General features: G+C 40.3%; 4 protein-coding genes across 13 annotated transcripts in view; 3 read left to right on the top strand and 1 right to left on the bottom strand.

Annotated features, from left to right (window-relative positions):
• NUBP1 (NUBP iron-sulfur cluster assembly factor 1, cytosolic) overlaps positions 1 to 280 on the top strand; it is a 5,985-nt gene extending 5,705 nt beyond the window's left edge. The window contains exon 11 of the mRNA XM_054643483.2: positions 113 to 280. Coding sequence (XP_054499458.2) covers positions 113 to 165 — 53 coding nt within the window. The 3' untranslated portion in view covers positions 166 to 280. The remainder of the gene's footprint in view (positions 1 to 112) is intronic.
• Positions 281 to 896: 616 nt separating this feature from the next.
• Positions 897 to 11,046, bottom strand: TVP23A (trans-golgi network vesicle protein 23 homolog A). Of its 2 annotated transcripts, none has more exons than XM_054643484.2 (7): positions 10,676 to 11,046; positions 10,515 to 10,594; positions 6,506 to 6,650; positions 5,462 to 5,551; positions 3,465 to 3,590; positions 1,718 to 1,847; positions 897 to 1,317 (listed from the first exon to the last, which is right to left on the bottom strand). In XM_054643484.2, the coding sequence occupies exons 1-7, from the start codon at positions 10,682 to 10,684 to the stop codon at positions 1,256 to 1,258; spliced, it is 642 nt and encodes a 213-aa protein (XP_054499459.1). In that variant the 5' UTR covers positions 10,685 to 11,046; the 3' UTR covers positions 897 to 1,255. The 2 variants fall into 2 exon arrangements, with proteins under 2 accessions (XP_054499459.1, XP_077042824.1); XM_077186709.1 differs by having other exon boundaries at positions 6,614 to 6,650; positions 10,676 to 11,037.
• A 10,521-nt stretch (positions 11,047 to 21,567) lies between these two features.
• Positions 21,568 to 49,055, top strand: CIITA (class II major histocompatibility complex transactivator). The gene is made up of 21 exons (XM_054643519.2): positions 21,568 to 21,725; positions 26,847 to 26,988; positions 28,631 to 28,744; positions 29,175 to 29,234; positions 30,545 to 30,628; positions 31,196 to 31,258; positions 33,921 to 34,070; positions 35,285 to 35,425; positions 35,560 to 35,616; positions 36,396 to 36,455; positions 37,614 to 37,679; positions 38,126 to 39,833; positions 39,936 to 40,109; positions 40,977 to 41,048; positions 42,360 to 42,440; positions 43,463 to 43,555; positions 43,901 to 43,984; positions 44,718 to 44,801; positions 45,283 to 45,366; positions 46,037 to 46,129; positions 46,998 to 49,055. The coding sequence occupies exons 2-20, from the start codon at positions 26,862 to 26,864 to the stop codon at positions 46,107 to 46,109; spliced, it is 3,375 nt and encodes a 1,124-aa protein (XP_054499494.2). The 5' UTR covers positions 21,568 to 21,725; positions 26,847 to 26,861; the 3' UTR covers positions 46,110 to 46,129; positions 46,998 to 49,055.
• Positions 49,056 to 60,297: 11,242 nt separating this feature from the next.
• On the top strand, positions 60,298 to 120,007 carry CLEC16A (C-type lectin domain containing 16A). 9 transcript variants are annotated; one of them, XR_013184520.1, is made up of 24 exons: positions 60,299 to 60,518; positions 66,630 to 66,758; positions 67,384 to 67,517; positions 68,256 to 68,404; positions 69,043 to 69,148; positions 70,997 to 71,120; positions 71,980 to 72,154; positions 73,079 to 73,132; positions 75,530 to 75,643; positions 80,366 to 80,594; positions 81,985 to 82,114; positions 85,464 to 85,564; positions 86,301 to 86,423; positions 87,762 to 87,871; positions 88,333 to 88,377; positions 89,513 to 89,566; positions 90,283 to 90,411; positions 93,927 to 94,047; positions 98,304 to 98,455; positions 99,157 to 99,361; positions 100,067 to 100,234; positions 105,549 to 105,695; positions 111,313 to 111,519; positions 115,006 to 115,142. XR_013184520.1 is itself a non-coding variant. In XM_054644040.2 (24 exons), the coding sequence occupies exons 1-24, from the start codon at positions 60,439 to 60,441 to the stop codon at positions 115,537 to 115,539; spliced, it is 3,198 nt and encodes a 1,065-aa protein (XP_054500015.1). In that variant the 5' UTR covers positions 60,299 to 60,438; the 3' UTR covers positions 115,540 to 120,007. The 9 variants fall into 9 exon arrangements, 8 of the variants coding, with proteins under 8 accessions (XP_077043297.1, XP_054500015.1, XP_054500016.1 ...); XM_054644040.2 differs by lacking the exon at positions 111,313 to 111,519 and adding an exon at positions 115,445 to 120,007 and having other exon boundaries at positions 89,516 to 89,566; positions 115,006 to 115,332; XM_054644041.2 differs by having other exon boundaries at positions 89,516 to 89,566; positions 111,317 to 111,436; positions 115,006 to 120,007.
• The last annotated feature ends 23,133 nt before the right edge of the window (positions 120,008 to 143,140 follow it).

Genomic DNA, 143,140 nt, shown 5'->3' with positions numbered 1-143,140 from the left:
TAAGGAAGGCCCAACTTCAGATACTTGTAACCACAGGGGAGAGATGCAGCAACAACACACTCCTGATATACAACTGAAATAGTCTTAAATTACTTTTTCTTCATCTTTGCAGGAATTCAGGAATATTGTGAACAACACCATTTGCAAGAAGAAAAGATAATGTAACCTGTAAGTGGAACAAAAATGTAGCTCATGTCTAATTATAGAAAAGTAACTTATGCCTTGATTTATTAAAGGAATGTATTCTTTTTGTATATTGCAAATAAATTCTTAATATAAAGGCTCTTGCCTATGTTTTTTCCAAAAGTTGAAGATTCTTGTAGTTCTTCCCTCACTAGAAAGCTGTGAAAATGAGTCTGCATCTGGATTATCAAGTGCATTCTGCCTCCAGTGTCATGGTACCAATAACCTGACTGTGAAGGTAGCAGTTGAAGAGGTGAGAATACAACCCACATTTTACTTAGCAGGTTGAATTTAAAATATGCTGAGTTGACAGCGGGGCATGTGCAGCAGCCTTAGTTCTGCCTGCTGCACAAGGGTGAGCTGTAATGCCCCTTCCCTTTCCAGAATAACATCATTTAAATGTCTCCTTTCATTGGAAAAGATCTGTGTCCAGAGTGAAAGCCAGGGTAGTATTACAGTGCGTGTGCACTGCTTTATTTATTTTTTTACAGGTATCAAAACAAGATTAATTTTTTAGCTATACATAACTGTGTAGTTACACATATCTTCACCAAAGCAGTGGGTGAACATGGTTCATGACTTCTGTTTTATTCTATTTGGCCCTAAGCCTGAACATTAAAAGACAAGCATTCAGTATTTTTAATAACGAGGAGGTCCTTTGTGTTTGTAGTTTGAAAGCTCTGAAAAGTCAGTATTGTGTACAAGAGGGAAAGGCAGTTTGGATTTGTTTATTGCAGTTCCATAGTTAAACAAATCAGCATTGTATTTTCATTACATGTACTTTCTGGTTAAGATAATCCAACAGTTTGAGGTTAGTTGACAGCTTTTCTGAAAGCAGCGTGCTCCTTGTAAACCATGAGCACTGTCTGTGCTCACACAAACAACTTTTTGGTGAAGCTTTTAAGTAACAAAGGTGTTAAACCTTCCAGGATCTAAAGACTCAAACACAAATGACTTTATTTCATGCAGGCATAATTCTAGAAGAGCTTTATGTAAATATCTTCCCCTGAAGAACAACAACTTTCATTAATTACTTTTTTTACTGCTCATCCTTTAGCTCTTCCTTATTTGGTTACCTAGTGCCTGTCTTCCCATGATCTTCAGTGCCATCTTCTGCAATTCTCCTGCTCTGTCCTGTTGAGGGAACAGAGCACACATGGCTATAAGCATAACCTGGGCCACAGGGATCTCTTATAAAAGCAGGGAGCTGCCAGCTGGAAGCCTGAAGGTTGAAGATGGCTCTTCCAGCTCTGCTTAAACTGAGGAATTCGAATTATAGCAACTCCACAGATTTAACTTAAGAACATTCTTTTGGAGCTTGGAAGCAGCTCAGTTGTGGAGCTCAGCAAGCTTCCAAACATGGAGCAAAGTGACCTGGGGTTATGGCTCTTCCATGTGACACTGCCAGAGAGGCTTGGTGGAGAATCAGGATTATCCTGGGCTCACTGCAGGAACTGGGACCCAGGAAAAGCCAGCCCTAGCCCTGAGAGGCAGGTTGGCTGTTCTATCCCATGGGCTGAAGCTCAGTACTCACTCTTGGGAACATCTGTGGTGCCAAACAACCTTGAAGTTACTCTGCTGATGGTTTTTGGTCCTCCTAACTTGCAGTGGATGTAGCCATATAAATTAGCAGTCTGGAGGGAGATCCCAGCAATCACGAGAGCCTGTGGACAAACAAGAGTTCAGCAGGAACAAAGCCATGGCTGTGCACTGACTGTGTAGGATATACACGTGTGTGTGTGTGTGTGTGTGTGTGTGTGTGTGTGTGTGTGTACACACTGTCCAGATTCATGTGCTGTAACAGGGGGACATTACTCCCAATCATAAATGGCCTTCAAAGACATCTAATCATGTCAAACACAATAATTCCTTTCTACAAATATTTATATCAAAACACCAATACCAGTTGTGTCATTCTGTATCTTGAAAGACTTCATTACTTTCCTAAAAGCACTTACTCAAAAAAGGACTACTCAACAGATTCCAGAAACATTTCACTTTTTTTAAGCCCCATTCAGATCTAAAAGTTTTACATCCAGATACATGGCACACCTGCAGGCCTGTTCAGCTGACAAACAACTTACTACAAACAAATAAGATCTGTAATTTATGGCTTTACAAAGAGCATCCATAGATAGATTCCCTACCTAGCATTGACAGGCAGTGAAAATAATCAGTTCCTTTTGTGGTACTTTAGGTTTAGCAGCAGGTGGAACCAATCTGACTAATGCAGTAATTTATAAAAATGTTTCTCTTAGCCTTCAGAGCCAGTTTCCCAGAAGTGATTTTATTTTTGTTTGAGTAATTTGCCTTTTACAAGCACCTGGGCAACCTGCCTCCTGTGCCAGTTAGAGTTGTCTCCAAGCAGCCCTTGGCTTAGCAAACAATCTCTGCTTTTCAAAAATAAAGGTGGAGCCATGAACAAAGAGTGCTGGTTTAACTATTGCTTGTTTAGGGGCAGCAGAAAGCAGTTAATGATTTGCAATTGATTCATGCCCATAGCTGAATTTCTTGTTTAGTTGAATAATGAATATGCAATTTTGACTGTTACTGGTTATGTAGCTGCACATGTCAGAGGCGCTTTTTATCTTTTCAAACTGAGTTAGGAATTGGTACTGAGCATGGCTGGGAACTTGACAGAATGAATAACGTGACAATTAGCCAAGCATTTAATGTTTACAGGGGAAAATGTGAAGATTTCATAGACAAAAATATCTTAATATAATGGAATATATGAGGTACATTTCCTCTCGTATTTAGAAAAAAAGTGTTGGGGTTTTTTTAAGTAGATGACTTATAAGTAGAGCAATTATAAAATACTTACTTATAGCTCAGTTTATCAAGGTTTTATGAGCTAATGAGGCTGGTTCTTTCAAAAGGAAATGGTACCAGAGATCTAAATTCCTTACTTTTAAAAGTACATTTAAGTTCCCAGGAGACCTAAAAACCTGAAAACCAAGATCACTGGTTCATTTTTTATCCTCTCCTGTTTTATTTGACTGAAATAAGTTGGGGCAGAGTAAGTTGCTACAGTTAAACAGCTCATAATTTTGCCCACCACTTGAGGTTCTCTAAAGGAAGGAGTTGACATCTGATAACCCAGTGGAAGTACAGCTAAAAATTCCCAATCCATTTCAGAGTGCAAGCCTTGACTGCAGAAAACTCCTCGGGATTCTTTGAAGCTGCTGGTGACATTTTTCTACTGCTGAAAGATTTGGTTCAAAACTAACAGATCTGGGTTTTCCCTCTACCAAGATTGTTTTCAGTACCCCCTGACTCACCAGCCATTTCAGCTTCAAGGAGAACAAGGTGCTAAAGAAAAACATTGTCCAAATCACTGGGCAGATGATGAGACCAAGCCAGAAGATTCGGGCTTCAGCTTCAGTTGAGGCAGCTATTGTAGGCACCTGGAAGAAAAAATTGAAACTATTAGTCACAAAGTCAAAACCCACAATAAATGACAAATTACCAGAGGAGGAAGATTTCACTTATCATATGCACAGAAGATTAACTAAGAAGAGCAGTAGCTCATGCCCAGTTCCTTCCTGATGCCCTACTGTACACAGCATTTTCATCCACAGGGATTTATCAGTTGGTTCTAGTTCAGACAAGAATTCTTATAAAAGTGCACATTTCTATACATTTTCATAAAAAGATGCTGTATCTTAGCTTAATTTATATCTTGCATGAAGCTTATTTTCCTATTATATAAATATTTGGTTTTGCTTCTGAACTCTGCTGCCATTCCATGAATGAAGAACCACAGCTTTGAAAATGCCTCTTGTGTCATGCTGGAGTTGAGCACACTGTAAGTGCAAGGGGCAGCCTTATGGCCTGTGCTCTGTCTGTTCTGCAGGGAGAGCAGAAACTTCAGAGCAGGCTGCAAAGCCCTGCTTACAGATTTCTACAGGTCAGCACAAGTCACATATCTCTATCTACACTGAAGGGCTCATCACACTTAAGAAAAAACAAAAAAAACCCTTAAAGTAAGAGAATTGTTCAGAAGGCTCTGATCTTTCCAAAATTCAAAATCTCACTCCAACCCTCAGACCAATTGATGACCACTAGTGCCAGCTTCTGAAACAGAAGCATCACAATTGGAAAAGAAAACCCTCTGGACTCTTCCACTCTGAAAAGAAAAGCTTTTTAGTTAATTTTCAGTATATTGAATTTTCCATGTATTCTGTCCTGCAGGGTTTCCTCTATTCTGTCTTCAGGCCTCCCTCAGTCTCACAGTTAATTTGTCTTCCATGCTTGGGGCACCCCAGAGCCACAGCTGAGGCTGCAGGGGGCACTGCAGGGGGCACTGCAGGGTGCAGAGGGCACTGCAAAAGATGCAGGGGGCACTACAGAGGGTGCACAGGGCACTGCACAGGGCACTGCAGAGGGTGCAGGGGGCACTGCACAGGGCATTGCAGGGGGCACTGCAGGGTGCAGGGGGCACTGCAGAAGGTGCAGAGGGCACTGCAGGGTGCAGGGGGCACTGCAGGGTGCAGGGGGCACTGCAGAGGGCACTGCAGAGGGTGCAGGGGGCACTGCACAGGGCACTGCAGGGTGCAGGGGGCACTGCAGAGGGCACTGCAGGGGACAGCAGCAGCACAGCCAGCTGGGCTGGGGACACTGCTGGAGGGCTGCAGAGAATGTCCCTGTGAGCAGCCCCGGGGTGCTGCTCTGCCAGGCTCAGTGGGGCTGCAGGGACAATGTCAGCAAGTGAAAGCAAACCCCTGAGTCGTGACTCTGGCAGTGATGCCAAATGCCATCCTATTGTGCTTCTTTCCCCATAACTCATTGTGTTTGGGGGGCATTGGCAGTATCAGAATGCTCTGTGATCCAGGTTCTCTTTCCCACCATATTCCATATTGAAGGTGGATAAAATATTAACTTCAAAATACTAAATCTGAACTATTCAGCATTGCTTTCCTCAAGAGGATTCTGTGTTGGGATTATCTATGGAAAGATGTGTTTATTACAAGATATTCTCACTAGAAAATAAAATAGAACTACCAGAAACATTTCATACCTATAGCACCATGCTATGAATATTTATTCTGCTGATCCATATGCTGACAATGTTGTGAGACCTGTTTTGTCCTGAATGCTTCCAGGATGTGACAAACAGTGCTCACACCTGAATACTGACATTGTTTTCTATGGAAGCTGGATAAAAAGTAACTGTTACAAAGGTACTCTATTTGTTACTTTGTTTGACTTGGTATCAGCTTTACAAATTTCCTATGGATTCTGTTTGCCTTGTGCCTGCTTCTATTAATATATTTACCCTTTTTGCTTCAAACACCCAGTGACTTTTTCCATCTTCATCAATCTGGTTCCACCAACGCAAACCAACCAAGAGTCTTCCTGTCACATTCTAGTGATGAAACCATTATTTGCATTAATCAGTAGCACAAGTCTCTTGTCAGTATAACAGTTAAAATAGAAAAAAATTAAAAAGACAAGTATGTTCAAAAATCATCTTTTATCTAATACAAAAATTACTTCTAAAAGCTGTTCCAGCTGGAGTACAACAGCCATTAATGATGGGTGAAGTTACAAATTTATAGGCCTCTTCTCTTTCAATATGATAATAAGCACAATAGCACTTACTTAGACAAGAAATTATAGATTGTATCTTTTTCAAGTCAATTATTGGGTGCTTGTTGGACAAGCACCCAATAAACAAATTTATTCAGCAAAAGAGGAATACTAGTAACAGAAACACACTGGAAAATGGGAGATTAATGACAAGCAAATAAGCTGTGTAGGATCAGGGAAACAAACCAAGAAAATATTTCAGCACCTGGATGAACCAGAAGCTTTCAGAATACTGGAAGTGCATCAATGTTCACTTCTACAAAACAAAAGCCTTGCTGAACATGGAACCCCTGGATCCTGGGTTGGCCTGACCCACCTGCCTGCATGGGATTAGGGCACCAGAGCTACAGCTGGCATTCAGGAGTCTACTGCAGCCCCTGCTGTGGGGTGTGGGCACAAGGCTGCAGATGCTGACATTCTTCAGCATCCATTGCTGAAAGCCAGTATTACTTTAATTTTTTAATTTATTTTTTATGGGGGGAAGCATACAAACAAGTTACCTATGGCAAAGCAATTTTCTCACCATATTAGTAGACCTTAGTAGTCAGCCATAGAAAACATGGTGCTAAATAACTAACATATGTGAACATCTTCATTAAAATGGGCCAGACACTGAATAAATCAACAGATTACAATATTTTTGTCACTTCTGTCATTATACATATTTCAATTTTGTTTTAATTAATGACAAAATACTTCCCAAGGTAATTACTATTCAGGGTCATCTTACCTTGACAGACCAAAAGTCAAAGGATAGAAGGAGGAGAATAGTGACAAAACAGGCAACAAAGCTGTTGCTGAACCAGTCACAGAACAAGTAGGTAACAATAGCACTCACTCGGAAAAACAGGTGGAAAAAGGTGGCCAGTGGGTGCCTAGAAGAAAGCCAGAGCATAAATGAGGTTATGGGACAGAGGGAATGTCACAGTGCTGGCTGACAATGTAGCACAGCACAGGTATTTCAGGTTTATAATGGTATTTTGGTTTGTAGCTGCTATTATTTCAGTGTTGGTGTATATCTTCATTATCAAACAATGGTATTTCCAATAGCCAAGCTTCAGCCTAAATCTAAAATACAAATGTGGTGTTCCTGTCAAAACTTTCTCAAAGACAGAACAAAATATGGAGCCCCTCACCAGATCCTTTGATCCTGTGTGAAGGAATTTAGTGGCTGTGTGCAACACAGTACCATAAAATCCTTGTTGTTTCATTAAATGAATCAACATTGCAAAACACGAAGAATTGAGAGAGCTCTTACGCCTTTCAGAACAGCTTTGAAAACAAAACATTAACTCTAAAAAAATTGTAGCTGTTTGCTATAAGACAAAATGAACTTTCATATTTAATGTCTAAACCCAACACTTCCTTTTAGACAGGCAGAATGATTTGGGAACCTAACGGTTCTTCTGAATTACTGCTTATTAATTTCACTAGTATTTACACTTTGCTCATTGAACAAATCTTTGTCTGTAACAAAATAAAGAGAAATTTCAGTGAAAGAAGTATGTGACATGGAATACTGGCCTGCACAGTAGGGTGGGGGGCTGGAGAAAGCTGTAATGAGCACAGCACAATTTTCAGGGTAATATGCCAAGTAAAAATTTTACTCTGTGCAATTGTTTGTGTTAATTAGTTGAAAGTGAGAATTAACTACAGGCTCTTGCAGTTAACTAACTTCTTCCTTGAAACTTAGAGAATAAAATATCTGAACGAGATATTTAAGTCAACAATTGTCTCCTTAAGCTCCTATGCCTCTGTGACCAATTAACAGTAGAATAGCCAATTAACAAAAGTATGGCCTAGGGTGTAATCAACTATTTAACTATTAAATGTTATTCTGTTATTGTGTTTAATAAAATGAGATACGTAATATATACACAATTGCTTACTATAAACTTACATTATAGCTATATAAGAATAATAACTTTTATAACTTTAATATCCTTGTTGTTATATTATTTCTCTATAGCTGTTTAACTGTTCTGGTGTTTATCTTTCTCCAGTGGTAATACTGTGTTTGTAGTACTACACATATGACTGGGGAGGGAAGGATGATGCACAGGTGAAGTTTATATTTACTCCTGGTCATGCCCATGTGAACTTCAAACTTTCCAAAAACTTCTTCTGACTTAGAACTGAACATGTGACATTTTAAGCAAAGAGGCTTTTTCTGCCATAAGCAGCCAGGGGGGTGGAGTGGGTGTTGTGAACTGGCTAAAACAGACAGGGCCTTGCTGCTTCCAGCCTTGATCTTGGTCAGGAAGATGCAAGAGTCAATGATGGAATGTGCCCTTGTGCCCAGAGCAGCTTTCATAGATCACAACCCCAAAGCACACCAGGGTTGCCTGAGCTTTTCTCATGGATCACTGCTTCAAATATGGCAGTAACTTTGGGGAATTCATGTTTCACTTTGGAAGGCAGATTCAGCAGTATGACTGGATTACAACAGGATTACTGTTTGGATGCTGAATTTGTTCCAATGTCAAACATTGAAGGGTATTTACTAAAAAACAAAACAAAACCTATGAGCAAGAAGCTGTCATTTATTACAGTGCTGAGCACTTACTGAGACTCTGGAAAGGATAAAGGAAATGGCAACTCTACAATGGCTCAACTTGGCATAAATTTGCTCCTGAAAGGACAGGAACCCACTTGCTTGGCCTTCTTGTTTTCCTGCTGCATCTGAACATCCATGTGATGCACAACTGGAGCCTCCAGGCTCAGTGATTGCCATTTACCTTGTTCTAAGAACCTCTGTTCAGTTTGGGAGCATGATGCCTGTTAGGACAGGAAGGAGCTGTAATCAATTTAGTTGCATCCCATGTTAAAGAATCAAATTTGGGTCAGACCTAAGCTGTGCCAGTGAACTACAGGAAAATCATTCCAGGTGCCTGCTCAGAAGCACCACAGCAGAACTCTACATTCTGGCATTTTTTTTTTTTTCCTCCTGTCTGATACTTCAAAATGTATTGAGGCAAATTTTGAATAAATGAGCTCTCTTTTCTCCTTGATCACTGTGTTTCCTGACTGATTTGTAAAAGAAGCAATCATATGCTCCCTACTTCCAGATCTAAAGTCCTAGTACTGCAATCTTTATCCAATTTCTTAGGAAAGAGGAAGAATTTCCCAATTTCCAGAACTTATCTTTTCCCAATTTCTTAGGAAAGTAGCCACTAACCTTTTGCTTTTAAGGAGCCCTTTTGCACATAGCCTATGCTAATTTTAACCAAGTTCAAGATATATGAAATTGGAATAAAGACAAATGACTGGAACACCTTGTTATGCCCTCTAATATGATAACAAAATTTTGCAGCACCTAGGTGACTTCCAGGCTCATTTGCACAAGATTCTCCAGAAATATAAAAACAAACACATGTGAGCAGTGTAAGCAGTTTCAATTCTGCATTCTATAGCAGATGAATTTTCAGTACTACATCATCTTTCAATATTGTCTTGAGGGCCAGAAAGAAGAGCTGTCTCTAATGAAGCCACTGTCTGCACAAAGTGGATCACAGAATAGTACAGTTTGCTGATACTTTACCTGTGCTGTACTACTGATAGCATGAATCAGGAGAAATCTCTAAGATCTCTAGAGTAAAGTGCTGTGTGCTGTGACATCCTACAAACATTCCAGGGTGGTTTCACTTCATGCTAAATGTGGTCTGGTCCTTCAGAACCTGTGGCTCATGTGATCAAGGTACTTCTAAGCTGTACTTTCCAGCTTAGTTGAATCCTTGAAGCTATGTTCTCCAAGACTGCGCCAAAATATAAACCTTCATTTAAAATGTGTGCTGTTGCTAAGGTGTAAAACCAAGGCAATTCTGGGAAGGTTAATCTTATGTCAGGGCTGACTCAAGTAGTGACAAAGTGCAAAGCACTGCTTCACCAGACACTTGTAAAAGTAATTATATTGTAAAGCTACATGATTGCTTTTTATCTCAGATAATGTTGTGTCAGGTTTAACATCTATTATATTTCTTTGCTTACACCTACAGGAAATATTATCATTGGAATGGACCAAACGAAACTGGGGCAAGGCAGAGAAAGCAATCTAAATCAAAGCTGATTATATACATTATTGATCAGTGCATGCCTAATTCCTTTTGACATAAAACTTCCTTTCACAGTCTTTGATTGGAGATTCTTCAAACGCCACTGATTGAACAGCTCTGTCACCTGGGACCTCCGTGTGGCCAGAGCTGCAGGGTGACACCTCTGGTGAGGAACCCAAGCTTAGCCTGACACATGAGATGGGTTAAGGGGTTGGGTTTCTCAGGTAATGTCTACAAGCATAAGACATTTCATATTCCACACAGCATCACATCCCGTGGTAGGAAATCATGACAGTTTTATTGCAGCTATCTGGCTGTTCAGCCAGGTGCCCACTGCAGTGCCTGAGCACTGCTGCACAGCAGGCTTTGCTGGAGCTGAGCAAAGCTGAGCACTGCTCCAGCTCTAACTAAAGCACTGTTTGCTTGTTGTTTGGGATGTTGGGTGTGTCTGCTTTTCATTTCCAGTGACCGGGTGATGCCGGGCAGGAGGGCCCGGCCTCGCCTGCTCCAGCCCGAGCATCTCCCGGACAGAGGCCCCCCAGCCTCCCCGGGCAGCCTATTCCAGCGCTTGACCACCCTCCCTGTAAAAAATGGGAATGAAGTGTTTAAATGGAGTTCTCTGTACACCGGAACAGCCAGGGCCGCCCGGGCCCGGGCGCCGTGATGCTGCGGCCTCCGCGCCGTTACCTGATCCGCGCTTTCCGCAGCGCCAGCTCCTCCTCGCTCCCGAAATCCAGGGACACATCCTCGGTGTCGTCCACCAGCGCCTGCGGCGGGAGCCCGTCAGCGTGCAGGGCCCGGGGGAGCCGCGCCCCGCCCGCAGCGCCCGCCGCCCCTACCGCCCTTACCTGCTTCATCCCGGCCCGCGGCTCCAGGCCCGCAGCTGCCCCCGGGAAAAGGGGCCGGGCTCCGGCAGCCCTGCGCGCCTGGAGCGGGGCTGCCCCTCGGCACAGCCCGCGGCGGCTGCGCCTCACCGGGCACCGCCCGGGAGACCCCCGGGACAGCCGCTCCTCCCTGCGGCCCTGCCTCGAGGGGCCTGTGGCCGGGGCCACAGCGGCTGGGCGGGCTTTAGCAGCGTGAGGGGCTATAGCAGCGTGAGGGGCCCCGGGAGCCCCGGCCGGCCCCCCCGGCCCTCAGCGCGGTCAGCTGTCTGCCCCGCGGGTTCGCCACACGCACCGGCCGGGTCAGGGCCGCTGGGATCTCGTGCTGAATACAAGCCCTGAAAGGAAGAAGGAGTGGAGGGAAGGGTGAACGAAGGTGTATAAACATGAGAGCACAGCTGCATGTCACGTTTGGCGCACACCCCCAGCCGGCCGGTGCTGTCCCCGCGGCCCGCGGCCCTGTGCCCCCTGTGTGGGGGCCAGCTTTGAGGGCAGGGGTGGCTCCACAGCACCGTGCGTGTGCCTTAGGGTGGCTGAGGTCACTCGGCTCGTTCAGCCTGGAGGAGGCTGAGGGAACACCGCAGTGTGGTCTTCAGCATCCTCACAAGAGGAAGGAGACGGGCAGACACTGACCCCTTCTCTGTGGTGATCAGTGACAGGACCCGAGCGAATGGCCTGGACTTGTGTCAGGGGAGATTTAGTTTGGATATTAGGAAAAGGTTCTTCCTGCATAGGGTGGTTGGGCACTGAAGAGGCTTCCCAGGGCAGTGGTCACAGCACCAAGCCTGACAGAGCTCAAGAAGTGTTTGGACAAAGCTCTCAGGGTGTGACCTTGGGCTGTCCTACGGAGGGCCAAGAGTTGGACTCAATGATCCTTGTAGATCCCTTCTAACTCAGGAAGGAATCAGTGGTAAATATTTTTTTACGGTTCCGTGATAAATATTTTTTTCATGCCTTAATTTAAAATGCACGTGGATTATGCAGCAGACATAAAAGAAGTGAAACAAGACAACCAAACTTCAGGATAGGGGTAAGGGTTTCACAGTAATGGGGGGAAATAAACTGGACAGCTTAGTATGAAGTGGAGGGTCAAGGAAGATCTGATTAACCACAGCCACGTGTAGATCTGACTAGCTACTAGCATTAAATAAATCTGCAAAATGATATAACTTCCTAGTCTTTTCTAAAACATCTAACTAAACCAGGTTGTTGAGTAAGTACAGAAGTACTTACTACTGAGGTGAACTTTTCAAAAATATGAACTGGAAAGCAGCTTTGCACGAGACTTACTGGAAAAAAGCAATACCTAATAGGTAAGAAAAACTGATACACTGTTCTTAGTAGATTATAATTGCAAAGCAGGAAAGGTATACTGACTAATGATGTTAATATTTTGATTGTCATATTTTGACCTTGGTAGTGTTAAAACCACTTGTACAGTGTGCTAGTAAGTACTGTAGACTGCCACTAAAAAACTGAAAAGGCACCTGCAGTTTGAGGGGATGGCTCACAATAGCCTACAGTATTAAAATACTGAAGTGGGCTTTCACTCTGCAAGGAGATATAAAGAGAGAACTCTCTTTGAGAGCTCTCATGAGATACAGTTATTAAATCCGTGCATACCTGAAGCTGACCCTGACTTCATTTCCTGTATCAGTGTGCACTTCTGCTTCCAAGCCATGAATTAACAGTAATTCAAACAGAGCTGGCTTCTGACTCAGAAGCAGCTCCCAGAAGTCACTGACAGAAGCCTCAGCAGTGCTGGGAGGTCTTGCATCCTCCTGCCTGCCAGATCATTGACCTCAGCTCCTGCAGCAGCTCCTCTTGCACCTCTCAGGGCAGTTCTGCCAGCAAATCTGATCCTTTGCATTTAGTAATTCTGTGATGTTGCTGTATTGTCCAAGCCATTTCATTTTCATTCTAAGGCACCAGAAAATAACTGTGTCCTGTGTCCCTTTATCATGTAAAACAGCATCTCTATGGGAGAGAGGACAATTAGCCTGTCACAGCACTCAGTGTCTGATTTACTACACTGAATTCATGAGTGATGAAATAACTGAAAAAGAAGAAAAACCTGTGTTTTGTGTTTTGATTTTAAAACAGATAAATGATTCCTCAGTTTTCCTTCCTTCCAGTGCCTATCTCCCCTGGCTCACTGTAGGGGTTATCTGTTCTCCTAACAAACTCTATTAGATAATCCCACAGGAGACTGTTGCTGTACCATGCAAATAGTTTTGGTAAATTCTCTAAGAATCTATATGAAATTGTGCTGTGTGATTATTCAAGGTATTGTATGGCTTATCATTTTCTTTTAGAACAAATTGAGAGCTAGAAAGAATTCTTGGTCTCTAGAGGAATCATTGGTCAAATGAATTTCTTTCTTTGGGGTTTGCTAGAAAAGAATTCTTCCTTGTTTTAAAATTAATGCATCCAAGTGAAAACTCATTAAAAGCTTCTGGTGTTTTTTAGGATTTTACAGAACAAACTGTCCTATTTTCAACACTTCTTCTGATTGTAGCTTAACTACAAATTGTTTGAACATTGGAAAGATTAGCAACACCCTAAAGATGATGTAAGTCCTCAAATACTGCTTCAGCAGCCCCAGATGAAGAGATCATTACACTGAATTTATGAATTGTAGTTTGGTTTTCAGGTTTTTGCACAGGAAAACCTAGACTATTTATGAAATATATTAAGATTTCATTTAATTGCTGACTGAAGTATATAGCATAAAATAGTTCAAAAATACATCACATGCTGCTGTGTCCTTGCCATTACCTTACAGGGAATTCCCTCCCCACAATAAATAGTGACATTTCTATTTTAGAACACTATCAGAGTCTTGATATGAATATCTGAAAAATCTCTCCCATTCTCTGGTTCAACAATAACAAGAGCTTCTTCCAAGATGAATATGGTGCTTTATTCACCCGCTTACCGGGAAGTCAGCTGATTGCTCTTTCTTCTTGGAGCACTCCCTAGAATCTTGCAGAGACTTATCCAGGACTTCCCCTGTAAACTGCCTAAGGATATTGTGAATAACTTGACTGCTTTTGCTCTGGTTTAGGCCTTTCAATGGAGTTTGTAGTTTAGTATTCTGTTCCTCTGAATGTTGGAAAATGTTGTTCATCCAGTAATAACTCTTGCCTCACTTGCATTCATCAGAGAGACACTTAAAAGGTCTGTTGGTGCTTCAATAAAATGTTTCTATTAGGGTGTGATAGGGCAAATCAGAGAAGGTACTAAATAGATAAATTTCTAAAAGCATCACTTTCTAATTCATTTGTCAAAGATAATTTCCTGCTTTGGCCCAGAACCAATTTCTATAGATTTTTTTGGCTGTACATACATGAATTGTTGAAACTGGCAGCTCAGTATTAACAGGGGAGAAGCCACAAGATTTACTTGAGGGATCAGGACAATTTCTTTTATATATAACAATACACTCTCAGTAGAGATCAAGTTCTGCCATCAGTAAGAAATGGGTAACAGAAAAATATGTCAAAGCTGAGGAAGTTTAGGCCCTAAATATAAATGGGGATTAAAAAAATTATTGATCCCTCATTTAGTTATGCCAAAAAAGGTGAAAAATAATTTTTGAGTATGTGAAGAAAGGAGTATAAATTCCCATTATTGCACAGTAACTGGTTTTGATTCTAAGAAGTGCAGTAGCAGTTGTATTCCTTCCAGTTAGGGAAAAACCAGGGAAACATTACATATTCTATTAAATACCTTATTTTATTAAGCCTGTGTGGCTTTAAGGCCTTATTTAACTCATGCTGTAGAAATCTCTAGTGCAGTCACCCAGGAAACGAAAGGCTTTGAAATTATTAATGAGTTTACTTCAGTGTCATTTTCCTGCTTAGACTGTGAAACATCCAAACCAAGGGCACACCAAGGCAAAGTCACCAGCTCTCTTCCAGCCTGGGGGGCATTCCCAGCATTTGGATGCAGATTTTTCAATGTGTTCAGCTTTCTATATCTCCTGGTGTGTTCAAAGCTTCAGTCACTCTCAGCTGCACTTCTTGATATTTGTTCATTTTGCAAGTCATCGTTCATGTCTCATATTGGGAACTCCAAAAATAAGGAACTTGGGCTGTCCAAAGTTTGGTTTAAACAACTTCATAGATCTGCTGCAGTAAGCAGAGCTTATCCCCTTCCATTTCCCAGGTCCATTTCCCAGAGTGGAAGTGGTTTCATCAGAAAAGGTGCTTAGAGTCCCTTCCCTCCTTTGCCACATGAACTTAAAATACCTGTACACTCTCACACAAGTATCCAATAGCTCTCCTGCCTTAAGCCTCTATAGTCTTACTGAGAAAAAATAATAACAATATCTTAATCTATTAAATAAAAGACCCTAATGGCTATCAAAAAATTGAGAAGCTTAGTACAATAGGAGGTTGATAAGAAATTGAGCACTGTTTCTTCTACTGGTTTATCTGCAGAAAGAAAACTTAAGTTTGCTTATGAAAGCTCTATGTTGCTTATTCATTAGATTTTTTACATGTTTCCTTTTTCTTTTTTCCCTGTGGCTGCTACTAGCACCTACACAGCCTTACTCAGCTCCCTGAGGATCTTGCTGGACAGTTTACAACCACTTTGACTGGCAATTTCCACTCCATCCTTTGTTGTGGAGCCTGTGACTAAGCAGCTCTTGCCATACTTGCTTGCACTTGTTTTTCTTGTTTGTTCTAAACTGACAAAAATAAAGGGAATTATTTATCAGAAAAAATTCAAAGAGGATATAGACAAAACACAAAGAAAGGGTTTCTAATCTGGTGATGCAATGAAATGAAAAACCTGTACCTACCATTGTTAATTCTGTGAATTTTTCTGTGAGCATGTGAATTTTTCTGAAGCAGCCTGTGATGCCTACTTCTATAGCATTATTGTTTAATAGTATATTTCCTAATTTATTAATACTTCTTTTTCTAGTTCACCAAATAGCTTCAGCTTCCTGGTATTCCTTGTACTCCTCAGTACATGGAGAACTTGAGGGGTTATCTGAGGTATTAAAATTCACAAAATCCATACTATTTCTGTAGGTTTGAATGGTGCAAAGAGGAGGAGGTGCTCTGGATTGGTCTGTAGGTCCCTAGATCCCCCAGATAAGCTGTAGGGACATTAAATGCTTTGGATGGGATCTGCCACACTGACTGGTTGTTCTTTACAAGATGCACCAGGTGCTCCTGGACGTAACTCTGAACCTCTCCTAGAGGCAGGGACCTGATCTTTTGGCAAAACTGAAAGCAAAGTTCATGTCTGTGGCCTATGACCCCCTTTTACACCCAAGGCCATGATTTAAGAGACCATAATTTCCTCTATGGCCTGAAAGGTGACAAGCCTCAACCTCGCAGCCTCGAAGAGGAGGAAGTTCCAGGCTGTGCTGGACATCTCCACTGCTGTTCCCATGAAAACTGTTCTGCCTGACTTCCCTACTGGAGGGTGTTTCCCTGTGACTGGGACTGAATTCATGAGGCACACACCTTTAAAATCTATAAATAATCACCAATTAAAAATACTGAAATAAAGCTTGGATGAAGGGCAAGAACCCAAACCTGCTGATTTCTCAGAGAATGCACTGTCTGATTTTCACCCTTCAAGTAGGGCAGAGCAGCTTCAGCAGAAGGGTGGGAGAGCTCTCCTTCTCCATGTCAGAGTAGCCCAGAGACCACACTGCAGAACTGTGGCAAGATGGACCTGAAGCTCCTGAAAAAGAAGATGGTGTGACCTTTCTGTGATACCACCATCACTGTGTGAGTTACAGTAAAGCACAACCACCGGAATGGGGGTCATGGTAAGTGCTCCTTCATTCAACTGACTGATGGCAGAGCTGCTGTGTCTGATGTGGATTCTGAAAACTTTTGTGTCTGGTGTGTGTTTTAGTTGACAAAGATCAGAAATGATCTAGGGAAGCCCCTAAAATATGTGGCTTCTTCAACTGTCATTTTATTATTTTTGCCCAGTTTTTTTGCTTCAATCTGAAACTTGAAACAAGCTGTGGTTTTTTGCAAGCATCCTTTTCCTTGTTGGCTGGAGCTTGCTGTATGCTGTTTCCCATTCTTGCTCTATTTTATTTCAGTGAGGGAAATTACATTTCTTGCTCTATTTTATTTCAGTGAGGGGGTTTATGTCACATGTTCCAGTGTACCAGTGTACTGGACTACTTATATGAATTCCAGTGGTGGTGAAAGGAAATACAAATTTCTTTTTTTTTTTCTTTTTTTTTAATTGCTCTTAGCTACAGATAAATGAGAAGTTCTTCTGTCAAAAAGATGAATACTGTTGTGCACTGCCTGTTCCAATACTAATGCTAAGGGATCTGTGCATTTGTGATGTTCACAGACTCCTTGAAAACCAAGGGAAGGCATAAGAGGTTTTCTCAATGTCTTCTCCTCCATCTACAGGCCAGGCAGCTGCCAGCTGCTGGTGGAAATGCTTGCTCAGAGCTCCAGGACATGTGACTGGCTGTGAGGGGATACACTAATGGGAGAATGGCAGGCTGCTTGTGGAGAAAGAGCTCCTCTCCATAGGATAGTTCCCTCCAGAAGCAGACAAGCAAATGAGCAAACAGCTTGTGGTACATCATTGCCACTTAAACATGAGAAAAGCAGATTTTCTGCAGGTTTCACCCCGTAAGCAATTTCCACCTTCAAATATTCCCAGGCAGTGTTCATCATGACCAGGAGATGATATGCTTTTCAACTGAAACAATGGATTGTTTTCTCTGTTATATCTAGATTGGAGACAGATCAAAAGCAAGATGGACTTTGAATGGCTGTTAAGATATAAAGATTTCAAGTTTGCTCCTGTTTTACTCTTCCCATGTGTTCTAAGTATTCCTGAAGAGTTTTCCAACAAGAGCTGCAAGATCATAACAAGGAGGTAGCCTTGTTTCTATAGAGCTGTCCCTGGCTTTTGCTGGGCTTTAGACAAACCAAGCAATAACGTGCCAAAACTACTCTGCCTTTGAACCCAAAGCTGATTATCTTGTAACAGGCTAAAATAAGGGAAAGGGGACTAGAGAGGCTCAAACTTTGGTTCAAGTTCTGCTGCTACAGTCCTAATTTGCAATAATTAAATGTGATTTCTATTTCTGGTTTTGTTTTTGCATTTGTAGAAACAAAAAAATTTTATTACCACCTTGACACCAAAATCCACTGTGGTTTATGACATACCCAAATGCCATGTGCTGAAGGACATAATGTGGCCTACATTGGTACACTTTCATCTACCTCACTGCCCCTGGGAAAAATAGTGACATTAATTACTGACATTTACTAATATAATCTGGGTTCCAGAATTAGCTGTAGACTTTGCGCAGCACCGTATTTACTTAGAAGTGATACTTCCCTTCTATGCAGAGAAATCAAAAGCACAAGTTCTCCTTTTCAACTCACTTTCCTCTTTATAATGTGTCACAGCACAAACAATGTGTGTGAAAAAGAGAACTAAGTCGGGCCATACATTTTTACTGTTTGGTGTTTCTTATGTAGCTATTGCTTAGCAATAGCTAAGATATTTCCATAGCTAAGACATGTATTTTCTTTTGGATTTTGAGAACACTACCATGACAATCCCTAAGAGAGATGCAGTTGCTGTGAAATATCTGTCTTATCTTTAAAAGCTGCATGTGAGTTAAAGAGAATCCACAGAACAGGAAGGGAAGTCACATGGAAAAGCAAAGTAGTGAACTGCTGATGTCTATGTATTGTGCAGCTTGAATCATTATAATCAGAAAATAGGGAAATTTGTTAAATAGACTTTTCAGTCTATGAGAAATTGTTCAACCAGCAGTACCTCAAAACTATTCACCCTGGACCGAAGGAATCCTGAACAAAAATTCTGCTGTGGAAACCAACTTTTGGCCAGAGAGGCCAAAGGCGGTAGCTGACTGAAAAACCAGAGCTCAGATACAGAGCAACATGAAAGGAATTTTCAAGGAAGCACAATTCCCTGTTCCTAATGCAGTATTGAAATCCATAGGGACTTTGCAGCAATGTCCATGAGCTTTAGAGAACGTGGCCCTCAGTGAATAAGCACCAGCCCTGCACTGTGCAAAGCAGAACTGCAGGAACATCCTTTGGGTGAGTCTCAGGAGCCTTTGGTTATCAATGTTGTGCCTTCCATCACACACTCACACGGGATTACCTCAGCAACTCCACCAAGGCTTGCAGCTCTTAATGCAAACCTTTCTATGTCTATTATGAAACTGACTTCCTGTAGGTAAGTAAAGCTGGGATATTTTGGAAGTTGTTTTGAACATAAAGGCTCAGTCTTTTAGATTGCAAGGGTGGGTTTTTTTCTCTAAAGCATTTTTTAAAGCCATCTGATCAAGCCTTTTCCTTGCTTGCTCACCTCAGAAACTAGCTTTGCTTCAAAGTCCTCCACCATCCATCCACACCTACATTTCTAGTATCACCCACCATATTTCTTCCCAAATGCTATGAGGAGCCTCAGTAATGCAGCATGTACACTGCAGGTGAGACACACCAAGATAACACTCTGCAATGCTGCTGGTCACACCTGCAGCTTCCTCAGAAGGTAATTTTTGTAGGTGAAGTTAGGCATTCAAAAGGTTCAGAATTTCCAGTCTAGTAGATGCAAAGACAGATTATGGCTTCAAATATTTGCGGTCATTCAGAATTTCACTGGACTTTGGACAAACATTCTCAGAGAGCTGAGGGAGCAAGACTCAAAAGAACAGAAAGACTGAGCATACAGAATAATTAGTATGAGAAGTGAGGGAAACTTTAAATAATAGAAGATGGAATACAAATTAATAAGAAACCTATGTAACTTGTAGCCAATGAACATTCCCGCCTTTGTTTGCTAAAACAAATTAATAATGAAAAGTTCTAATAGCTGTGGTGCTGGTTTTGTGAATTTGCCACCCAGCCTCCCTTTCTGTGCAGAACCCTAAATAAACCAAATACCTTGACTCTGTATGGGGATTGGCAACACCAGATGAAAAGAACATTTTGGGGCAACAAAGGCATGGATGAAAATACAGAAGGAAATCCTCAGGATACAAATTAAGATGATTCATGTGAGGGCAAAATACTGACCTCTATCATTACATACATTCAAATTCATATTTTAAATGTAGAAAACCATAGAATGTGGCCTGGTATCACTTATGCTGATGCTTCCAATACTACTGAGCATGTTCTGTCTTCTCCTTTGGCAGTAGGTAGTGTCCCAGTCAGCATCAAAGCAGAAGCTGGTGGTCACCTGTAAAGCTTAGGCAGTTCTCAGCTGTCTCACAGCCTCTTCTTTTACAGTCTGCTTTTCTCTCAAAGACCACCTTTATAGACTACTCCACTAGATGAGCTATGATTTGCTCCAGCAATTCCTTTCTTTCCAAGCACCCATGGGTGTTGTACAAAAAGTGGACAACCAGTCTTTGCTGCAGTCATAAACTGGAATCACAGTAATAAACTGAACTTTTGTTCCCCAAACTTTTGTTCTTGATGTGTATAGGGATAGCCTCATGGATTCCAGCCTCAGAAGCTGCTAGAGATCTCCCTGCAGGGCTGCTGAAGGAGTTTATCACCTGAGGGGTTGTGCTGCACATTGGAATAGAGCTAACAAATAGCCATGTGAAATTTTGTACAGATTTCTTATGCAGTGATTATTTTATTGTCTACTGCCAAAACAGACCACTAAAATACAGAATCTGTATTTGTGCAGCCTTTCATTATTTTCTGTGCTGTAAGTAACATAGTGCTGTTATTCTGAGATGTTGCTGTTCTTCAAAAGTGCAGAGTTCCAATACAGCCTGGGTGTGGGAGAGCCTGAAGAGGCTGATGTCCTGCAGCACAGATCAGGCTCCATGTCTGTAAGTGCTGCAGAGATCAGCTGCTCCCAGGGAGGAAACAGCTTTCTCTCTTCTCAGTGAGCATATTCCCATGGAACCTGGTAGAAATGGATCTCCTCTGCAAAGAGAAAATTCTTATACAGGTCAGCAGCTGCTTTGCTTATAGGTGCTGCTGTCTTGTGCAGGAACCATTTCTTACTGGCAGCTGATAAAAACCTTGCAGTCTGAAGCAGGGAGTCTGGATGTCATTGTGTTTATCAAATCCTATTGCCTTTCCCCTTCAGACTCTGGTGGAACTTTTCTTAAAAGCTATAGCCAGTGGAATAATAGTACAAAAAGTATCTGTTCACTCTGGAGTACAGTCCCCTTTAAAATTAATTTCTAATTTGTGTAGGTCTATGCATGATTAAAAGTAGAAAACTAAGCAAATAAGCTTGCAGATCACCACAAAAGCAGCTATAGGCATCATGAGAGGAAGCTCATGAATGAACTTGGTTTTCAAAAGGTTGTTTGTCTTAACACCAGGTAGGCATGGCAAGGTAAGTGATGATTAGATGAACAAACATTCTGTCAGATGCTGCTACAAGCAAACTGTGAACACCATGTGCAAGCCAAGCAATCTCCTGTTTTGTAGAACGTCCTACTTGTTATTTTGGGCCAATAGCAAGAGACCTTGTATGAGATGCAAAACTTACTTTGTGTAGACAGTCTGTAAACATGTGAGAGAAATACTTTCACTTCTGATGCACCAAGTGGAGCTGCAAGGTAAGTGCCCTCATGCTGCTGCCTTTACTCTTACTGATGGACTGTTAAATAGCATGGCTTTGGGACAGATTTGAACTGGAATGGAAAAGGAGAGGAAGAATTTGGGGAGCAATGAAAATTGTTACTGCCAGCTCTCATCCAGTTCTGGTTTCCAACGAAATAAATTTATCTTTTCCTAATTAGTGACAAGATCAAGCTCTTCTTATCAGCAACAAATGACCAGTGAAGGTATCATTGCTTGTTATACTGGGGCTGCTAGAAGGGAGGTTCCTCTTAGTTTTCCTCTTTGGAATTCCCCGTCTGAGTGTTCTGGTCTTTCTTATTTCCTCCTTTCTGCTGTCACTTTCTTTTAGCCCTGGAAAGGGCTGGCAGTTCATCATTTTTTGGTACTGAATCCAGAGTGAAAGAGCAGGAGCTGTCCAGTTCCTTAAGGTCAGTTTTTCTTCAACCCTTGAATGCATGCTTTTTTTCATGATAAATTCAACTTATCTTGCTTTTTGTATATATTTGTAATTGCAGTGTGTCAGTATCTGGACTTGTGTTGCTTCAAACATTAGTGGAACGATGTCTAAATGTGGGTGAAATTTTAGAGAATTTTTTGTGATTTTGTTTTGTGGCTGGCCCTGCTACTTGCTCAAAGGGTTGCTCTAGTTTGTTTCAGACTTTGTTAAGAATATTCTTTTTTTGTATAAACGTTGTGCCTATGGAAAGTGAAACTGAGAATCATGAAAAAAAACTGGCTTATTTCCATTTTTTCACAACTCTGGCAAAACAGCCTAGTGCTTTACTTTCCCATTGAGGAGGGCTGAAGTTCTGTCCTGAAGAAAGCCATTGAGTTAAAATGTAGACAAGTGTCTGCTGTGATCTTTACTTTGTCTCATAGCTGGGATGAGAGAGCTGGGCACAGCTGTGACATAGGAGGTGATACTGGACATGAAAGTAAAGTTCTGCTCTAAATCACAACTCTGACACCTGCAGGGCACTTGTTACAGCTCTGCCTGAACTTGTCCATCTCCTGCACCAGACAAGTAATATTGTTGGTTCTAAGCTAAGCTCATTGAAAGGCAAAAGCTTCTTTTACCTGATATTTATGCTTTATTAAACTCTTTTAAACTCATCTCTAACAGAGACAAAGGATAACAGGCAGGATACAGATGAAGTTCTTTTTCAGCTGCATCTCTGTTTTTCCTTCATTTTAGAGTATAAATTCTGTGGAAAGTAACACCGTTCCATCAGAAAGATAAAGACTCTCAGGAAAAGTAGTATCTCCTCTTGAGCTGGGTAATACAATGGAAAAAGTTAAACTGGCTTTTAAACAGTTAGTTAAACTGTAAGTTTTTCACAGATCTGAAATAGAAACTAAAACTTCAAAGCTAAATATAAATTGAGCTCCATTACTTGCATTTTACAAATAATCCGGGCATTTCTGAAAGGAAAAGTCTGTGTGGTAGCTGTGAAGCAGAGGAATTGTTACTCATTTATTTGGGAAGAGGAAAAGGATAGAAGTGATTGGAACATGGAGAGAATTTCATCCTTCCCCACTGCTGCCTTGCCCACCTCCCAGATCAGCTGGTCCCAAAACACTGTCTGCAGCAAAAGCCAGGAAACAGCTCTGCCTTTGGGGGAGTGCCTTGTGCACCTTGACATAACCTTTGGGGTGGCACAGAAGATGAGAGAAAACTTTCTAAAGTTGGTGTAAGAAAACAAGGCTATAAAATCGTGGCCAGCAATATTGAGCTTTTCAATCAAAGTGCTTTTAAATCAAAGTACTGGTGTTCACAGGACTCCATTTTTACAGCTTGATATAACCTGCTCTTTGTCAGCTTGTTTCACTCAGACTCGTGTGTAGCACTTAATGGGTCTGGGGGTTGCAGGAAAATCACATTTGTTCAGCAATCTTTGTATTTCAGTTTTCAACTTCCTGTCTTCACAGAAGTCCCACTGTTCCATTTTTCTGAATTCTAGGTGTTGGAATGTTATGCAAGACTTGGATGTTATGTCATCCTCTGGTTAACAAGTGTGTGATTTGCATGGCACTACTACTCTTTTCTATGAATTATCCTCAGCTTCCTAAACTGGTCCAAAAGTTAAATTAGAGGGGGATTTCCTCTGTTCCTAAAATGACTTTACAAATTTTCATTTTCTTAACCTCTGTACACATGTGGGAGATTTATTGCCTGTTAGTTCATATGTCAACAGAGGTTTGGGAAGGAAAGCCCCTAACAGCTCTCCTCAAATCTTCTCTCCTTTACATTATTATTGGAGTAAATGTCACACTTTGGCCTTTATAATCCTTTGTTCTCTAAGATAACATTTGATCTAAATTAGTAGCAGACCCCATTGCCTGGAATTTTTAACATATTGACCCTTTAAAATATAAGGCACAATGAAATCAGATTATTTGGGAAAAATGATGAATCAAAATGACCTCCATTGCCTTTAGAAATCTAAAATGCCCCATCTAACTCTTATGATTAATATGTGATTTAAGTGAACACCTACTCCTTCTTTGTCCTTTTACAGTGATGGTCACTGTTTCTTTCACTGCTTTTCCAGCATTTTTAATTCATACATCACTTGAACTCTAAAAGGGCACTGAAAAAAAGCATTGTGAGTCTTGGAAGTGAACCATATTGTCATGCCATGTATGCAGGATGCAGAGCTGAACCAAATGCATCCTGAGCAGAGAGCTGGGAGTGTCATGTGTGCCCAGTGTCACTGCAGAGGTGTCACAAAGGGCACACAGGGTGCCAAGTGTGGCTGTGCAGCTGGACCATATCAGCTGCTGGGGAAAGGAGGTGTTATTTAAGGATTTAAAGAACAATATTTGTCTTAACCAGTGTCCAAACCACAAAGGATTGAGCTCTCTGAATGGCATGGAAATACATTTGAAATCTGTCCTGCCTCACCCCCGCCCAGCACATGCCCTTTGTGCGTGGCAGCCTCACCGGTGGCCCTGGGGACTCCTGTCCTGCAGGCCCCTGCAAGCTCTGCCTTGCTCCTGCTGAGAGCTGCCACTGGCCTTCACAGCCCTAACACAGAAATCGTCACAAAAGTTGTTATTCCTCTGGCATGATACTGCAAATACCTGTTTTGGCAGCATTGGGTCTCATGAGATCCCAAAGGGAATGTAATATCAGTAAATGAGGTTAAAATATTGTATGAAACAACAGAGGAAGTGCTGAGCAGTACAGAGCTTATTCACCCTTCACTTCAGACAGGACTGCTGGGATGCTGTGACAAAAAAAGGGGAAGCTCTGGGAAAGGAGTTACTGCTGTAAACAAGCTTGGTAAAGGTCTGGTTTCATTTTGTGTCCTTCAGTTGCAACATGCAGCAAAACACTTGCTGTCCCTGATGTGTAGTTTTCCTTGCCTCTGCCTCCTCCATGTAGAAATTTCCATCTTTCAAAAACTTGCTTCTTTATTCACAGTATATTTTCCATGGTGGGACCATGTTTTTAATGCAGCAGAATACAGCTGTTATTAAAAATGTTTTGGTTCAGGTTAGAAAGAAATCCCAGGATCCTAAATCTAGTGTAGTCAATAGAGAGACATTGATACAAGGATTTGTGTCAAAACTAAAACAATGAAGAAAACATACCAGAGTAAGGTGAGGGCCTTTCAGACTGGTGTAGCAAACAAAGGCAAGCAATCGAGTTTTTCATTTTTGAAAGAGTGACAAACTTCATCTTGTTAAGGTAGAAAAGTATGTTTCTCTCACTCTGGGCACCTGAGATGTACCATCTTTTACATTCTAGTTTTAAGCTCTGCAGCCAGACTTGGCACTGTCAAGACTTTCCCTTGGTTGCTTCCTGACTTCTTGACCATTGTAACATAAAACATTTTTGCATTTCTTATGTGTTTATACACAGAGAAATGCTATTGAAAGAAAAGTTTAAAGATGGAAAAGTTCTTATGACTATAAAATAATTAAAGCTTGGTATTTCCATGAAGATTAAGTAGGCCTACTCAGTCTCCTCCCCTAGGACATGCCTTTCTCTTTGTGCTGTAATCGAGCAGTTTGCCAATCACTGAACTCGGAGTGATAGATTTGTCTGTTTTGCATTCCCCTTAAGCCTTCTGCCCAATTTCTTCTCTGACTCTAACCCCAAAATTATATTGACTCAGGGGTAGTTTTTCAACAGCTTTATTCACAAAATCTGGCAGCCTGGCCTTCTGAAAGGCCCCATTTAGATCTTCAGTTAATTTAACAAATGGAAGGGGCAAAACAAAGTGTTGCAACAAACTGAAAATTTAATCTGGTGTGTTTATAACCTCATTCTTGGTTCTCAGGCAGGTTTCTCAACTTCTGCTTTCCATTTATAGCTGCCAGGCAATAATATAAAATTTTTGTAATCTTAGTAGTGTAGTGAGGCCATAAAACATGAAAAAGGAGAACTATCTTAGTGCAGGCTATTCCTACTCGTGGATCCACACCATGTTCACCTACTTTTCCAAGTCCTGGCTCTAGATTTTGGCATTTTCTGCAGCAAATGCAGAAATACCCATTTCCAAGCTGTTCAGAGGGACAACCCCATGGAGGGGTAAGAGGAATGAAGATGAGTTTATAACAAACAGCACACGGTATTGTGTGATGAGGTCTGCTCTGCCTTCTTTCATCACAGCTGCAGTGTTAGCTGTTGTTGGGTTTTCCACGTTGCAGGCAGGTTTCATGGTACAGCAGTTGCTCCCCATTTGCACTCCTCAGGAACAGAGATGGATGCAAACAGGGACATCAGTGGTCTTTGCTAAGGGCAGAGTATTTGAGAGCCATTTATTAGATATTCTTCATTGAAAAATATGCTGTTTGATGCCAAGCTGAAGCTTTCCATGGTTGTGGAGTGTGGACACTTATTTTAACAGGATAGAGTCTGAAAATTTTTCTGGTTGTTCTTTTCATTCTGGTATCTCAATATTATGCTGGAGTAAATAATTTGGATCACCAACTCAGGTGGCATTTACACCAGTGATCTATAAACACTGAAGAGGCAATATTTGGGTTTGAAATAATTTGATAGAGATGATGAATAAGTAACACATAGTGTTATTCTATACTTGTGGAATATCCAGGAGGAATGTTTGAACTGATTCTAGTGTCTGCTGCAGTAACTGGACAGAAATAGAAGGGAATTTACAATGATGTGGAGGAAGAGATAAACTTTATGAACAAATGTGGCTTCTGGATTCTCCCATCATATTCACTGCAGTCTTCTAATTTCCCTGATACCTGCTGGACTTGTGCATCATTTATATCCTGAAAAGATACCAGGGTTGCCACTTATTCAATGTTTGGCACTTTTGGTCCAGGTGGTCAGACTGCAGTATCCCACTCCTCTCCCTGGAGTAACAGATAGGTGAGTCTCACTGCAAGCTGTCTCGGGATCTCTAAGTAACTCAGAGTTATAACTCAATGCAGGTCTTGGTAAGAAATGCCAGCTCTCCAGCCTCAAGATCTGTGTCTTGTCAACAGAAAGCCACAGTGCAGGATTTGTGCATTTGACTGACAAAAGCTGTGGCTGTGTCATAGCTAACTGCTGTGCAATTTGATTTCAGACAAGGAGACAAACCATGGATTCAGTATTTGTGCCTGAAAATGGCTACCTTGATTTACTGCACAGTGATATTGACCCATTGCATCTGTGTACTTTCTTTGATCCTAAGTCATCTGGAGATGAAGAAGGTGACTTCTCTACAGGTTAGTAAAACACTAAAAAAATACTTGACTGGTTTATTCCTCACACTGTAAGTAACTGCCATCTCCTCTTAGCTCCAAAGCCACCTCATGGCAGTTTATCATGGGGACTAATAAAGTCTACAAGCGCTTTGGTGGTAGGATGTGGTTAAGTTTGTCTGTATCTGTACACACAGTGACTTCTTCCAAAACAGCCATGTTTTTAAATTGTACGTATTTATAGCATCCTGCTCAGTCAGTCTAACAAAACACACTGTACTGTCCCTCATCAGGGCATGACAGTGGCTTTCATTTGGATATCATTCCTGGAAGTAGTTTATTTGCAAATGTTCCTGTCATAAGCTGGCCAAGTGTAATTGTCAACACCTCTGTGGCTTGAAGCCAAAAGTTTTGCTAAACAGAGACTTTTAGATGAGTTTGCTATGAACACAGTCCATGAGCAAACAGCTTTACATTCTGAGATCCTAAGGCACCAAAACAATGGAGTTTCATTACCAGGTGCCATTTTCCAGCTTTTTGGGACACAGTGATTTTATAATTCCATTACAAATGAGAAAGCAGAAGGGCAAGAGTATAAAGCTGATAATTTCTTGCAATTCAGTTCCTACAAGTAATCAGATCAGGAGGTTGCCCTGGATCTCAAACTTTGTGCTCCTGACTTTGTGTGGAAATTGTGGACTGATCTGCTCCTCCTTCTCTGAGTGTTCTGTTATAAAAGTATGAAAGTCTGTCTGTGGTATGGAGCATTAGCTGAGCTTATGTTAAACAAATTAGCTGGACCATGGATTGAGAATGGCAATGAGAGGGGAAGAGATGGTGTATGCCAGGCATGAAGTCTCACAGCTCTGTGCCAAACAGGTGGAAAATATTACAATTTGGAGCATTTTGGCTTTCATGAGTGACCAGTGCCAGTAGGCACATGGGCAAATCAGTGGAGAACTGAGCACCAGAATTATCTTTATGATTGATCATTTCCCAGGCTGGGATTTTCCCTCTCAGTTTCTGACTGTTAAAAACAGCTGCAGGAGTGTTCCATACCCCATGGCCTCACATGCTCTGTCTGAAAGTAGGATGAATTAGGGGTCAAGCACTGACTCATGCTATCACATATTTCACTGATTGGAATACTTTTGAGCCTTAGCAATGTCTGAGATGATGCAGGTAAATCAAACATCCTCAGGACATGGCACCAGTCACTGGAAGCTGGGCATCTCTGCTGTGAAGGTGTTAGCATGGTCCCTGGCTAACACCCTGGCAGCTTCACAGGCAATTTGCAGTGCAATTCAGGGATTAGCATGGACACAGCAGCGTTCTGAACAGGGCATCTGGGTGATACCACCATAGCCTGAAGGATAAGAAGGTTTAATAAGCTGTATGAGTCTGGGCTCGATCATCATAGAATGCACTCAGGAAGTATTTTATTTACTAAGAGAGATGAGGTCTCAGAGTTTAGCAAAAGTGCTGATTTCCAGGTGACTGTGAATTACTGAGAGTTCAGTTCTGTTCCTTCTTAGCCAACACACAGTGAAAAGCCAAAGCCTTCTGCTGAAGTAACAAATCTGCCTGTTCTGCATGTCCAGCTATCTGCTTTTTATGCTTGGTTATGGCATTCATTGAGCCAATGCATGTTCCTTATTAAATCTAGATCTTGAAGTTGATGCCAGCAACTATGAGCAGTTAAATAATATGGATTTTTCATATGAAAATGGAGATGGGTTCTACCCCTGTTGCAACACCACGGATGCTTATGCTAAAATAGGTACGAAAGCATTTTTCATTTTTTAAATCATTATTTTACAATCATTTGCTATAGCTATTTCTTATAAACTGTATTCTCAATCTGAAGCCATGGTATTTACTCAAGTAGCCTTTCCCTCATGTGTGATAGATCTGATTTAGGGTATCTGAACCTGTGCATTGTGGGGAAACTGATTAACAGTGGCTTGTGGTTGTTGGGGGAAAAACTCTCTATTAATGTCTCCTTCTGCTTAACACTTCCTTTCTCTACTTCTCTTTTCTTGTGATCTTTATTTCCTGAACAACAAGTTACAAGAAAAACTTAATTTAACTCCTCCATTTTACTTACACTGCAGAGTTCTGTTAATGAGGATAAGCTTACTAGAGTTTCACTGTGACAATTACTGTGTCATTACTGTGTTCCTCTTTTGTTTTTTTTCTTTTGTTGCTAGCTGAATTAGTAGACTATGTGCTCAAGGATCAGCAGGAGAAGCAGGTTGAAGACATTTTTGGTAAGATTGATATGGCAAAGACTAACTTTCTCCATGACAGTGTTCTGTCTAACATGTGCTTCATCCCCCCAGTCTGAACACTAGTAAAGTTTCTCTACCGCTGGTATCTTCTTCTTTCCTGTGGGTACAGTGTCCCAGGATTTTCTTGGAAAACTTGAGGATTTTATGCCTTTTTACAGGCCTTTCTCAAAGATGGCAGTTTTGTCTCTGACCAAGCTGCTGATCATGTCACCATGCCCATAGAAAATGCACAGCTTCACTGTCAAGTGCATTAATAGCTTCAATAGCATCACACTTACCCTGAGCATGGCAGGGATGATAGACATAAGTCCCCAGAGCACTTTGCATGTATATAAATACAGTTTACACACACTGATTTCTGTCCAGGATGCACAGAGCTGCCTGAGGAAGCATGTCAAGTTTTACTTCTCACTCTGAGTAATGCAGCAATGCTATTACATATACAGTGAATCATTCCTTCATCCATTCTTGACTGGACACATTGCTTGGCTTGTGGTACCAAATCATTGTTTTGGTAGCAGCACAAATGCAGCTATTTACTATTCCAGAACAGATATGTCAATAGGTGGCTGTTGAGAAATCCATAGAACCAGGAGGTTCACAGAATATCTGTATATCCTATTTTATGTTTGAGCAAAATAATTTGGACTAATTTTCCAAAGGTCAGTATTTCCCTAGAATAATCCTGGCTGCAGGAAGCTCATATGGATTTTCAAATGATATATACTGCTTCCTCATGTGTTTAGAATTTGGGGGGCTCTGCATCCAACGGTGCAATATTTTTATTGGTTTTAGAAAAAAACAGAATGCAATATTAATTTTTAAGTATTTTCCAGTAAAAGTATGGTGTGGATGACGTCACAGTTCTTGCAACACAGAATATAAAATCTTTTTAGAACCCTTTATTCTGTCTCTTAAAGGATCTAATCCCTTTAGTACATAAATTGAGTAGTACTGAGATCACACTGTGACACAGCTGCAATGTTTGATCCTTTGCTCATCATTAGAGCATTGAGAAGTACTTATGGTTTATTAGCCACTGCCAGTAGATTAATAGTTTGCAGTTCAGAAATTAACACAGGGTGACAAAGTCTGTACTCAGAGCTCTGTGGGCTTTCTAAGTCATGTGGATCTGGGTACATCTTTTATCACATTATTTGGTTTTTATCTTTTATTTAGAGCATATTTCATCTTTGCTCTCTGTTGGTGTGTTTCTCTTGCTTTTACTCCTGTCTGCAATTTTTTTAGGAGAACAAAGTTTGACATTGGACCATATTTCATGTTTTTAGCAGGGAACCTTATTTTGGATGACATTGCTGCTGAAAACACTGAGAAATTTCCTGACATAAAGATGCAGTCATGCCTTAAACGAAGTAAGTGTAACCAGTGAGAATATGAAAGGCTTTGTGCCTGAGTTCTAAACTTGCATTCCAGCCCCTTGGCTTTAGCACAGCCCCAGTGCATTTGTCATGCAGCTCTCCAGTGACACCAGACGTGCTTCCTCTGCCTTGGTTCAGTTTTGTGGGCAGGAACTGAAAGCAGCTCTTCCAAGCGTAGAATTTACAGTTCGCAGAATTTGTTTTCCTGTAACACAACATTAAATTAATGTTATATTTCTTTGCATTTCTGTCATCCTCATGGCAGTGTTGACTTTGTTTTCAGTGTATCTATAGCTCAGTAAGCATTGGCTGAACAATTGCCTTTTTAATAGCAAGAACAGCAGCAAACATCTGTGGCACAAAAATCTGCAGCCTAATTAAAACATCACAGAGCAAAATAACATGAGGCTTTTCACCTTCATTTTTATACATTGGGCCTGTACAGTTCTGAAATAGCTGAATTGAAACTAGCAACACCCCCTTCTATTTAAAATTAGTTTCATGGGGTAAATTTGAAATTACCAAAGTTTTGCCACTTACTCTGACATTGCTTTCTTTCAGCTTTCTTAAGCTCTGCCTCAGAGAGTTACTGTGATGCTTCAGAACCCAAATATAAGAAAATTGGTAAGTCATTGGCTGAATAAGAAAAGGTTATTGAACATATATTGTCTCATGTTCCAAAATCTCATCTTCTGTTAGGTACTGTAACTCTACCTTCCAGAAAGTTTGCTCTCATAGATTTGGTGATTTTGATCATCATGTATTTTCATGTTTCTGCAAAAATCACACTTTTAGATTCCTCTGACTAATTTATGATATAAAAAAATCCATGTCCTCTTATCTGCAGCTATTAAATTGTGCAACTTAGGATCAGCTACGTGGTAGCCTAAGAACACTTGGATCCTTAGGCTTCAAAAGTACATCTTCCTACCAGGTGATAGGAAAATTACTTGCTTAACATCAGCAGAGGCACAGTTGACCTTTCCTAAATCCACATGAGAGAAGAAAGAAAAATAATGGAGACCTGGGTCAGTGCCAAATTCTGTAAATTTTATCATGTACACCTTTTTTTTTCACTGGATTTTTGGAAGATGTCTCACTTGGAACAAGAAGGATCAAACCCAGGAAATGCAGAACCTATGACCTGAGCCGTATTACCCATCAGGTCATAGCTCCACATGCCCTGGGTTTGATCCTCTTTCTTCCAAGTGTGACATCTTCCAAAAGTCCAGCGAAACATCCTAGTGAAAATAATAACTGTGAAGAGATGATTTCTTGGCCCAGTCCATGCTATAAAGTCTTTTAAACCAAAGAAAGAAAGGGAGAAAAGGAAATTTCTAGATTTTGCACATTGTTAGACCGTCTACAAGACAACACCTGGGGCCAGCAGGCAGGCTGGAACTTGTCCCCCTGGTGTAAACTGGTGCTAATGTTCTCACCCAACTGTAGCCTAAAGGGGTATCTCAGGCAGAGCTAAACCAGCAAAATACTCTTCCAAAATCCAGGTGAGAACAACCTGTTTTAGCAGCAATAAGTTTTAACTATTTTATATTGTGTTTTGAATGGACATCTGGCTCGTTTTATATCAGCACACCTCCCAGGCCTCCTAAGGGGACTCTGGCTGTACCAGACCCCAGGGGCCATGTACATACTGGGGGGGTAGCCAATGTGTAACCCAGAGTTCCATCCAGAGTTCTGGCATCTGGGACTGCACCTCAGCACAGTGCAGATAAGGAGCTGGCACGGACTGTGTGAAAGTCTGAGAGAATAAACATGTGCACCATGACTGCCATCCAAGCTGGTTTTCCAGTGTTCTTGTGGAGTTCTGAGGGAGAACTGAGCAGAAAAAACATGTTTGCTAGCTCTGGGAGTGATATCAGAGTTTCTACTGAAGTGGTACCTGCTGCCTGGAGTTGTTTGGACACAGGTGAAGTTCCTGGCAGTTAGTAGCCGTTAAAGGTGGATTACTTTCTATTTGCTTAAGTTCCTTAACAGATTCGGCACTTTTAGAAGCCTATATTTATGTCATTCTAATAATAACAGTTTCCCATAAGGAAATGGCATGTCAGTTCCAAATGCCTCACCCTATAGAATCTGCATTCCAGATGAAAGGAGCATCACAGAGCTAATAGGTGCTTTGTGAAGCTGCACCCATCCTTTTTCTGGAAGTCCTCAGAATATTATCAGTTTTTCTACTGTCCTTGACCCAGTGAAGGTGCTGAGACATATACATAAGACATTAAAAGTACTGTGTAGAAAAATCTAATTGACAAAAATATGGGCTACTTGACAAAATCAGGAGTTTCTTTAACCTGTCACGGGTGTCACAGTATGATCCTGCAAAGGCAAATGCATCAGCTCATCAGAAGTGCAAGACTACCTACAGCAAAGAGAATAATGTGTACTAAAGTTCAAAGTAAGCCAAGGATGAGATTCTCTCAAAGGAATTAAATGAGATAGTGGCACAAACCCCAGACAAGTTTGTAGCTCCTAATAAAAACCTCAGACCACAGAAAGTGATGAAGTACAGACTTACTTGTTGCAGCTAGACAGGAGAGGGAAGGAAAAAGCAAAACCAACCCTTAGAATAGGGGTGTTGTAAAACCAATGAAATGAACAGCCTAATTCAAATAAGCAGGTGTGTCTTACTTCATCTGTAGGAGTCTTTTGATAAGCAGAGGAAATTGTAAAATGCACAAGCATCTCACTCCATTTGTTCTATTCTTGGAGGGAAAAAATATGCTGCAGAGGAGATGCATCTTTAAAAGCTCTGGTGTTTGTGACTGTTCTTTGGAGAACTTAACACACACTCTTTGTCCTTACAAGCACTGTAGTGTCTAAGTAGGGAGTCAAGGTCCCCAGTTTATTGCTTGTGGGCCTCTCTGCTTTTGTCCAATATTGAGACAGCAAACTGTGCTTGGAAAATCAGTACAGCCAATGTAAGGCATTGTTATGTCTTATCCATCAGTCATCCATGTAGGGTCATGTACATCTACATACATCTGAAAATAAGTGAGGCCAGGAAAGATGAAGAAAAAGAAAATTTAAAGAGAAACTACTGAGAAGAAAAAGTAATTCACTACAGAATTTAATAAATACATTTTAGATTTTGAGAGCTAAATTGTTTTCAGAAAGCTATTGTGAATTGTTCTTCCTTTTGGAAAATCAAAACACAGCTGATCAGAATCAAGTGGTTTATCTTATGTACTGAGACGTCTTCTTTGGTTCCTTTAAATTCTATCAATGAGATAACTTTCTCCTTCTGTTTTGCTATTTTTTTTTAAAGTGGAGGTCCCTGCAGCTTCTGCAGGGAGTGGCAGTTTCTTTGCTATGCCTCTCAACAGCCACCCAGTGAGCTGCACCTCCCTAACTAACCAGCACATGTCCTGTTCTGTTCCTGCTGCCCACGGGCTGGAAAGAAGCCTCATCATTCCTGGTAGGTAGAGCACAGCTGTAGGTGTGCAGCTGTACACACGCTGATTTACACATGGGGAAAACTCTCTTGTAAATCTTGTCTTTGACTATGAGCAATGGCAGGAAAATGGCAGCTCCTAAAGGTGTGGCACTCACTAAAAGAATGAAAAATATTCAAGGGAAATTAAAAGGGCAATGCTCCTAATTGAGTAGAATGAATCTTTTATTTAATTGGTGCAGGTTATAACAGAACAGTTATTTACTACATGCTAATCTAAGTAATTACTTACTTGTCTTAAGAATAGGAAGTCACAAAATTTTTTCATTATTAAACTTTAATTTAGTTCCAATTTCTTTTTCATCCAGAGATTTGTAAAGGACTGAGGGATAATTACATTTGCAGCAGTAGAGCAAAATCTAGGCTATGATGTAGCTCATGAAAAGTGAGCAGTGATCCCACTGATGGGCTGTGTAGGCACCTGGCCTGGGCCATGCTGGGTAGCAGAAGGTGCTCATGGTACATTGAGAAGTGCAAGTGACAAAGGCCCAGTTCCACACCTTTCACTGTTAAGTCTGTGCTGGAAAGGAACCAAAACCAGTGTGTAAGTCTGGAGTCTTGAAGTACCTCATGTGAGCTGAAGCAGCATAAAGTAGCAGAAGAAATTCTGACCCACCTACAGAAACTCAGAGCTATGGCTGATTAAATTGCAAGCACTGAATCATCAAAAAACTTTCCCAGTGTGGGTTGAGAGGGAGGGTGCTTGTACAACCTGAATGATGTGCAGTTATTTGGGAAGGATGTAATGCAAGGAAGGTAAATTTAATGCAGATACATACTATTTACACATTTTCTCTTCTCTGGATCTTTGACTACACGTTTACAGACTTTGCCTAAAGCACTTTTCCTTATGATAATAGAATTTCTCTTTAGACTATTGAAAACAGTGGCTGCTAAAAGCTGGGTAATCCCTTGTATTTCAAGCTCATCATACCTTGTAAGAGTTCTTTTTTTAATGGCTTCCATGGGATCTGGCAGCTTCTAGGCAAATCTTCCCAGTGGAGAATTCACAGGATCACATGGGACCTCATGTGATCCTGTGAATTCTCCACTGGGAAGATTTGCCTAGAAGCTGCCAGAAAGGATAAGTACTGTTAGAAAACTTTCTCTCTCTCATAAAGCTTTAGAAAACAGAACCCATTAAAAACAGAAGAGTAATTATCCTGCACTCATTTCAGGATTGTCAGAACCTTTGACCTCAGAGTTCCTACCAGTCAGTGTAAAAGGGTACCAAGAGAATCCAGGCTTGGCAGGTTCTCCTCAGCAGATATTTAACTTTGTTCTTGAAAATGGCACATCTGATGTTATAATATATCCAGGTAAGAGCAATAGTCTTTTATCCCCATAAAGAGACATAAAGTGCTAAAAAAATCGATGCTGCCAACAGGAGCATTGATTAAATTCAGTTACTGATAGCTATGATATGCTGAAACTATGCTTTGTTTCTTGGCAGCACTGACATCTTCCATGGAAACATTCATGTCTCCAGTTTTTCCAGTTAATTTATGTGGTAAATAGAAAATTGGGGGTTATTGGGGTAGTAGTAGAAAATTGGGGTACAGCACTTTGAACTGGGAGAGAAACCATATTGCTCCTACACAAAGCCAGTTTTCCCCTCCAGGCTTTACCCATATTGACCTTTAGAAACCAAAAATGGATGGTATTTCCTTCTTTGTATTGATCACTGGCTGCTTAGTCTGATCCAAAATGTACAGATAGGAGTTGTAGAGCTTCAGGTTCAGCACAGCCAATCCGCTGTGTTTGCTATGACATCCAGTTTCAGGAAGAAGTCAGCTTTAGTTAAAACAATGCAAAGCCCAGGGTGCAGGAGCACTCTCAGAAAGTGGGAGATGATCTGATGCTGGCATGGCCTGAGTATCTGAAATGCTCAGTGCTGGCAGCCAGCCTGCAGCCAGCTCCCATGCAAGCCCCAAAACCAACTTATTTAACTAAGCAATACTGAAAGCTAATGCACAGAAAGGCTTATAATGAAATCAGAGCCTTGCTCAGGATTTAACAGTCCCACTTCAGGTAACAAACTTTCTTGAGACACTTTCCTTCCAGCCCTCAGAGGGCTGTTGGAACCCTAAGTTTGATATCAGTGTTGTTTCTGGTCCCTGTGCCCAGTGCAGGAGTTTGTTGCCCTCTGGTGGCTTCCACTGCCCCAAAAGCAAAAGTAGAAAATGGACATTAAGAGGCAAATACCCCTAGGTGTGGGGGAGTCTTTGTAAATTGTGTTTACTTTTATGTAAATAAACAATGCCAGTAATTCCAACTGATTTACTGCAGCACAACCTTCGTATGCCACAGCCCCTGGAATTCCAGATGCAGCGGCAGATAAATTAGCATGTAAGATGCCAAACCAGTTTCTTTTTCTTTTTAAAAAGTTCTGCACTCCTACCTGCTTTGAACAGTTTCCCATCTAAATGTCTCATTACAGCTTTTTTTCCTGTTCTTGCATTCTGTTTTCTTAGTTTATAAAATAAACAGTAAATCACAACCAGACACTTTCTTGCCCAACCCTTTTTTATTTAATATCTTTCTTACTGGAGGCCTGTGGTGCTTCCCTTTAGAAGCAATTCTGAGCTCAAACCATTCTGAAAGTTGCTGGCATGCAGGGTAGGAATTAATTTCCAGATCTCTGAAATGGTAAGATTTGTATTTCTTTTAGATCATATTCTATATGAAGATGATCAAGATTATATTCTGGTATGAAACATATTTGTGCATATTTAGAGAGATTAATCTGTTTTGGTTTAGGTAATTTTTTGCACATCTCATCTGTGTGTGGTTACAAGGTTCTGAGGTTGAGTTTGTTACAGCCTCTGACAATTTAAATTCTGTCTAGCATCTGCAAAGTTTTTCCTACCAAAACTTTTGTCAAAACTGATACTCTGCAATTACCAATCTGTAGAAAATGTGTTCTCTCTGAAAAATTCCCAATTTCTTTGTGTAAAGGAGACACTGTTCACCTGACCCAACTGCAAAAGTCTGCAGTAGTTTGAAAGCAATCAGGTGAAAAGAAAGAAAATTGGACAGCAATAGGACTTTGTCAGGGAGAACAATGGGTAAATACTGTTACCAAGAGTCACTTCTCTGTGACATTAATCTTTAGTGCTTGGTTACAAGGTGTAGAATAACAAAAGGAAGCTACTGCTTTTGAAGACATAAAGAAGCACTATGCATGAACATGAATTTATGCAAAACACTGACATTTGAAAAGAACAGTGAATGTCACCTGGAAATGGTAAATCTAATTCCCACAGCTGTCAGAACAGCTGTAGTCTTGTTTGATGCCATTCTGCCTCTAACACTGCACATCAGCAGAATTCTACTTGTGGGAGAATTTGATTCATTTCTCCTTGTAAAATGAACAAAATATCTCTTACTCTGAATATATGCTACAATGAACTTAGACATTTGCATTAATCTTATTGTTAAAATTAGTAAAGCTGAATCAGTGATTATCTAGGTGTCTTTGTCAAGTATATTGTTTTGTTTCTCCAGATTTAGAGAAATTTCAAGAAGTTCAAGATTCCATAATTCCTTCTGAAGAACCTTTCAAAAGACCAGGTGAGTTTAGAACTCTTGAACTTAAACCTTCCAGTATTTTTTTTAAAATATTCTGTGTTTCTTTGCATACAGAGAAGCTCCTTGTAGGAATCATTCTACAATTTGTGAAGCTGTTCTGAGGGTCTGAACACAATTCCTGGTTTCAAGATATTAGACTTGGCTTCCTGTAGATATCTAGCTGTAGTACCTGCTTAGCAGCTCAGTGTACTTCAATGGTTTTATCATCTGTACAGAGAGCTCCAAAATTATTCAGTTCATGGATGTGAAAGTGTCTTTTGTGCCTGCACTTCTCAGCTGCAGTAGCATGGGGTGAATCCAGCCCTATGGGCTTTATGGGAATGCCTGTGCTTTCACCATACTGCAATCAGGCCCTTAAGCCACCATGAAATGATGTTGTAATTTGTGGACCAGTTCCTTCAGTTTGTGTATGCTCTTTATTTCTCTAGAGCAAGTGGAAACTTTCTGCTCATCCCTTAAGGATTATTTCCGAGACACGTGCAAATCTGTGACCATGGAGCGGGAAGTAAATCTGGATCACCTGTTCATTGATGGGACACTTGTTCAAAGTCAAACTGAAACCAAAACTGGAAAGAACAGTGCAAAAGCAATGGAAAAGGAGCTGGTAACCTGCAGCCTGCAAGAGAAAGAAAAGATAGCCATTGATAGAAGCCAAATATTTCAAATCCCACAGCGTAAAGACTTAGAGACTAAAGTGATTGTGGTGCTGGGAAAAGCAGGAATGGGCAAAAGCATTCTCATTCAGAAGATCTGCCAGGACTGGTCCAATGGAGAGTTTTCTCAGTTTGAATTTGTATTTTGGTTTGACTGCAAACAAATAAGCTTGCCTGAGAAGCAATACAGCCTGAAGGAACTGCTGCTTGAATTTTTTGTAAAACCTCAAGAGGGAAGCAAAGAGATCTTTGAGTATATGTTGCAAAATCCTGATAAAGTCCTTCTGATTTTTGATGGTTTTAAAGGGTTGCACGATCACGAGAGTTTTCCTCGTTGCTTAGCCAGCCAGCCTGAAAAGGATTTGTGCAGCATAAAGGAGCTGCTTTCAGGACTCATCCAAAAAAAGATACTCAATGGCTGTACTTTATTATTTACAGCAAGACCAAAAGACAAACTGTACCAGTACATGTCCAAAGTGGATAAGACTATTGAAATTGTAGGATTTTCCCCTCAGCAGAGAGAATTGTACATAACCAAATACTTTGAAGAATCACTCTACTGTGATTGTGCACTGAAATTAATCAAAGAGTGTGAGTACTTGTTCAGTCATTGTTACAGTCCTGTTATGTGTAGATTTGTTTGTTTTCTCTGTGAGGCCATGCTTGAAATGGGAGAGAAAAGTCTTCCTTCAACTCTTACTGAAGTCTTCCTGAAATTTTTTCAGCAGAAGATAATGTTTCTGCAAACAGATGTTACAACCACACAAAATCAAGAGAATCTTGCTACCCTAGCTCGTGTAGCCTGGTGTCTTGGAGAAAAGCACCAAAGTGCAATGAAAAGTGATCTTATTCCTTCTAAGGAAGTTAAAGAGTTTGCTCTGAAGTATGGGTTTTTCCTGCCATTTGCATTCCCCAAACATTCAGATAGTGAAGAAGAGGAATTTGGGTGCACATTCTCTGATTTTGTCATTCAGAATTTCTTGTGTGCACTTCACCTTTTGCTAGCAGAAGAGCTCAAGGATAAAAATCTGACAAAGTACCTGTCTTTTCTATCCAAGAAGAAAAAACCTTATAACTGGTTAGATTTAATGCCTCGGTTTGTGGCTGGTTTGATGTTTCTCCAGGATGATCCCTGCTTCCGCTCTCTTTCAAACGAGGATGAAAAACAATCAACCAAGAAGCAGAAAACACTCTTGAAATACATTAGAAGGCTGCAGATTAATACTCTCTGTCCAGAGAGATTGCTGGAGCTTTTATGTTGTGTTTACGAAACACAGAACAATTATCTTCTGCAGCATGTGGCCTTAAGACTAGAGCCAAAGTTGTCTTTTCTGGGCATAGCTCTTACACCACCTGACGTCCATGTACTGCACTCTATTCTGAAAAGATCAAGAAAAGAGTTTTCCTTGGATTTGCGGAACAGCAGCATTGACATGCAAGGGCTGCAGGCCTTGGTCAGCCTGAGGAATGTGACATCTTTCAGGTTGGTCACTCTCTGTACCCCGCAGCACTGTGTGTAGATGACACTTCCATGCAACAACAGCAGTCACATCTGTTGGTTTTTGCATGTTTTGTCACTTCACAGGGCTTCCCTCAGTGACACAGTCAGGCTCTGGAAATCTTTAGAACAGACAAAAGACTACGAACTGCTGAAAGCATCCACAGAGAAATTTGTTCTTGATCCCTTTAAGGCAAAGACAATGAAGGACATCAGTGACCTCTCCGACCTTGTAGAGATGCAGGAGAAGATGATGAATTGGTAGGATCATTTATGATCAAAACTCCTCTTATACCAATTGATACCAATAGCAGTTTATGAAAACAGGGTTTCACCACCAGTGCTGGACAATGGGGTTGTCTGCTTGTCCAGAGGAGAAGTAACTAAGGCAGTGCAAGCTCCTGGGTCATCACAGGGGGTTCTCCCAACCCCATGTATGGTGGCTGCCATGGCAAGGACAAGCAATGACAGCACTGTGCAGAGCAGTCACCAAAACTGCCACTGAAAAAGCCAGCTGTCATTTCTCTTTAATCTCTGAGTATGCCCTCTTCCAATTGCTTTCAGTTACAGAACTTAGGCTGATTCTTTCTCCCTGTAGTACCTGGGCATAAATGAAAGCCTGTTTTGCATTGGTCCCAAATGGCCTGGGTCAGTCCTTTAGCCCAGGAGATAAAATCTTGTGTGACATGGTCTAGAAACCCTGTGCTCCATTCCTGCTGCTGATGTAGCCAGGGGATTGGTTGCAATTAAAAACATGCAGAAGTAAAATTTTGTTGTTTGTTTTGGGTTTTTTTAATGATGACTTCTATTTTAACATGGGTGGAGTATTTTGATTGAAAGATGGACAAAATAGTTTCATTGTTGACAGAAAATGGTTGATTTAGAAAAATGTATTTTCAAGTTTTATTGGAAAAAGAGCAAACAATTGCACTATGAAAGGCAATTATTGGATTGAAATTACTCAGTTGAAGAGAGGTTAGAGCAGAAGTTACTCTAAAGTTTTCTGGTTCCTCAGTTAATGCAACAGTGGTTAATTTTCTGTCGAAGTTTGTTAACAGATTATTTTTAAATCACTATTTTGGCTGTTAAAATTTTTATCATACTCTGATTCTACTGTGATTTATTTAGTGTGCAAGAAGCATCTGGTTGCACCAGCTATGAAATTCCTGCCATCAGGAACCTCAGAAAACTGGAATTTGCGTAAGTGCTGAATTTGTACTGATTGAGGTGGTCCTGGTTAAGGAGGAGCAGTCATGGGTGTTGGCTACAGCCATTGCACTGATGTACAGTCAGCTTAAAGCACCAAGTAAACCCCATTTATTGCTGTCTTGCTTTTCTCTGAACTAGATTGTTTAACTTCTGGCCAAAACTCAAAGAACATTATTTCTGGCTCCTGCAGCAATACAGATCAACAGGGCTCTAGCAATTTTTTTTTTTGTTTTAGTACAAGTTACCTCCCGACCACAAGGTACTGATCTTGTGCCACAGGGCATAAAATATTTTGACTTTGATCCAACTACATGGTAAATAGTTTTTCCCCCAGAAATGCTGAACTTTTCTATCTGAGTCTTCTGACATAATTTTCTACCCTATCAGAGCTAAGGCCATGAGAGGATTACATCAGAAAATGCCTCCCAAAATAAATTATCTAGTACCCTTTTCCTGGAAGATGGAAGGTTGACTTGGTAACACTACTTTAAAAGTGAGGTTTTAGTAACACTTTTTTCCCCCAAACTGTAAGTAGCCTCCAAGGCTCTTCTATTACTCAAAATATCCTGCCATAGCATGTGAATTTGTTTGGGCAGAAACTGCAGCAGTGCAATGGAGAATTCTCATCAGGTGTTCTCACCTGTTTCCTGCTCTGTAAATCTAACCCAACCTGGGACAGCTATGCTTGGCCTCATTTCTGATTTTATGCTGCTTTCTCTTCTAATTTCCTCTTCCTATTTCCCTTTATTTAAATTTTGTTTAAAATGCTAATCCTTTTAAATAACTGAACTTGTTTTGATACCAAAGAAACTCCAAATAGGATATGAGAGACAAATGCTTGGAGCATTAATTAAATGCAATTTATGCTTTAAGCTGCAGTAAAATGTTGATCTTAAGTTAGACTGGACTGTTATTAGTCAGGGGAAAATAACTTTGTTTCCATTTCTCAGTTATACTGAGATAGATATGTATTTCATCTCAAGATTATTCCAGTGAAAAACCTGAAAAAGATAAAGAACAGAAATATAAGAATCTAAAACAAGTGAGATAAGTCTTGCAGAGAGAAACAAAAAGTGGCAAATGTCCCAGTGCTGCTGTGCAAGCTCTGTCCTGCCAGACCTTAGCCTTGTTGGTCCTCATCTGGAGGCTTCACAGCAGAATTCCCTGGTGCAGGTGGTAGGGAATGGCTGCTTCTGAGGAGTGTAAACTAGCTTGGGGGCTTGGGAAAGAACTCAAAAATTCCTGAGTTTTGCTGCTTGTGAGCCTGTGAAAAACCTGCTGTATGTGTGTATTTTCTTCCAGGCTGGGTCCAGCATGTGGCCTTCAAGGATTGCTAAAACTCGTGAAAATTCTTGCAGCATTTCCATCACTTCAGCATTTAGAGTGAGTTCTGCTAAAGATTAATTTTGCCAACATTTCTCCTCAGCAGCCCTTGATGATGGAGAAGCTCTTGTACCCAAGAAACATTTTATTTGCCAACAAGACTCCTTGTTTGATGACCAAACTGACCAGCAGAAACATTCCCAAATTGTAACTGCAGTCTAAAAGCTGACACTCCCCATCCTCCCTGGAGACAGCTGGTGTTGGTTTGTTCAGAACCCTCAGTCCCTTTCTGGGGTGTTCCTGGGTAAAGGGTGAAGGTTCAGTGCAGGGCCCCTGGGGCCTCCCCTCCCTGCCCCACCACTGACAACTGCCTGCAGTCACTTCTGACTTCACTGGAGCTCCAGAGCATCCATGACAAACCAAGTCTCTCTTAGTTTTGAGCTTCTTTGCACTAGAAACAAGTGCAGCAGCAGTAGTCAGGGTTGTGCATGGCACCTGTGGGAAGGTTCCTGGGTTGTGGGAGGGCCTTTGGCCTTATGCAGCCCATGGGCCATTTGTCTGTACTGTAGCTGGACAATATTTCAGGTAAACAAGAAAATATGAAATATATCAAATATATCCCAGCATTATCTGTCAGATTAGAAGGGGATCCAGTATCTGAAATTCCAGTATCTGACTAGATATGAGGAAAACTTCATTTTTAGTACTCCCTCTCTGGAGAAGGAGAGGTTTAGGCAAGGATTTACAGCCTCTGCTGGATTTTGTCAGTTCTGTATTTTTGTGTGCACAGGAAATCTCCTTTCAGCTTAGCTGGAACACAGCTATTTCATAACTATTTTAATAATCTTGCATATCAAAGGAAATGGGTCAAGGCATTCAACTAGTAAAAAAAAAATTCTTATGCTTTAAATTTGGGCAGCAGAAAGCTGCTTATTAGAGAAGCTGTAATTTGTGTGGTGCTTCATGCTGATTGAGGCTACTGCAGAGAAGCTTTTCAAGATAGATAGAATGGTCTCTGAGGTGAATAGACCACAAAAATTTAGATTAAAAGGGAAGCTAATTCTCTCTTTGTCATCACACAGCCTTGATGCTCTGAGTGAAAATGGCATAGGAGATGAGGGAGCAAAGAGTCTATCTGAAGTCTTTCCAACCCTGACATCACTGGAAACATTAAAGTAAGTGTATTAAAGTAACATTAAAGTAAGGTTAACAGTTTCTGAGAAGAAACAGATTAAACCTAGAGACTTAAGGGACTGTCTGTTAACAATTATGGGTAAAAGTATCCCATGGGCATGGAAGACCAATGAGCCTGTGGAGATACTTAATCAGTACATTCATTAGACAAATAGATTAATCCTTCCTGACTTCTCTTCAAGGGCTCTATCTTGCCTTTTTCTCTGCATTTGGTCTAAACAGACTGTCCAACTGATATTTTTTAAAAATTGAAAATTAATTTCCCCCCCATTGTAATAAATTAGAATAAATGTGCTCAACTAACAAAGTGATCTCACTTACTGTAGTTTATCACAGAATAAAATAACAGACCTGGGTGCAGAGAACCTTGCTGCAGCTCTCCCTTCCTTGTCTTCCTTAAAAACACTAAGGTGAGTAGTGGCATCCTGCTGAGTTGTTTTGAAAACATGCCTTGCTGTCTCTGTCAGAAACTACTGACCAGGGAACAAAGAGGTAACACTGTGCAGCAGCCAAGCTTTTCACTTCATTTTTGTATAAAGTCTTTAGAAAGAAGAGGAGAAGAAATATGACAGACATACAGAAAGATATCTGTGAATGTAGCAAAGACTGGACTGATGTTTAAATCCAGTCCATAATACCCAGTTATGAATCATGCCCTGCACAGATGTGCACCACATCTGCTGCAAACCCAAAGCTGTGTTTGCTGATATAGGGACCATGGCCCATCCCACTGCACTGGGAAATCTGGCACAGGCCTGAGGGAAGCAGGGAATGCAAGGAACCCTGGTGTGCAATTCTGGAGTCATTTGGTGATGGGGAAATCTTTTGAATGCTCTACCCCAAATCTTTAAGCTTGATTTTTTTGTCAGATTTTTAATTCGATCTGGGTGGACAGAAATGTTCTTATTATCCACAGAATAATAGAATCTGGACCTTTTTTGCTGTACCTCTGCTACATGAAGAAGGATGTGGCCATTTGCCTTACTTGCAACAAGAAATATGAATGTGTGTTTTAAACTTTAACTGCAAATAAGCATAAAATGAAACTCAAGATGTACTTACCATATTTGAAAACCCTTGATTTAATATCTGTGTACATTATCCATTATTCAATTGTGACTCTTCTGGTTTGCTTTTCTGCAGCTTGTACAATAACAACATTTGTGATTTTGGAGCAGAAAATCTGGCAAAGGTTCTTCCTGCAATGACATCTTTAAGAGTGCTAGAGTGAGTATGAAATCTTTGAGATGGCCCAGGAGAGCTTACTTCATTGGAGACTGAAAATACAAATGTTCCATGTTTGGTTTTGGAGGAGACAGAAACTGAGGAAGATTTTGGGAAAATTTCACAGGGGAAATGTCCTTCTGCAGAGTCCAGATAGTCAGTGATTGGAAAGGATTAAGGAACAGTTCACCAGAAACCCAGAAATATTGGTGTTAAGGTGGGGGAATAGGCTCATGGGGGAGCTAGAGAAGGACCTCAGTAACTTGGAAGAAGGAATCCCTCTGATGAATTAACATAATGAAGTTCCCATTCAACCTTCTGAGTGTATTATTACAGGTTATTCGAACTGACAATCTATTTTGGCTTTTTTCTTTTTTCTTTCTTATCCCATCTGCAGATTAACCTATATAGTACTTTTTATTTTGAATAAAATGTTTGATTACACCATTTGATTTGGATTAACAAAGTTGTTTTTATTCCTCAGTGTTCAGTATAACAAAATAACTGGTGTTGGAGCCCAGCAGCTGACTGACAGCCTACGAAAATGTCCCCATATGAAGAACCTGGTGTAAGTCTCTTGACAGGCTGTTTGCTGTACCTTCATCCTGTAAAACTGGGTTAGCAATCATGCCAAAGCTGCCTTCTGGATTTGTCAGATTTAAAAGAGGCACAAACGAAGACATCAGCAAAATACAAAAGCAGAGATGTTAAAAAATGTTGTCTCTGGTTTCAGCTGCATTAATTCCCAGTAGTCCCAGGCAATCGAGTTTGTCTTGACTGAAACATTTCCACTGAGTCTCCCTTTGTTAATCTTCTTCCCACCCAGAGAGCCAGACCTACTCTGTGCTGCCCACTTGTGTTTGAGGGATAAACAATGAGCAGCCATCATTAGAGGTTAAATAGACTGCAGTTACCAGTACACATTCAGAGGAAGGGAGTTTGATGAAGGTCAAAAAATCAGTTACAGAGACAGGAGTGCAGTTGTGTAACCAGAGTCAGCAAGATTATGGAGTACTGAACTGCTTTTTTCTAAATCAAAATGCATTTTCCTTTGCTCCATAGCTTACATACTTTCATAGCATAACAGTCAAAAGGAAGGACAACTTAAAAAAAATAACAAAAACCAACCCAACAGCAACAACAACCAGAAAAAGGCACAAACACATCAAGCACACCAAAAGAAGCTAAAACGAACTGCACTTCTTAAAATCTCTTTCCTTTCTGAATTGCCCTTACAGGATGTGGAATCCCACCATTCCCTATGGAGTTCTTGAACACCTTCACCAGCTGGACTCCAGGATCAGTGTGTAGATTCAGAGGATTCCATAAAGGTAACAAACCATGGCTCCCTGAGAAAACCAAGTTTGTTTCTGTGGGAGCTGTTGATTCCAGGCTCACTGGCAGCAGGCCCAGTAACAGCATCCATGTGTCCATGGGCAAGTCTGGAGATGGTGCCCACAGATCAGTGTCACATCAGGCCCCCTTTCCCTGCACTCACCTGGCACCCCCCTCCTCCCTGGACCTGCCCTAGCAGACTGCAAGTGCTTTATTAAAATGGACCTCTAGAACTTCCAGTCCAGCCCAGTTTAAGTGACCGGCAGCTGCCCTGCTTACCTTCTCATTTTCTCAAAGCTCTGTGTACTTCTCATGTTTAATAGATGAGTTCTGTACTCCTCAGAACTTGTTTTGTGTTGTTTTTTAGTAAGTCCTTTCACTTTCCCTTTGTTGAATACAAATCCTCAACAGCTGCTTGTCTGACTGTGCAGCTGTACCTGTACAGTACTCAGAGCAAAACACTCCCTCCTACATTCCCTGTTCTGTGTCATTGTGTGGTTTAGCCACTGGCAGCCACTTTTATTTCATTGCTGCACAGTTTCAAGGATCCTTGAAGTAATTGCAGCAGTGAAGAATTGTGGTGCTCCTTACTAGCCTACAGTCAACTAAATATTTGTCCTGTTGAACAACCCTACCTTCCTGAGAAAGGACACCAGGGATATGATCACTGTGAGGAAACCTGCATTAGCTCTGAGAATAAATAGCAGCAGGAACTCTGGATCCTGTCTCCCAGCCTTGAACCATTCAGCATCCACCAGCCACTGTTGTCTGTTTACACAACTCATTAAATCTATGGTTTTTGTAATCTTAATGGTGGTAATCTGACAGGTGTACATCTAATGTTCTGTCTTCATCATTTCACAGGTGTCATAAAGAAGAGGGGAGGGTGTCCTCTGTCCTTTCCTGTCTTCTTGCTGCTTTATGAATTGGTGTTCTCATGTTTGTTGCAAAAAACAACATTTCTAAGCGATGCTTAAATTGGATGAATGATAGAGTTTTAAAATGCTATTCAAAGACCCAGCTGTATTTCTACTTAAATAGTAAAAGTTAAGCAACATCAAAGATGAAAAGAGCACCTGGATATTGTGACCACCATTAAAGGAGACCAGGAAGCACAAGGATATTGTGAGTATAAAATTCCATCAAGTTATCAAAGAGCAAACTGAAAGCTGCTCAACCTGCAACATCTGAAGCACTGACAGATCAAATCTGATTGTTTATTTCATGGTGCCAATGGTAACTGCCATCAAATTTCGTCTGATGATTTTGGACTTCCAAAGCTCAGTGTTACACATTTCACCTCTCTGTATGGACTGATTGGAAGCACTAGGGTGAGGAGCATAAAAAAGAGTCATCAGCCCTAGGAAATGTTCTGATAAGATTATCCACAAGATTCTAGAAGTTGCTCTTTTCTTCTTCTTGCACTAGTAATCAGTGCTGCTTTAAGGGATAGAAACATATCTTCTATGACTTGTTACAGAATCCTTCAAAAAGATTGGGAAAAAAAAGTAATGAGAAGAAAGAAATTGAAAGTGTAAAATGATGAAGTATTTTTCTAAAATTATTGCAGAAATCCAAATAGATAAAAATAGCCAGTTTATTGCTCACAAATCCTCAAACAATCTTTGAAGGTTTTTACTTTGTCTCAAATGAGAACTCGGAATTCATATACCTGGATTGGTGCTGCAGCTGGCAGCATAAATGTTTACAAGCACCAGTTTTATACTTGACAGTGATATCACTACTGTGTGTGGTTTATGTGGCCTTGTGGCTCAGAGTTATAAATAACCAGGCAATCACCAAAAGCACATCTCAAAGCACTATCATGTCTATGCTGCTGGTCTCAGTCATATGTGGGCCAAATATTCATCCTGCTGACTGCAACAGCAAACCATTTGTCTCTTTTATTCTTTTATTTCTGCTCTGTGAACATGAAGAGAACTTAAAATTCTGCAGAGGCAATTGTCAGGTCAGGAGCATCATTCTGGCTTCCTGTTCAGATACGGTCTGAGACAGAACAACAAAAAGGGATGGAAAAAGTAGGAATGCTCAAAATGCTACAAATTGGGAAGTCTTCACCTCACAGTTAGCTCAGGGTTACTTCAACAACCTCTTTGAAATCTCTTCTGCTAGGAAGCACTGACAATACTGACCCAAGGACCTGTGCAAACTAGAGTCTCTCAACTAACCTCTCAAATACTCTGTTTCTTGGTCTTTAAAAACTCACAGATTTAAACAGTTCAAAATCACAACATTCATTTTCTTTCCAGCAAGTTCTACTCCTCTGCTTAAGTGCCTGCAGAATCTTGACAGCAGGGATGTGGACAAATTAAAAAAAGAAGGGAGAAAGGAGGGTCTGTTTGTTGTTTCTGAGAGCAGGGAATCAGACATAATATGTGAAGGAACAGAGAGCAAGGAGGAAAAACTCTGTGGAAAATACGATTGTAATTAGAATTTGTATTTTTCTTAACTATCTGCATGGTTCTTCTCTGTAGCCAAACTCTAGCCAGAGCCATGGATAAAAATCTTATTTCTCCTCTCTCTTGGAGCTGCTTGAATGGGAGGTAGTTTGAGCCAAATGTGGTGTGATATCCCCATCAGCCTGTGGCACTCCAGCCATGCACATCCTTGTCTTGACCTCTCCTAGCTAAGCTTTGGATGACAAATGCCCTTTAGGGATATTTTCTGCAGCTGCACTTTACCATGACTGAGTCTGAGAATGTGCTAAATATTCCACAGGCAGCTGAATGTTGCAGGATGATGTCTGGACTACTAAAATCATGTTGGGTGTACTGCTGTTCTCTGAGTTAGTGGGAATGTATGTTTATAATGTACAGATTGTAAATTTTGACACAGTGTTTTGGTTGTCTTCACACATCTTTTTTAAAGTATTAATAAAAGTAAGTATTCTGTTTAACAGTACCTCCTAGTACCTGTTGAAATTTTGATTTTTCTCTTGGAAACACTGAAACCACACAGCAACTGCTGGCTTCTGCCACAGTAACAGGTTTGGGGCTTTGTATTGCAGGCTAATGGAAAGCACTGTGTGTGAGGGAGACAGAATGGACAGAACAGTTCAGTGGGCTGGAAATGGAGAAATAATTCTTTCTTAACAGGAACAAGTTCTTGCAATGCCAACTGCCAGACTGTAAGTTCAGGATCAGGAGATACAAATATGCTGACTGAGGTCACCTGCTAATAAAAGCAAAATGGGGTTTTCATCCTTTCTCAATCTTTGCAGTTAAAGTTCTAAACTTAATCTGGGTTGAAAGTCTGGATATTCTTATGGCACCAAGCTCCTCCAAAATGTTTTTGTCAAATGAGTGCCTTGTGTATAGAAACTGCATTCACTGGCTGCCCTCTAAGAAGCTGCTGTGATCAAATCTCTATTCTAAAAAAATCTTTTAGGATGAGAAAAATGCTGCTTTCTTTATGTCCACCTCTTTTTGTTGTCAAAGAAGCCTTGCCAAAATGCCAAGGATTGTGTTACCATGGCAGTCAGAGCTTGTAACACTGTCCCCATCCTTTAAATGCATGAAGCTGAGCTGTTCTGAGAAATCAGGAATCTTGGTCTAAGATTTAGAATCTCCAAAGTGACTGACTCAGGGAAATTTGTATTGTTTTATTGTGCACTGTGTGGCACAAACCCACTGCAGATTATTTATTACAAACTCCTAGGTACTGCAGTAAGTACCAAGTGACAAACTGAACCATGTTCTTAAAAAGGCATTTGTGGGATCCTGAAAAATCAGTGAAGCCTCCTCTATGAACACTATGAATTAATAATTACAGAGGCAGCAGGAATGTCCCCTGCAGTAGCAAAATTCAGCCTTTACTGCGTTACTACCAAATGGGCTTGACAAGTTTGTAAACTTGGTTATTCTTTCTATAGGTACCTAATGGGGACTTGTCTTCCCTAAATGTATCTTTATGTGTTAGAATATTGTGCCCTAAGTGACTTTATTCCTGAATTGCTGGAACAAAACACTTGTCACTGTTTAAAGGCCCAAAACTGCACCTGATGAAAGCTATCTTGGAGAAATGCTATTTGGTTTAGTGTCAGTGCTTCTCTTCCTGCAGGAGCAGCTGAAAATTGCATTTGGAGCACAGAATATTGGGAACTGGGAGCTAATTTCTCCTGCCTAGAAGCTAAAATGTGCTATTTGAATGCAACACACTGGGAGTATCAGGATACACAAGTTTGTCATTGTTTCATGGGGGATCAAGCCATCACCCTCTTGTTCCTCATACTGGCTGAAAAGAGACTCCTGACACCATCTGTGTGCAGCAGGGAGCCCACGCTGGGAGCAGATGGCAGACACAGACTGCAGAGGACAGGCATCATGCAGAGAGTGTCAGCAGAATTGTTTTCAATTCTGCTTTATCCAAAACATTCTTGATACATCAACTCGGTTTAAAAATTGCAGTTACAAAAATCAGACTTTTCTAAAAAGTATAATGACAATAAAACAAAACCAGTCTAATGCCTGCCCTAATAACATGAGCATTGCCCCCCCCTTCCCCACACACAGTGCCTGATGTTTCAGTTCAGGTCTGATTTTTAAGTAGCTGTTCATGAGAAGGGTTCCTACCTGCTGGCCATCTCAGCAATCTGGAACTACTTGAAGGTACCTGCAGGAAAACTGGAATTTCCTTGAAAGCATATTTAAATTATTTTCTTTTCAAACTGACGAAGAACAACTCCAACACAACTGCTTATTTTTTCATGGAAAAGGTCAGTCTTTATTGTATTGCTTTCACATCTGTACATAGGAACGTGAGCTTAAACAATCTGCAAAGTATCCTGTGTTAAATAATGAATCCACCTGACTTATATAAAATTCACTCTCTGATCTATTTCAAAACTCTCTTTTTAAATAAAATATCTTTCTAGCACAGTTCTTGCCATTATACTCCCTGAACAGAACCTCCTTCAGTCACTCCTGCATATTTTCCCCTGAGAAAGCACTGCTTTTGAACTACTGGCTGGTAGAATTTTCAACATGTGATTGTAAAACTGGCTTAAGCTATATGTAGAGTGTGTCCATTTGGGTGACGTGGTATTCATTCAAAAGTTTATCAAATCTGGGTAACATCTCGATTTTCTGTTACAATGGAACATAGTTTATCTTATTTTTTCATATAGTCCATCCCAGAATTACCCATGGAAGCCCAGTATGGTGCATGAATCACTGCAGTAAGTGCACACACAAGAGACAAAGACCATGAAGAGAAGTCACAACTGACAAGGTCTGATGACAACTCTTCTTCTGGTTCTCTTTTCCTTATTTTCATCTCTACATTTCAGAGTACAGTTTCTTTCCAGGACTTGATCCATTGGCCTGGTCATAATCCATTTCAGGTGTTTAATGAATCTGTTTAAAAGAAAACACATAAATACAGAGTAACCCTCCATACCTAAAATGAACAGAAAAGTCACTGAATATGTGACATACAGCACCACGTTGTTGACTTATTAGAAAAAAAAAATTAAATCAAACCCTTTTGTGACTCTGGGTAATAATTCTTTCAGAAGTAAAGACCTGCACAACCTTTCAGGAAAATCAATGTCACAGTTTCTGTTCATCTCAGAGCACACCAGTCCTTAGGCATTTTAACAGAGCCATGAAGATACCAGTGTGAGGGGTGTGAGAGTAAGAACCACAGAGCATCACATCAACTACTAGGGGATGTTCTTAAGAGTAAAAACAGCTGTGACATACAGTGGGGTAACCTATTTTATCCAGATTTTATATAATTAGACCTACTAATTAAAACTGATGTTTGAACTGGCTACATTATCTTGACTAGATACCATTCATTAGAGTGTTTTTATTGTTTGGATCGTGGTGTTAATTAAGTATTGCCTACATTTGATGTAGTCTCTGATTTTGGTAATTTTCTACTTCAGAGTCGCATTGTTCCGACTATTTTGGATCCACTGGTAAGTAGTTACAGAGCTAAAGAACATTTTGGGGTAACTTCTTGGTGTTACTGCCAAGAATAAATGACTGTTATATTGCTTTATCCCAGTTTATCTGATTTGCCTTAACTGACTCAAAGTATCCCACTGCTATTAGCAGGTGATTGTTTACAATCATCAGGGGTAAATGCAAGGCTGAGAAGATTCCTTTAGGTAGAACCAGAGCTGTGGATTACAAAGGTGCTGCACACCAGTGACAGCACTCATCTGGTGCTGTGATTTACAGAAGGCCAATTAGTACAGTGTGGAATGGTGCAGTTCTGAGAGATGGCTGGGCACGAGTCCGTGCTGAGGAGGAGCTGAGGTGCAGAGACCACGAGCAGGTGCCCTGGCTGCCTGCAGCTCAGCACGTTCCTGGCTTTGTGCAGCAAGCCTCTGAATGGACAGCTCCTCCCTCCTTCCCCTTTCTGGGCCCGAATGAAGAATGGAATCTGATGTCACAGTTCTGCATGAGCTTGGACAGACACAGCAACACTGTCATTAACACAGGTGTTGCAGGAGGCCAAAAGCAAACAGGCTGATACAGGACTGGGGAAAGGCTCTTTTATGGATTGAAAGCAGATTAAAAGATTGGAAGCAAGGAATAAAACTTGGTAGGAAAGAACTCAGTAGCGGAGTATACCAGGGACCAATTTTTATTCATCACCATTACTGACTCAAAGAAGAGGATGAATAGAGAAATCTTCCAGACTGCAGAAAATAAGCTCTTTCAAGTATTCAGATCATGTACTGATAGGAAGAAAATCCAGAGGGATTTCATAACACAGAATGGGCAAAGGGTGATGGGTTTGGAAAACATTTGCTAAAGGGCTGGGCAGCAATGTGCCATCCAACATCCTGCATTCTGCCTTGAAAGAACAGAGAGCAGCCTGCAGATTTTGGTCAGGGACATGAGCTCTCCCAGAGGTGGAACACAGGGCTGTGAGATCGTGGTCTGACTCATCACAACACTTCCCATGTTCCTGTGTGCCACTTACTGCAGACACTGGGTCACTAACAAGAAGCACTTTTGTGTCCAGTGGGGCATTTCTGTCAAATGTGTCAGCTACAGTACCTGCTAAAAGAACACACTGCTCAAAATCCTTTCTCTCAAAATGAGGACATGAAAAGGGGGAACAGCAGCTCTACCAGGCTCATTTCATGTTTATCTGATTGCTTTCCAAGTGGAACTAAAAACTGATCTAGAGCAGACAGTTCCGTGTGGTTGTTAGTATTCTGCACTGTAGATCAGATTCTAGGCTGACTTAAAAATAGCACAGCAAAATGTATTGGGCCTCCAAAGCAAAGGGTAAAGCTGTGTAATGGTAGTTCCAAACACTGCTGTAGGGCTGCTACTCCAAGACTGTAATTTGTTGTGGCAGATATTAAATGGGGCGTAAATTGTACAATTGGCCAGGATATTCAATCCTGCCTTTCTAATTTTCAGATTAGAAATCTGTCCCTCAAATTTCATGAGAACCTATTTTTTAACAGAAAACTTCAAAAATTTCAGAAAACTGGAAAATGAAGAGGTAGAAAATATTTTAAAATATTTTTTAAATCTCAGAACTAGAACTTTCAATAGCCTAGAACATACCTGCAGGCACTGAACAGTATGGCTGTAGGATGACTCTAGCATTACCAGCTCAGTCACCAGATCTTTGTCAGTTCTGCCTTTGAAGTTACTGTTCCTCACAATGCAGGCTGGAGCTAAGGACACATGGTGTGACTCTGTATCACATCCCGACACTGTCTGCTTTCTGTTTCCTCACTTTCTGCAGCAGTGTTTCAGCTCTTGTGGCCTATTTAGGCTCCACTGCCTGAGCAACCCTTGGGTCTTTCTTTCTGGCCCTACAAAAGAGTATTTAGCCTTAAGTTGTGAACTGACCTGGAGGGTCCCCAGCAATCCACCACTCAGTACACACCATAACTTTCCATTATACCATTATTTTCCATACATGGCTCCTATTTCTTTGCCCTTTTCATCACTTATATTAGACACATGCTTGTGTCTTCAGAGAGCATCATTCAAACTATTCAGCTATTTTTTCTTTCCTAATCTGTAGCCAAAGTAATAAAATTCAACTGTGAAAAGAAAAACAGTCAGACAGTTTCCCTGAGCAACTGGAAAGATTTAGCAACTTGTGCCTATTTAATCCTTTGGGATAGTTGTACTCCTTATAAGCTAGGATCATTATGAGGGGCAAATGCAGAGTTAGAGACTAAATGTCTCTAAACAAATTATTCTTTTCTTCTATTTTAGGATTTATAGTTATTAGCTGAACTATAGTGTCACTTTGTCCCTCCTCCAGAGGAAACAAATATGTAGAATTAGACTGGATTTGTTTCTTAATTCCTTTGACAGTTAAAAGTAGTAATTGCCTATTGCCACCTCTTGAAGCAAGTTTATTACAGAAAGCTTGATTTTTATAGGAAAGGACCACAGACTGTTAAAAAATTATTCTTTAACATTACTTGTGGCCGAGGCTTTTAACACATGCAATACTCAGGCCTAAACTACGTCTATCAAAAATTGAACATCTCTCTAATTTCTGTGCCTCATTTTAATTCACATTATTAACAGCACCATTTGGAAATGAAAAATCTGCTTACTCTCTTGACATTATATAAATAAATGCATTTGGTAGAAAATCACTTAGAACTGTCCATGGCTGTAGTTAATGAGTCTGTATGGACAGCTGAACAATTAACTTTGGTTTTGTCTTCCTTCCATCTAGAATGGAATTAAGTATGGAATTAAGTACTATTTCTTCAAAGCAGAGCTGTCAGGTGAGTTTGAACCCTGGACTTCTATTAATTTTTATAACAGCTAAAAATTCAAAACATGGTTCTAAAAATCAGAGCAATTGTTCTTAATCCTGTTGCTACTGTAACTCATAAAACAGCCAACTGATCTGTATCATGGAGTCAACCTATCATCTTGGTGATCTCTACCAAAAGGGGAAAAATAGTGAAAATGGGAAGGTAAATTAAGTAACAAACCACTCTGCTCATTATTTTTAATATTTAAAGTCTGAAAAGACAGAAGTCAGGAATTATAATCTGATACATTTAAATGTATCCTGACAGTGCTAGTGACATCATTCTTCTGATCTGTCCTTCGCAGGACATCTCTGCTTCAGAGCACAGCCACAGTGGGTGGCTGTCTCACAGACACTGAGCCTGCAGTTCTAATTGGCACTATTTTGATGAGCTGGAGAGTTAAGCTATGTTGGGTTTTTTTTTGATTCAGAATTTAGATGCTGGCATTCACTGGAAGTGCTGAGTCACAGGTTTTTGAGTACTGGATTCTGCCCACTGAAGATGTTCATCATAATTCATCTTATGAAAAAATACAGGTAAAGCATGTACTGCAAGATTACATAAATTCAGTCTTGTTATTCAGTTTTCATTATTGATTACTTTTGCCCATTTTCTTTCTGATAGGAGTACTTTGTGATGAGTCACATCTGATTTTCTGAAAGTATGAGAATAGTCATATGACCTTATTCCAGGGGGCTTCAAATATATCGTAAATAACCTGAAACACTCACACAAAAACAGTAGATGGCACAAACAAGCTCAATTCTGTTCAGCTTACACAGATTAATTTCTTCATTTGAATAGGCCAGGAAACGTTTTTCAGCTGCTTACTTATCTGTCTGCCTTCAATCTCTGCCACCAATTTTGCTCAGGAACCTGAACATCATTTTGCTTCTATTGAGTTTATTCAAGTGAGGGGTTTCCTACCAGAGAGCACAGAGCTGGTCTGATCCATGAGTTCTTTTATTTTTACATCTAAATTATCCTTTCCTCATACTGCAGAAGGGTCTCCTGGGATTTGCCCCCTCTGTGTTCCTGTCACACATCAGTCACGCAGGGTGCGAGGCACAGAGGACGCTGCAAGGTTTCAGCTCAGGATAATCACAGCTCTCTGGTTGCTCTCAGAAATCACTGGTGAGTCACATGAGGAACCCTGCTCTTTAATGCAAAGAGTAGGCCTACATATTTTTCATCACTGCTGCAAAAACAGACCCATTCTTCCTGCAGTGTCTTGTGAATCCTCAGCACTTCTGGGTGCAAGGGAAACCTTCCCAGGCCAGGAGGGCAGGGGTTAACACTCACACAGAACTCGGCTCACTGCAGGCAAGGCACCACAAGAATCTAAATCTTCCCTTTCAGGGCCTTAGTGCTGCTCCCAAAGCAGAAAACACAGCTCCAAATGAGGGCCCTCTTCTGCCTGCTTTGCTGCTATAGAACTGCTGAGGAGCAATGGCACAGAGCAGTGAAGAAACCTGTAAGAGGGTATGAACTCAAATCCCTCATCATGGTGGTAACACTGTGCCTGGTACCTAAATTATTATGCAATTTGTGGCCTGAGTGCTATGTCTGTAAGTATAATTAAATATATAAATAGATGAAACACAGTGAATTTTTTGCTGCCTAAGAATTGATCAAACTTTTGGGATTTGTGATTTGATTCTCAGTGGAAAGCACCATCTACCTTGACAGATTCCAAATCAAAGACCAAGGCTGGAGCTGGTACCTGTGCAGAGCTCCTTGAGCTCTTGGTGGGTAAAAATGAAGCCTTACTTCTGAGCTTTGAGAAAACCTCTGCATTTTGGTTTCTGCATATGGAGGGTTTTATAGTTAGAATATCAAGAAGTTTCCAGAGCTGCTTATCTTATTAATAAGAAAGAAAATTTTAAGAAGCCAAATAATCTACACTGAATTGAATGTGCTCATATCAAATGATATTTGTATAGTAGGAAAAATTTTTTTTCCACTGAGGAAAATTGTGTCATGCTGTCCTTAGGTCTTCCTGAAAACTAGACACAACTCATCAAGACAAATTCTAGACAGAAAAAAAAGTGATTTAAAAAAAGTATTTTAATCCCTCTACTAAATAGCATTGGAGCACTAAGATTTGGAGTTTAGGGAAAGGTATTTTGGAGAAGAAAATTGATAGAGTTTTTAGCACCAAAGATTTTGTTTGAATTACCATTAATTTTTAGGAATTTCTTTCCTGGAATACAGAGCATGTGTATTATTTGTCCAGCTGAAGAAGGAGACAACCACAAAAGCAGTCAATGGTGTTTTGTGGGGAGGATTACTCTGCTCCACACTTTCTATTCTAGCAGAAGTGATTCTCTTCCAGTTGCTTGGGATGGACCACCAAATGTAGGCATAGACACTTCCATTTGCAGTGACTATATGCAGTGAGATTTCTTCAGTAGCAACAAAATCTGTTCATTCCCTCGTTAGGCTCCCACATTCCTTTGGCCAAGCCTTGTTCAGCTGTGTTTGTGCAATCAATGTTACTCCAACACCAAAAATGTCCAATTTTTCCTTCTAAATTACTAACCAAAATCAGCTAATATTGCTTTAAAAAGAATCTGACTAGAAATATTCAGGAGATAATTTTAACAGATATGAAGGACAGAACTACAGGAAAGGTTTGTTTGGATTTGTTAAATTAGAAGACTGGTTAGAATAGTTTGATATTAACTGGTATTTGTGTAGTGTGGTCACCGAGTTTATACTTGTAACCTTGTAACTGAATTTCCTATTTCCATCATTTCAAACAGAAAAATAAAGACATCCTGAACTGGTTTTCAGATTTACAGACAATATTTTGCTAAAAAAATCTGCTGGCAGATTTGCTAACACATTTTAATTTAAACTGTGAATGTTTTCATTAACATACATTTGGCACAGAAAGTCCTAGCTAGAAATAGTGATTTCTCTTCCCAAATGCATTTCAGTGTTTTAAAATGCTAAATCCTTACATTTCCAGACTTTTAGAACCACTCAAGACTACAAAAAAAAAAAAAAACCTGATCAAGCAAAACCCTCGTGCTACAATTAAAATGGTGAGCTGGGTAGTTTGTCATTATCCAAGAGAGTGGTTTTAAAGGGACGCAAATTAAGATGTATTTCTGGCTCGAGGAAGGTCTCTGAATTGTAATAAATGTTAACCGGGATGCTCGTTTCGATTCAGGGCTGCTTTCAGGAGCGGATCAGCAAAGTTGCTGCCCGGCTGTACAGGCAGCCCCCCATGCAGAGCTGCAGTGGCTCGGAGGATGAGTCCCGGGGGAGGGGGTCGCTGTCCCCGCTGTCCCCGGCCGCTGCCGGGCGGGGGAAGCGCTGGGGGCGGCCCCGGCCCTTGGTCCGCAGCGCTCGCCCGTGCCGGGAGCTGCGGCGGAGCGCGTCCCCGGCGCCGTGCCCGGCCGGACACTGAGGAATTACTTACTTCCCTGGCGAGCCCTCTGCCTCTCCGCGGGCCTGCCCGGCGGCAGCGGGTCCCGGCTGCCCCTCTGGCCCCTGCCCCGGCGGGGCGGGTGCCATTTGGAAGGGAAGATGTTGCGCAGAAGGAGCCGCGACGGGGTCGCGCAGCGGGGCCGCGGAGATCCCCGAGGCGCGGCCATGCGGGCACGCCGGGCCCCCGGCCCGGGCCAGGCGGCGGCGGCGCTCAGTCGCTTTGGAGCGCCCTGGGGCGTCACTCCAAGTACCCGTCAAACACATCCAGCTCGCTGTCCGTCTCGTAGAGCACGGAGCCAGGGTCGGAAAGCATCCCCAGATCCACCAGAGCCTGGTCCATATCCTCGGGCAGGAAAACGATGCCCACATTGAGGACGATGTACTCCATCAGGAAGGCATAGTACAGGATCAGCACATTGACAAAAAACAAGCCCACGTAAAACATATAGGGCAGCACCAGCAGCGCATGGAAGGCCCAGGACTCCACCGAATCCAGACGTGCGGAGACCGCGGCGGTCATGCAGCCGTGGGGGCTGCGGGGGCAGCGGGCACCGACCCGCCCGGCCGGCGCGGGGGGGCGGACGGCAGCGGCGGAGCTGGGAGCGGGGCAGGACTGTACGCCGCAGCCCCGGTGGCAGCAAAAGGCAGAATCTCTGAGGAGCCGTTTCCGGACTCCGGGAAGAGGCGAGCCCCGCAGGGGCGCGGAGCGGCCGGCTCGGTCCCTTCAGTCCCCGGAGGAAGAGGCGCCCGGCGGGCGGGCGAGCGGCCAGCGCGGGTTCAGCGGCGCTGCCGCAGCCCCGCCGCCGGCAGGAGGCTGCTCAGCGGCATCTCCAGCCCGGCTACTGCAGTCCCGCCGCGGCTCCCTCCTCCTCCTCCTGCCGCCCGCAAACTTTGCGGAAGGAGCCCGCAGGCGCGTTGGGAGCTGGGCTCGGAGCACCTGCCAGCGAGCCCGGCCTGCGCGGCAGGACCGTGCTGCCCGCCCGCCCCTCGCTCCCCGCCCCGCGCCTGCCCCGCCGCACGCCGCCGTTGTTTACCAGCGCCGCGCTGCTGCTGGCGCGGGGCGGCCGTGACGGGCACCGGCGCCTCCGCCGCGTTGGCGGCCCTGGGGTCCCGCTGCGGCTGCACGGGGGTTGCAGGGGACAGGGGCCGCTTGCGCGACCCTGGGCTGCGCGCTCCTGCCTGCCGAGCTCTGCCCCAGCCCGCAGCCTGCGGAGCGGGGCAGCGCGGGCAGGCTTGGGGCTGTGCCTTCGCCCCTGGAAGTTGTTTCACGACCTCTGCTGTGACCGAGGCCCTCCTGGAGCAGCACTGCGGGCCCGGCCCCTCTCAGCTGCGGTGCAGGTGTTTCTTTGCTGACCAAGGCTTTACCTATACCAAAATATAACCGAAGGCGGGATTTTAAACTCGGTGCATTTTTGACACTGCCTGACAAACTCTTCAGCTTTTACATAGATTTAGTTTATTTCTCTAGTTAAAGCAAAAAAAAAAAATTAAAAATCCAAAACTAGGTCAAGACAGTCAAGGGTCCCCTTCTGTTTGTTCTTCCTTAATTTTTAGGCCGATTTAAAGTTCTTACTGGAAGAACACCAGCAAGGAGAATGCCAGCAGCCGAATTTCTGACGCTGCGTCTTGCAGCACAGGAGTCACCCCACAGGACAGCTTCGTTTGGGTTATGGAAGCCGAACAAGGAATATCAGGGGCCAAATTTTACCTCAAATTACAACACATTTAGGACGTACACTCATACGTTTAATGTGTTTATTTTTTTTTTTTCTGGTTCGGGTTCTGTTTACTCTCTTCTTGTTCTAAGCGAGGCGGCCCCAGAGCGCGCCCAGCGCAGGCCCCGCCCCGCCCCGCCCGTCTAAGACCTTGGCCCCGCCCCCGCGGTGCTCCCTGGGACTCGCAGTCCGCGGGCGGGGCGGGGCCGGGCCGGCGCTTTCCGGCGTGCCCTGGCCGCGCATGCGCCATCCGCGCCGGTTCCGCCGCCGAGGCTCCGGGCCGGTCCCCGCCCGCCGGTCGCCCGCTCCCCCCGCGGGGCTATGAGGCCGTAGGGCCTGCGGACCGGAGCAGCCTTCCGCCGCCAGCATGTTCGGCCGCTCCCGCAGCTGGGTGGGCGGCGGGCACGGGAAGGCCGCCCGCAGCATCCACTCCTTGGACCACCTCAAGTGAGCGGGAGGCGGCCGCGGGCTCTGGGCGGCGGTGAGGGCGGAGGGTGGCGGGGCTGTGAGGGGGCGCGGAGGGGGCGGTTGCAGCCGGGCTCCGTCCGCAGAGCTGCTCGGGGCAGGTTTCGGGGCAGCTTTCCTTCGGAGCCGGCTGCGGGGCCGGAAGAGGAGAGGGCGGCTCGGTGGACGACGCTTCCCCGGCGCTCGCTGCCCTCGCCGGGGCGTTTTGCGGCAGCTCTCCCGAGGGGAAAGCGCCCGGAGCAGTCCCCGGTGGCGGAGGCTCTGTGGTCTGGTGTCCGCCTCACGAAAACCGGCTTCTCCGTTCCAGAAAGTCTTCAGGGCAGACGTAGTTCGTCGTAATGTCACACTCCGGGCTGCCATACGTGTTTGTTTTGTTTTTAGCAATGCCCCAGAGTCTTCGGCGGAGTACAGTGCGAGGCGTGATAAATACAAGAAATACCGCATTCCTCGTGAGGGAGAACTTTGTTTGTTTCCTGGTGGCGGCTGGGGCGAGGGGCTGGTGCCGGGTGTGGGCAGTGCCGCTCCGGGGTGTGAGGGGAGGTCCGTAGGCAGCCGTGAGTCACGGCGGGCCGGGATGTGCCCTGCGCTGCAGGACGCAGCAGCTGCAGAAGGAAAGCTCTGAGCTTGAGAGCTGTAATGTGTTCTGCAGCCCCACAGCCGTGTGTTACTGCTGCCTGCAGAAGGTGGAATGGTTTTTCCTAGCTCTGCCGCTGGAGTGTTGCAAGGGTGGCAAGGGATAAAAAATTTAATTTCCCTGTTCCATTTTAAGTGTTCCGCTGTTGCAAGAAAAATGAGAACCACCTTGATAGCTTCTCTTTGTACTGAACGAGAGAAGGAGGTCATTGAGAGATGAAGCACTTTCTAAATGAAATCACTGTGACTGTGTAGCTCATTGAGAAAAAGTGCCGAGCAGTTTTCAGTAATCTTACAAGGAAGACATGAGTGGGTTCTGACAGTAACGAGCAGGATGCCCTGTACAAGATCTGGATCTTGTAGTTGTTTTATCAAGATGATTTATGGATTCTGGTCCTTGTCTCTAAACTGGAAAAATGTTCAAAATGAGCAAGACTATCTGAAATGCAATGCTTTTTACCAAAGACACAGAACTCAAGCCCATTAATACAAAACTAATGAGGCAATAGCATTGCAGAAATAATTTTGAAAGCATTGTAGGTCAGACTAGCATGCCAATGTAGTCTGGTTTTACAGGATAAAGCAGAAAAGTCATGTTCAGATGTAAACATAGGAATGTTCTGTTGAACATACAAGGAGTAGTTATTGTGTACTGCTCAGCATTAGTGGAGCTTTAGGTCTTTCTGGCTTTGATATTTGACTTGAAGATAGAGCAAGAATGCTGATGCGTGATGAAATTTGAAAAAACTGAATTTAAGTTTAGGAAAAAAAGAGTGAGACTTGAGATTTACTCTCACATGTCAGAAAAATGTGTCCACGTGATCTGTTGGGGCCACAGAGAATAGAAAAGTAACACCCTACCTCATTTGTAGCAATGGGGAATTGGGCTGTGAGTGCTGTGGCTTGTTATCAGAGAGCTGAAGTATATGTTTATCTACTGAAGTACGAGTTTTGGTCTGTTTGCATGTGATTTCTTTAATTATGAATCTGAAATGGTCGTGTGTAAAGGCCAGATGAGACCTTTGATCTGTTTATACTATGTATATTTTAAGTGTTTGTTTATCCAAGCTGTGTGAATTTCAGCTTCTAGCTAGATACCAACAGGAAAGGTGAAATTGAGGTCTTTTCCAAGTGTTGAAGTGGGTAAAGTAACAGAAGGAAAAAGTTCAGAGAGCCTTGTCAAGATAGAAGGAAAGTCTCAGTAAGCTCACTTGATAAGCTGTTTATCTTCTCAGCTTTTCAACTCATCCAAGTCCCATTTGTGTTCCATATGAAGGAGCTGAGTACAGCACACCTGCCTTGCCATTTCAGGTTAGCTCAGCCTGTAAAAGGTGTATTATGCTATGTTACAGGGGTGAAATCAGTCTGGGCTAGCCTGGTGGGAACATTTTTATTTTTAAACTTGCATAAGGTAGAGTTTAGTCTAAATTGTGAACAATCCATGTGCTTAGTGATAACAGCAGCATTACTGCTTTTTGTCAGTAAGTGCTGGATCATTCCCATCAGCTTTAATGCAGTTTGTTTGAGGTTTGCTTTTGAAATTTTGCTTTTCAGTCTTCCTGCAAGCACGCCAGAGAATGGATTGGCTGAAGGAAAATTGTGAGACTGTTTGCATTGGGTGTTTTTATACAGTCTCTTGATCCAGTGAAAACAGTTAAAATTTAATCCAACTTCTGAAATGTGATCTAGAGAAGGATGGCACAGTGCTACTCGCTGCCTGGGTACTTCTCAGAGAACTTGATCTTTTTGTGTGTCTGTTTCTAAGTCAGACTTTTCCCCCTACTTTTCTATGGTGTTTTACACAGCCCTGTTGTTACTGTCAAGCACGTTTCCCACGGTTGCTTCTGCCCTTGGTATTTTAATTGCATTGTGATTGCATTATGCCTTGCTCAGATGCAGTGCCCATCAAGGTGTGCTTGAAGTCCTTTTTCACGGGTGATTCATTTCCTGAGGCACTGTCTGTGCTCTGCATCAGGTGTCCTCTGTGAGAACAATATGCAATTACCTGATTACAGGCAGTGGGAAGGAGCAAGCCTGTTCTGGTCAGGTCTGGGCTTTTAAAATTTGAGTGCTTGACTTCCTAAACTCTTACCTCTTTTAGTGTATTTTTGTAAGTAATAAGTAGGAAAGTCATTAATATGCACTTACAATATACGTGAAAAGTAAAGGGGTTACTATGTTACCCCTTTAAGCATGGTTCTGACCAGAAAAATGTTGAGAATTTTGTTTGGTTTAAGTTGCTGGCAACATCTCCCACTGATTCTGATGGTGTTGAGTGCTTTGGCACTTCCTGCATGGTGTGTTTTTGTTTGAACCCAATCTTCAGATATAGAGATGACAAAAGTCTCCTCTTTGATAGTTTTGTGTTTTGAAGCACAAACCTGATCCCTCTGTAATCAACATTTAGAGACAGCCTTTAAGGACTTATCTGAATACAAAAGTATTTGGTTTGTGTGATACTTCATGTTCTCATAATATGGTATTTCATGTGTCTGTAAAGAGAAGCAAGTATGTGTATGTTTCCTTGTACCTTTTCAAGCAAATAGGATAAATAAAAAATGAAATTAAAAGGAATAGCTTGAAGGTGAAGCCCAAGTTTCCTCTAAGTGCATCAGTGCCTTAGCAGAATAAGGAATTTGCAGTAATGCTTCTACTAAGTAAATAAATTTTGAGGTAATGTATTCCCGATTATTAATGCTTCTTGCTTTTTCTGTTTGTAATGCTTTATATTCCATAGGCTCCCAAAGTGAAATAATAGCTTGTTATTCTTCCCACTGTATCCCATACCCAAAATTCTACTGCTGGAGTAAACTTTAATCCCAAGTTTGTATAATGTAACTTATTAATGAGAAATACATGTTTACAGATGCAATAATTTCTATGTGACTTCAAATTAATAGTCTAAAATATGTGAAGTAATATAGTATTAATTACTAACTGTTTCAGGAAGTTGTTAAAATCATTGTGGAATGAAGTGATCTAATTGCCATCACTTCAGATGTTCTCTGCTCCATTAACTGCTGCATCCTCAGAGCAGGGACTGAGTTTGTGCTTTGTCTTTTGATTCACTGTCCTGATGATGCACTAAGTGCCCTAATGGGAGGTTTTTCCAGGGCTTGTGTGCCGTGTGCTGTTTTAGAACCCCGGGAATTCTGACAGGTGATCAGCTTTAAGCTCTCACGTCCCGCTGTCAGTGTCCGCAGAAGGAATCTTGAACTGTGATCCTCAGATTAGTGCAAGAGGATTTCCAGGTGCTCTCTCTTGCTGTTTATTGACTGTTATGGTACAGCACGTGACCAGGCAGTTACAGCTGTGGGACACAGCTGAGAATCAACTTTTCCTGGAGTGGTTTCAATCTGATCAGTGACTGGTTTGGATTTGAAAATGAGTGTTGATTTGGGGGATTTTGGGGGGGGAAGACCGTGAAGAGGGAGAGAATTTTTTTTACTGAAGAGAAAGATTAAGAAGAGACAACTCCCCCTCCACCTCTCCCCCCCGGGCCACCTATTCCTTTTTTCCTCCTCTTTGCTGGCTGGTGATATACATAACATGATAATGGCTTTGGTAATGTAGTGCAGGCTTTGCTGATGAGGGGAGTGAGGGAAGGGAGCGCTGGTTTCAAGTTTGTGAAAGCTGTGAACTCCTGAGCACTGTTTACCTCTTGTGTCCTTGTGCAGTACTCAACACAGCAGAGTTGTTGTTTGAGGGTGAAGTAATATCAAGAACAGTGAGCACACAGTGTTTTACCATCAGCTTCTCTGAAATAGCACCTGTTCCCTGCATGCCTTGTGAGGACAGACTTCCTTGCTGCAAGTCCTGTGAAACTCTGCCCACCTCTGGCAGCTCAGTGCTTGAAGAAGGCTCCCAAAACCGAATTTGACAGATTTTTAATAAATTGTAAATATGATCAAAATTCTTGTGTGTTTGTGAGAGATTTTTTGAGTTCAAGCAAAAGGTTCTGAAACTGGGTAATATCTTGTCTTGTCTTTGTAAGTCTGATAAATATTTGGAGCAGCCTCACGTGAGTGTTCAATTAAATGGCATTTTAGTCTCTGGCTGCATGCTTACCCAGTGCAGTGGTTCAGTTTTTTAGTGTTGATAAAATTGATGGGAATCCTGTTTCTTGAAATGCGATTTCAAGTCTGTTTTTTGACCTAAACATCTTACTTTAAGCCATAAACCAGACACCCCAAAAATTTTTATTAGAAGTGCACTGTGTTTTTTGGAACCTTACAGAAGCTTGGCTAAATTCTACTAATGACATTCCTAAAATTTTAGTCTGAATCACTGAGCAAACTCTCATGGAATCCAAAAGAATAATGAAGGCTGCCCCAGGGTCAGGACACAAGCTATTTTCACAGAATTTGATCCTGGAAGTTTGATTAACTTCACTATTCATGGCAAGATTAATAATATGGGAAATCTGTCGTCCTTTCCAAACACTTGTGAGTATTTGCACAGAAATGCTCAGGTGTTACTCCTGGTGTTCAGTACAATCATAGCTTAATAATACAGGAGCTGTGTTTAGGAATCCGAACTTGTGCAGTTCGAAAATGACATGAAATTAAAAACTGTGCCCCTTTCATATATTTAGCCTTTTTTTAATCACTATATAAAAGAACAGAAAAAAAAAAGAGGGAGAAAAGCAGTGGTGATTTTTGTGCTTTTATTAGCATTTGGTCCCACCCCATCTCTTTTCTTTTTGGTGGGACATAAAATAACAGGACAGAAGTAAGTTGGTACTTCGATGTAACAACTTACTTGGGGAAAAAAGAAGTGCTTCCTTGAAGATTTTAAGCTTCACTAGACAGTCTTAAACTCTTGCCTTTTGAAATGATAAAGCTGGACTTTACCCCCTTTCCAGTTAGTTTTTCTAATTGGAAAATACTGATTTTTGAGCACTCTGGGAGTGCTGAAAGGGTCAGAGACCTGATGAAGCTTTGCCAAGGTGAATGAATAGTCTTTGAGGGTCCTGATATGAAACATCAGAATTGATGTGAGTCTGTGAGGGGGCTCTGCAGGCAAGAGAAGGGATTGAACTCATGTGCCACTCAAGGGAAGGGTTAGACCTCACTGCCACTTTTCCATATCAGCTGCTGCATGCTTACCTGCTTCTTCTAGTTCTGTTGTTCATCACCCCTTTGACTTCAACGTATTCCAAAGGAATTCACAGAAGACACACCCTGGGACCAGTTGCACAGTTTCTAGTTCTATGTTAACATCTGCATAAGCACTCACAACTCACCTGGCTGGGGGATATTTGTTCCCTTTGTCACTCTGTTTAACAATTACGTTTCTCTCTGCGTCAGTATTAGAAGGAAATTTTAGAGTTTTAACGTTGTACAACTGTTAGACTTGGTGTGTGCCTGTATGTGTGTCTGCATTGGTACAGTGCTGAAAGACAGACATGGTGCATGTGGCAGTGGATTGCTCATTGCTTGTGCTTCTTTTCTCCTTTAGGTACATGTATCATATTCTGAGTAAAAACACGATCGTGACGGATCACAACCGCAACCTGCTGGTGGAGACCATTCGTTCCATAACGGAGATCCTGATCTGGGGGGATCAGAATGACAGCTCTGTGTTTGAGTGAGCATCCCCAGCCAGTTCTCTTGGGCTCTGCTTTTGTGTTTCAAGAATGCTTGGAGCTGTACAGAGTTCTGCTCCTGTTAACTCCTCCAAACTGTATTTCATGACTATATGTAAAAAGACGTGTCCTGTAGTAGATGTGTGAGCAGGTTCATATTCATATCATACAGGAATTGGCTGCTTCAAAGTGTTTGGATTCCAGAGCCCCTTTTAACTCCCCATTCTTTTGATATAAATATGAACTCTTAACATATTTTAGGGTCCAGATTTACTCAGCACATCTATTAATATCACATTGCTTCAATTTACCTAAGATACCACAAATTCTAGCTGTGGTACTTAGAGCTGCCTGATAAATTGAATATACTAAAAATACAGTAAGAAAGGCCCTGCTTACTTGATACCTTTTTTTCTGAATAATTTGAATTTTTAAGCCATCTTGTTCAGTATTTAAGGTTTTTGAAAGATATTCTTTCATTATACAGATGCAACTTTGCAAAGTAATTCTTCATAAAAGCAAAACATGCTGTTTGTCAAAGTTGCCTTGAATCATCCCTGCTCCTAACCAAATTATGTTCCTGTTACTTACAGCATGTGACTTAATGACACCCTTATTTTCTTTCAGCTTTTTCTTGGAGAAGAATATGTTTGAGTTCTTCCTGAACATCCTGCGTCAGAAGTCAGGTCGTTATGTGTGTGTGCAGCTGCTGCAGACTCTGAACATCCTTTTTGAGAACATCAGCCATGAAACATCCCTGTGTAAGGACACACTTCCAAACTGTTTAGGATCAAGTGATCTAGATTTGATTGGATTCCCTTTCATTCAGTGAAATTTAGTCCTAGTACCCCTACACAGAACTATATGAATTAATAACTTTTAAATTGGACACTACCAAAAATCTGGTGTAAACCAATTCCACAATGCTTTGAATGTAAATTTTCAGTGTTGCAAAAGTAGTTTTTTGGTACAACAAGCATTTAGCACATTTCAAGGGATTCCTTTAGTCAAATTAGTTGTGATCTGAAATGTTCACTTGCTGCCACGGGTCATGTGGTGAAACTGGTGTGTAATTTGTTCTGTAACTCTTCTGACATCATTGGTGCTGGCAGTCAGCCACAGGAGGTTCCTTCAAAGTTTTTGGAAAAAATACATAGAGAATGGAGAATTAATAATTTGAAGTATTCCACAACTGTTATGAAAGTCATCATCAAGCCTTGGAGAGTTGGGACTTGGGGAGGAAAAGAGTTAAATGTTATTAGCTGCAGAGCTTACTTGAATTGAGGAAGATGAAGTGTATTTTCAGTTGTCTTGGTCTTGGGAGCAAAGACCTTTGTAGGGAGCAGATCCTTTATATTAATGCTCAAAGGCATCACTTTTTTGCCTCAAAATTGTGATCTTCAAGCATTAGGTTGTTGCTTTCTAGCTGGCACTCTAAATACAGCCTGTTACCACAGTGATTATTTTTGTTAACCTGTGTAAATACTTTTTTTTTTCAGACTACCTGCTCTCTAATAACCATGTGAATTCTATTATTGTCCACAAATTTGACTTTTCTGATGAGGAGATCATGGCATATTACATATCATTTTTGAAAACTCTTTCCCTGAAACTCAATAATCATACTGTACATTTCTTTTACAATGAGGTAAGTAAAGAAAGTTGCAGTATAATGATAAGAGGACTTGAATTAGAGATTGATAGGAGTGTGGCACATACTCTGTTTAGTCTCTTGTCTCATAATGTCTTGCTTTTATAATGGCCATACCAGTGGTTGTGAATTTGTTTGTGAGGATCTCTGCACGAGCATGGCTTTGTCCTCTCACAGCTGTAATAAACTAAAAATCTGGAAGTTAGTGTTATAATGGATCATTTCAGTAGTTTTAAAGTCTGCTTCTTTGAGAATTCAACTTGTTTATTCTTTCTTTTCTTGTGCTTTCATAAACAGGCTCTTTTCTATTGCATCACTTTGTTCTAAGAGGTTTAGTCAAAGTCCAAAAAGCTGAGTCAAAGGGCAAAGTTGAGCTGGGTTTTTCCTCTCTGCACTCTGCTTTCTGCCAGAAGAGGGCATGAAAGCACTGGCTATGTGTGCAGCTATCCTGGGAAGCTTAAAGCAGCTCATTTTAATGCAGAGCTACACGTGCAGCTGAATGTGCATTGTAAAATCATTTTGATTACTTAAGTAAAGATACCAAGTTAATATAGGAAAAACATAATTTATACAGAATCCCAAGCCATATTCTGTAAATGCTTAATGAATAAATATTTTCTTTCCTCTTGTTGCAGCACACTAATGACTTTGCTTTGTACACTGAAGCTATTAAATTTTTTAACCACCCTGAAAGCATGGTCAGGATTGCTGTTAGGACTATAACCTTAAATGTCTACAAAGGTAAGCTTTTTATATATTAAAAAAGGTATGTGTGAAAATCTTGTTTCATTGTAGTTTAATTTTTGCCTATTTATCTGTGAGGGTTTTCTGTCTGTTTTGTGAGACTGAAAAGCATAGCATGTTGGCAAGTTTCAGATACACATTTTTTACTTTTGTGACAATTATACCAAGCCTGCAGTATGTACTTGAAAATAGTATCACTTTCTCACCAATGAAACTGGTTTTAAAAAGAAACCCAAAAGTGTCAGGCACACACAAGGAACTTTAGCTTCCCTTCCAAGAGAGGTCAGAATGTGACTGTATTTAACAAGTAAACAAACAAAAACCCCAAAACCGGAGTGTTTTAAGAATAGGAATTGTCTTTTACTCATGAACTTGAGCTTTCTGCTGTATGAAGCAGTAACCAGCATCACTCCCTGTTGGACTGGAAGTGCATTGAAATGCCTGTAGAACTGGTAGGTGCTGCAGTCACTCCAGTCTCAAGAGGAGCTGGACCATTCCCAGAGGTTCTCAGTGAAGGCCAGGAGGCTGCAGTCTCCAACTCCTCTGCTGAGCATTCCAGTGGGACATTAGGAAAAAACCTAAAGCTTCACTGTGAGAGTAGTTGAGCACTGCAAGGAGTTTTCCAGAGAAACTGAGGCATCTCTATTGTTGGAGGTCTTCAAAACTCAGCAGGGGCCTCAGCAACCTGGCTGAACTTTGAAGTTAGCACTACTTTGAGAATGTCTACTCTAAAACCCAATGTCCAAAAGTCACTTCCCCCTAAATTTTTCTTGGGGTATTTAATATTTTTAATAAACTGTTCACAGTATTCTCTGTAAAGAGATTGTTTATTCTGAACTTCTGCCTCTGAAATCAGCATGCTATAAGGTAATATGTGATATGCAATATGTTCATGCAGGATTTCTTGTTCTTTAGTCCATTTTAAGTTCAATTACATGTTGTATTTACACAACTTTCTGTCAGTTAAGAGAAGAAGTGGTTTGACAGTCTTCATAGAAGCATATGAGGTCTTTTTTAAAACAATGAGCTGTCTGCTTTGCAAATTACTGGATAACCTGCATAGCAAATAGGATCTTTACAGTGTTGGCTGCAGCATTTTTTCTTGTATGAGAAATGGGCACTTGGTACTTGCCTTCTTCAAGGAACTTTAAATGCAAATATGAGCAGATTATAGGCTTCATATCCTATTTGTGATATATTTATGCAACTAAGTATTTTTATTTTAAAAAATTACTTTTCTAGAATTTTCATTGAATGTTGTAGTGATATAATGGTTAGAGTTGAAAAGGCAGAGCTCAGATGTTCAGGTTTGATAATTTTCTGACTACCTGTTTGCATATATTCTGCTCCAGCTGCTACCCAGATGTTTCAGTTTAGATGCTTTGTGCTTTAGCATTTTAAACCCTTTTAGAGGATGTCACTATCCCAGTTCCTAATCCTGTTAACTGTTGTCTGTTTCTTTTGCCCTTCCTTCACTGGTGATTCCCGTGTTCCTTAATGCAGTGTCATGTAAGTCTAACTAGCTTGACTCTCAGCATTACTGCTTTATTCTTGTGCTTCTCTCTTCTTTTTGATAAATAATGTGCTAAAAGAACCTTTCTGAATTCCACTAGATTTGTTTATTTTCAGACATCTGTAAATATATCAACATTAGGCTCATTCAAGCTAGATAAGAATTGATGTGACATTTTTATAGATTTCCATTTCATGCCTAAGATTGTGTCAGGTGTATACTCATATGGGAAACCAGCATGTAATCAAATTCAAAAGATATTTTATTATATTTCTTAAAAAGCAATAAAAAATATTGGCAACTGATTTTTCTTTTAAATGATTTCTCTTCAGTGGACAACCAGCCTATGCTGCATTACATTCGAGACAAAACTGCAGTTCCTTATTTCTCCAACCTCGTCTGGTTTATTGGCAGCCACGTGATAGAGCTGGATAACTGTGTGCAGACTGATGAAGAGTAAGCTCCTACAATGCTGCCTATTGAATGCAAATGCTTTTCCCAGATGTCAGTGGTGTCCTTACTTTGTGTGTAGTAATCCAGTTAAGTTAGTTTCTAGATGTGTTCCCATGTAGACAGTTCAGACTTCTCACTCTTTAAAGTTTTTTAGTGATTCTTCAGGGAAACAGTGCTGTGTGCCTGATCTGTGCTGCTATCCCTACAAGTAAATTAGTGTTTGCACCAAGCCTTTTCTTTGTCTTTGTTTTGTTCTGCTAAAAACAGCAGATAACCAGAAGACACAACAGGTATTTTTTGCTTCTTAATCTTATAAACTTTGTCTTTCTAACATAATTTTTTCTTTGTGTCATCTCATTAGAAAAGCTTTCTGAAAAGGCTCTAGGAAAAAGGTTTAAACTAGAAAGATGAACTTGATTGTGAGCTGTCAGACCTGACATGACAGTGTAATATTCCACTATCAACTACAGAAATACTTTGTTGATTCAAATTGTTCTTGGTTTGTCTTGCCATCTCCACCTTAGAGTGGCCATGTGCTTCTTGCTTTCCTGAAGGGAAGAGGTAGGTGTTAAATACAACACCTAATTCTTCTTTCATTTTTGTCGTTGGCTTGTGAAAAGACTGGCAACAGAAGCAAAGCTTTGTAAAAACAAGTCTTGTGAAAACTTGGGGCAAAAACTTGATGTGTGCATCCTAAAGAAAATACAGGCAACTGTTTAACAGTGACATTGGTTGACTGCACTGAAACATCTGCTTTAGGCAGTCTACCTGAGCCAGCTGGTCTGTGGCAGGGATCTATGGTAATTTTTTCCCTATCACAATTGATCACGTGTAATTTTTTTTATTTCTGCTCTCTTTTCAGGCACAGAAATAGAGGCAAACTGAGTGACCTGGTAGCAGAACATCTTGATCATTTGCATTACCTTAATGATATCCTTATCATTAATTGTGAATTTTTAAATGATGTGCTGACAGACCACTTACTTAATAGGCTCTTTCTTCCCCTCTACGTGTATTCATTAGTAAATCAGGACAAGGTAAGCTAATACCTGCAAACAGTTCATTCTCAAAGGTGCTGCTTGCTTTCAGTGTGCTAAGTAATTTGGGCAGTTGGGTATATGATGTGTGGTTTACATGAAATAGCTTAAATAGGGTGGCTGTAGAGGAAATAGCCTGAAATGCAATTCAAGAGCACAGCAAAGAAGTGCTGCTTTGGGTGACATGGTGGTTACAAGCTCACAGTAGTGGAGACCAAGAAGAACTGCAAATTTGGAACAGGGTTTAAATTTCTGTGATACTGGGAAATATGTGATTTCCTTTTCTCATAAGCTAACTTCTGGCAAAAGCAGAAAAAGCAAATTTGCCATGATCTAAAAATCTATCCATGTAGAAAATACAGATTTCTGGGTTTGATACTCATTTCTTCTATATGTAGAGAAGCTGTGTTTTAATGCAGTGATGCAGCTGAATTTCTTTTTAAAGCATAGCCTTTAAATTCAGTGGTGGTGTCACTAAAACTGGTTTTTAGTGAAATAGAAACTATTTTTATAAATGTGCATAGGGTCCTGCATTCATTTGCCTGTTGTGGGTAATATTTCATGCTATCTGAATAGCTAATTAGCAGTCTTTAATGAATGTTAACTGAGAAGAATTTTTGAAGGAATAGTAGCATAGTGAAAAACAATGTACTTCTCAGATGCTCACCTGTTTAAATTACTGAAGTGACCCTGAGAGACAGTAATTAATTGCAGTTTTTAATCAAGGAAGAGTGAGGGCTATGCTTATTCAGAGAGTCTCCATTTCAAATAGTTTACAAGTAGTGAATGTTAAAGATAAAGAGCTTGATGCTTTCTGAATATTTTGTAGCAGAATGTGGAACAACACAAGTCACATTTTAAATAAGACATTAAGCCATATAAATTCTTTGTAGAAATAAGCATTTTTCATAACTTTTTCTGTAGGGTGGAGAGCGTCCAAAAATAAGTCTCCAGGTTTCTCTCTATCTTCTTTCTCAAGTAAGTATTTTAAGTATTTGTCCTGTTTCAGAACAAATTTTGCAGTACTCTTGTGATTATAAAATAGTGTATTTTCATCATTTTGGCAAAACCATAAAAGAAAATTGATCTGAAAAAAATTTTTAACCTTTCATATTTCATTAAGAAAAAGAAAGTGAAACATTTTTGGCAGACAAAGTAGCTTCTTATTTAATGTCATTTTTCTGTGGATCCCATTGTCCAGGGTAACTTTTAGAGCATTTCAAAATGTGTACACACCCTGACAAATCAAGGATAATAGACATGGAACATGCTCGGTCAGAACTTGGTACAGTGGCAGATGAAATTTACCTTAGATGCTGTATTGCATTCTGAATCTGCTTCAGCTATGGAAAATCTCAGGTTTGAATTTTCCTCTTTGAAAACCCAAACCCCAAAAACCACTACTACCAAAATCTCACTTTCTCACAATTCACAATATGAATTTCATTATGCCTATAGCTTAAATCTGTCATTAAGTACTTATTTCTTACTCATATCAGTTCCACCTCCTTTTCCTTCTGGAACGTATTTTCAAATTAAAAGTTCTATAGTAGATTTTTTTGTTTTGTAGAGAAAATTCATCTGCTGTCCCTGTAGTCTTCAGTGCATTTCTGTGAAACTGATTTTCTTAAATTACATTGTCTGAAAATAGTTGTGACTTGTGTTCATAGAATTTATACTACTTCTTCTTTGATCTTAGAATTTTTCAGTACTCATTTTATTGTGATCTGGCCCATAATTTCATCTTTTTGCTGGAAGTGTGAGGTTTGGGTATTTTTCCTAGGAAAATATAATTTGATGCTCCTTAATTTAAACTAAAATATTGCAATGGTGTGAGGGTTATTTACCACAGATAAAACTGTGGGAGCAGCAGCTTCTTGTAACCAAAGGGATCTGCATCATACAGTTGTGATCTCTTTTCAAGTCTTTGCTTTCAGTGGAAGTATGGACAAGGTATCACTTCAGGATTTGGATCTATGTTCTTCATTCTCTTTAAAGAAGAAAATGGAAGTAGTCATAAAGAACTGAGAACAAATTTTGTGTAGCAGAATGGGATGTGATATAGAAAATGAAGTGACTGTTTCTGTGACTGGCAGAAAACCATCTTCTCCCACCTCTTTTAACCTGGAGTTTGTCTGTGGTGGGGTGGGATCTGCCAGACCTTGCTGACTATTTCTGTTCCTGACACCAGGCATATGCTCTAGGCACTACTCTTATATTAGACACAAGTGCTTGAGAGACTGATGCCAGCACCTGGAAATGCACTGCTGGGATTTCTCAGCCACTGTGACAAGGGGAACTTGTGCTCTTCTTGAACCAGAGCAGGCCTGTGGACAGTCAAGCAACACTTGGTGAATTGGCAGAAGCTCGAGTGATTTGGAGGTTGTTCAAAGCACTTTTGAAGTGTGTTGTGACTTTAAAGTTTTATGTAGATCTCCACTACATGCTAATAATCACTTCCCTTTTGGAGGTCTGGAATTCTTCTGACTTGAATCAGAAAACCTGTGGAGAACATTTAGCTAAGTATTTTCAAAGCAGTGATTAGGTTTAATGACTTAGGCATTATTTGGGAATTTTACAGCTAGAACCACTGATAAGGGATCCAGCCTTGATATTCTTGTGAAGAGAATGGATCTAAGCTGACAGAAGGCTATTGCAGCTGGACCTGAGCTGGTTCTGTCCAGGAGCCAGTTGTTTGCTGGCCCAGACTTGTAAGCCTTGGCTCAAAATGGAGTATTCAGTGTAAACACAGAATTCTGGTAAAGCACCAAAGCACTTGTGGTCAAATGCTTCAATGCTCCAGGCATTATGGTCCTTACTCCTGTGTTCTGTAGCCATTGTGTAGCTGACACTGATTTGCTGCAATTTCAGAGCCAGAAAAGCTGCTTCTGATCCAGCTCAGCCTAGTGCATGGCCTTTAGTCATGAATCACTGCACAGTGATTGTGTGCACAGAACTTTCTGGAGTCTGGCCAGTTGTTGACACACAGGAAGGTCTGGGGATGCTGTGCACCATAATCAGTTTGTTGTTTCTAAAAAAAAATAAATTTCTGGAATGGTTTTGATGAGTTTCTTGCTAGAAGATCACACAACTTTCCTTTCAAAGGTGTTGAAGAGAGAGAATTTACACTTCTCAGAAGGAGGAACGAATATAAAGCATTAGTAAAACTAGGGTAGCTTCAAAGGTAGAGGAAGGTCAGATACCCTTGTCTCCTTTGTTTTAAAGTATATTTAATGTGCTCTCAGTTACCAGTTGTACTTAGATGTAAACTAAAGATAGCACTTAACAAGGTCTAAAGTATGTTCAGCTAGTGAAATTTTGAAACTATGTATTCTATAAATATGTCTGATGTTTTTTCTGCTCTTCTTTCAATAGGTTTTTCTGATTATACATTATGCTCCTTTGGTGAACTCCTTGGCTGAGGTTATACTCAATGGGGACCTCTCAGTATTTTCTTCTAAGGTTGAGCAAGATATACAGAAAAACTCAGTAAGTGGCCAACTGTAATTTTTTTTTTTTTTTAAGAAAAAGAAAATTTTTGAAAAATAAAAGCAGGTATCTGGAAATTGGTAAGCCAAGGTGTTTATGCTTAGGACATGAGAGCAGCAGCAGACTTTTTGTTGTTGGACCATCATTTTGATGGGACACTTCTGTAATCCAGTCTTCTGTGTTCATTTTTTATCTGTCCTTTGGTAGTGAAATAAAAATGATTCAGCACAACTTTCCTGTGAAAAAGTTGTAGTAGAAATGAGAGACCTAAAAAAATACCAGGCTTAAGATTTTCATCTGAATATTCCCAGTGTTTTAGCAGTAAAACTGATCACCTCTGGAAGTTGTGCATTGGTGAGCATGTGAGAAGAGAGACCAGTCACAGAGAGAGGGGAGAGTGTTACTCTGGCATGGCCTTCTACCTTCACATTTAACCATGGGTAGATGTTGCTAGATGCTGATGCTGTTGTTACTGGTTTTCTAGCTGTCATGTTTTTAACATTTTCCCTTTTGTTGTGGCTTTCACAGTTTGTGTAATGCTTGTTACCTTTTAGAAGCCTTTTTTGGGTATGGTAACGAGTAGGGGGGCATGACCTTACTGTAACAGGCCTCTGACTGTAGTTCTGTCCAAAAATTGAATATGTCCCCTACTGGCTGACTGGCCGGCAGTTGCTGACTGAATGTTTAATTTATAACAAGCAATAGATTGGTTTTTACTCACCTCCTTCCTAGCAGTATCTCTGGGAGTTTCAAGGAGGGAGATATGTTTGAACTCCTCCCAGATACATCAACTTTTCCAGATTTCTTCCCACTGGGCATTGGAAACTGTGTGGACTGATCTTAGCTGGTAGCTTTTGGGTTCTGGTGTTTTGTTCTGCTGACCTTGGTATTTAGAATCTAACCTTCTTTTAGAAAAAACTATGGTAGAATGATAGAGTTGGCTGATTGCTTTAAGATAGAGCAATCTCTTATTTATGTTAGGAAATGTCTGACATTCTTCTAAGTGCATACTGAGTGTTGTGTGTCACTTGTGCAGAAGAAGCTTTGTTGCTAGGAAATTTGTGGCAAGAGGGTGGAGTACCAGTTGTTACAGAAGTGAGATTTTCTTTTCCTGTCATGGTTACTGTACAGTTACAAAATACCTATAGCATGTGCTTGTGTGCTTGCACTTGTGTTAGGAATATTAGGGGTTTCCTATAGACTGCTGTTCATCTCTTAATTTTGTAATACTATTTAGGTTGCTGTTCCTTACTGGCCTTAAAGATGTGTCCTCTTAACATGGAAGCTGGGGGTTCTGTGGTACCTGAACAGGTACTGAACAGGAGGGGTGTTGGCCTTCTGCCAGCAGACCCTTGGAGAAGCTGCCAGAGGTGGAGCTGTGTTCCAGGGAGTGCAGAGCAGTGGGTAAAGGGAGAAACCTTAATTTGTAGTGACTTCAGCCATATTGTTCAGTGAGACCATGGAAGGGAAAGCCCAGACTGTCAGGAGCCCACTGGTGGAGTGGTTCTGTGCAGGAGTGGGCTGCAGTGTCCAGCAGAAGGGCTCCATGGCTTCCAGGGAGGGAGCCACAGAGGGAGCTGCTCTGCAGGGCTTGGGCTTCCCTGCTGATACAGCTCAGGGCAGGGGGGCTCAGGTCAGCTGTACAAATGAAGGCACATCAGGATCCTTGCAGGGTTATTGCTCTGGTGTTTTCTGTTGCAAAGAAATTGCAAACTTCTGTTGAATATAGAAAGCTACTCCAGAAGTTAATTTAGAATTGTTAAATAGAAGTGATGAGCAATTCTTAAAATTTATTTTTAGTCTGAATGTAGAAATTTTGTTTATTAAATCAGACCCAAATTTATCACTTACTACTTCCTTTGTGTTCTAATTTATCTTGATAACTGTTCTGATACTGTCCTAAGCTTGTTGTTGTGGGGATATCTGTGTATTGTGGTGAACTGCAGCTATTTCTAAACCCTCGCTCTGTACCTATCACTGCTCATCTGTTGTAACTGAGATGTCTTGATATGTTTAAGTTGAAATGTAACTGTCAGTTTCTAACTAGCACATAGTTTCTAAACCCAGAAGTAGAACATATCTATGTTCATCTTTCTAATAAGATAAATTAAGGTGGAATGAGATATGGAGTAAGGACTGAGTTCATTACACACAGAGTCCTCTTGCTGGGACACTGAGTAAAGAACACTTCACAAAAATAAAAGCTGAGAAACATCACAGTTGCTGTGTATAAATGCAAAGTACCCTGAGTTATTTAGGGCAAAGAGCAGTGGTAGCTCTCACAAGAGGAACAAGTGATACTGTTTACTGTAAATCAATTTATGGAAAAAATGACCAGCAGTTGTAACTGGTGATATCTTATGAATTGGCAATAACCTACCCATGGAGATCTGCTGAACATCACTGGGCAGTAGTGATTGCCCAGGCTGCATTGAACAAGTTCTCCACATCATTCCATATTTTTCCCTGTATTTCTCGTTTTAGGCATCATCAGAAGAAATGCAAACCCTTATGTCACAATGAGAGCTGAATATGTATAGACAGCAGAATGTATTTAAAGCTGTCAGATATCACACTAAGGTTTACCTTACATCCTGTGAGATCTGTTTTCCTGCATCATTCACATGTGGGCCACTTCTACCTAGTGCATGTTTCTTCTTTAACCTACTTTCTCCTTCCCGTAAAAGGTGTTACTGGTATTGCCTTATTTTACCATCACACATTGCACAAGATAAACCATTATTGAAAATGTGGTTGAAAGACATTTTCAAGATAAACTAGCAGTACCTCGACCTGTATCATCAACTTATAAACCAAATGCTATCTAAAATAATTTTATGTCTAATTTTAGAATGTTTGAATGATACAGCCTTGTTGCCTTTAGCAGAACAGAATATTTGTGTAGGGTTTTTTCTACAGCATTCCTGCTTGGAGCAAACTATGGCTCAGTGTTCACAAGCACATCACTGCCTGCTGGTGTCTTGTGGTACTTTGCTCTTGTGGCTGACAGCACATGAGAAATGCAAGGTTGTTAAGTACATGCTTTCTCCATAAAGAAGTAGCTACAAGATTCTAGGAAGCAATGCAGAAGTAAGAAGTGAATGCAGAAAGGGGAAAATGTGTTATGCAAGTTGCATGCTACTTTTCTGTTTTTCCCCTAAATAATAGGACTTAAGGTGCTCTTCCCTTTTCTTATGACTTTTCTGGCCAGAAGGCATCAATAAAGGTAACCTGGTCATTTTATAACCTTCCTGTGTTGCAGTTGGATCACACAAAAAATGCATCCAAGAGATTATCAGCAGATATAAGTGTAGTGAATTTTGTATTTATGGGGATTTTTTGGTATTGTAAAATAGTCTTCCCGCTATGTGGTTTGTTTCAGTGCCAAGTGTAAATTCACTTACACAATATTTCTATAAAACATTTGCAAAATATCAGATTCAGAGAATCATTTTGGCCTTTTAACTTGTAGACAGCTTTTTCCCTGATATTTTCCTAATCTCTTATGTATAGATGTTCCTAACTAAGTGAAGGGAAGGATTTTTTCAAACTTTTTCCCCAGAGTTTCTTTGATGCACTCATCTTGAGTGCTTATTGTACTGAGTCACCTAAGGCAAAGACTCAGTTTGGTATTTACTCTAGTCTTACTTCTTTCTCTTGCTTGCCTTAAGTTTTTAACCCTTTAGGCAATGAGAGCTGAATCTGTTTGAGGTTTTGAGCTCTGGAAGTCAATGGGGTTTCTGTAACTGTCTTGTTTAGTGCAAGCCTGGCAGAAAGCTCCAAACCATGTGTTTCACTTCTCAGTAACAGAGAGGTTTGGCTGATTAGTGCTTATTTTGTACTCTGGTGGTCAGCTGGCAGGCAGAGGGCAGCTCAAATAGCACAGCTCAGAAACAAGCTGCAGAATTGTTAAAAACCAAATTTCTTGGTTGCTCCTTCTATTTGCAGAGCTTCTTGTAGCATCTTGGTCACTTTCTATAAGAATCCATTGTTCTGTGTTGTTAGGACACATTATTGGAAATACTTCATTTCTTCTGGGAGAAATTTATCTAAATTTATTTACTTGTTCTGAAATAAATTAATACTTAAGAAAATGAGGTGTTGGTTTGCCATCTTATCCTGTGATAACTTTGTGTAAAACACAAGTAAATTAAGTCTAATAAATGAAGTTGTGTTTTCCAGACTTGATAAGTCAATGTCTGGAGGCCCAAAAAGGTTCATGACTGTCCTTTCTTCCTAGTTGATACAGGAGTTAGTTTGATATTGAGGGAAGCATAAGACTCCAAAAATGCAACCAACCCAAAAATCTCACAGCATAGAGCATTGGATTTTGTCCTTGCACCTTTAAAAGGAGTGTATTTGTATTAATAGCTGCTGTCAACATACATGGAGGATTTTGCTGCCTTTATCCTTTTGTAAAAAGGTGTCTGAATTTTATGTGTAATATGTCTCACACCTTCAATTTAAAACTTGTGAGGAACTAGGTAGTTCTGCATTGTCTTCTCTCAAGAAGGCCTACTTTTTAATGATAGATCTTTGGGGTATGTTACTTTGGGGATAGTTGTGCTACTGATGATTTGGTATTAATTTTTTGTATTTTAAAATGGATTTGGGATTTGTGGATAGTGTGCTGATTTACATTTTATATGAACTGAAGTTTCTTTATCAATTACAGTTTAAAATTCTGTGCTGTAACTCAGTGTACACTGTTCAAATTTACAGGCGAAGTCGAGTATCAGATGTTTCATAAAACCCACAGAAACACTTGAGAGGTCTCTTGAAATTAACAAACAGAAAGGGAAGAAGAGGATGCAGAAAAGACCCAACTATAAAAATGTTGGTGAAGAAGATGAAGAGGAGAGAGGATCTGAAGATAACCAAGATGACCTTGATAAAAGCAGAGGTACAGAAGCAAGTTCAAAGGGTGTAAGAACAAGCACTGAAAATGAGGGTGAGTATTCCAGCAAGAAAAGGGTGCTTACAATTTAGGTACTTTTCTTTACTGATGGACCTGGTTGTGATTGGTTACATGATTTGTTCCCTTGCTGCACTAGGTGAGCACAGGACTATGACATTTGTTTAAGGCTTTGGCTGGATTCTTTTCTCATGTTAAGTCAAGCTGTGAGAACATGTACTTCTAATCTCATTAAAGCTATGGAAGTGTGTTCATCTCTGCCTGTGGGCCTTGGCCCTTATCACAATGCATGCCTTGCACCTCAGTGTTCATGGCTTGATAAGCAAGCTTGACAGCTTTGTAACTTGTCCTTTTGTGGTAAGGGAGAGCTGTAGCCACTTCACCTTTGCAAGATAATCAGCAGCATTTCATGTGTGTTTCAATGATAAAATTTAACTGGTGGGCTAGAAGTGACAGCACATGATGGAAGATGATATTAAATAGCTCAAAACTGAAAATATCTTTGACTCTTGGATTTTTTTTACTTGGACTTTTTTCTGCATTTTTGTTATAGCACAAACCTAAGAACTGCTTTTATAGGATGAGTGGTCTTATAGCATATTATAACTGTTTATTTTATGGTTAGGATAATTTTATTTTATGGAAGGATAATAAGTCCTAGTACTTAGATTAAATGTAAATTGAGAATTAAACATAAAATGTGACAGGATTGCCTGCAAGCAATTGAAAGAAAGAGTGTTATGCTTTGACAGTCCTGTCCAAACATGACTGAGTTTAGATTTAGGTAAACAGTCTTTTTGAGGAGGCTTTCCTTAAATGGTGTCAAATAACTGATGGTGTATTTTCCTCCATGATTTGAAGAAAATATGAAATAATCTACTGTTTGAACTGGTGCATTTAGTTGTAATCTTTGTCCAAATTCCTAAGGGAAGACAAGAATTGTTTGTTCTACTGAAACTCAGTAGGTGAGAAGCACTGGGGACCAGGTGTGCTGTTTGCTGCAGTTGTGGAGGCTGTTTACACCCTCAGTGAGACTTGATGTCCACCCATGCCCCAGTCTCACCAGCTTTTTCACAAATCTTTTTTTCAGAAAGAGGTTCTATGGCTTTTCTTCCTGTGGTTTGTGTGGGAAGGGAGCTGACTGTGGCTTATTTGCCAAAATGATATGTATATTTTATTTAGGTATTTTATGTGTATGTATACATTTTTTATTGTGTTACATTCCTTAAAGAAATGTAAGCCAGATTCTTGGCTTTACTGGGAAGAAAATTTGCCCACATCTGCTCATTAACCTTTCTGAAGTAATGGTTATACCTCTTGCATATAGATGCATGAGATGCATGAGATACCAAACAGAAAATATAGAAGAGCTTGTGATAATCTCGTTGCAAATACCAAATTTTGGTGGTGTGTTTTGTTTTTTTAGAAATAGAGATGGTAATCATGGAGAGGTGTAAGCTGTCAGAGCTGTCTATCTCTGCTGTGACAGAACAGAATACAACAGATGAAGAAAAGAGTGCAGCTGCTTCTGGGAGTGACATGACAAACTGGAACAGGTATAAAGGAACTGTAAAAGATGTTGCTGAATTGTTTCCTTACCTATCCTCCCTTTAAATCTTTTGCTTTTCTTCAAGGGATGTTTCAAATCTGCTTCAAGTTAAAATTACAGGGTTTTTTCTGGATCACAAGTGAATAAATCAATAAAAGTGTAGTCTCCCTACTGCTTGGTTTTGGAAATGATCCTGTTCCTTTTTAGTTTGTGCTTTCCTTTAGACAGTTGTGATGCATTAAGTTGGTAAAGTTAAATTACAGAATATTAACATGACAAAAATAGAATATAAATATTTCCATTCTGTAATTTTCTAAACCTCTAAATTAAGATGGAAGTTTTATTAATTACATTTATAGTTGCATTTGTCTATTTTTGTATGCACCTATAAGGAAACAAGGAAAAATTCTTCAGTTCAGGGATGAGTTTGGCAGAATTTTAGTAACAGTAGTTATAGGCAAACCCTTGTAACTTTTTACTGTTTCCAGGGTCCATTATTATGTTTTAGGGTTATTGGAAACTTCTACTGGAAATACAGTTTATAAGTGTTTCTGGGAGCAGGAACTGCCCCGACTTCAAAATTTAAGCTTGGATATAATGAATACCCCTAAGACACCTTCTCCCTAGGGATTTTGCATTCCTGTTAATAGAATGTTAAGAAACCCAATGTGCCTGACACAAAAGTAATTGCAAATGTGTCCACTGGGGAAATGCACATGTTTGATAGGATTTAAAATTTATTTTTAAACTTGGGAAATGCTGCCTGGTATTCCCAGAATTTCATTCTGTCTCCATTATAGCTTTGTAGTTTAGATTACATTCATTAATAAAGATAACATTTAATTTCATTGTAAAAGTGAAATTGAACCTTGACTTCACCTGGCTTTAAAACACACTGTTCTAGATTATTGATAATTTGACTAAAATATGTGCCAAATGGCTTTTAGAAAGAACTTGGCAGTGAGTGCATGGAATACTAAAGTGCCTGGGATGCTCAGCTCTTGAGCAGTGCAGAATGCTTAGCAGTGAGTTGCCAGTGCATTTGGCAAATGTCTGCAGTTCAGGCCTCTCTTGATCTGCAATGTGGTCTCACAGAATTCTGCATCTTTTCTAAAAATAAGCAACATCAAAGAATGTGCAGAGCTAAAAATAGTTTTAAAATAAAGATATACCTTGTATAGGGCAATTCTGACCTTTGTTTTATATGTGATTTTTTTTTTTTTAATGTCAGTGAAGATAAGCTGCTACAGCTTAAAATGTTGTATTATATTATGCCAAGTATATTTGAAACAGCAACTAAATTCCTCAAGAGACTTGCTTCAGTATGTGTAGTTTCTGTCCTACACTTGTGAATAAGGCACCGTGTGGGAATGGAAAATGCAGGGACCTCTGTGCCATACTGGAACTGAGGCTTCCACACCTGCAATAGTCATTAATGCCTGTGGTGACAGTGGTTCCTAGGGGGTTGCAGTTTTCAGTTGTGGACATACTCCAGAAGAAAAAATAATTTGAGGAACACTTGTATGGCATTTGATCTGCTGCTTCTATCAAAGCCCTTAGTAAAAGAAGTAAAGGAAGCAAAGGCTTACAGAGTTAAGAAATACATTTGAAAATGTATTTCTATATTTCTATATAGAAATATTTCTATACTTACCATATAGCCTTTACTATGAAAACTGTTGGTTTTTTTTAAACAGTCCAATACTTGTTGAAAAATAAATGGAAAACAACACAGATGGCAGTTTAAAATCTGCAGCTGTAAAAGCTCAGTCAAGCTTTTAATTTCCCTTAGCCCTTTTCCTACTGTGAAAAAAAAAAGAAAAAGCTTAAGTATTTTAGGTGTTATTTTATTTTGATAGGCCTCACTACTGGAAAGTTTAAGCTTTAAGACATGTTTTAAATTAGCTTCATTTTATGAAATGCTGCACAGCAAAGCTTTTTTCCAAAGTATGTCAAATCCTCATGCTATGTTGTGGCTTCTGTTGCTGTTTTCTTAGGCTGAAGTTTTCTGGGTCTGTTGTGTTGAGGGGATTCTTGGAAGCTGTTTCAGCCTCAGATTTTGTGGCTGAGACAGATAATGCTGATAAGATGCTGTGAAGAAGCATCTGGAATGAAAATAGTATCTTTTGCTGCTCTGTAATGATTTTTTTTCATAATTTCATTAATCTAATTAGTATGTGGGGGAAAACAATGAAAAATGCATTAGGCACCACAGAAGTCATTTAATACTGTGTAATATTGGTGTTAATGGAACAACTACTGCTACCTCAGCAGCTTTGACCTGGTAAAACTTTGGCTTTAATGAAATTATATTAAATAATACTTCTATAGTTTAGGGTTTAGGTTGTTTACTGTTCTTTTCATGTATTTTTTTGAATGTAATTTAGATAACGTAAGGATATTTTTCCTTTCACTGTTAAAGTATAGTTTAACAGATAAGAATAAACCCTTTCCACTCGGGCTTCCACACTGTCATCTCCTGGTGACTGTGACACTACCCTGACACATCATTTGTTTAGCTGGGCCAGTTGTGAAAATATATTTAGTTTTTGCATGTGCTCTGAACGTGAACTACTGACTGGATGCAAGCCATGCCACAGCCAGAAGTGAAGCTGCCTTGCCATCAGGGTAATCTCAGCCATATCTGATCTGTCCAAATGCCTTCTGGATTACACTGACTTTTGTTGTCTTTCCAAGGTACAAGTAAAGAAAAGGTGAACTTAGGACTGTTTGTAACTTCCTGTATATATGTCATAGGTCACAAGTGTTTAAACTCAGGAAAACAAAACCCATCTACAATCCAAAGCTTTTTTTTCTCTTCAGATATTCCCTCCTAGTTAATATTTCTTTCCTATAACTGTTGGATAGTGAAACTCTTGTTTGAGAAAAAACTGGCTTCCTACAAACTTCTGGTAAAAATGCTTACTTGTAATAGTAAGAGCTTTTCAATTCTGTTTAGCACATGAGTTTTAAAGGAGTCTGTTTTATACAACAGTGATAGCAGCTCCTTAAATTTACTTAGGTATGCACTTATAGCAAGCTCTGCAATGATTCTGTGTACTTACTAAACAGGCTACAAACAACCCAGTAACTGTTTGAACAAGCAGTTCTTGGGAAAATATTATGTAATGAATCCGGTTAAAACTCAGAATTATTGTCAGTATGTAAATACAAAGCATGGCTGTAATCTGAGTACTCTGCAACAGAAACTCTGTAACAGAACTCTTTTGTTATAATGCCTGAAAATGTGCATTACTGTGAATTTGCCTCTTCCATTAGCTACATGTACAATAAGATAGTTACCCATTTTTCTATAGATTTTTTTTTAACTGTTTCTAAATTCCTCCTTTCCACAGGCCTTTTCTTGATATGGTCTACAATGCACTGGACTGTCCTGAGGATGATTACTATGCCCTCTTTGTGCTCTGTCTTTTATATGCAATGTCACACAACAAAGGTAAGTGCTGTTATGTGGAGGTAGCTGCAAGGCCAGGATTGGAAGAACCTCAGTAGAGTCATCTTCTGCTTTATGGGGTTGTTTATTGCTGTTCTTTAGAATGGGACAGGAAATCCCCACAATCCATAATTGTGTATTGTTCTAAGAGGTCTCCCAGGAAACCAGCCTTTCCTGAGAAAGAACTTTGATATTTTAGAGGAATATGTTAAAGAAAGATGGGACTAGTTTCCTTATATAACAAGTCAGTGAAAATTTTATTTGTGTTGGGGAGGATACTAAATAGGGCTACTACAAAATAAAATTCCTATTTAGTTGAAACATATATGAACAGATTACTTAACTACCAAAGCAGAATTTAAAATCAGATTTTGATCTTCTCCCCTTTAGCCATTATGCTCTCTAGATATATGGCTTGACTTTGATTTGATTTAGATGCAAACATATAATCTGAGAATTTCACAAACAGCAAAATCATTCACATTTCACCAACCACTTTGAGATTTGAGTGTTGCCACCCAGTAGGCTCCATTAAGGCTGAGAATTTTCAGGGATTCATCAATGTGTTTGGTCTTTGTTGTTCCTCCTTTTCTTTGTAATGCAAAGTCAAAACTATCTTGCCTAGTTTCCTATTGCTAATTGTTCTCTTCTGAGAAAACTGCTGTGGTCTATAAAATGCTTGCCTCAGAGCATGCTCCTGTTTTCTAATTTGCATTTTTTTCTTTCACCCCCATGAAAGGACTTGACTCAGTCAAATTGGAGAGAATTCAACTTCCAGCTCAAAATGCTGAAGAGAGAAATTCGTATAATCATGTCCTTGCAGAAGGGCTTATCAGGATAATGAATTATGCTGCACAACCAGGTATTGCTTTCCCAGGCCTTGTTTTTCCTTCCAAGGTGAAATTTTTGAAAAAAGCTCCTTAGCCTCTTGTCTTTGGGGAGAAAGTGACTGTTCAGCATGCTCTTTGATGAACAGTATGTAGATATGGTTTGTGAAAGACAACTATTGACTTTTCCTTGGTTAGTGAGGAGCCAAAAACTCTGGATTTGTGCTGAGTGGTTGTTTTTATACTCAGAACTATACAAGGATCTGTTGTCTGAATTCCTACTTTGTGCACTTCTGAATAAACAAAAATTGAGATTTTAAGGGGTTTTACATTTCTTGATTTCATCCTGAAAATATGATCTGTCTCACCTTTGCTTGTAGAAATGATTTCAGTTGTGAAATAATCTTGAGAGCTGTGGTGTGCTTTGCTCATAGCAGTCCTTTATCTGTCAGCTCTAGGTGGTAGCAAATTTTGCCATACTTTTTTTTTCTTTGAGGTTGTATTTTCAGTTCTGAACTGTTCTGCAGAAAATGTGGGGTTTTTTCTTCCTTTTTTTTTTGTGAAATGAGGGTTACAGTGTTCCATGACCTTCCATGACCTATTCCATGAAGATGATTTTTGTTCAAGCCACACCTCTCCTCCTTGCTCCCTTAAAACTGTAAATGGGCAGAATTGGATTTCCCCAGAAACTGAGACATTATAAAATTTTTGAATGTCTGTAGAATAAAAATCTGTTTGTTTGACTTGCAAAACTGCTCTACAGCATATTAACTTGTGCTGATGTGTCAGAGATGAAAAACATGTTTATATATGAAGAGTTTGTACCTGCAGCAGCAGGAAGGAGTGCAAGTGAGGATATGTATTTATTTAAATAAAGGCATGTCTGGGGAGGGAAGTGCTGGGGAAGGATGGAAATGAGGGAATTTTTATTCAACTTGCTGCATGCTGTGTAGAACATCTCCTTTTCTCCCTTCAAGGGAAAGCTGTGCCTTACTAGTGTACTAAATACAAAGCTTCCTTTCACCTTGTAACTTCATCCATCCCAAATGTGTGGGATCCTTTTGTAATTCTAGAGTAATTCAGCCTGTGCTGCAGATTGATAAAGGCAGCAAAACCCAATGTTTGGGCTTCCTGTTCAATAGTATTAATCTTTGCTCTCTTACTGAATGGTTCTGCTTTAAATTTATCTTCTGCTTTAAATTACTCTTCTAGTTTTTTCTTTATAGCCATCAGCATAGTAAGGCAGCACCAGCGCTCAAAGGAGCAAAGTTTGACAATTGCAGGAAGAGTAGAAACATTTAAGAACATGAGATGATCACAAGAGCTCTAACTAAACTGCTACTATTTTGTACGTTGAAATTTTCTTTTCACAGATGGAAAAATTCGTTTGGCAACTTTAGAACTTGGCTGCCTATTGCTGAAGCAGCTTGTGTTTTCCAAAAATGGCAGGATCATAAAAAGTGTTCACCTTGATTGTCTTGAGGTGGGTATTTTCTTTCAAATTCCCAGTCCCTGCATTACTGGTGTCTCACTCTTGGAGTATAGTTGAATAAATTTGTTTCATTTCTGGTTGCAATTAGCCTTAATGTGAAATTTGAGCTTCTAGAACATCTTTGCATTGGTAGCTCTGTGCTGTGAACCTCATAACCTGTGCTCTATTCTCATCTCTGCTATTTTAATTTCTAAGTTCTCCAGCAGTTTTTTGTTTCATTGTCTCTCTGATACTTGTATGTTATCCATCTCAATAATGTAAAGTGCTTTTGAAATAATAAATAATAAACTCAAATAAGCTGCATTTTCATAGGTGCAAGAACTGTATTTTATCAAATTCTGGGATTAAGGCCATGGATTATTAGACAGTCTGTTCTCTATGAGTGTTTGGGTGGGTTTTTTATGTAACTAATAAGTAAGTGTATTCCCTGAAATGCATTTTCTCTTTCCTAGGGTGCAAGGGAGGAAAGTGTTCATCTCCTTCGCCGTTTCTATAAGGTAAATATGCAACTTGCTGTAAGAAAAAAGGTTCTGTACATATGGGGAATGTCTGCAGCCCAGTCTTTACATAGTGACCAAAGAAGCACCTTTTTTAAGCTGGGAACTCCAAATGTGTGATAGAGAAGGAAGTGTTTTCTTGTAGAATTCCTCCCCTTTCCACCCTGACTGATGTCACAAAGGGCTGTTGGAATACTCACAGGGTTTGTCCTGGAGATCAAGTTTATCATTGACACTAATGTGGAATATGTTTGATTTTGACATTGCTTTTTGTTTGTATCATATCTGAAATGAAGATCTAAAGTTTTGTCTATTTTTTTTTCTTATTGGAAACCTTTGCAGCTTTTTACTTTTACATGTGTGTTGTAAACAATGAAAGAAATTAAACTTTTTAGCCCTAGGCATTAACTTCTATATAAAGAGCAATAAATCTGTGACAGATCTCAAGTGTCTGAAATATCTTCCTGTTTTTCTTAGAATTCTCTTGAAGGATGTTTGCTCAATGTGGCTTACAAAAAATAAGTAACTTGTGGTGGGTTGACCTTGGCTGCCTGCTAGAGGTCCACTCAGCTGCTCTCTCACTGCCCTCCCTCAACAGGATGGAGGGAGAATAGAATATCATGTCAAGATAAAGAACAGGGAGGTCACTTGCCAATTGCAGTCTTGGGCAAAACAGTCTCAACTTCACAGAAATTAATCTATTACCAAGAAAAATAAATTTAGATAGTGAGAAACAAAGACAAATTAAAACACTGCTGTCCCCTAGCTCTCCCTTTTCCCAGGCTCAGCTTCATTCCTGGCTCTTCAGCCTTCTCCTCCTGTGAGTGGTGCAGGGGCAATGGCAAGTAGGGGTTTGATGTCAGTCCAGAACAGCTTCTCTCTGTTGTTCCTCCCTGCCCTAGTGTGGGTCCCTCAGGGCACATCTGCCTGCTGTAGTGTTGGTACCTGCTCCACCATGGTCCTGCAGAGAAATCTCTCCCTTTGCTAACTGTGTTTGCCCAGAGGAGTGAGCAGTGCTGCTGAAGGGCTCAGCAGTGCCCTGCAGCCCTGGCCTCCCTTCACAGACCTGAACAGAACAAACCTGACAGAGCCCCAAACAGCAAGGCTCATGGCATGTCCATGTTCTTTCTTTTGGAAGGGAGAAGAAATCTTTCTGGATATGTTTGAAGATGAATACAGGACTATGACAGTAAGTGAGATCTCTTCTGCCCTGGCAAATCCTCAAACCCAGATACAGCTCAGGAATAAGAAAAAGTGCTGATAGCTGCTGAGCACACTGGGGTCTTTATTGCTGGCAGTAGGATAACAAAATATAGGTGGTATTTTTGTCTCTGAGAAGTTGTGTCTGTACTTACATAAATTATTTATGTGAAACTTCACAGCTCTTTATTTAATAGAATTCCATTACTTAGAAAATTGAGTATAAAAAAATAGCTTCAGCCAACATTCATTGTCCCTAAATGGGACACTGGATTTATTTTTTTTCCCTTAACAATATGAAAATCTTCCTATACCTGTCTGAAGCTCAGCATGTTCTCTCTTTGGAGAAAGTTCCTTTTGGAGAGAAAAAGTTATGAGAAACTTCCTTGTGATTGAAGTAACAACAAATTTAAGTAAGAACTTGAAATCAAACTTGGCAGAATTTGGGTTTTAGTATTTGGGAAATATCTTTTCTGTAATCTTCTGGAGTTTTTCCTGTGTTTTATTTGTATGAAAACTTTGGCAGTGTGTTTGGGAACAATGAGAGGTTGCTTATAGTTAAATGAAAGATTGCATGTAAGCCCCTTAAATGAGACACTGTATTAAAAATTCTCAGAATTTTTAAATGCACAATGAGTTGTATTTGAAACCAGAGGCAAATGCTTGTTGTTCTGTACACTAACCAGTGCTGAAACATTTCTGCAGATGAAACCTATGAATGTAGAATACTTGATGATGGACGCCTCAATCTTGCTGCCCCCAACGGGGACACCTCTGACCGGGATTGACTTTGTGAAGAGGTTGCCTTGTGGAGATGTAGAAAGAACACGAAGAGTGAGTAACTGTTTTCCTTCCATCTGCTCCTGACAAAGTGATGCCAAAATCATTGAGCAATTCCAGGAATACAAATACTTTTCTTTGAAAACTGCTTGATTGGAAGCTTCATCCATAAAATCAGAAAAGCTTGCTGAAGACAGATCTGGGTAGAGTATATATAATAATTACCTGCCCCAGTGGAGAAGCTTTTTTCTGATTTCTTGTGTCTAGTCAACACAACGTGTTCTTGCACTGGGGTTTAAATTTTCAGACCATACAGAAAGCTACAAAGGCATTTTGATGACACTCAATCTATTGTCAGCTTCTGTTGTGATCTGCTATCTCAATTATATTCCTGTAGTAAGAATCTCCATGGAAGACTGGCTGGCTTTGTATTGCTCATATTTCTAGACATGGCAAAAAATTTAATTTTACTTGGGAGTTCATCTTGCCAAGGTAATTTGTGATAGAGATTTTAGAATGAAGAGAGAACCAGCAAAGTATCTATTTTTGTGACTGACACAATCTGTAGAGGTGATACTGACCTAAATGACAACATCCTCCTTTCCATTCTTGGTTAATCAGTTCTTGGCCCTTATCTGGGTGTGTCCTGGAAGCCTTGCACTGTCAGTAAATCTGAGATGTGGTTTTTTGCTTCAAGGGTACTTGAATATCCTTAGATAATACAATTATATAAATGCAAAGAAACTTAGAGAACAGCACTTCTCAAATAATGATTTTGTGCAGTAACATATTTCCAGCAATCTTCTGAGAATGTTTGTTTTCATTGCTTGTAAGCCATGCAGCTTTTGTCATCACAGCAAGTTGTTGGATAGAATACAGTGAATTATTTTGAAAAGTGTTATTCTTAGAAAGCAGGAATGCTTCCTGAAATTCTCTGAGGCATTCAACAGAAAGATACTTAGAAATGCACATTAGTGGGAAATGACTGTTCCAGGATTTTCATGTGCTAAATAAGGAATAGCTTAACTTCTCTTGGTGGAAATAAAAAAATCAATACAAATATTCCTGTAGATCCTTTGGGATGACAGGGATGATCAGGAATTCCCAGAATGATTCCTTGTTGGTGCTCCTTCCCCAGTCACATTGCACTCAGGGTTTGGTATCTCCTCATTTCCTGGGCTGCTGCCTTGCCCTGGCTGACGTGCCATGACAAAATGCTGGACTCAGGTACCCCTTGGGACATTGCTGCTGCCACTCAACCTGCTGAGGTTCTAAGGATGGTTTCAAATGGAACAAGATGTGATTCTGAGCATGCTCTGACACAATTAAAAAAAGTTCTTAAGTTTTATTTCACTAGCAAGTGAACTTTGATTGTATTATGAGTTCTTAGCTGTTAGGATCTTCCTTGCTATGGAAAGTCCCTGTAAGTGGCAGCTCTTCTCCTCTCTAACAACTTTAGGAGAAGCCCTCAAAAATCTCACTTTGTGAGAAGTTTTTGAATCACTAAGAACACTGTTTCTTGGGTATATAGTAAGATAGTGGTAGGTTTCCCTGCAAATTGCTGTTTCTTTACACATAGAACATGTATATAGATGAGGAAATCAGCATCATAGTGAATAATACTTTAATGTAGGTAGAAATCCATATTTATTCCAAGTTAACCAAAAAACCAAAAATCAGCCAAAAAAATTCGAGGCCACAGAACTTTTCTATTGTTTTGTTGAGATCTGATAAAATATGTTAGGCACAATATATTGAGATTGGTAACCAACAGTGGGCTGTCAGTATTATAGGAAGCACAGCACAGTTTCCATTTCATCTGATGTTCTTGTTCTTTTTATTTTTTTTGCAAAGGTTAAAGTTCTAATTTTATTTTCTACTCCTGTACTTTATTCTGCACTAAATGTGAATGCATGTTTGGAGATGAGTGTCATTAGTTTTATAGGAAATGAATGTGATAAAAATCAATGCAGTCTAGGTGGAAGAGGTTTGAGGGGGCAGATAAGTGAAAGCTGAGCGATGGTTGCCCTCCAAATTGAAAAAAACAAACCCAAACAAAAACCTTGTTGCGTTTAATATTTGGTTACCAAAAATGGCAAGATTTTCTTGTTCTTGATTGAATTTTGCAAATATTAAACGAAATATTGTGAATTCTTCTTGAAGCACTGGGTAGGGAAACTGCTTTATAGTAATCCTGTATAATTTCAGTAAATCCACAATACATTAGAGTGCAGTCTGCCTAAATGGGAGTGATCATCTGACATTCTAAAGTGACTCTGTTCTCATGAATTAAATAGTATTATCATCATATTTTTGTTAGATAGCCTTGATGTCCTTTGCTCCACATAATGACACTGCCCTGTTAAATTTCAACTGCATCCCAAAGCCATTGCTTTGGGGTCATTTCATGGAAGAACCTGATACATGGCTTCCCTCTCTTCATCCCTGTTCTGCCAGAAATTCCTGGAAGCACTGCCAGTAGAGAGCTCAAACACTCACAGTTCTACTTCACAGGAGCCACTGTTCTGTTGATTTTAAAAATAGAGGAGTGAAGAGTTTTCCCTAAAGCACTTTAGATTTGTTTTCCCTAGTACTTCCTGCAATCTGGGAGTTTCTGGGCACTGCAGCTGCTCATGAATTCAATGCTGTTACTGTAAAGCAGCAGTTAATTTGCAGTACACCACAGAATTACTGTGTAGGAAACTCTTAAAAAGCAGAACACCGGAAGTAATAAAAAATGATTTTTCATTTGCTGTACTGAAAATGCAGTTCTTGTAGGGAAAGAGGATTATAAATGGGGCCTTTCAAAATGTGGCTAATAAAATGATTGTTCTTTGACACTTTGGGTCTTTGCATACCATATGTCATGAATTTGTAAATCAAAACTAGCATATTCATTTCACAGAGCAGCTGTTGAAAGTTTCTTGGGATTGTTGCAGCTTTCAGAATGCTTTGCCCTGATGAAGACCTTCTGAGAATATAAATTAAGTGCTCTGAGAAAGTTACATGTGGCTAGTTTTAGTGAGAACAGCAAATTAAAATGCAGAAATCCCCTCTGTTTCTCTCTTAACTTGTAAACATGTTAGCTAGACTTGGCCAGAAAAGTTATTACTGTTTTAAGTTCCAAATGTGAGAGTCTCTGAAGGTTGGTTGTGTAGATGTCTGTAGCATAGAAGTATTTCAAATACAATCAGTCTTAAATAATGATTAAATAAAAATATTCCAAGATTGTTTTTGCTTAAACAGCTCCTGTAATTGCTTCCCTATCAGTCACAATCTAAGTGTGCCAATGAGACAAAGGCTCTGCTGCTTCTACTTCACTGAAAATAAATGGCATGTTTCAGCTTCTTTCGTGTCTCCTTTTTAACTAAGTTGGAAATTACATTCTACTTTTCCAATGTAAAAGCTATTAAAATTTTAATTTCAATTTTAAATATAATAAAAAGATTTACTGCTGGACAGCAAACTTGGGAGTTACAAACATATACTTTGGCTTTTATAAGATTCTGTTAAAATATGTAGTACTGGGTGTAAAAATATTCTGATGATCTTTTCTTTCATTTCTCAAGGCAATCAGAGTTTTCTTTATGCTCCGTTCACTGTCCCTGCACCTGCAAGGTGAGCTGGAAACTCAGTTACCACTCACAAGGGAGGGAGATCTGATCAAGGCAGATGATGTTCTGGATTTGAGTAAGTAGCCCCTTAATTTCCTAAATAGTCTGATACAAAAATTACTGACTTTTTTTCCTCCTAAACTGCTTGTTACTGCTGTTCTTACTTAAACTACCTGAATTGAAGTAGCCCAGTGTTGAGGTTCCACTGTGTGTTGCAGCATAAAAATGTATTTTGCAGTTGGAATCTTTGCCCAAACAAGAGAGACAGGAGAATATCAAGGAGAATATCAGCATTTTGGCACAAAGCACACAGGATGCACATGATTGCATAGGTGCCATACCTTGGGAGGAGGCTGTGCAGTGGGCAAAGCATGACCTAAAAAATGACATTTGTGTGTCTTTTTTAAATATCACTTTGGAAGTGTGGTTGATTTAACAAGTTTTCCTCAATCTGTATTAATACAAGGCTTTTAAAATTCTTGGGAACATTAAGATGCCTTCAGTGTTTATGCTTGTTTGTATACAAATCCTTTTAAGAGGGCAGTAGAGGTTAAGCTGATCCAGTAATAGTTTCAGCTACTGTTTTGATTTGGAAAAATCCCACAAAACTATATCAAAATAGCTCTTTTTTTCCTTTTGCCTGAATGTAATGATGATGTTTTATGTGAGCTTGATGAGGGAGATTCAAGTTTCTTGTAAAGAAGCATTTTTAATATTTTGATGCACATATGTTAAATGCGAACCTTTAGATGTAGTTACAAGGTTGTCACCAGTTTATATTAATATATATAAATGTATGAACAGAGAGTCAGGTAATTCCACAAAAAGTTCATTCCATACTGCTGGATATGCTGTCACCAGAATTACAGCTACTATTACTTTGCAGTGTTTTCTACTGTCAGTAGTTTTGAAGCAATTGCATATTTTGTGATAACTGTCTCACTTAGACTGCCTGTGAGGCTGGAGGTGTTTTCAGTCTTGTTGAGCAGCTCACTGTGGGAAGTCACTGGCAGCTCAAATTAACAGCCTCAGTGCTTGCTTTCAGGTGGTAACAGCATTCTGTTATTTAATGTTTTAAATGCCATGGCCAAGAGGTAAATGAGGATACATTTAAAGCTGTTATTTCTTTGCTGAAACAGAAAAAAGTAACATTATAGTTAAGTTTCTTTGCATACTTGGCAGACAGAGTGAGCAGGCTCTAAAAGGCCGTCACAGTCAACATTTTTTAAAAATATTTCAGAAAAGTTTATGATGGAATAATTGAGGTTGTAAGGAACTTCAGTAGATCATCCAGTCCAACCCCCCTGCTCAGAGCGTTGTCAGCTAAAAAAGGTGTCCAGGACAGTTTGTCATATTTGTGGCAAAGAGAGTAACCCAGAGTGTGGTACAGGTGTATAAAGGGACACATCTCTAACTTGAACTAAATGTACTTCGTGGGAACAAGGTGGATTCCTGACTGCTTGGTTTCTTGTTTAGTAGAGCTGGATATCATCCCAGAAGGGCTGCCTGCTGTTGGGAACAGTTCTTCCTGTGAAGTGGGGGGTGCTGCGTTCACCATCTCCAGCCTAATGCTTATCTTGGGCTGCCAGCTGTGCATACAAAGGGCTAAAAGTTTTCTGTAAGAGCTTTTAATGTCTGCAGATAATTTCTGGAATTGGAATGACTGGAAATTATAAAATCATTAAAGATCAAGCCCCAAGGCAGATCAGGTGCATTTAGACCACATCGAGTAGCTGTTACATTCATAAAGATTTCTTGCAATACAGTCTTTTCAGGCAAATATTTTTATAAACACAGACAACTATTTTCCCTTAATTTACATCTTCAGCACTGCAAGCAGCTGAGGTCTATGAACTCTCCTTCCTTTGCTGTATTTCCTAAAACTTGGGTTTTTCTTGGAGAAAGTTCACAAAAATTTTGGATCCAAGTAATGAAGGTGTTGTGTCCAAACTGGTTACAAGCTTCATTTTGCATGAGGAGAAATTAGCCATTGCTGTTAATCTCAGAAGAGGCACTCCAGTTCCCTGCAGCAGTGTCACACCAGGAAGCCATTCAGCCTGGTTCACTGTACTCAGACCAAATTTGAATAGTACTGAAGTTTACTGGGCTTGATATTTTCATCTGAATGTGGCTGGGTATCTCTGGCTGTTTCATAGCATAGCTGTAAGTATTCTTATACCAGTTCACTGAAAATGTGTTTAACCACACTTTCTCTTCTGTTTTTGTCATCAAGGATGACAGTTTGACTCTTCAGCAGCTGTGAACTAGAAACAGTCATGTAAATGGACTACATTCAGTTGTATAGACTCAAAGGATTCCTGTAACAGTTGCCTAGTAAATGAGTAACTTTCCTTTCTATTTCATTTCAAGACTTACAGTAATGCTTTACATCAAGGTGTTGTCAGGTCTAAAATAAAAACTTTCTGTTCTGGAAGGCATTCTGCCCTTTGAGTTCCTGAAGTAGGGCAGTTGAATTTGTACAGCAGGTATTTTAACCTGCTTACTGTTGCACTAAAAACTTTGCAAATACTGGTCAAAAACTAGTATTTGAGAACTCCACAGCTCTACTTGGTGGCTTGTTAGTTGAGAATCTCCCAAAAGAGTCATCAGCCTGACATCTCCTGTTTGAAGGAGTCCCAATCCAAGCACTTTGTGTCTTGAGAAGAACAGGACTGCTCCAGGAATTCAAGTCAACTGAAATAACTATGTTGATGGATTAATTTGGTTAAAGAATAAAAGAGGCAAGAAATAAAGCATACCAAAATAAGAAATATCCAGTTCTGCCTGGTGTCTCAGCTCCTTCTCTAAACAGGAATAAATCCTCCACAGCTTCTTACAGTAATATTTGCCAATCCTTTATGGATTTCTTGATCCTTCCAGGGCTGTGAGAAGGTTAATGCAATCAATCCTCATGTTAACTGAATCATGTCCTGCATGTATTGCATTTATTGATTAAACTTGTTCTCTCAAATTTCAAAAGCTGACAGTAGATTCACACTGGTTAGCATTAATTATCCTCTTAATTGTGTTAGGGTTCTATATTTCATGCCTTTCTTTCCTACCACCCAATGAATTTTGAATGGATCCTGCTGGTAAAGGGTAATTGGTAGATTCACAGTAATGTTAGTTGGAAAGGATCTCTCACTTGTGTTGTGGGGGGTTTTTTGTGGGGAAGATGAAGTTGGTTTGATTTTTGAAGCCTGAAAACCTTTGGTGATGTAAATTCCACAACATCTCTAGGTAACCTGCTGCACAAAAGAATTTCTTCCACCTCCTGACCATAATTTATGGCTGTTGTCTATAGTTATATGACCTGCCACTGTGAAGAGCTGTACACATCCACTTGTAATTTATCTTCCAGATGTTTCTAGTATGAAAAATAGTGTTAAATGCTTGTTTAGATGTTTGGATGAGTAAATAAGTTCTACTGTTTGCATTGCCTTCACAATATTATACTTGCTGTAAGTTGTACTAGATGAGAGAGAGGAAAAGACCTGTGTGCATCAAAGATATGAGTGAAAGTATCAGTATGAAGCAAAGGAAAAAGCAACTTCTAGTAGAGTTAGCAGAGCTCTGCCACGGGTTGGCACTGCCAGTTTAGGGGTTGCTTGGTAGATTTCAGCTGGTGTGAAGAGGGTGATTTAGTCCCTTTTCATTAATAATGGGTTTGAACTGGAACAAGGCAGTGAGGAAATGGCAGAGAATGTATTTTGGGGGTTGTTGGAGGGGTTTCTGGAGTAAGAGAGACTATGTTTGTTCAATATAAGTCAATGAAATATCAAACATTGTCAAAACACTGCTACAATTTACCTGAAGAGTCCAAATAATCTTGAAATTGAAGTGTGTCCAAGAGCCAGCATAGGTTTCAAACCTGTAGAAAAGTAGCTTGTGTCAGGAGACAAAGTTTGTAACAAGGTAGAAGTAACGGCCTGCAGTGGTGTTGGGTCTGGCTGGGGTTGTTAACAATATTTCTGGAGACTTCACATAGTGAGAGAAATCAGCACTGTTGCAATTTCAACCCTGAGATGGAGTTTTTTCTGAAAGGTAATGAAGGTGGTAAGAGAAAGCAAGGTGTATATAGTACCCATCTTATATTTAACTTGTATGTCTGAACCACTGTTGGTAAAATCTCTCCTGCCCTTTCTATGTAACTATGATAGGGAAGTTAAAATATCTATTAAAAATATGAATAGAAGCTTTAACCATGTGTTGGCAAGGTTGTTATATTTTTATATGTTAACATTTTCTGTTATGTAAAATACCCACACCCCACAATCCTCAACTTCAGTGTTCTGTAATCTTTTTCCTTCCTTCCTTCCTTCCTTCCTTCAGATAACAGTGATCTGATTGCTTGTACAGTTGTCACAAAGGATGGGGGTCAAGTCCAAAGATTCCTGGCTGTGGATATTTACCAGATGAGTTTGGTCGAACCAGATGTTGCCAGACTTGGATGGGGAGTAGTTAAGTTTGCAGGCCTTCTGCAGGTAAGGGAAGTTGTAGTTTGGGTGGCCAGCTTTTCTGAGCTGAAAATCTACATTTTATGTTGGATAAATAGTAATACCAGTATAAGCTTATATATTTAAGCTCTGTACCATGCTTCCTTGTTTCTTTGGTCTTTTTTCTGCTTCCTGCCTTTTAAAACAATTCTGATTTTCTGAAGAAGTTTACTTAGGTAACCAGAGACAGTTGCTGGTGGGGTAACTTCCTTAACATCTGTTGGGCTGTGCTCATTTGAACCCTGAAGTCACATCTGGTTAGGATTGTGTTCCAAGCACTTTACTCAAGTAGCACATTAATGAACTCACTTAGAGTTCTGATTTTCCTACACAGGTAGAGACAGTGACAGGTTGTAATTTCAAAATGACCTGTGCTTATCTAAGGAAGTTTTTCTCATTTGTCTCTTTCTTGCCTTAACCATTGCTATTTGTATTTCCTGAAAATTTGCTGTCCTCAAATAATTTAACTCAATCTCTATGAATACTGATTTCTGAAGAAGTAAATCCAAGTTGTACAACTTGCAGAGTCTGGTTTGGTTTTATAATGCTGGGTTTTTTAACACAGAAACTGTCTTAGTAAGAGCTTGAATGGGACATTCTCATAGTATTTTCTTTCAATGTTAATATTTAATCTGTAGTTTAGAAAAGCTTACTTTTTCTTTAACTATTTGCATTCTGCTTCTCTTTAGGATATGCAGGTGACTGGAGTGGAGGATGACAGCAGAGCCCTGAACATAATCATTCACAAGCCTGCCTCCAGCCCTCACTCGAAGCCCTTCCCCATCCTGCAGGCCACGTTCATCTTTGCCGATCACATTCGCTGCATCATCGCCAAGCAGCGCCTGGCCAAAGGCCGCATCCAGGCCCGGCGCACCAAAATGCAGAGAATAGCAGGTGGGTGCTGTCCTGGAATGGCTCTGGGAGACAGCACTTGCCTGTCATTGCAGGTCACTCTGTAATGTCAGGCTGAGGCACACTGAGGAGTGGTGGGCCACAGAAGGCTCTAAATCAGGGCTGAGTTTCCAAGGAATAGATTTAGTTTCATATTTAATTTTGAATTTATAAAGTGGATATGTCACACTTTTAAGCCTTGCTTCGTGTAAAAAAATTTAAAGCAAGTATGAGGATATTACTACTTGATATTAAAAATTTTAGGTTGAATGTAATGCAAAGGCATTTATTTTCCATTTGAAAGCTGATTGTCTCTTTAAATGGCTTTCTGCAATGTTCTCTTGTAACTAATGAATTACTTTATTTCTGCAGGGAAAAGCAAAAGGGGTTTTTTTATTGTTAATAACTCCCATGTTTTTTTAGTGCAAGGGGCTTCCTGTAATTCTGGGGTTTTTTTCTTCTCCACTGAAATTTTGAGGTTCCTCTAGTGTGACTGTGGTATGGACAGCAATGTAGAAAAGGTTGCCAGAAGCACTGGCTCTTTAGTTTGTCAGTGCATTTGTAACCATAATTAAGAGGCAAATGCAAGCAAGTTATATTAAAATCTGGTTTAGTCTTAGGTCCTGAACAAACTATCAATTTTCTTGTCACCTCTTTTTCCTTTTATGTATTTGAGTAACAAAAACTATCAATTGTGATTAAACATAGCTCTCCTGGATCTTCCTGTTCAGCCTTCAACTGAAGTTATGGGTTTTGGACACAGCTCTGGAGCTGCAGCCCAGCACCTCCCATTTAGATTCTACGACCAGTCCCGGCGTGGGAGCAGTGACCCGACAGTGCAGCGCTCTGTCTTTGCATCTGTTGACAAAGTCCCAGGTAAGATTAGCATTCATTAACAAGCAGGTTTTGCTTTGGCAATTCTATCTGCAGAAACTGTACTGTAACTTGTACAAGCAGTGAAAAGCTTATTGTGGTGTGTTCCTGAGCAAACAGCTCCAGGATGAGGCTTGTGGCAAAATTTACTCTTGAGAGAAACAAATAATACCTGGGTGTGTATTCTGGGTACGTTGTGAGCAATACTTCCATGGCAGTTTCCCCAGATGTCTTAATACCTTGCCTTCCTTACAAATCCAGTTAGTTTAAATCATGCTTTGCATACTCAGTATTTATGCAACACATCTGGATCTTCCTGTTCAGCCTTCAGCTGAAGTTACAGGTTTTGGACACAGCTCTGGAGCTGCAGCCCAGCACCTCCCATTTAGATTCTCTGACCAGTCCGAGTGAGCTGTGTGTATTTCTTCCTTTAGTTTGGTTATGAATGTTTTCATGTTGGATTGTGAGAACAGCTGGAATGCTGTGCACTGCCTCATTTCCTTCAGAATGAGCAAGACAGAAAAGGGCCACAGCTACTCCTAAAAAACATTAGCTTGGAACTGGGATTAAAGGAATGATTCTAAACCAATGAGCTCTTTGCTTTTTTATCTCTTTATTGTCTGTTTCACAAATTGACTTCTCTGCAGAAATTCTTTTCCAGGTGATGTTTTTCCTTTTGGGTTGAGTAATTTTAAAGGGAAATCTCATACTGCTTGAAAGTACTTAATTATGCTGTATTATACAAAAGATTTCATTACCACTTGCTGCCAGTCATTTCACAGAACTCAGCATTTCTCTTTAAATGTGATTCAGAATTCAAATACACAGAATTCAAATTACTTAGAACGCAGATGTTTTACTGCTTTAGAATTGGAGCTCAGTTACCTGAGACCTGACTGGGGAACAGAAATTATAAAACCATAGGTATTGTCAGTCAGGTGTTTCAGAGACAAGTGTATATTGTGTGAGGGGAGTGTTTTCCTTATTTGACCAGACTTCCATGGAAAAGGTGTGGTTGTAAAGAGTCCACTGTTACTGTTTCAGCTTTCTCAAAGGAGAGTGCACTTGTGTTCCTAACTAATGACTTCATCTACTAATTTGAAGGGGAATACTAGGGATGATGCAACATAGTCGTTTGTTCAAGCAATGACATCCTTTATTTGAATCCAGGAAATGTTGACTTCCACTTGCAGATCCAGAGGGAAAAGTATTTTGAAGCTTTTATTTGATACAAGGGATAAGAAATGAGGCACACAACTTGACGTATTTCAAGTACAGCATCTTTGAAATGCATTTTATGACAGGTAGCAATATAATAAAAATTGATTAATTTCCTGTTTTTACATCTGATTACTAAACCAGTATCAAATGCGGGTTTGTTATCTTATCGTCGCTGAGGAATGAATAAGCTTTCCTTGTTCCTAGTGATTTTTATAGGAATCTGTTTGTGCTTATCCCTTAATCAGGCTTCCAAGGGTTTTTACTTCAAGAGGAGAACTTTGTGGCTTTGAAAAACTACTAAACAGTTGCAGTTAAATTACTGGCTTCATGTATTAATTTCTTAACTGTTACAGCTCCAGTGTTTGAGTTCTGCAGAGCTCGCACAGTCAGTTAATTTGGTTGTACTTTTAATACTCAAATTATGCTTTCCCTTGGTGATGATGTCCTTTGTAGATTTAAAGCAGAGTTGTTTTTCTGGCAACATTTTTAGAAGACTAATTACTACTTTTGTTAGGACTGTATTGGCTGTCAGTGCTGTACATCCAGCATGGTTTTTAAGAAATTAACAATCACAAAAATATTCTCATTCCTCCTGCAAGTTTCAGTTTGTGAACTTTGATACAGCTATTGAATCAGTTCCCTAATTCCTATTGTCAATGGATTTAGAATTTTCAAGAACACTCATTGTAGTTGTGTGGTTCAGTTTCTCTCATGGTGCCTGTATAAAGCTCTGCATATATCACTAGAGAGCCTGCAGTTGCCTCCTGTGTTCCCTTATTGTTGTCAAACTGGGCTTCATTTTCCTTCATTGTTCCACAGTGCAAAGTTAAAATCTTGGTGTCTGGGGGAAAGAGGATGAGGATTGTCATAGCTTGAAACTGGATTTTGTGCAGGACAAATGAAGGGTGATGAGAATGTCACAGACCATGCTTCAGAACATCTCCCTGAACACAGTGAGAAGGGCAGGGACATGCTGTGGTTATCTCCTGCTGGACTGGACAGTTCTCAGCAGGGAACAACGTAAGCAAAATCCCTCACTTGATCAATTTTATCGTCATGAAGTCATGTCTATGAGTATACTCCAAGGTCTATTTTAAGTTTCTGACCTTTGCTAGAATGTTAGTGCATTTTAGGGATAGTGTAGCTGGCTGGACTGTTCACCATCTCATCTATTAGCTATGTATGAACATATTGTACTTCTGAAGCAATCTATGTAAATAAAGAACACTCTTTTTAAAGAAACCAGCAGATTTGGTAGGAGCCCTGTGAACAAAGGTCTTCTATTGAAAGTAAATAAATGATGACTTCCTCTTCAAGCAAACTCAAGAATTAGTTTCAAGTATCAGCTCTATTCTGAGATTTATACGCCCCGCGTGTCTTAAGGGAAATGTTAACGATTTCCAGCAAAAGGTACATCTAAATATTTTAACAACTGTGGTTGCTTACCTACTAAGTAAATTTATTTTGAAAAGCAAAAGATTCAAAAATCAATAGATTTCTCTTACTATTTTATTCATTGTTAATATCTTAGTAGATGATAATAAGGTTTTGAGAAGAAAAAAGTAGGAGAAAAACTTGTTAACATTAGCATGGCGAGCAAGTTATAACCATCTTCATTTTAAAGTCTGAAGGGAAAAAAATCATCCCTAGGTTTGGAACCCTTTGTGTAATATGAACTAACATTCCTGTCATTATCAGATTAACTTCCTAACTGTTATTTTGCTTCCTGTAGCTATGATTAATTCTGTTCACATTTTCTTTGCAGGTATTTCCTATGGAAGTTTCCTGATTAGAATTTTTTTTCTTGGTCAGTAGTTTCCCAGTTACAGTATTTTGAATTATTTAGGCTTACCTTTCCTTCCTATCTAAATTAGCTTCCGTTAGCACACTTAAAATTCTTCCTTTGCAGTTATCTGAGGAGAAAAAATATGTTGAGGTCATTTTGAAGCAAATGCTCCTATGTAAGGACATGAATCCGTGAGTGCTGTTTTGCAGAAGCTTTGGGCTGGCAATCCTGCTAAATCAGACCAGTTTTCCCTGTGACAGTCATGGGAGACCTTGTTTACTGTTTTCTGCTGTTCTGGTGAGGGTGGAAGGTTTCTTCTCCCTTGAAGTGCAAACTCTGTGGATATGGAATGCTTTATCCACAGGTGCAGCTTTTACCAGCACTGTAAGGGAAGCTAAATATCTTGATGTAAGCTCTTCTCTACCAGGGGCTTTAGGAACTGTTCTAATTTCATTCACATTAGCAGTTGGCTTTGCCTCACTTCTGTGGTCGCAAGTCCACTGGTTATTCCTTGTTTCCCCATCCTAACTGATATTTCAAACTATGAACTGTGTATGAAAAACCTAATGTACATTTTCTGTGATTAAAAACTATAGTGCTCAGGGCCAGTGGTACATATGGAAGTCTCTCACATTTGAGGTGGTTCAGTTTCGGGTTAACTTTTTGCAGACTCTCAGGAGCCACTGTGTAAACTCAGTTTAACTTACCTAAATGATTGTAGGTCGATCAGTTTGGTTTCTGAAATAAAATGTGTGGATTTATTTACATTTATAGGACAATTAGCTCCTTCCAAATACTTTGTTTTTCACTGGAAGAGATCTCTCCTGCCTTGGAAGTGATTTAGTTCTTTCAAGTGGTGTTCATCTTGAACATAATGAATGTCATTTAACTTGGTAAAAATAACATTTAGATACCTATCTAAAGCTATGCTGCAGTGCTACAGAAATTCAGGTGGCATTGTGTTTCTGCAAGTGGTTTTGAGTCTAATTCTTGGGTAAGCGTGGGAGGTAGAATGTAGGAGGTGGGATTACAGATCAAGTCAGATTATTAACAGGACAGATGTTTGTGAGCTTTCTTCTGTGCTTTCATCACTGTTGTTTTCACTTGTAGCACAGCCTGTCTGTGTGTTGCTGCTAACAGCATTTTCCTGACTTGGTATATCTACGTCTCAGAGCTTTCAGAGCTTCTTGTAACATGTCCATTTCAACTGAGTTCTGGGTGGTTGCATCCTGTATGGCACCAGCACCTTCCCTATATAGGAGATTCTCTGAGTGAACCATCCATCCACTGCCAAGGGAGATTCCCTGTATAAAAGGATAAAGAAGTGTGTGCTGTGTTTTCAGTCTTACCTGATTGTCAGATACTTTCTCTTTCAGTGTTGACTGTTCAGTGAAGGTAGCAACTAGATTATTGTTAGGTGTTTTGTAGTCCACATTGTGGCTACTTTCAGTAATTCACAGGACCGCCAAAAAAACTTCTGCATTAGCACTTTCCCACGGGAGAGAGGGAGGAGAGCTGCAGAAGCAGAAACGTGGTGTACCTTGTACCTCACCTGACCTACAGCCCATGCTGAAGGCGCTTCTTTTGCTGTGAGAAGTGCATCAACTTCTGAAAAGCTGTTTGCTAGCAAAACCTGAAGAGTGGCTATAGGTGTGTACTTATAGAAGGAGAAAGGAATGAATGCAAGGTGGTTAGGAAAGAAAAGGATGCTACACTGCAAAGAGATTGAAGAAGTATTACACTAGAAGCCAGAAAATGACTCATCTAAGAAGTGCTTTCGGACACTGTATAGACCTTTCCAGTCTTCAGACTGGAAAAAATTTAGTTTGTGAGAGGCTGGATGAAATTGAATGCCAGCATTAGATGTGATTGATTAAAATTTTCTGAAGTTATGTCTAGTAAAAAATGTAGGTCTTCTATCCAAGAGGGTTTTTTGTTCACTTTTGACTAAATTATTTTCCTTATCATGTTACGGTCTGTGATCTGTGAATATATTGACTATATCAAAAATTGGAAAGTTTTGATATGTTTTGACTGTTGTGCAATCTCTAAGTTTTAAAATGCTTTGAATCCCTTAAACTCTCTTTCCTTATTCATTGATCAGCACTTGTAGGCTGTTTTCAGTAAGGTACATTCAGACTTTTCTGGTTTCCAGGATGAAGGTGAGAGAGGGCACATCCTCTGGGACACTACATGAGGTCGGCACCACCTTGATACAGGATTTGCTTTTACCCTTTCCCAGTTTGTTCAACAGCTTAACTCTTTTAAAATTGATATTTAACTTGTAAACTTCACTGTCCTGTTTTGCAGGCTTTGCTGTAGCCCAGTGCATAAATCAGCACAATCCATCCCCACTCTCGTCACCGTCCCCTTCCAGTGGCAGTGGCAGCACAGGGCGCTGTGACTCAGTGACTGCAAGCTCAACGTCCACTCCTTCTGCTGCTCAGAGCCCAGCAGGTATTCACTCACACCTTCAGCCTAGGCACTAAGGGATACAGAGCAGTTCATTGTAGAATTAAGTTGCTGTGTTATTGGATTCAAAGAGTAGGGCTTTATGGTTTTAGATCACTTAATCAACTAAGCCAATTAAAAGTAAATTGTAGTATAAATTGCAGTGATCTCTTCAGCTTTCTGGAGCTCTAAATACTTGGCTTCTTTCAGTAGAGACTTTAAGTACTGGTGAAATAATGTCCTGCTTGCTGACTTCTCTCCTAGCACAAACAGTTTAGAATGTTGAGGTTTTTTTTTTTTTTTGTCAGTGGTTTGTTTTAACTGAAGTATTGCTTTGAATAAATCTGTAATATACACTGTTAGCCTTCCACCATAGGGAGGGATAAGTTGATTTATACATGAAGAACCTTTTTTTGAACTGGGTGGCATTTGCTTTTGTGTGTTTATCTGATCCTCAGGGTAATTTATAACAATGGGCCAAATATGAAATATTTGAAAATAATTATTTAGGATGTTAATATTGTAAAGTTTTTGCAATAACACTCTTGTGGCTGAACACCTCCACATTTCAGGAGGCTGTTTCATTGGTGCAGAAGAGGCTGCAATATAAATAGACTGACAGTGTAACTTTCACAAATGTAGGTTGCATGTGTTTGCATTGGTCAGTATATTTAGTGGGTGTGCTTAAACTGGAACTCCTTTTTGCATTGTTCCTCCCTTTTATGTAGTATTTGTAGAGAATCTTGTAGCAGTGTCTGTTCTGAGTGCAAATTGTGTGAGGCAAAGCCTGAGGCTGGAGACTAGACAAGGGTGCATCCTGAAATGCTTTCATGCTAGAAGTGACCTAGTTTACCTCATTTTGGTTATAAAACAATAGAGATAACTTGATTCTCGAGACCTTTTCAAGTAAGCCCTCATTTTAATGGTCACTTACAATGTTGATCATTCCTTGAGAGGGTTGTTCTGGCTACCCCTTCTAAGAGATGCCATTTTGCCTTTATTTGGAAGGCCCATCTATATCTAAAATTTGTTGCAGTCCTACAGGAAATGATGCAACTTTTTTAGGTATTGAGTTCTTTTAGGTTTCACTGAACAGTGTCAGCAGACCAATGTGCATTATATGTTTAAAGTTAGTCTCCCTGCAAGAAATACTGCTGGAAAGGGTAATGAAAGGGTGCTGAGGAAATTAAGGAACAATAAATATTTAAAGCATTCTAGCAGCCAAACTCTAGATTAAAAAGCATCTATTACCTTGAGAGACTAACATATGGTCAAAATAGTCCTGCAATATGTAATTTCAGAATAAAAGTTGGGGTTTTTTTATATACCATCTATTAAAAAATTTATTTTCTCTGTTGCCAAGTGATTGCTGTTACCCAGTCTCTTCATGGCCCAGGTAATATGTAGTCATTGCACAGAGAAGTGCTGTCATTTGTCAGAACCCTCAGGCTGGATTTGCACTACAAGAAAACATCAATTTGATGACATGTTTCTCCTTAGCAGTGTAAAAAGGCTCATGTACAGTGTCCTCTGCTGTATTTGAATCCTCTATGGTCAGAAAGAGAAATGCAGCTACAGGTTCTTACCAAGAGTATCTAAGAGAAAACTGTGGTAAAGGAAATGAAAATAAAGAATCTGTAATATTTCTGTAGGTATAAGCTAGTTCACAAAAATATCAAGCAAGACTATGCTTTGTTTCAGACTGAGGGCTTTCAAGCACACATAATCTGGCTTCTATGAAAAAATGCATAGATCCAGAACATACAATTACTCATCAAGTATAAAAAGATAGTGAATTATTGAAGTATCATCACAGACTGTAGTTAACAAAATTGCAGTCTGCTTACACAATATGTTGGCATTTGTGTAACATAAAATTGCATTTTAAAAAGCTTGATGACAGGAGGCTGCTCATTGATTTCCAAAAAAAGCCAAAAACAAGCAACAATAAACACCAAACTCTTCTCTACCCTCCTCACCCCTGAAAATAAAGATAAAAATAATGAAAAAAACCCAGACCAAAACCAGAGGAAAAGTATTTTGGAGTGCCTGATTTCAGTATGCACTTTACCAGTTAGGTTGCATGAACTGCCCACCTCGACCTTCATTGTGACTTAATCATAAAGGATGTGCAAAATGTCACGTGTCGTGCAGGAAAAATGGCTTTGGGTGTGCTTTGATTATTTTTTTTATGTGATGCTCTAGCAAATGTGGCTGTGAGGGTCCAATTCTGGTTCCTACCACTGGGCTCAGTCCCCTTCAGCCAAGTCAGAGGGAATGAACCTGACAATGTGCATCAGCTGCTCCAGTCCCAAATCAGAACTTGCACTAACCTGCTGCAGGGATGACTTTGGTTCTCCTCAGAGGGCAGTTACAGAGAGGAAGACAGTGGCTTTATGTGCATGAGCAGGTATTTGATTGCAGTAGGATAATGCACAGTTGGTACTGAGGTGCATGCATGTGGCTTAGGGATTTTGCTGGACCATATTTGCTCTGGCCTTCAGGACCAAGAATCCCTGCCGTGTATGTGGCTGTTCAAAGGACCAGAGGTCAGGTCAGACTAATATGTTGGCTGTTAGTGTTGGAAGTGTATTTGGTGCATAGCTGCAGCATATCTAATAGTTTCATTTCTTTCTAGAAGAATCTCATTAATGCACAGAAACTGTTCCTAAAATCAGACTAAAGCAATAAGTGTGCATAATTCTTCAAAGCTGCTGCCCTGGTCTGTACCAAACTGCTTAGTGTAGTTGCAGGCAATAATGGACACAAGCAGTGGTTTAAAACCTGTGGCTGAGTGTCTGATGGTGTCTCAAGGTCCTTATTACAGACTAGTGAGAATTCTGAACTCCCTGGAGCTAGGTCTTTTGGGAGGTGTGAATGTAGGAAGGGTTTTCCCCAACCCCCAGAGCCCTTTTGACACTTTCTGCCAATCTCAGTGTCCATTCAATAGTGTCATTCTTGGGATCAGTGTCTCTGCATTAACTGTGAGTTTGAATATTCTCCCTTTTGTAGTACTTACTTGTAATTTTGATCTATAGTGGAAACTTGCCAGGGATGTGGCATGAAAGCTGGGCTCTGTTTGGCATGTGCAGGTGGCTGCTCTGTGGGCTTGTGCATGAACAGAACTCTGCTGAAGGAGGTGACAGTGCCATGAGCACAGTCTGTGTTATATCAGGTCATGCTGACCCCTCAGCTGGGGTATGGAAACAGCTGTTGGTATACACCCACTTCTGTGTAAAGCAGTGGTTTTCCCTTAGCTTAACCACTTGAGGACAGTTGAAGCTAAAATGCCTTTCCTCTTCTGCTTCTCAGCAGTGACTTGCCTGATGTGAATTAGCTCCTTTGAGGAGGAAGTAACCAGTCTGTGATGAGCAGCAAGCAGTTACCAAAATGTGTTTTATGTCCCAAGGTAGCCCCTGAATGCTGCTGCCATCTGTCACATTGAACTCTGTCTCATTTCCCATTCCATTTTGAACACACACACAAAGGTCTGTGCCCCTCTCTGCCCCTCCTTCCCGGCTCCCCTGTTTGTTCTGGCACCTGCTCAAGCTGTTGAGCATGAAAAGCATCCTGGGTTGCTCAGGAACTTCAGACAAGAAAGCCAGACTAGATAAAGGGGAGATGTCTATCTGGACTTCAAGGAAACTACCTCAACTACCTTCTTTAAGAGCAACATCTTAAACCACACAGCTTTTTATACTGTGAACTTGTGATTATAGTGTCCTAAGTTACAGTCTGTTGACAGATTTAAACTGGTCAGGGTTTGATATATTTGAGATGATACTTGTAAATCTTCACAGAGTTGTTTCAGGAAATAAGATTTGGAACATAGACACCAATTTTTACATAAAACAGTGATAGATGAGAACAAAATAAAGACAAATTGCATGTTAATTAAGAGAAAATGTTACAACATAGAGGATATATTGATGATTAAACAGCAAAAGAGCTTTCAAAAATGTGTCACCAGGAAAAGTTATGTTAGTTCAATGTTTTGTAAAAATAATTGACTTGTTGTCACTCATACCTGCATCAAACAGTCCCACAGCATTGCATCAGTTGTTTTGTCATGAGTGAAATAAACTCCTATGATTCCCAAGTTCATTGGCTATCCTACCTAGTAGTTGTCAACCTGCTTTATGGCACAGATATTTTAAAGACTGGCAGCTCCCCCATTTGCAGTGTTTGGGGATTAAACTTAGCCCTTTACAAGATTATTGTTCTTTAAAATTGAAAAAGCAGAAATCATTCCTTAAAGAAAGCAGAATGCTTAGCAAGACAGAAAAATCAGTGTCGGGTTCTGCAAGTCCTGCTATCAGGTTGGTTTTTTCTTTGTATTTAGGTTTGGGGTTTTTTTAATTATCATGTGCTTTTGAAATGTTACTATGCATAAGGTAGAAATGTTCTCGTTAGGCAGATTTTAATCATCAAGTTTCAGAGCTTATAATACAGTCATGTCTTGGCTGCTCCTGCTGGAACTGTACACTTCTTTAAAGTGCTTATTTTCATATATGCCAAGGATTAGATATAGAAGCTCTCTTACTATAAGTTAGCAGTCTTCCAGAATTATGAATGTATTAATGTCATCTGTGCTGTATTTTATTACTTTTTCAGTTGTCTTAACTTTTAAAAAGCAATTGGCTTCAGTACTTAAGAAAATGTTTACATCAGAGCAATAGGTAATGAGGACTTCACAAGGCACTGATCTGTGCCACTTAAGCTGTATTTTGTGTGTGCTTCTGGCAGGTATTGATGATAAAAGATCTAAAATAAGTACCAAGAGCTGTCCCTTGTTGCAGAGAACATATTGGATTCCAGTCTGAAATTAAATTTCCATTCCAAGGAGAGGGTGATTAATCAAGCTTGGAGAGCTTAGAAGAGCAGTGCCTGCCTTCCTATTGAAACCATCTCTGTCTCTTCCCTCTATAATCAGTAATGTAAATGTGGTTTGACCTCCTGTTCTGTGAAGCTCTAGTAATTTTCTGACTAGGTGAGGAAGTACTTTTGTTCTTAGAAAGTTTCTTTTCTAGGAACTTTCTATGCACCAAGCATCATCATCTGAACTGCTGTTATCTTTTCAAACCCTGTGTTTGGCTTTATCATAAACCAAATGTAAATGCTACTGTTGGGTTTCAGAATAGTAGGGCTGAGTGATCTGAAGTGTTGTCACCTGCACAGTACTGCACTGCATATAATTCATGGCCAGGGGAAAGGAGAATAATTCTGTGTCACCAGAATTTGTGGTAAAGAACTTCTCTCAAAGTTTCTAAAGCAGGTGAGTAGATTATAATGCAAATAAATACCTGCCAGCCCTCCTTGATGTTGATATTGCCAGACATAGCCCAAACTTACGAACATTTTTAGATAGGAAGCAAAGCATTAAATTCATATAAACTCATTTATTTCTAAAGAATGAATACTTCCTGCTTCAGAAGTATTTCCCAAAAGTAGAAGGCTTTTGGTGTAGTGTCAAATTGTATTCAAGATACCAGCAGTTACGGGTGTGTCCTTGTCACTTATTCTTGTTGCTGCTCTAACATTTATCCTTTGTCTCCATTCCAGTTTCCCTCCCCTGTATCATTGTTGAAGGCTCTGTATGATTTCTGGCTGTGTTTCCCTCTAGTAAGGTCTGGCAGGAAAGGACGCCGGCGGGTGTTTAGTCTGTCGGAGGCTGACAGTCACGGTGGACACTGGGTTTAGGCCTTCCAGCAGCAGCTGCAGCAGAAACTCCCGCAATGCCCACTCAGGCAGGTTCCTCCGTAAGCCTTCACAAGCCCATAATAATCAGTAGAACATATTTGCTTTCCATGCTGACAGCAGTGACAGTGAGGTAGGAAACTGAAGAAAGCATTATAATATTTGTCTCTACGTTTGTTTTGGGAGAACTGTAAATCAATGATGAGCTGTTCTGAAAGCCTTGTCTGCAGCTTCTCCCATGTCTCTGGGCACTCGTGCCAAAGGTGGAAATTGTGCTATCAAGCCTCCAGCTTCAAAGCAGCCATGTCTTCATTTGCACAGGGCAGCCCTGGCTGTAGTGAAATTTAGTAAACTCAGGCTCCTGAATGGACAGTAATGCAGGTCCTTGGCCAGCAGCAAGAAATCTCTTCATAGCACAGGTCAAATGGACAGGCATTCAGCATAATGTCCCTGGACTCTGATGGCGCAGGCTTAATATTTCTGTGATCATCAGATTCTGGCAGATGACTTTATGGACTGTTTGATTGTCCTTACCTGAGGTGAGGAGGAGGAGCAGATGCAAAAAAAGATGGAAATACTCTTCAGATGACCTTTGTTATATAATCTGTTTGAACTTGTATCTAATTTTCTTTTCTTTTGTTACTGTCATGGCATGAAGATACTTTACTCTGCTAATATTTCATAAACACCCTTTTTCATATTTATAGATTTAATTTGCAACTTTTTTGCCTAATGTCTTGTAATTTGTGGTTTTGTTATCCTTTCATAGTATGTTGCTGCACAGCTTAGGACACTTCTCTGTGGATGATATTCATTCTTCCCTTTTTCTGTTCTTTTCTAACTTCTTTCACAATAACCTTCCTAACATAAGTTAATATAACAACTTGAGTGTTTTAGTTGGGTTTTTTTGCTGTAACAATAATCTTGGTAGCAGTAAAGGAGTGCTGAAAAACATTATTAGAAGATCTAATAATACCCCAAAACTTGCAAAATTACACCTTGTTTTCAATAAGTACAATAAGTTTGGAGGTATGGAAGGCTGTTTGTTAGAGTTCAGTATTAAGATCAAAACCATTTTAAGAAGCTGACTTCACTCTGCCTGGTTTTGTTGCAGATTTGGCATATATTTTGTGCCAGAACACTCTTGCCTAAGTACATTGAGGCTGGGGAAAGATAAATAGAAATGCTGTTTTCTAGTATTAGGTAATAACCTTTTGATATTTAAGAGCAGAGCATAGCTCAGTGACTGGTGGTTTTATCCAGGGAAAATTACAGATTTTCTTTTATCCAAAAGTCAAACTGCAACAAAATGTTGGGAGTTTGGGTTTTTTGAAAGTCAGTTAGTATTTTTATATATAGTATAAATGGAAATTCCAGATAATAAGGAGAGAAATTATTCTGTAAACATGTTGGGTACCTGAAACTCTTTAGAAGCAAGAGCTTGGTACTTGCTTAAAGAGACATTCTTGTGTGCTCTAGACAATGTTCAGAACTCTCCCTCCTCCACCCTTTTGTGTGTTGGGATTTGCTTTCTGATAATTTTGGCAGTAGTGCCACCCTGGGTTACAGGGCCACTGTTCCTGAAATTCAGTGCCACAGGGATGGAAACCAGGCTGGCAGTGACCAAAGACATCCTGAGAGGACAGAGGCTGGGTTCTAGCAATATCAATAACAGCTGGATGGGAGTCACTTTAGCATTAACTTAGAACCTACCTGGAAGGATTTAGGGACCAAAACACCCAGCATAACAAAAGAATATAATGTCTTCCATAATTTCAGTAAATGCAAGTATTAAGAAAAGACATTGATATTCTATTTGGGAGATGGGAAGGAATGACTTAAGAAATGAAGTGTGGATTCAGAAGTTAAATAGAAATGTGCTGAAAGATTCTGAGCAGAATGCCATTGGTTGATAATACTTTACTTACCAGAATGCCTCAGGTTTCTGAATCCTGAATTTGGGTGATCCATCCTATTGACTATTCATCCTATAGTATAAGATGAAAAAGTTATCTTGGCAAGGAACATTTGATGTCATTTTAAGATTGTATAGGTTCAAAAAGCAGAAACTCACTGTTCTGTGCATACTGAAATGTTAGTGTTTAGCTTGGAATTCAGAGAAATCAGCCTGTATTTCATTGTTTTAGCAGTTCATTTTCCATGTGATTCTTGCATCACTTCCTCTGTTATCAGTTGCTACATTCTCACTAAAGCTTCTTGACAGATGAAGAATCTGTAGGGTTACTTTGAATCTGTCCTTATAGTTCAAAAATAACCACTGATGTCTCTTTTATTTAATAGTAGACTCTTTTACCATCTATAAATCTTGTTTTTATCAAAGCAAGAAGCTTTAGCCACCAGTTCAGCTAAAAGTACATGTGAGTGGTTTCTGGAGTGAGAATACACCATTGTCTGGGTTATCTTACCAGAAAGGTAAAAAAAATCAGTAATTTTAGTGTTATCCACTGATACCCATTCCATTCTCTACTTTGCTTTTCCTTTTTTTTCCCCCCCTTTGTCTTATGTTCATGCTTTCTGTTCTTTTCCAGGGCTAATTGGAATCATAATGAAACGGAAATATTTTTAAGGTCACTGTGTATTAAAACCATAACTTAATTCTTAGCTTCTGTATTCACTACATTGCCTTGTAAGCTTTTCTGCAGATTCCTGTACACTTGAACACATGCTGTTTCTTACAAAAGCTTTAAAACTGGTCTGTCTTGAAGCTGGATACCTGTTACTTTAATGGCATCTATTATTGTAGTCTGAAAAGAAAAAAAACCTGACTTTTCGGGGCATACTTGATCATCTAAGGCTGTATCACCTCATCCTGTCCATTCCCTCTCCATCCTGAGCCAATGAACAGCTTGCCTGACAGTCACTAGGATTTTTAGGGGGAAAGGACAGCACAAATAGCTATTAATGTTGGAGGGTTTTTTCATAAAGTAGGAGGTGCAGCGGCATATCAGTTTCTATAGCATTTATGCTTATTCTCAATTTTGAGTGTTGGATGCTCCTTGCTTAGGAGGACAAGCCCCCCATGTCTCAGAAGGCTGTGTAAAGCAGGCCTCTTGCAGCACCCTTCAGTTGCAGTAAGGAAATGATCCTCCTTCCTCTTCTGCCATAATTCTGCTTTCTGTGGTTGAGGTGTCGCTTAAATGTGAATCTGGAGGATAAATTGAGAGAATGACTTCCAAATTTTTGTAAGAAACAGGCCACCTTTTGGGAAAGCTGGCTGTAGAGTGGTTCTTCAGTTTTTTCTTTTATTTCTAAAGATCTTCCTAATAAGGGGTAGCGGGTTCATTTTAGTTCATACTAAATACTGGAGAGGTTTTCTTTCCCTCAACTTGCTCTCTCTAAGAATATTTCTAATATTGATACATATTCTAATACTAAATGGTTCCTAATTAGAACATAATCCTACTGGCATTTTAGGTTATGCCTTTATAATATTCTGGTTTATTTCTAATTACTAAAATGTGGATGTGTAAGCATAGTGCTTCACAGATCTGTGTTTTCTACCCAGTTATTCTTGAACACTCATGAATAGTGGTGTATTGTTAGGTTAATGTGCATACTGCCTTGAGTATTGATTGTTCTTGGTGTTTTCTTTTCTCAGATGATGCTTCAGCTCCAGAGCAGCCTCTGACGGCCGGTTCCGGTCAGACCATGTTGACTGATGAAACTCTTTCAGCTGTTTCCAAGTGCAGCAGAAATGCTGTGAAACCCAGTGACACAGAAACAGCCAACCTGTCTCCCAGCCTGATTCCTGCACAGCAGCCCACCATATCCTTACTGACAGATGACAGCACGGACACGCTGAGCGTGGAGTCGCTCACTCTGGTGCCACCAGTGGATCCACACAGCATCCGAACATTCAGCTGCATCCCTCAGGCCCCTTTGCAGCCTGAAGTTGAGGTTGACAAGGTGAAAGAGGTAGAGGAGGAAAGTTCTGACTAAAGCCACCATGCAGACTGTAATAAACAGTGAAGGAAGTGCAACCAAATTGTGATTTTTTTTATTTTTTTTTTCTGTCTGGGAGTGCAGATACTTCTGGAGGCCTGAGAGGCCTCAGGTCCACCTGAAGGGACCAAGTGGTGACAGAGAATGTCAGCAGTTTTTAGAGCCAACATCGAATACTCAGCATATCTGAACTGGGGACGAGAGAAAGAACCAATCCAGATTCACAAGTTTGGGTTTTTCCTACCAGTTTCTGTTATACAAGAACATGAACGTGTTTCAGAGGACCTACTGTCTTTCTAACAGAAACTAATTAATTGTAAAAGGTCTACAGTATTATGGAAAGTGAAGAGACTTTTGGATACCCAGCTTCATGGTACTGCATTGTTATGTCTCTGAAACGGGAGACATGCCATTGACCAGAAAAAAAATTATATATTATAGGACAGAGGTAAAACTTCCATTTGAGTCAGGGTGTGGTTTTTCAGTTTGGTGTTGGGTTCGGGGTTTTATTTGTGGAAGAGGGGTTTTGGGGTTTTATTTGGTTTTTTTGGTTGGTTGGTTGTTTTATTTTTTTAATCCTAACCTTGTTCATCTTTTGGAGGTCTGCACAATACCAGCAGGCTTGGCCACATTCAGTATTGTCTTTGTAGGACTCCAGACTTAAATACTATGTTTTCCATATTTATTTATTTCAAGGTTTGATTCAAAGTTAAAACACAATGCTTGTTCAAATTAACTAAAGGGATTTTTGAGACTACTTTAGTCGTTGTTTAGATGCCTAGAGAGGAATGTAAAATATTTTACAAGATTGCTATAGCATGTTTGTTCACTTCTGACAGTCAAATTGCTACACATCTGAGGAATGGTGATATCCCTGCAACTGAAAGACAACTTCAAGAAGCAGACAGAAGCAGTTTTACTCTAAAGAGGTTTTTCAAATTTTTCATAGTCATGTAGGAAGAAGGTCACCATATCTAACTGATAATTCCTTTGCAAGTCTGATCTCGAAAGGTATTGTTTATTTTTTTTTTCCTGTCTGGCATAGTATCTCAGTTAAACAACATTAAAAATACATAAAAGTGATTCTGAGTTAACATTACTTCCTAGATCCTGACACCAAGCTGACAGAAAAGGGAAAGATGTTTCTTAAAGCTTGGAATGTTCTTGGCTGATTTGATACATAATTTAACATGAAAGGAATTTAAGATTTTTCATCAATTTCCAAGTAAGTTAATTTAAGTTAATAGTAAATTGAGTAGCTTGTCATTGCTGGTCTGCTCTTAACACTGAGTTGGCAATTCCTCAGAGGAATTTATGCTGTTTACTTGGTATTGATTTCAGTCACCACTGCACTCTACTGGCATTGAGTTCTTTCCAAATGGGTGAATCTGCAAAGTTTTTACCCACTTCCCAGTTGCTTATTGTACCTCTTCCTGGCTGTCGTATATATATATATATATATATATGTGTGTGTGTGTATACATACAGGTATATATATATACACACATATATGAGATTGACTAATTCACAGGTACGACTTTTCTCACTTTTTCTGTCTTCTCCTTCACATAATAATTGAATCTTTGCCAGCTGGGTATATGAGGTGTCTGCTACTGAATGCCAGTAATTTTTTTCCCCCTATTTACTTTTTCATGCAGTTTTGATTTCTAATTTTCTGTGACTTCTACTTTGTCTCAAATTGAATTAACTGATACTCTGACAATTCCAGAGTGGCCCAAACTCTAAATGAATTCAGAGTTAGGTGTCCTCAGCACTGCAGTGTATTTTGTGTGAAAATCTGGCATTACTAGAATAAGAGCCTGCTTTTTTGGGTTTTTTTGTCTCATGCTTAAGATGAATTTGCATTCATGCAGTCACTGTTGCAGTTAATGTACCTGAACAGGCCTAGACACATCAGTAGCAACGTGGGCACAAGAACCACATGAATTTTTATTAGCTGAACTGATTGAAGTCTAGACTCTCTCTAAAATGGTGCAGCATTACACTGTAGTCTCAGTAATATTCTGAAGACCATTATAAAAAATGCCTCACTTAATTAGAAAGCATTTTATGTTAGTTATTAACCTTAGATTCTTGACAGAAAATATCACTGTGCAGGCTGAGTGCCCTTAAACAGAAGTAATTTTAGACTGGAAAACCTTGATCTTAATTTATCTCATTTCAAATTCAGTTCTAGCAAAATTAGACCTATGCACAAGGAGTCTCTTCAATGTATATGAATAATCTCACCCCTGAGCTGTACTGCACAAGAAATGGGGCAAAGGGAAAGAAAGGTGACTTTGTACTTTTTATTACCTTTGAGTGGCTTTTAAATCTCATGATCACTTGTCTAGTGAGAGCTTCACAGGAAATGACTTAGATATTGTTATTAGGAAAATAGAAGAATAGGTCTCCTGTTAATTTGTGATTACTTCAAGCAATTCAGGAATTCAGTAATTGCCCTGAAACTGAGTATCATTTCGCTAGCAGTAAAATAAACTTTTTGCCTGAAGATGTAGGTAAGCTATCAGACAAGCAGGTGGAACTGAGTGTGTAAGGATGAAGCCACTTCCTAAGAGTAAACACTTGAGTGCTGTGCTGCTGTCACTCTTGGGGTGCTGCAGGAGACAGGGAGCTCCAGAACAGCCTCAGGAGCAGGGGCGCTGACCACCAGGGAGTCATGGTCAGAAAAGCCCCACCAAACTAAACATTCTGCCCTTGTCTCCACTGACCAGCTGAAGTGAAACTTGCTTTTTAAAGAGCATTGCCCAGGCAGGCAGCTGCTGTCTGGGAAAGGAAATGGTTTAGTCCTGTAGTTGGATCAGAGATCTGCAGACATCAGCTGGGGGCAGGGAGATCAAGGCCTTTTGCCTCCCAGGTACGTGGTCTCCTTTCAGACAGCTAATGTAGCTATCTAAATATATGTTGAAAAGTCTCTTCCTAACTGCTACTGTCCTTCTTGAAAGAGTTTTTTGGTGCATCCCTGGTTCACCACCACTGACCTACCTTAAGATATCACTCACCTGGGCACTGCTCTTCTATTATCTAGCAATCTTTGGAGAAGTTCTCTCTGTGCTTGCCTGCTGTGTTTCTCTTGACCTTTCCCAGCATTTGCAGCATGAATTAGAAGCAAATAGAATAATTCTTCCCATCTCCTATTGGATTCTGAAAAACAGAGGGTGATCCAAGCAGGGCTTGCTCTGGTGGGATGTTTTTAGGGGTTGGGAGGGGAGTAGTTCTTGGGGGTTTTTCTGCTGCTCAATACTTGAGCAGCAACAAAGACATAGGAGATGCAGTTCTTGACTGAGTCTCAAACAGAGGGTTCTTTCATATGGAAACATATTTTTATATTACATTTGTACAGAATTTTCCCTATTTTGATCTCCCAGCATTTTTAGATTTGCACGTTGCTCAGTATTTCTTTTGCAAGGTGTTATAAAATATATATTTTGTGTTTGTTAATGTGTTATAAATGTAAAGCTAAATTTTGGTTGTCTAATAAATGTGCACTGTGGTGGTATCTGCTTTATTGTTTTGTTAATTTGAATTGATTGGTTCTTAATATGAAAAGGAAAGACTTGTCATTGTTGGGGCTGTCTTGTTTAGCATAAATAAATGTGTGGAGTGCATTTATTTTAAAAGTAACTAAAAATGGCTTAAGCAGGTAATGACTAAGAATACTTGATAACAAAAGTTAAGGTGCAGACTAGTTCACAGGATTCTTTTAAGATCATAATCTGAAGATTCATGAGAATTTTTTTTTATCTTGTTTCCCATTATTTTGGTTATGGATACTCATACTAAAGTGAGTTTAAGACACAGTAATTGCAGTCTTATAGTCTGTATGAGATCTGAGGGTTAGAGTTTGGCTGTATTTAAGGACTAACTGTGGCAAAAGTATTTACAATGAACATGAAGACAATTTTTTTAAAGATTGAGAATAGATTCAACTGTGAAATTTATAGACTATTATGTCTAGGAGCTTTGTTTTGCCCAGGGACAGCACTAACTATACATTGTCACAACTTCAGGAAACATTCTGGAAGCATTACAAACTTTAGAAGATAATTTTAGGCATCTCCACTTGTAAATAGCTGTGTTGATATTTTTGTTGCAAACTTTTTCCTTCATTTTTAGCTGCTTTGTAAGTTTGTTTTCAGTGCAAAGAGGTAGAAATGTATTTTTCTAGAAGAATGAATGTACCTGGGATTTAAGCACTACAGAAAGCATTTTATGAACATGGACTGTCCTCCTATGAAATATATTTCAGTAAAGTTGTCTGAAATGTAGTTCATTTGAGGGAAAAAAAGTCCTGAACATGCACTTACATTTACATGGAAAAAAGCCCAAACATGGTGTGAATTGAATTCTGAAATGTCTTTCTACAGGCAATAAGTATTAATTATTTAATGTAAGTTATGTTAGACACTTGGAGTAAATGTGATATCTTATGTTAATTTAAAGAACAATGTAACTAAGCATCTGGGAAGGGAGTGGAATTAGAAAATATTGGTGTATGTTTCTGAAATCCAGACTTCTGAGTCTGTATTTGCTGGCATTGAGAATTTGTCGTGGCTATTGAAAACCTGGACAAGAACAAGGAACAGACCTTTCTTTGTAACTGGAACTTGGCAATAAAAATGGTGTTACTAAGAGAACTTCTTCCCTTTCATGTGCTGCTGCATGCATTTGATGCACAAGGACATCCATGAGCAGTGAAAGACAAAATTTGCAGAGCCTTGCTCTTATTTAGAAGAATGTTGTGCATATGTGACTGTTAGGCATTTTCATCTTTAAGTCAGGGTAATTTGCCCTGAGTATGCAGGAAAGACATAGCAGGAGGGGGAGCAGAAACAGGCCTGGAAGGGTGATGGAAAGAGATGAGACCAGGGGTTAAGAGAGCCTAGGCAACATTTCAAATATCTGTGAACCACTTTGAAAGTGCCTGTCATGTGTGATTTCTTCCCCAAATACATGCTTTCACCCTCTGCCTCCTTCTCTGCTGCATGTTGCCAGTTCAGTATATGGATTAAATCCAGCCAAGTTATTAGTTAGGTTCTTGTTAATTAGCCTCTACATCTATAGGAATTCATCACAGTCAATATACATTCCTTGGGAAATATTATTTCTCAAAATAGTCATTGCTTCAGAAGCTTTCTTTGGTAGAAATTCAATTACATTCTACATCAGATAAGCAAGCTAGGTATCAGAGATAGAGTAAATCACAGTGTTGTCTCCTAAGATGCAGATATTAAATCATGGTGTGGAAAATGACCTAAAATCTGCTCCTGGCAGCCAAACCTCCTGAATTTTGCCAGTAACACTGCTTTAAGGATGCCAATTTGTGGCCAGGAAGGTCCCTTCCTTCATGTTTGAAACTGCTTTGTGATTTTGTATCCTGATGCTTCAGAACTCTTGCAGCATTTTGTCATTTTTCCTGTGTCTCTACTAAACCTTTCTAGACTCTAAACCTCTCTAGAGTCAGATTGAGCCTCTTGACCTGAGTTAATTATGATCAGAGAGGGAATGAAAGCACAGCCTCCAAACCTCTTCTCATGCTGACTGGGTTGAAAATTACCTGGACAGGTAAATTACTAATGCACTGCTGCATTAGTCCACTCTTTTCCCCAGAAACATCCAAGAGTAGCAACTTGAACAGTCCTATAGTGGGTAAATCCACATCTTCATCAGCAAGATCATTTCAGCATAGTTATAAAAAGAAGTGAAACTCTGTCAATACATATGTCTTTGTCAAAGTAACTCTTGGCTAAATAAAGATACAGCATTTGGAGATACCTCTTTGTTCTTTGACACTTAACCTTTATTTCCATGTCAAGGATGGAGTTCTTTGTGGCTTCATGGATGCAGCTGTTGGGGCAGAAGAAACAGCATTTCTATTCTGCTGTGCTAGAGTTTATATGAAGACAAAAGCTGTCTTGGTACTTTCTGGTGATCTTGAATATGTGCTGCATACAACTGGCAATGAGAGATGGCTGTTTATATGAGTGTGTTCCCTGAAAATTCAATTGAATTTTAAAGTCATACATTTAATCTCTCAAATAAGGAGAAGCAGAGGGAATTGCAGCAGCTGGAGTTGCAAATTTCCAGTAGAAAAATTGGAAGAAAGGTTTCATTCAAATGTTCACACACAGTTAAGGTAGTTGAGCTGATGGGGAGTAAGGCAGTCTGGTTGGGTGTGCTCAGCTGTGTGTCTGTGTAGGGGGGTAGGATATAAGAAAATAAAGATAGTGTAGAAAGTAGGGGGACAGAATAGAAGAAAATAAAGCTAATGTAGAAAGTGATCTCACCCCTAAGGAGCTGCAGCTGGGCCAATTTTCAGAGATCAGGAACAGGCCTGACTTTACCAGGCCACAGGTGTAAGCAAAGAGAAGATGCTATAAAAGGGTGGGGTGGGTGGGTGAGAAGGGAACTGGAGTCAGTGGCTGCTTTGTGAAGAAGGAAGAGTCAGTGCTCTGAGGAGCTGCCCATGAGAAACACCAAGAAGGTTTGGAACTTTTGTGATAAGGAGACAACAGCATGGAACCCCTGCAATAAGATGACAACGTGTCTGCTTTTAGCTGAAGGATTTTACCATCAGCTTATCTGCAAATATGTCTTAAAATTTTTACTGATGTTCAATGCCAGTTCTCTAGTGGATTTTATAAGGTCAAGTTTTTGATTATTAAGTGCCTTATTATTCAGACTTGAGATTTTCTGAAATAAGTTGAAAGTTGCATGTCCTCAGACACTCAACTCTACAAAGCTGAGAAATGTTGTGTTTGTTGAGTGGAAAATACTGATCTCAGCATTCCATTCTCACTGTCTTGTCCCCAAATGAAGGTTTATATTTCACATAGGCCACAGTTTTGTTTTGGTTTTTTTTTTTTGCCTCTTTGGATGACTACTAAGGACAGATGAATTCTTCGTCCCTGTTTCTTAGTTCCACAACATTTTTCTCAGATTTAGTATGGAATAAACATTGTGACACTGGATGGGAAAACAAGCTGTTATTTTACTACAAAAACAAATTTTGTCTTTTGGTTAATTGACTGAAGACATCTTTGTGTAAATTTGTCCTCATTTAGGGGTCATTTATTTGAAGCAGTTTTAAGCAGCTTCTTGAAACTGCATTGTTGATGGACCAGTGCACTGAGAAGGAAGAGCCAGACTGGGTTACCACTACAGAGGTGCTCAGAGCTGTTGCTGCCTCAGCAGCCAGAGCTACCAGAGATAGAAAAAGGACTTTCTGAAGAAGGAGAGAGGCACATAACCATAATGTCTTAGGAAAAAGAATTTCTAGTCTGCAGGGAGAGATGGGGTCTGCAAAGGAGGAAAGTAGTCTTGTTCTTTCTAATGGCTAATTTGAGGGATAAGAGAGAAGAAACATCATTTTATAGTATTTTATATGAGATCATGACCTCTGTTCAGGATATCAGTTACTCAACTGATACTATAAAAAGCTCATCACCTGTAGGAATATCAGATACAACTGTCCATAGCCACACCTGGGTTTCAGTCTTACTCTTTCTCCACCACCATATTATCCTATGCAAACCCAGTTGCTGATGTGAGAGGGGCGGAGCTAATTCCAGAGTTCTTGGGAACAAGATGTGAGCAGCTTTGCTTTGCTACTTCTCCACTGTGCAGTTCACTTGAATTTGCTTATCAGAGTTTATCAGCTTCAAGGCTTTCCTGCGAAAGTGGTGTTGGTAACCGCTGTCTGTTAGATAATTGTCGTTCTTTGGGCTGCCAAAGTGCTTTGGAGGGAGATAGGCTCACTCAGCTCACTAAGTTTTGGTGAAAAAGGGTCTTGCAAGCCTCTTAGAGTTTCTGAACAGATCTTCAGATGAGATGTTTTGGGAGGGAGGAGGGAGGGGTGTTTCTCAAATTTTGTCAATCCACAGATCTCTTTGAAGGACAATCTTGGAGCTGTTTCCTCTTGTTTGGTCTGAATGTGCAGAGAAAACCAGAGCTGTTAGGGGAAATCAGAGGTGCCTTTTCCTTCGCTGTGTTCAGGTCAGCTCACACTGCACACTGTGTTTCAGGCTGGTATCAGCAGGCTTCACCTGGGCTTCAGCTTAACAGGACATTGGACAGGTCCTTCCTGTTCCTGAGTTCACCCTTTTTAAACAGATTAGTGATGTACTTGGGAAGCCTAATTCCTGTTTGTAAAGGGCTTTGAGGTTGATATTAAACATTAGTCTTTTTATCACCTTGTCATAAAATATGTCATTAAAGGCATCATTCCAGTCTTACTCCTTGCTCCAGTTAACATAGTTCCTGCTGAATACCTGTAACTTTCAAAGCAAATACTTTTTAGTTTTTTGTTTGCACTATATCTCTGTGTCATCTGAACAACTTAAACGCTATAAGAAAAAAAGCCTTTCTCCTAGCTTCTAGGAATGTTTGATTTAAGATTTGGTCTTAATTTGCAATGGTTCACTATTGTCCAGAATGATTAGTTCACAGGAATGGATTTGTCTGAAAAGAAGCCTGGTTTCTTTTAAATTTGGAGAAAACAAACCAAAAAAAATGGAGGGGAAAAAAGTCAGTATATTTAAAACCTTTTCAATCTTTTCTGATTCATAGCAATGATAGTAAGGAAATTACTAACTCTCTTAGAAATCAAATTGAATGTGTGAGTCAGTCTTAGAATGTTGAAACTGTTTTAAGCATCTATTTATACATAGGCTAAAAGAAATACAAGACTTAAAAAAGAGAAATTTCTAAGAAAAGCAAGAAAGTGAAGAGTTTTCCTTCAATTTAACCATAGCAATATGATGTACAGACCACCTCTGTAAAAGTCTCAGGTATTAGTAGCACAATTATTTGGGGAAAAAAATGGAAGAATGGCATCATTTAAGATGTGACAGTAAAATGCCAAGTCATTAAAAAGGAACACTTTTCATCTGCTTCAGTGGCAGCCTCATGTCTTATCTGAAAGTGATAGGAAGTGTAATCTGAAATAATGTGGAGGGGTTAGTGTAGGTGAGAAGTTCCCTTTTGCCATCTCTGAGTTGGGACATGACAAACTTTTTTGCTTTGCTCTGTTGGAGGGAAGTGTTACGTGTTAGTAGTCATGAAGAAATCCTTAACTGCTTGAGTTATCAGTTACACCACTGAAAACAAAGTATCTGTGAGCCCAAGAACCTCCAACAAAGGTCAAATCCAACGTAGAACCGTTTATCAGAATAATTCAACAATCCCTGTTGGTCTGCCTCTTGTACAGAGGCTCTGTCAAAGACCATAGGAAGCTTGGTTTTGGTACAATTTTTCATGTGGAAAATTTTTCATGTTTGTTAGAAAAAGATTTATCAGGAAGTAGCTGAGAACAACTGGAATGGGAATAGAAAGTCTGTATGCTGAAAGAAACAGATAATTCCTTCTGAAGCTTTTTTAGGTATCCCAAAATGAAGAACCCAGAAGTGGCCAGTAGTGTGGGTCCTATAAGGCACTGCAACAATGAGACCTAACCAAGACTCACTCATTAAGTATTTCTTATAACAGTAAATTAAACATTACCTGAGTGAATTAATGGAATGTATCTGAGTGAAACTGTTGATTTCTCAGTATTTTCAAGAAAACAAACACGGAAGTCACTGCATCCTGGTGCTAGAATATACCCTTGGTAGGATTTCCTCAGCTCCCTGGTTGATGATGTACCATTCATTCTGGAAACTGAAATTTCTGACTAGTCCTGTGACTAACCTTGTTAATGTGAAACACTGAATGATGTATTGTTTTTAATTACTTACTGACTCTGAGTTGGCTAACCAGAAGTTGATTCAAGAGCTCCTCATTCCCCGCCATGGTATGTTACAGATATCCCTGCTCACACTGAAAATGCAACCAAGAAGCAGATGTGAATTGAGTCAAACCCTGTTCCAATGAGTTTACAGTGTATAGGGATGACTTGTGTGTAGGGCAGGTGTGTGACTTGTGCAAGGCAGTGGCACTGTTTCTCTGTTAGAGATAAGAAAAGCACATCACACTCTGATGGCTCAGAATGTACATGGAGTCTGTGCATGACTCAAGAACTGAACACAAAGCCTTTACTGATGAGTGGTTTGAATTTCCAGTGGCAAGAGAGATTATATGTAATATCTGATCTTAAAATACGTCTTCTAGACAAGATCTTTTTACTAGTATGTATGAGGAGACTTTTCCATGTAATGCTAGTCCTCAGAATAATGTGATGACTAAAGAGATGTTTTATGAAAAGTAATAGGACAAACCCAGAATGATTGTTCAGCTAGTCTGGATGAGAATCATCTGGAATATTGCCTCAGCTGTCAACAAGAACTGATAAAAGAGCAGTTTTGCATGGTTTGGTTACATGTGAACTATCAAAACCAACAAATTTCTGGGGACATTAAGTGAAAAAACTCTGATTTCAAGCTTATTCGTAAGAGAAAACAGGAATGAAAAACATTATATTTCAGATTTTTTTATGGGAATATTTAATTCAAAAGTGCATTAACAAATCTCCATGCAAGCCTTCCTTAGCCAGAATTACTAGAAATCTTGCAAGAAGCTATCTCTTCTGCCTCAGCAAGCACAGATACAAGGTGTCTTTCAGAGTTCAGCAGGATGGCTTTTCCTCTGAAGAGCTAGTTCAGGGGAAAGGCCACAGACACACGGTTTTAGTGCTGACTGGGGATTTGTCACTGTTAGCTCTTATTGTTCTGCTTCACCCAAGAAGCTGTGATGTTTCTGAATTGCTTCTAGATTAAGGAAACAATAGGAAAGAAAACCACAGTATTTCTCAACTCTCAGAAATAAAGTTCCTCAAATGGGCACTTTTCAGACATTGCAGTGCAAATGCTCTGCCTTTGTCCGTGTTTGAGATGTGCCTTGAGCTGGAGTTCTGGGGCAGTTATTAATTTACCATTGTGATGGTTTTTGTTGTTTTGGTTTGGCTAGTTTATTCTCATTGTAAGAAAGAGAATTTAAAAACATAATCTATCTCACTGAAAGCAGAAAGCTGTGACACACTTTGACAAGTACGAGCTGGTCCTTGTGAAGCCACTCCTGTGCTCTGGGGTTTGGATCTGCAGCTGTATCCAGCTTCAGTCTGCCAGGAAAAGGAAAAATGCACCTCTTCACTTGGACCCTCCTTTGTCAGAGCGAGCCCATGCTGTGGAGTGTTCATTCTGGAGCCAATCCCAATCTGTGTGCAGTCACGTTTCCTTGTAAGATGTTTTATTTTTAGGTGGTAGACCCAGTACACTTCTGTATGGTGAACCCAGAGGATCTCCATGGAGTCTAACCTGACAGGCAAATGGGAGCAGCTGCTCCTTGTGTTCTTAGCTTTCCTCCTCCATTCCAGGAGGCTTGGGAGGATGGATTCTCAGCTCAGTGTGCAATGTGAAATCCTATTCTTTATATTAAAACAGGCTGTGAAGAAAGAGAATAAAGTGGGAATCTAATTCAACCTGGTTGAGCCAAGACAGCAAACCAAAGCCTGGATGTGCAAGGCATAAAATAAGTGAGGGGCCCTCAATGAACTTTGCAATCTTGGAGCAAAGCAAAGAGCTTGTTGCTCCCTCCTGCTTCCAGAGTCAGTCTGGAACACGTGGCAGTGGGAGGGTGCTTGGGAGCTCTGCTCTCTGAACAGTGTGCAGTGCCTGGTTTGTAAAATGAGAGGAAATCCCTCCCTGTGCAAGAGTTACAACAGTGCTGAGCAGCATTGCAGCAAGGAAGAGGCATCCTGAATTGTACTACCTACCCTGCCAGGGAACTCCTGGACTTTTCTGCTGCCTCTTTGGCTTTGCTTCTGCAGTTTCCAAGCTCTGTGGCTGACAGATAATCTGGTTTATAGCTCTACTGATTACAGTACCTAAGTTAGTACTTTGCACTTTCACTCACAGCACCTAAGGATGTAAGAAAGTACTTTGCTGGCTCTTTTCCTTCACTGAAGATTTGTTGCCTGCCACAGAGCAGCGTATTTGGAGTGGCCCAGCCATCCTGGAACTGCAGAATCACATTCCTGCTTCCATGGTTTTGTGCTGGCCTCCAGAGTTAGATCCAGGTGTAAGATTTTTGTGGGAACATTAATTTCAACAGTTTTATTAAAAGAGACCATTTATTTGTGTTTATATTAGTGCACTAACTTGAATAGCACTTATATTTTTGCCTAGGGGTCATGTATCATTTGGTGCTTGCAGGAAAATCTGCACAGCTGCTTCCAGTAAAATACTGGGGTTTTTTAAGAAGTAGATTAATTAGGATGAGCATCAGTACATGTATGCATATGGAACTCAGGAATATTCACTTTGTATCTCTGACTCCATGTTAATTCAACAAGAGCTAAAGTAGAAAGCCAAGAGAGGAAGTGGAGCACTAGCTGGTGCAGGTGTTTGGTACAGAACACCAGAACTGGCCTGGTTCTGGTTCTCACTGCAGAATGGAGATCTGTGGGACTGATCTGGGAGCCTGTTCTGCCTGCACAGCCACTCTGGAGTCTCCTTGGTTTCCCTTGTGCTGCTCCAGCTCCTCTAGGATGTGGTTAATTCTCCAGTGTTGCAGTGTGGCTGCAGGGCAATTACTGTTTGTGTGAAACTGGAGAGAAATGGGTGGTTAGGTCTGCCTCAGATGTAATTAAGTCTGAAATGTCTCAGTGGTCACATTAGAAACACTAATTTTAAACTCTCTTATTGGTTTAGACCATAGCCATTTGTTATATTAAGAGGCAAAGGATTTTTTTTTTGTCCTTCAAATGATTTTCTGTGGGAACGTGAAAAAAACAGAGTTCTTCAAAGCATCAAGACAGTAATACCCACTACAGACTCCTTGGCCTGCCAAAATAAATTAGTTAAGAAACTTCAAACCATTTTTTTCAATGGAAAAAAAATCTGAAAAAATATCCTTTTTAGTCCATTGCATGCCTGCAAACTCATCCTATGGGTGACTATTTCACTCTCTGTGGTCCAGAGTTGGAATTTTAATGTCAAGTTAGTCATGCAAAAGCTTAAATTGCTTGCTCTCAGGACTGTATCATTCAAATATATTTTTCCATGCAGAAAATGGTCTAAGGCATTTACTTCTGCCTTTGTCCTGTAAATTTTTATGCCCTTGTTTATATTGATGCAATTCATTTTGGGTTGCATGTGTTGCAACCAGTTTTGATTAAATGAGATGGATATGAAAGTACAAAAACATAAAATATACTGGATGGGGAGGGGAAAGGTAAAGTAGCTAATATGAAATTGTTGATAGGAGTATTTTTTCATATTTGGTCCACTAGTGAGAACAAATTAAACAACAGAAACAAATTAAGGTTAAATAGGTGAAACTGTATCCAGAACTAAAATACCATAATTTCTGTGTTTTGAAGGAGGACCAGAGCCAGGGGGAAGTATGATTTATGTATTCCTGGCCTTTGGACACAGTGCTTATGTGTCAGGAACATGCTGGCTCCTGGGAATGGCTGAGGATTCCTCAGGGGGTAAGCAGTCCTTGACAGACTGCTGGAGATCTACGGGTAAAGAGAGCATTTCTGAGAAACGGAAACTGAGCTCCTCCCTTCCACTGGCACAAAGAACCAAAAGTGAAACTACCACTGTTCAAAAAACATGGTATAGAAAAGCAGTTTGGGGTATTACCCGAGTTGGAACTCAGATCTGGCTCAGCTTTCACAGCTGGTTATTTAATTCTTCCACCTCTGGCTCCCTGCTAATGCACCAGGTGAGGACTCTGAACACAGGAATCAACAGGTGGTAAAAAACCTGTCTGCAGATTGGGCTCTTGCCTGCCCACCACTGAAATAGATGAGGCTTTTCAAAGTTAGCTCAGTTCAAAGTTGGGGCTTTTCTTAAACCATCTATGATAAGGTATTAAAACATATATTCCTTTTTAAAGTGGTGTTTGAATTCCCTACCAGCTAGACAGAGGCCTTTTAACCTGGAGGGGTTAGGCTGATGCAATTAAGCAGTCTCATTTCCCCTGCCTTGCAGCCTTTGCATAAGTTACTTTCACTTTTATATTACTCTGTATCCTGATGTGGTGATACCAAAATATCCATTTAACACATGTTATGGAAGTAAACAGAGTTTACTGTTAAAATGTACGGAGTTGAGTTAATTATAGTCTAGCTAACAGGAAGACAGCCCTACAAGGTATCTGTTAAGCCCAGGTGTGTAATGTTGCAAATACCTTTGAGATATTAATCACTCAGGTGGTGGCAGCTCCTGTTTCCCTTCTCTGTCAAAATGGAATAAACTACTGAATATACTTCTAAGAAGACAGCACTACCAAAAAAGAGTGAGATAGCAAGGAAAATGAATGATGAATAATTGGAAAGGTGTAAGGGCACAATCAGTACAGCAAAAGTCAGCAATTGTGTTCACAAAGCTGTCCCTGGAGTTACTAATTTCCAGAGTGTTCTGCACACCTGTGCCATTGCTTTTCCTGTAGTTCTCCTGTGGATCCCACACACAATTCCTCAAACTTCTGACAAGTTTGGGTGACAGGGCAGGCAGTGGGGCTGGCTTTGTTTTCCCCTTTCGCTGTATTCACAGGGTTAACTCCCTGAATTTGGCACAGTAGAAGCAAAGACTTCATGGAAGAAAGTTTAAGGAATGAGTGATTTTAACTAGAAACTGGATTGATTGATTGCAAGGAAAATTCTTATTTGGGGTTGTTTTTCTGGAAATTTTCCTACAAATGCTTGCAATCAGATGGCTGAATGAGCATTCACTCAGCTGATAAGTCAAATTAAAGACATGTCTTCAATGTAACTTCCAGAAGCTGAGAGAAGAGCAGTTTTAGCCATTGAGAGGGTTTAGATAATAAATATCTCAGGAATCTAGCAAACAGATATATTAATACTCAGTATTGTCCCCCTTTCGACCAGCATTAAGCTTTTTTGGAAACTGAAACAGCGAAGCAAAGGAAGCCAACTAACGTCTGAAGCCAGAAGAACTGTTGAAGCTTTTTGGAAAACAGCCCTTTGATAGCTCTCACATCCCTGAGATGTCCTCTGCAGCTTTTCTCACTGATCATCATCTTACTTTAGCTGCTTGGTCTTCTGTGCTCTCACTTCCCCACTCTGTTAGCTAATGCATTGACATGGTTTCACAGAAAGGATTTCATCCTAAAACCAGAGAGTGCTTGGAGCACGTGGGCACTGCCACATGGACACTGCTTGTCCTGTGCCCCTTCCCCAGCCCGAGGCTGCTCTGCCTGCTGGCCTGGGGCACTGCTGGTACAGCAGCTGCTCTGGCCTGTGATGGTTTGAGGCCTTGGGCCTGCTCCAAGAAACAGGGCTCTGAGTGATCAGGTGGGAGGGGGTAGCATGGAATGGAGAAGAATGGAACTTTCATTTCTCTTTGGGTTTTTGCAGGTTTGTGGGTATGAATTGACAATGGTCTGGAGTGGTAATGCAGGAAAGAGTGAGGACGGAGTGAGGGAATTGTGGACTTCAGGGCAAACAAGGGAGGAAGCAGAACAGCAGGTTCTAAAAAGACAATGTCTTATTGTTATATGCCAGCCAGGATGTGCAGATTAGTGTTGGAAGCATCCTCCTGTATGATCAGTGTGCCCAGAAAAGAGAGGAATGGCTATTTATGCATGCCCAACACACACTCTTTGAGTTAACTCTCTCAGTTTGTTTTCTAGCCACTGAAAATAGGTCACAGCATTCTTGGGAGAGTAACATGCATGACATGTACAACTTTCATCACTGAAGGGAAAGGCTTAATAGCAGTGGGAATAGTTAAACATATTAAATTCCCTTCTAGGAGTAGAATTCATTCAGCTTCTTACCCAGGAAAAGTTCATTTATGCTGTTTGCTCAGGCAGGCACCCCTGGAGTGCAGAGTTTCAGCTGACCTGTGTAACCAATTACGTGCCATTCTCTGACAGCATTTGTTCTTTATCAGCCCATTAAGTGTGGGCTTTCAGCCAGTGAAAACATTGGATATTTGGCAAAGCATTTATAATTAGTAAATGTTGTGGTAGAATAATGGAATCTGAGGTCTCAGAAATGATCAAGTGTGTCTGTTTCTAGCCAATAATCCCATGGAGACAGCAAAATGGAAAGTGAAGAATACCAGATTGAAGGAGGTAGTATGCAGTGTTTGGATTTACTGCAGACTACCCAGACTCTTTCCAGAGGTTGATAGTGCCTGAAGACCTTGCAGAGAAGACCTTGTTCTCTCCCCCTCCCTTGCCTGTTTAACAGGCATTGCCAAGCCATCTTGCCTGTACCATTTTTCCTTCCCAGTGCAGAACACTTTTGTGTTTTGACAAGAGGTCACTTAGGGAACACACTTTCATAGTCTTGAAATGCTTTGATATTGAGGACAGAGTCACATTGCTGGGAAGAGAGGCTGACACAGAGGCTTGAAGCACACTTTCTCTAGGTGTGGCTGAGCAGATTTCTACTCAGCCTCAGCATTATTAAAGTGGGAATCTCCTTCATTTATTTTGGCTGGTGATCTAGGATGTTTGTAGCCATCAACCACTTTCCGCTCTCAGGCAGGAGCATCAAGACGTGATTGCTTTCTGTCAACCATGTTTTTGTTTTCCTCTCTCTTGACATGCATTTGACAAGCATAATTTGGCATCTTCCATGTCTTACAACTTGTTTCCTAAGAACTGGCTTCCAAGCTTTTGACATTTTCTGGCTAGATGTCATCTTCCCATAGCAGAAATTCTTCTCCCCTCATGTCAGTGTCCGTTTGGTATTGAAGGCCAACCTGTACAGCTCAGGTGAAAAGCTTTTCTGCACTCAACTGGTGAGTCTAAAGATAAAATGTTCCAGTGGTTCAGTTTATTACTGCCAAGTGGGTTGGCAGTGTTTGAGATTTTTTTTTAATATTTTTCTAGAAGGTTGCAAAGGACTGAGGTGAAGAGTTTGTGAACTTGTTTACTAGCAAATAGTGCTCATGTGACTGTGGTGAGGGAAATAATCTGCTGAACTCTAACTGGAAGAAATAAAGTTCCAAAATACTTAATTTCATCTTTCTTTGCCAGACATTTTTGTTACAGAGCCACATGAGCTTTACTGCTGGCACAAGAGAGAGGTGGGGAGGGAAGTACAGACACAGGAGACACAGGACCACAGCATCCAGTCTGAAATTCACTTAAACTTCCATGAAATCTTACTCAAAGCCCTCAGCATGTCCCAGGTCAAGTGCCAGGCATGTGCTTTCTCTGAGCTACAGTCTTTGCTGCTGCTGCTCTTTGCTGCCATCTTATCTCTATAATAAAGCCAATCATTCACCTTGTGACTCCTTCATCTGTGTCCAGTTCAAAGGAAACCCTTCAGAAATATGATTTAGCCCTTGTCAGGACTTGGTATGTGCAGCAGTACTGTGGGCTGTAGCTTCCTTTTGGTTTTATCTTTTTGGTATTATACAAATATTTGTATAGAAAGGAACAGGTAATCCTGTTCTGTTCTTAGTCTGAAGTGCTGAGTGAACGGTGCTGAGCAGATCTGTGGGATTTGCACTGAGGGATCAAAACTGTATTTGCAAGCAGTCCTCAATGCCATGATCACAGGATCCTTTCCATTTAAAATGAGGGCTCAAAACATATGAAATAGATTTCTTCTAAATGCCTAGAAGGGGGGACTGAGAAAAGCAAAACATCTTATTTTTGAATCACTGTATCCAGCATCAGAGCCAGCAGGGTCTATATTCTTCTGCTCTTTCTGGTTTGTTTCCTTCTTTGGAGCATGAGGGATGGTCTGGGGAGGGAAGACAGTGGCTCAGTACATACAGGGTTTGTGGTCCAGGGGCTCAGTTCCAAGTGCAAAAGTCATCTGTTCTCAAATGCTCACTTCTGCACTGACATGAGAGATGTGACTGGCAGCACCATTCAGGCTTTTCCCTCTGTGGTCTGAGCAGTGTCCCTGGGTGTGTTGGCCACCGAGTACAGGCCCAGGGCATGAAGTGTGCTGGGTTACAGAGCACCCCTATGCCATGCTGCCAGTACATGGGCACTGCAGGTGTCTGGCAGGTCATAATTTTGCAAAACTAAATGCAGGAGTGGCAATATGGGCATATCAGTAATGATCTGCTACTGATTAGAGGCTGGGCTTTTACCACTGTGCCCATAAATCACACTAAGTCCTCTTTTTGTTCCAAATAGGGTGAAGCTCTTGCCCCAGTGAGTACTTGGCCCCATCCTAGGTGTTGTGATCTGTAGTTTTATTTCCAGGATCTGCTGTTTTATTTCCAGGACTCCTGGCAGACTGGCATTGGCACACACAGTGGGAAGGCAGTGTTGGACAAGAAGGAATTGCAGGAGTTTTTAGCAGAGTAGTTTCAGTACTGGCCCTTGGGCAGCCTCAGTACAAACCACATCCATGGGAATTTGTCAGGCTGATTTTGCTGCAGCTGAACTGATCTCAGCGTTGGAGGCTTCTTTGTCCAACCCTCTTTTCTCCCTCAGCACCAAGCAAGGCTGCTTCTATGCAGAAGTTTTTCCCAAAACTGAGGGGAGAATTGTTTTTCCAAGTGTTTTCTTCCTTACCCACTGATTAATTTAAGGTGTACCTTCGTGTCACCGCTGAAGTGTCCTACAGCAGCTTTGGGATGGGAAGCCATGTGAGCTCCTTTGCAGCTGTTCAGAGCTGTGCCAGTGTTCTAGTAAATGCCCAGGTTGTGTTAGACCCTGAGATAAGATAGCTCAGTGGAGTCAGGTGATATTTTATGAGACTGTTTCACTTTCAGGTTCATGGATTTACTGCTTTTCCCCGATGCAGTGAATGCATCTGGGAAATTGAAATATAACTTTTATTCTCCAGTTTTGAAACAGAAGTAGTAATCCTAAATTTTTCAGTTTAGTTTAAATAAATAAAAATTTGCTTTCGTGAAAGATAAAGATGGACCTCTTCTGAGGTCAGCATGCACATTGTATTTATTTTTTTTCTTTTAAAGTTTAGAAATATCTATTGCTGTGATGTTTTCCAACTGACTCAGAATTTAAACAAATTTTTGTAGCCTTTTATTTCCCAATAGGAAATTTCTGAATAAACCTTGCTTTGGCTGAGGCCCATCTCCCACTCTTCCTTTTCCCTGCTGAAAGGTATAGCCTCCTTCAATCTCCTTGAGGGAGTGGATGGAAATACTGATATCTTCATAGCTGTGGGAGAAAGCAGATAGAGAGCACAGAGACAATTTCATCAAGAGAAGGCAGTAGATAACCTTTGACATAAACAATGACACACAAATTACTGATAGGATATGGGGCAAAGACTTGCTTGACTAGGGACAAGCTTGTGGAAAATGGTTGATGTAGGATGGATGACAGGAGATCAAGTGCTCCAGAGAAATAAATCCACTTGTGCCTAACTATAAACACTCTCCCCCTGCTAGACTGACAGCCCTAGCAATAATTCAGAACTCTTTTTAATCCCACCCTTAGAACCACATCCAAAGCCAGCATGCTGTCTGGAGAGCATTTAAGTCTTTGGCAATAAACCCAGAAGTGATCTCTGGAGTTAAGAGAATCTCCAGAGCCCAAAAATTGCTCAGCAGAATCGCATATTTGTGAGCACAGTTTTGAATTTAGGAACCCAAAATCTGCCATAATCTTCTTTCACAAACCTATATTTCTTATCTAGCTTGCTGGAGGGAGGGTATTTAAATGTCTTATGAAAATGAAAACCTCATCCTGTGGAAGGAAAACATGGACATAAATTATGTAAGAATTCTGATTTTTCAAGTATAAGGCAGGAAAGAGCAATTATGTGAATTTTATTCCAAGACAAAGTAAGAAAGTATTACTACCCATCTCCATGCTTTTTTTCCTTCTCAGTTTTAACATATTTTGGGACAAGGTTAAGTAAATATCCGTATAACATGTAACTGAAGGACAGTAGGGAAGTAGCTGGAGAACTTAACCTTATTCTGTAATGGACTATCAACAGCAAACAGGAAAGGTAATTGTGAATTTTCTGTGTATACAGGTATTTTTTCCTCTCCATTAATTTTTTGTTACCCCGGTAAAGCGAGGAACTACAAAATGAGGCAGTCTTTTAAAAGTGTACAATTCTTCTGACAGTGATGCATTGGTATTTATGTAGGAACTATTTTACCAGAAATATATTTGGTGGGGAGGGAGGGATACAGGCTATATTATTCCCTCACAGAAAAAAAATCAATCAATCCTCATAAATAATATACAAAATTCTCAGGCAGATCTAAATTGAATACACTTAAGATGTCACCAGGGTTCTAAGCCTCACTGGCCAAAGAGCTGGCTAGGGAAGAGCTTTATTCAGTTCAATTACTAGCAAAATCTGGGTGGACCTGATCACCCTCACTGTCCATCACAGCCTCTGGAGAGAGGACAGCCCTTTTCCCTGGCTAACTGAGCAATCAGTGCAATTCGCTGCAGTAAAACATTGGCAGGGGGGTGCTCCTACCTCCAGGAGGTTAAGCAGCACAGGACTCCAGTTGTAGATTTTCTACCTTCAAGTGAAACAATGTCAGACTTGTGTAAATGCAGGAATTGCCTGGTTTAATTCAAGAGTTGACATTGTTGTCATTTACTTAACCCTAAAAGAAGTTTAATGTGCTAAGAGCTTTAGTGTTCAAAGTAAAAATGATATCAGATCTTGTTTACTGGGGTTTGGAGCTTTTGCCTTGCAAATCCAATGTTAATTCCCTCTTTTATATCTGCCTTTCCATTTTTCCTCTATATTTGCAGAGCAAAATAACTGAGCTACAGATTGTTATGAAAAGGCCATATACAATGACTATATTTAGTTGTTTTAGACTTGAGTACATTGAGATGACAAAATGTTGACGTTTTGCTTCTCCTGGATTTCAGTGCCCTTATCAGAAATTTCACTGATTGCTCCATAGCCTTGTTTCTGATGTTTGCTTTTAGCTTGCCTTCTAATGTTGCAAAAACCTAGGAGTTTAAATCCAGCAATAGAGAGGAAGTCAGTACATCATAGGCTTTCCATCACTCGTAGTTAGTTTAATGTTTCTACGGATTCCATGACTAATGGCCTGTGATGGCAAACCGGGAGCACGTGGGCTCCCTGTGATCTGTGAGTTCAGGTGTTCCTGACACAACCTCCTTTTAGCTCTGTCCTGTTTGATGGTTTGCTCTTTCACGATTGCTGAACCGAGATTTTTGCTGTTGGTGCTGGTCCCTGAGTGGTTAATCTATTGTTTGTGAGCAGAAGTTGTAACACAGCCAAAGCAACGACGGGTCATTAACTTTTCAGGGCTAATTAAGAAAGAGACTGGCCCTCTGCCTTTTGAGTGATGAGTGCAGTGGGAGAGCAGCTCAGCTATTAACAGCAGACCTTACACAATTGTATATTTCTGTGACTTTGTCCTGCATTGCTGAGCTCCTCCTTAGGTCATGTATAAATTCCTACACAGATGTATTTTTAACTCCCTTCCTGTCAGTACCTAGTGGCCAAGCCTCCACCTTCTTTTATTTCACCTGCTGACAGGACAGGGAGCAGCACATCCTGTCTTGCCTCCCAGGTAGGAGATGGGTCATCCCAGACAAATCTAAGTGGAGCTGTTTGTACTTTTTCCTCTGAGATTAGATGAGCAGAGAAAATGAAAGTAGTTTCTCCTCTCTTCTCAACTGTGCATATTCAGAGGGCTGGAGAGAGTGGGTAACTCTGATGTTTCAAGGTTTGTAGCAAACTGGATTAGAATCAACCAATCCATTGAAGTCTTCATGGCAGGAATAGGAGGCAGAAGAGGCACATGAACATGAACTATATTTTCTCGAAAAATCAAGACAAAAGCCAGTGTGCTTTGAGAGAGTCCTGCTATGTGCGTCAGCAGCTGCTGGATTTAGAGCAAGGGAGCTGTTCCACTGAAATTTCCTGGCTGTCCCTGGAACTGCAATTCTGCCTCCACTGTATTCTACTCCAGCTGCTTTTCTATCCTAGGCATTCTTTCTAAAGTAAGCTAACACTTCCCCCCTCAGTCCCCTCCCAGAAAAAACCAAAAGCAAACAAATCCTCCATCATTTTCTAGAAGCAAGTACACTGCAGGTGGTCTAAATACTAAGTGTCCTATTTAGAAATTAAAGCCTTTTCCTGATCTCTGGGCTGACAGATCTTTGACTAATGGATCTTTCTTCCTATAATAGAAAGTTTTTAAAACTATTCAAAAAGACTTTGGCAACTATTTCTCTGTCAGGCAGTAATTGAATAAAGTCTTAAGATGCTTGATGCTGCCCCTCCCTTTTCTCCTGATGTTTTGTATGCATTGCTTTTTGCCTATAAATAACACCAGAGATATCTGAAAAGGGAAACCTCTTTCGAGAGGAGATATTGTCATCTGGCTGCTACCCAGTAAGGCCCTATTGGCTGTAAGTCAATGCTGAGCTTCCCTAAGAACATGTCTAATGTTAGTTTAGGCAAAAAACCAAACCAACAACAAAAAAACCAAACACACTCAAAACCTCACTGTATTGTGTTTGCTGTTTAAAGGGAAAGGAACAGAGAATTGTTTATCTTCCTGTATAAGCAGGCATGGGCAGGCTTTAATGCTGCAGCTATAAGCACTTCTCAGTCCCTTTTATCCACTGTAAAGCTGAGGATGGTCCTTTCTGGCAGTACCTGAGAGCCAAGCACCAGCAGCCAGAGCACAGAGAGCAGTGCCAGGTTTTTTGTCTGTGCAGGGAGCTCCAGGTGCTGGGACTAAGAACTTCTTATCTGCAGAGCCTAAGCCTGCCTCTTCCTTGGCTCAGTGCTTCAGCTGCACCACCACACTTAGAATGAGGAGCCCAGTAGGCCAGAGAGTTTTGTGATGTTCACCGATGGTTTATGTCTGTCATGCCATTGTAACTGTGCTCAAAAATAATACAGCAGAAAACTCGTGTGCCTGTGTGCAAACCACAGAATGTTGATGAGTGTGTGTTGATGTCATGGTTGAAAACATAGCTGGTCTAGTTATCACTAACACTGCCACTAGTTATCTTTACTTGCCCATGCCTAGGAACTGAAATTGTGCAAAAGTCTGTTCTGGCCAGCTAGGCATCCAAAAAAAACAATGCCTACTTCCCACATCTTGTCCTGTTGATTTCTTAGTTGCATTCATGCTATTTTCTAAAACAGCCTGATCTGGTTAGTATTACTTCATCACATATTAGGATGTGGTATTTGGGTCATAAAAATAGTCTTTTTAAAGACTCTTGAGTTCCAAAACTCCAAATTAGACTGAAATAGTCACAATAACTTCATGTAAATGGCCTCCTTACACCTTAAAAAGTTAAAAGATGAAGTACCAAAGTTACCCTTTGTCAGATGGGTTTTTTTTCTCTTCTCTGTCTAAATATAATTCAGTGGTATTAGCACTTAAACAGCCATAGTTTATATGTAAGTTATTGAGTTTGACACCTCTGACCTCTCCTTGTTACATGGAAACTTATCTTGGATTTTCAGTTACATATCACCATAGATATTCAAAGCTGGTTTTTCTGTTGTTACTTCAAAAAATGTGCAAGGAGCAAATAGTTCAAACCTATTCTCCAGTTTAGACAGGATTCCAGCCTGAAAAAAACTTTGTAGTTTGGATATAGCCAAAATTTCCTGTAAACTTAGATAATTATTTCTGTGCTTCTGGAAACAGAAGGAAAAAACCTTGAAATGAAATGCCAAACATTAGGTTGATAGTTAGGCTTTAATCAGATTTGAGCATAGTCAAACAGCAGTCCTTGTTAGAGCTAGAACCCCTTTTCTCTGCCCCATATAAACTTCAGAAATCTGAAGCACAAATAACATGAAGCATGCATGTGAAAATCAGGTCAGTATATGCACATGATGATTTATGGCCCAGTACTTTCAAAACTTTCATGAGCTCTGCAAAGCTGATTTCCAGATGCCCCCTCCTGTAGCTATCCAGAGCTGTCTGAGCTGCCACCTCCTTTCTCCCAGCTCTGTCATCTTTGATCAGCTTTGCACTGTACCAAAGCCACTCATACTTTGCCTATATCTTGAACACAGCAGGAAGATGCACTCCAGGTTCTCTTACAATGTATTTTCCCACTTCTGGTTTGCATCAGGAGCAGGGGAGAAGGTTCAGCAATCAGGTGACCTGGAAAAAGGAAATAATAGACTGTGATGAGAAGTGTGTGGAGAAAGGCAGGCTCATCCTCGTACCCAGAAAGTAATACTATTTTAGGAGATGGTTTGGCTGTCACTTGATGAGACTTCAACATAAAAATACAGAGGTTTTCATTATTTCAAAATTGAATCATTGCTGCTGCTTCCTCTTTTCTGGTTAATATCACCAAAATTTCCTAGGAAATGCTTCACAAAGAAGGACTATTTGGTTTCTGTTTCTGCTCATTGATTTCCTTCAATGAAACAAGCAGTAATTAGTTGCTCAACTGAAGCATTTGGAACCATGAAAGTAGTATCTGATTCATCAGAAGGTGTAATTTGCTTTTCTTAATTGCTGTTGTGCAATAAAATGTGACTGGTAAAGTCTTTGTAAGCAAATCTCATTCCAGGATAAGCAAATGGGGGAAGGCCAGGGAATTGTTGGAGGTTTAGGCTGTCTTTTCCTGGAATGATAAGGAAATAGTTTTTGTGTTAAAGCTAGTACAGCTCAGGGCTTTGTAATTGTTCATGACATGGTAAGGACAGTGCTGAGACAGAACCACAGAACAGGTCAGGCTGGTAGGGAGCACAGTGCTCAGCTCTCCTTCCCTGCTCAGCAGGGTCATTCCAGAGCACACAGCACAGGATTGTGTCCAGATGGTTCTGGAATATCTGCAGTGAGGGAGCCTCCACAGCCTGTCTGGACAATCAGTCCCAGGGCTCGGGCACTCTCAGGGAAGAAGTTCTTCCTCGTGCTCAGGTGGAACTTCCCGGGCATCAGTTCCTGCCCGTTCCTCCTGTGCCACTGCTGGGCCAGGGAGCAGAGCCCGGTCCCTGCTCTGAGCCCTCCCTGCTCACACTGACAGGCACTGCTGAGGGCTCCTCTCAGCCATCTCCTCTGGAGGCTCAACAGCCCCAGCTCCTTCAGCCTTTCCTCACAAGAGAGAGGCTCCAGTCCCCTCCTTCTCTTTGTCACCCTCTGCTCCCGCAGCTCCGTGTCCCTTTTGTCCTGAGGTGCCCAGAACTGGACCCAGCACTCCAGATGTGCCCCAGCAGGGCTGAGCAGAGGGGCAGGGTCACCTCCCCGACCTGCTGGCAATGCTCTTCCTGATGCACCCCAGATCCCAAGGCTGAGCTCAGTGTAAGCATTGTGAATAAGAGAGGAAATGAGTTCCAGTTCTTCACAAAAATGAAAGTGCTCTGAGTATGTTACAGTTCCCTTCAGGATCCTCCTGGCTCCAATAATCTTCTGTGTTTGCTGTGGGGTGATCTTCCTCCCACTGTGTGAGCATTCCTTGGGCTCCCACAGCCCTTTAGTGGCCTCACAAATGCTCATGAGCTGTAATTGCACTTCCAGAGAAAAAAAAGAATGAATTTTGAGGCATGGACCAGTTTTCTTCTGATTTTATTTCCTGCCTGCTTATTTTGGATATTGGAAGTAAGCCAGCAGAAATCACAGAGAATAATGAAAAGGATTTTTCTCAAATTGTTTTTAGGGGAGAAGCTGTGCCAGAAAGACTGCTGGAGAGTAGAGCATGTAACATTGGCCTACATGAATAGGAGATCTGCATATGTGCACATTTCTCTCTTTTCAGCAAAAGCAATGATCAGGAGAACCACATAAAGTTACTGAGAAATTATTTGACTGTCATCAAGGATAGTTTTACTCTCCTTAACCTTCTTTCCTCAGTATATTAATTGAAAAAAAAAATAAACCTACTTCAAACATTCTTGAGTAGAAACTGGTGGATATAAACTACTAAGCAAAGTCAGTGGGCAGCTTGTTGCAGGCTGTTATCTTGTAAACTTGATATTCCATATTGTGTTGAATTGTTTATCAGGAAGGAGCCTTGAACTTGGCAGCAGTGGTCAAGCTGCTTCTGTTAAAGTTCACAGAAAATTTCCCATCTAGCTTTACTTTTCAGTTATGCTGAGCACTGTTAAGTGTCTGGAGGAAGTTAATTCATTCCTATGAGTTCAACAGAAGTTACTTCCCATAAGTGGGAGCTCTGGTATCTTGATAAAGAAATCAGTGAGAACTGTGCAATTCACACTAAGCCAAGATAGCTGGGAAGTTATTTGTGCTGGCCATGGGGCTTCCCCACCCAGCTGAGAGCCCGTGCTTGTGTTCAGCACCCTGCTCAGTAAATTAGTGCTGTTTCTGTACCACCCAGCACCTTGATGATCCTCAAACTGGTATCTCTTATGCTACAAGTGATCTATTAACTTGCCCTAAAACCATTCAGTCTGCAGCCATCCTCTAGCAGTTAGTCCTGTGTTAAGTCATTGACTAAAAACCAGGAGAGTGTCCAGCCAATTCCAAAGAGCCATTGTGCCATTGTTAATAGAGTGCTGATCGCGCAGCACTTCACTCAGAAATTGTTCTAAGGAGACGAGGGGATGCTGCATCCTTAGGCAGCTGCTGCCTCACACCTTCCTGCTGCCACACAGCAGCTGAAGGGATCCCTGCATTCCCAATGACCTACTTTTGTTGCAGAGGTGTTTCCCTGGTAAAGAAATTAGCAGATGGATGAAATTCCCCTGGAAACTAGTAAAGCCTGTTATCCAAATATTCATGGATATCTATAAGATTCTCTATGTATGTATTTTTGGGTTCTCAGCCTTGACAGTACCCATAAGTATTTTAACTTAAATTCATTCTAAAGGTAATTGCATTATTTGGCTCTCTTAGCTTTTGTTGAGGGTACAGCAGTTTTATGAGAAGCTTGATAGAATCTTTGGCACCAGCATACATAAAATCAGGATATAAAACACTCTGTAGTGTGATATGGGTGTATGTTAACAGTCCCAGGCATCTGCTCTGCTGGAATTGTATCTGTAGGCATTACCATCCTGTTTCAGTATTCCCCAGATCAGACAGCTTGCAGGTGCTTTCTTTTGGAATTAGCAGGGTTATGTTATATTTACTCTGGTGAGCTGCAGAGCAGGATACAGTCCCAGAACAGAATGGAGAAACAGAGACTGGGTGTGATGCAGATCTTGGGATCCAGAGCTAAAATTCCATGCCAAGCCAAATCAGGGAGACTGTGGGGCAGTCTCCCTGATTTGGCTTGGCATGGAATTTTAGCTCTGGATCCCAAAAGGCTGTGGGGCAGGCTAAAAAAAAGGTTAGTGGGGTGGGGGAAATGTCATAAGACAGACAAACTGTTGCTTAAAATGACTGTGTGGAACCACCCCCAGGATGCGGGGTGCCAGAAATACCGCATTGCAAGTGGCAGACAATTCAGAGTTACCAAAACAAGGCCAAAACTTTATTGACTAATAACTGTATCCTACGAAAATATTTGCAATCTGTCACTGCTGGAAGCAGTTGTTGCATGGCAGTTGTCTGGGAAATCAAACCAGTCCATGATTAATTGGTTCCTTATATTATCTCTGTCTGTCTCTGATAAGAGAGAACTATCTAGAGCAAGTCTGGAGGTGTGTAACACCCTCAGTACTTTCCATCATATCCACATTTTCTCAGAGGAACTTTTTCTCAGGCAAACTCTTTTCATTCTTAGCATCTTTCTTACTTCTTTACAGTTTATCATATCACTGAAAAGAGTCTTCATCCCCTGGGAAGAAGAAATTTCACTGCATTTCAGACATCTAATGACATAATATAGCAGATTGAGAGGTGTCATGTCCTACCACCCCAAGAAACTGTGTATTTTGTGTTACATAGGGCACTAAAAATGGTGTGAGACCTACTCACCAGGTTTTTTTATGTCTCCTGAGTGCCTGCTGGATG

Source organism: Agelaius phoeniceus, chromosome 16 (genome assembly GCF_051311805.1).
Source record: "Agelaius phoeniceus isolate bAgePho1 chromosome 16, bAgePho1.hap1, whole genome shotgun sequence".
In the NCBI taxonomy this organism is placed as follows: domain Eukaryota; kingdom Metazoa; phylum Chordata; class Aves; order Passeriformes; family Icteridae; genus Agelaius; species Agelaius phoeniceus.
The sequence above is the reverse complement of the archived record's forward strand: the minus strand, read 5'-3'. Positions and strand labels throughout refer to the sequence as shown.

What these genes read in the sequence shown, in the direction of transcription:
- TVP23A (XM_054643484.2), bottom strand. An exon ending in GGGTGTTTGAAGCAAAAAGG is followed by an intron (nt 3,591 to 5,461) that starts GTAAATATATTA and finishes TTTTTCTTCCAG; the next exon opens with GTGCCTACAATAGCTGCCTC. An exon ending in CCTTGAAGCTGAAATGGCTG is followed by an intron (nt 1,848 to 3,464) that starts GTGAGTCAGGGG and finishes GTTTGTCCACAG; the next exon opens with GCTCTCGTGATTGCTGGGAT.
- CIITA (XM_054643519.2), top strand. Translation starts at nt 26,862, where the DNA reads ATGGATTCAGTATTTGTGCCTGAAAATGGCTACCTTGATTTACTGCAC. An exon ending in ACATCACTGGAAACATTAAA is followed by an intron (nt 43,556 to 43,900) that starts GTAAGTGTATTA and finishes CACTTACTGTAG; the next exon opens with TTTATCACAGAATAAAATAA. An exon ending in TCTTCCTTAAAAACACTAAG is followed by an intron (nt 43,985 to 44,717) that starts GTGAGTAGTGGC and finishes GCTTTTCTGCAG; the next exon opens with CTTGTACAATAACAACATTT.
- CLEC16A (XM_054644041.2), top strand. Translation starts at nt 60,439, where the DNA reads ATGTTCGGCCGCTCCCGCAGCTGGGTGGGCGGCGGGCACGGGAAGGCC. An exon ending in AGATGATGTTCTGGATTTGA is followed by an intron (nt 94,048 to 98,303) that starts GTAAGTAGCCCC and finishes TCCTTCCTTCAG; the next exon opens with ATAACAGTGATCTGATTGCT. An exon ending in ATCTGTTGACAAAGTCCCAG is followed by an intron (nt 100,235 to 105,548) that starts GTAAGATTAGCA and finishes CCTGTTTTGCAG; the next exon opens with GCTTTGCTGTAGCCCAGTGC.